The 139,167-nt window shown below is 41.9% G+C and overlaps 1 protein-coding gene across 1 annotated transcript; it reads left to right on the top strand.

Moving 5' to 3' along the window:
• The first annotated feature begins 35,938 nt into the window (after positions 1–35,938).
• Positions 35,939–128,613, top strand: TMEM131 (transmembrane protein 131). Its single transcript, XM_088521345.1, is given in 42 exon segments — positions 35,939–36,004; positions 52,467–52,528; positions 60,681–60,721; positions 71,805–71,873; positions 78,212–78,335; positions 79,251–79,367; positions 80,079–80,201; positions 81,060–81,140; positions 88,141–88,291; positions 88,376–88,432; positions 89,288–89,349; positions 94,394–94,502; positions 95,410–95,518; positions 96,341–96,494; positions 96,595–96,765; positions 97,166–97,276; positions 97,359–97,493; positions 97,964–98,068; positions 99,728–99,814; positions 102,727–102,879; positions 103,026–103,098; positions 103,201–103,318; positions 104,892–105,030; positions 105,141–105,250; positions 105,642–105,708; positions 106,916–107,067; positions 107,682–107,824; positions 108,382–108,568; positions 109,647–109,832; positions 112,492–112,650; positions 113,242–113,807; positions 117,698–117,873; positions 119,125–119,252; positions 120,429–120,553; positions 120,709–120,867; positions 121,586–121,766; positions 122,095–122,216; positions 122,303–122,399; positions 123,497–123,594; positions 124,216–124,379; positions 127,580–127,855; positions 127,857–128,613. Coding segments are annotated over 41 exon segments (5,508 nt in total). The 5' UTR covers positions 35,939–36,004; positions 52,467–52,495; the 3' UTR covers positions 127,947–128,613.
• Positions 128,614–139,167: the final 10,554 nt, after the last annotated feature.

Raw genomic sequence — 139,167 nt, 5'->3', positions numbered from 1 at the left:
TGGGTATGAGTGTGGTCAGGAAACTGTTTTCCTGCCCCCAGAATTCCCATTTCTGTTGTTAACTTGCTGGGTTTTGGGAAAAGGGGGCGGATTCCTGTTGTGCACCATCCAAATACCAAAGTCATGTTTATGAAGGAATAACTGGTTCTCCAGCTCTTCCAACTTGAGCATTTATTATTATTATTTGCCCCTGTGTCAGGTTGCCTCAGCCAGAAGGAGAGAGGAGCAAAATAAAACTGAGAGAAAAGGCCCGAGCAGGGGTGGCAAATACACATGATTTTAGTCTAGATGCAAGCTTCTAAAAGAAGAGTTCAGTACAAACACTGAGGTGTATAGCTGGCAGAAGAAAATATGGAATAAATTCTTTGTAAACAGAAGCAACCAACAGAAAAAATGCATTTCTTTAGCTATCAAAAGTAGGTAAATTAATCTGTATAGTCACAGCAAGGTAGCGGATTAGAAGGACTATGATGCATGCCGCATGTCCTTAAGTTGGAGTGAACGTATACATACTGCAGGGGAACCCCGTGCTTTTGGGCAAGCCCAACTAAGTTACTCTGGTGTAGTAAAATATATGAAAAACGTGCATCATAAACCTGAACTCAGCACTAAAAGGCTCCAAACTGATTTCAGGAAGCCCGAAGCACTGGCTGTGATTGCAGTGTCTATAACTATTTATGTATTTGCAAGCAGAGTTTCCGCCTCAGTAACAAGTAGCACTTTCTCTAGTCGGCTTTTGTTTACGGCACAATCAGAAAGTAATAAAAAAAGAAGATGGGCTGCTCTGTCAGATGAGCTGATCGACCTTAGCCGTGAGTTGGTGTTCAGCTGGAAATGCCCACCCGTGCCCGTGCACAGTGCCGCTCTACGGTGGGCCAGAGCTTTTGCTTCGGCTTCTTGAGAAGGCTCAGTAAACAAAGCTGAAAGACAGAAGCTCCTTATAAGGCGTCCAGTTTGGATGCGTACACTGCTCTCTGGCTGGAAATGCTGCTCCAGCTTCTCTTTCAGTTGGAATCATGGGCTTAAAGATGAGCCTAGACATGATAAGTCATTCTTGATTACACAACTATTCACCCAAGGTATAGAAAAGGCACTTATTCCTCAGCCATGAAATAGTTTCCAATTATATTATTAAAAATAGTAGGTACTGAATGTTGCCTGGATTTGTTACGACACTGTGATGGCTGTAGTGCAAGTTTCTCCAGTGACCCGTATTATCTTTGAGGTACTTTTAAAATTCCTCTTGCAATTGCAGGTGCAATCAATTTATAAGATTTAGAGGCTCTTATAAGAGATCCTCCAAAACCAGCCTAGTCAATCTCTGGCTTTGTTTTGTTACTCCTAGGTCTACTCTACTCTAGGTTACTCTTCTGGTCTTTTTCTGCAGTGTACAGAATAAGTATATCTATCCTCAAGCCTAAGTATCTGTAAATGTAGCAATTGCAGGGTTAAAAAAAAAAAAAGTTTCTGATTATGTGAGTTACAGCTTTCTATCAAAGCATCTACCAAAAGCCCTCGCTCTGGGCTTGGCTATGCTAAACAGTTACAAGAAAACATTCGCTGCAGTACTTTGAATCGCAGTGCTTGTGCAAAAGTCTCACAAAGCCCTGGGGCAAAGGCTGGCAAACACGGAGCTATATCCAGCTCCCACAGGTATTGTGATCCCGTGGGAGATTCTGGCTGTTGTTTGCTAGGTAAAATTCTTCCAGGCTAGAAAATCAGATGTTCCCTGCACATCAAGTTAACACAGTTTCTTCTTCACATGGAAGCCTCTCGCTGCCCACCACCATTCAGCTAATGCTGGAAATGAGGAATGAGTTCTCCAGAGGCTGCCTGCTGAATGAGGCAGAGCTGAATAATAGAGAGGCAGTGATCCAAGTAACTGGGAAGCGGGAATTCACTCCTTGCATAGGGAGGATAAAAGTATGTCTTCAGCCATTCTGCCATCTAACCTTTAATCTGGATGATGAAGGGATACTGAGGGGTGAAGAGCATGTGGTTATGTAATTTGTAAGAGAATGTTTTGAGATGCTATGAAGAGCGGTGCTGAAATTAGAATGTTTTAAATATCAAGAAGTACACTTTACCATTTTTCTCATAAAAAAAAAGATCATTGACTGCATTTCCTTTTTATTAGTGCTTACAACAAGGAACTGTTTGATTTTTTTTTTCTTTTTATGGCAATTCTTTTTCAACCACAGCCAAAAAATAATGCATTCCTGTTCTGCCTTCCAAAATTAAGGGGGAAAAAAACACAAAACTATTTAGAATTTTCCCTTCTTTTTTTCAGTTCTCTAAAAAGCTCTCCATCCGTGCAAAACATTGTACATAGTGCACCTGATGTAATTGCCATTTTACAAATAACGAGATGGACTCTTGTATCATAAAATTTCAGGTCCTGAGACTTGTGGTACTATGAAGAATGGAGCCTCGGCAGGAAGTTTAAGGCTGTCACACATCCTGCCCAGCACCGTCACACTTCCTGTTGACTCCCTCTCAAAGAGGGAGACGCAGGAACCAGGGACGAGGAAGAAAACAAAAGCAGTTTGAACCGATGCTGTGTTAATGCTGTCCCCATTATACACTTTGTTGGCTGTGATCGTTTACAGTGACCCTAAGACACTAAGATACATACTAGCCAGCACAGGCAGAATATAAAAGCATAAAACGAAAGCTAAACAAGCGCAATAGGTCAGACACTCCTTGCATCATACATCCGTACATCATGCTCACTCATCACGAGCCTTCTAAAAAAAGAAATGCCTTCAAGGTATGTCTGGGCAAGTCAGAGGTAAATGAGCTGGCCCTAAATGAGCTGACCCTGATAATAAGGAGGGATTTTGCCTGTTCCTGCCTAGAAGCCAGGTAAATGAGCCAGGACAGAGCACAGGGCAAAAGAGCTATCAGACTTAATGGAAACTCAAGCATCTCTGTGTGGCATTGTGTTGTATCCTGTAAACTTAGCTAGAGAAGTAGGTTAAGTTTCCTCGCGTTCCTTACCTCTCCTATGCATGTTTCCCATGGAAGCCAGTAGTTAGTAAGGTGCAACCTTAACAGCCCACCCATCTTTTTGAGTTGCCTGTCCTTTACATAATCATACCACACTGCTTCCTATATGGAATCCACAAGAGGATGGTTGCTGAAGATGCACATATCATTTTATGATTTCTTCCTTTCTTTAGGTCTCTACTTACCTACAAGGGCTTCCAAACTTGCAGGAAACTGAATCTTCTCCTTCCTTCCAAATTTCTGTCTTCCATTTATGACCTGGGGCTCACGGAGCTGAGTTGTCACTGAAGAGGCAATGCTGCAAGGGACAGTGAGTAAATCATCAATGAGAATTCAATAAATAAAACAGCAGTGTCCCATGACCTCTGTGTTTGAAGGCACTTGCACCTCTGGATTTGCCACGCTGTGGCAAATCCCACGCAGTTTTGTGCACTGCTTATTCCTCATTGCTGTAAGGTGATAGTGCCCTTCTTGTCCCACGTGCATTTCCTTCCAGGTAGCCTGCTTGCACAAGCACCAAAGCCAGCTAGCAGGCACCATGGGGAACACTGTATTGAGAGGAGGAGTATGAGCATGAGGTGCGTGGAAGTGCTTCCTGTCTCCCTCATCAAATATGGAAAGACTTTCACAGTTCTTGTTCTTCTCTTTGGTCCCTTGTCAATGTGCTCCTTCCCCTCTCTGAGGTCACTCTTGTTTATATCATGTTCTTGAAGGAAGGAAGGAGCCCATCTGAGAGGGAAGCACAAAAAGTGGAGCTGGTTTCTGATTCCACTGAGGAACTGGAAAAGCCATGGAATATCTCCCATCTTTGTCTTTCCTTCGCAGGGTGATTCTAGTTAACATGATTAGAAAGTTACACAACAGTATCTGTTTTTAGGATAGACATGCAACAGTGATGAACCCAGGCAACTACAGGCCAGTCAGCCTCACCTCTGTCCCCGGAAAGGTGATGGAACGGCTCATGCTGGCCGTTGTCTCCAAGCACATGGAGGACAAGAAGGTGCTCAAGAGTAGTCAGCGTGGATTCACCAAGGGGAAATCTTGCCTGACTAACCTGATAGCCTTCTATGATGAAATGACCGGCTGGGTAGATGAAGGAAGAGTGGTGGATGTCGTCTATCTCGACTTCACCAAGGCTTTTGACACCGTCCCTCACAGCATCCTCCTGGGCAAGCTCCAGAAGTGTGGGATAGATGAGTGGACAGTGAGGTGGATTAGGAACTGGCTGGATGGCAGGGCCCAGAGAGTGGTGATCAGCAGTGCAGAGTCTAGTTGGAGGCCTGTAGCTAGCGGGGTCCCCCAGGGGTCAGTCCTTGGTCCAGTCCTGTTCAATTTATTCATCAATGACCTGGATGAAGGCACAGAGTGCTCCCTCAGCAAGTTTGCTGATGACACGAAACTGGGAGGAGTAGCCGATACCCCAGAGGGCTGTGCTGCCATCCAGAGGGACCTGGACAGACAGGACAACTGGGTGGTGAAAAACCTCATGCAATTCAACAAGGCCAAGTGCAAGGTTCTGCACCTGGGGAGGAATAACCTAGACACCAGTACAGGCTGGGGACTGACCTTCTGGAGAGCAGCTCTGCGGAGAAAGACCTGGGTGTCATGGTGGACGACAAGTTGACCATGAGGCAGCAGTGTGCCCTCGTGGCCAAGAAGCCCAATGGGATCCTGGGGTGCATTAAGAAGAGCGTCTCCAGCAGGTCAAGGGAGGTGATCCTGCCCCTCTACTCAGCCCTGGTGAGGCCACATCTGGAGTACTGTGTCCAGTTCTGGGCTCCACAGTACAAGAGGGATGTGGAGCTGCTGGAGAGAGTCCAGCGCAGGGCTACGAGGATGATCAGGGGCCTGGAACATCTGCCCTACGAGGAGAGGCTGAGGGAGCTGGGCCTGTTCAGCCTGGAGAAGAGAAGGCTGAGAGGGGATCTAATCAGTGTCTATAAGTACCTCAAGGGAGGGAGTGCAGAGGACGGGGATGGTCTATTTTCAGTGGTGGCCACTGATAGGACTAGAGGAAATGGCCGGAAACTGAAACACCAAAAATTCCATAGGAACTTAAGGAAAAATTTCTTGACAGTGAGGGTGACAGAGCACTGGAACAGGCTGCCCAGAGAGGTTGTGGAGTCTCCTTCTCTGGAGATCTTCAAAACCCGCTTGGACGCAGTCCTGTGCCACGTGCTCTAGGTGTCCCTGCGTATGCAGGGGGGTTGGACTAGATGATCTCTAGAGGTCCCTTCCAATCCTAAGCATTCTATGATTCTATGATTCTATGAATGCAGGATATAAAATTTAAAGGGATGCAAACAGAGGAGGAGTGAGAGAAAGAATGCAGTAAATTACTTTGCATTGCAAGGGAAATGGAGGAGATGGAGTAAGAGCAAAGTAGACGCGTTACAATTGATTTGGGTTCAGACATTCCTTTTTATATCAGCATAGAAACACTGCATGTGGAGGGACATTTGAGGCACAGCTCGCATAGAATCATAGAATCATAGCATGCTTAAGGTTGGAAGGGACCTTTAGAGATCATCTAGTCCAGCCCCCCTGCACATGCAGGGTCACCTAGAGCACGTGGCACAGGACTGCGTCCAAGGGGGTTTTAAAGATCTCCAGAGAAGGAGACTCCACAGCCTCTCTGGGCAGCCTGTTCCAGCGCTCTGTCACCCTCACTGTTAAGAATTTTTCCTTAAGTTCCTGTGGAACTTTTGATGCTTCAGTTTGTGGCCATTACCTCTAGTTCTGTCGGTGGCCACCAGTGACAAGAGGCCAGCACCATCCTCCTCACTCCCTCCCTTGAGGTACTTATAGACACTGATCAGATCCCCTCTCAGCCTTCTCTTCTCCAGGCTGAACAGGCCCAGCTCCCTCAGCCTCTCCTCATAGGGCAGATGTTCCAGGCCCCTGATCATCCTTGTAGCCCTGCGCTGGACTCTCTCCAGCAGCTCCACATCCCTCTTGTACTGTGGAGCCCAGAACTGGACACAATACTCCAGATGTGGCCTCACCAGGGCTGAGTAGAGGGGCAGGATCACCTCCCTTGACCTGCTGGAGACGCTCCTCTTAATGCAGCCCAGGATCCCATTGGCCTTCTTGGCCACGAGGGCACACTGCTGCCTCGTATACATATACATATACATATACATATACATATACATATACATATACATATACATATACATGCAGACAGAAGTTTATACTGAAGGGGATTTCTTGGGTGCCAGAGGGAGTTGAAAATGTAAGAAACATTCTGCAGAAACATTCAACAGCCAGTGAACAATGTAGCACGCCGAACACACAAGAATAAGCCAAAGCTCAAAGTTTATTCTGAGGCGAGTGGGAAAGTGAATGCTTCTCTCTTGCACAAAAAGGTTTGACTCAGAGAGCAAAAGCCATAGTTGAGCAGTGAGTTATGGGAACCAACAGACGGAATTTTGAGCACCAATAAACAACAATTGTGCAAATGAAGTGAGTGTCATCGAAAAACATGAAGCTTTACTAGCAGCATTTGTTGCGAAAGGGTAGAGCGAGGTCGTGTATGACAAAGTCATCAAGATACATCGGAGTTCCTGGGATTCCAGCCAGGCTGGAGGTAATAATTTTCTGAAAATATATGGAGACCAAATCCAACTCAAAAGGACATTCATTTGTAGTGGAAACAGCCTTTCTGAAAGCCAGGCTGTTTTATTTATAGATACCTAGAGCCACTCTGCATCCATAGTAATCTGGCTGTGCCATGACCTGCCATTCATACTCACATATATAATCACATAATCATATATGTATGCACAGGGAGTTATAGCAGCGCCTTTTTTTCCTTCCATACTTGCCAGTGTTACATATATACCTCTGTCATTGCTGTCTGCCTGGCAATATCAGAAAAGAGACTATTAATCGTTAAATATTTTGAAGTTGCCCATCTTACAGAGCAGATAACAGAGTTTGTTTGCTGCAACAACAAATCAAAGTAGATATGCAAAGATTTCTAATCAAGTCTAGACAAATCGTGCATGTTACCATGTTCCTGCCAGAACTCTAGTAAGGGCGGGACGAGGGAGGCACCACCTGAGGCAAATAAAGTCCAAATGCCTGAAGTGCAGGTTGCTGGAGATGGAGGCTGAGCACAGGGCAGCTACAGAAGAAACAGCATGACACTGAGGACAGGAATCCAGAGGGCAGGACTACAGAAGGGTGTCCCAAAATGTCCTGCTACAGTGTAATGCATCATGTAGTATTATGTAACAGTATGTTCAACACTCCACAATGTACAAATTGAAAGCTTACATCAAAAGTTGCTCCAGAATAGGCCAATTTGGGATTCTAAACAAGTCTTAAACTGTCTTTGTAGACAGTTGTGAAAGGACTTCTCCCATTTGAGGTAAAGTCAATCTGGCTTTTTGGCCAGTAAATATACGGCTTGAAAAATTATTCAAGTTAAATAGTTAAGTTAAATGTATAGAGTCCTTTCACATTTAAAGAGTTACATCAGACTCTATTGCAGACTATAAACCTGTTAATGCTATATTATAAAATGTTATATTCTCTTTTAACAATCTAAAATAGGTCTGGTGTTGATTAAATCCTGTACAACATTTTGATAATATGGAATGCTTTAAGCAATTAAAACATAACAATTTTCACGTTTCAGTTTTTATGTATTTCTATACTATTGTTTAGATGGACATGTTACTTAAAATATTTCAAAGCATGACTTTTCAGGACCTAAAGTTTGTCTAAATAACTTCAGGCTAACCTCACTTTAAAGCATTTTTTGAAAGTTTTACTTCCCCTAAGCTCATTCAGGTGGCATCAGTAGCCTCAGAGCATTATAATTATTTCTCCAGCCAAGCACAATTAAGATAGTAATGGTCTCTTCATAAAATATTTCAACAAATGATCTTCTGAGTTCTGAAACAATTCACAGATAACAACTTTCATAAAGTATTTGCTGACGTTTTAATGTCAAGTTGTCACCGTGGGCAGGACGCATCTCTTAAAGATAACACAACTGGGGCACAGCCCAGGTGATTTCTAACTTTGGCCTGGTTCCTTCTCCTCAAATTGTCATACAGTGTTTCACCTGTAGAAGGTGGGATTTGCATTTTGTGAAAAAGTGCCGTATGTCATACATTCTACTGTGGCCACCAAAGAAACTAGATTTAGGATGCACCCACCATTCCTCAGAGGAGGATGGTCAGAGTGTGGATTTAGAATGAGGAAGGAACCTGAGAACTGATGGTGGAGAGAATGTTTCATATCATCAGTGAAATATGCTTTGTAAGCACTTTGAAGGGCCATTATAAATGTTAAGACAGAAAAAAAAAGAAGAAAAAAAAAAAAGAAGACCTTTTATGTAATGATCCTGGAACCTGCAGACAGAGGTTTTTGTTTTAATCAGCTTCTTCCGTGTTCTCCCAGTCCAACTGCCAGCTTCATGCCAGCAGGGCCGGAGCGAGGATGTTGTCTCCGCGCCACCTCGCTGCACGGCTGCCAGGAGGGGCTGGGACCGCGCGGAGACCAGCTCGCCCCTGCCTGGGGAAAGCAGGTGTGGGGGTGTAATTAGGCTCATTGGGGGGTTCTGCCCCTCCCTTCTTTCCCTTCATTTCCAGCTGCAGTTCTTCTATTGTAATTGAGCCAGTATTGTGTCACATTAGTTTTAATTTTCCATAATACCCCCATAGTTGGTGTGTGTGTGTGTGTTCATAACTCAGGGTTCATTTTGCAGATGACTCACGTAATAGTCAATGTTATTAATTTATTACAAAATTGCCGATTGCCTACAATCCCGATTTTTACAGTATTCCCACATTGCTCACAGACTTCGAATCTGGAGGCATTCATATTACTCATTAGTCAACTGAAATAATTTGAAGAGCTGGTGTAGCTACTGTTTTACGAGGCCCTAGGCCACAGCATTACATGCTGGAGAGTCAGTGGAGCCTCTTGTCCCGTATGGGTGGCTCGGAGCATCCCAACCAGACTCCAATACCTTTGCCAGGCCAGGCAGCGCCTTTCTTCTTAGGCAGACCCATAGTCCACATGGGGGCTCTTCCGAAGTACCCAGTCACACGTGAGTCAGGACACTTGAATGTGGCCCTTAGGTGCTCATTAAAGTCCACTTCACACACAGGAATATACTTCCAATTAATGTAGTAGCCCAGGAATGCATTTTGGGGATATGGAGAAGAGCATAAGCTATTACAGCAAAAAAGTAATTGGAGCATTTAAATGACAAGGCCCTCGTGATTAGCCCATGTCGTCGTATGAATTATCCCACAATAACCCAGCTCCAGGTTCTATAACTGATGCTCACATGAAGGTTTTTACAGGACACCCAAGACTGAGGTTTTCTCGGCAGTCCAAACGTCTCAGGAAACGAGATTTTTCAGCTTCCTTGCTCTTGAGCTTCCCAAGTCACAGCATGGTAAAGAGCCAGAGCTCCAGGCTCTTGAAAAACAATTTGTAAAGAACAAACAAATATGTCATTTAGAGTGTTGCCTTGGAAAAAATCTGAAAATCTCCTTCCATGGGAAATCGCAACATTTATGTTTTTGTTCTGCAATGACTCTTTATGCTGGAATTTCACTTGGAATAGAGATTCTAATATTCTGCCAATTCAAGTCTCAGCTGTGATTCAGCTGTTGCTCATCCATAAAATTAATGATATAATTTTATGTCCCTGTGTCTTAATTTATGAAAGTTTATCATCAGTGTAAATCATAGCACTATTTGGAAGAGACTTAAGAAAAACAAGAGAGTCTGTCTGAAAGACTGTGCTTAAGCCCACAATGTTTATTTTTCTGCAGAGAGATAATATATTTTCCTTTCTATTCTGCTTTGCTTGAGGAAATTCTGTAAGGAGCCCTTCCACCACCTTGTAGCTAAATGCTGTGAATCTTACACCAAGGATCCACTTCAACGAGGAAAGCTGTGCCATAAAGTGATCCCCAGTGTGCATAGCACAGTACATCTGCAAACATTAATCACATCAGACTGCATTTCCTGTGGCTAGCTACACTGGCTTCAGATGCAATAAAATTTGGCCCGTCTAACTCACAGTGGTCTTGCAATGAATATTTATATAAAGCTGTTACTGCACACTGTATTGTGCAGTTAGGGGACCGTGCCAATAAAATCATAGGTCTCAACTCCAAGGAGGTTTTTGAGCTTAGGGGCAAAACTGGTGCTATAGAAAAGAGCACCAAAAGCAGGTTAAGATGTTGCCAATGAGCAAAATATTTTGGGCACTCACTCTTCATATTCTCCCTGCTGAATCATTTACTTTTACAAGGAGTTGGAGCTGCACGCAGTGACAACCCCACAACTTTGGAGTAGCTTCGTGTGTCTGATACTGTCGTCATGTGACAACAGTAAACAGAGAAAATGGTATTGCCTCCAACAACAACAAGGAACAAGAGTGAGCTGCTACAGCAACCCCGGTGCTCGCTCGGTCTGCTTCATTTTAGAGCTTTCCTGGAGACTTCGCCAACCTGCTCCTTTCAGGACTTCCCAGATTAGGTTCAGAGAAGCAGTACAATCGCACTGCTGTAACAGTCTGCTCCAAATTTGGACATAAAATATAAACAAGAGGCATCAAAATCTGGCCAAAGATATCTGGTTTTGGTAAATATTATCAGTATCCTGGAAACCAGAAACCAGCAAGAGCCAGTCTTGAGCACTGGTTAAACACATGAACCAAGTGATCACTCTTGCTTGGCTGAATGAGACCAGCCCAAGAGTCTAGAGCAAGATACAAACACGTTCCACTGCCTTTGCAGTCAAGCTACTTTGATGGATCTGCATGTGTAGCAAATAAAACAGAATTATTTTGCAAAGCCCCTGCAGAGCCTTCGCATTGTCTTATTTTGATACGACATCTGCTTTGTTCTACCTTGTCCTCTAGTTTTCAGCAGTCTGATGAACTTTGTATTTGACATATGAATTCCTGTATCGCAGAAATTCTCTGGGAAAGAAAGAGAATTAGGCAGCTCACAAAGGGGAGCAAACGTTTTTGACAGAGAGAAAGGTAAAACAGCACAGCTTGTTAAAATCTCCAGGTACCTCACTATTTTGATTTTTGGAAGGGCACATTTCATTTCTTCCTCCCTGTTTTTGCTTGTTATTTAGTAAAATTTTCTTGTCATAATAATAAAAAACTAAGCATACACTTCACTTTATGTGTATATATAATCTCTTAAGTGCATATATAAGAGCTTTCTTAAGAGGGGTGGACTTTTCTTAAATAGGCCTGTAGCAGGAAGAAAAAATCAGTTCCATAGGTGAAATTTAGATGGTTCAAAAATAGAGTCTGTAGCATCAATAAGGATTTCGTTGACTGAGAAAGGAATCCAGACTTTCTCCACTGTATTTTTAACCCTCCATCATATTTTTTTTTAATCCTGGTGTCTTGTCTACACTACAGAAGTCAAAAATGTGCAACTTACTTGTTAATATACACTAGTGAAAAATAATCAACTTCAGTTGGTAATAAAAGATAAAAATTGAGCCTTTCACTTTTTTTTTTTTTTTAAATTTACCTACTGGAGGTCATCTGCTAACTGGGAGCATTTGTTCTAGGGATGCAAAAAGGAGCCAAACTCTTACTGAAAGAAAGTGTGTTCTTTTCCTAGTTGAAGATTAACTCAGTCGTAAGCTGTTTCTTCCCTGAAATAGCTTTCAGATTTTTGAAAACATGCAACATAAAATTCAGCAGCTATTCTTCAATATGAGTGCCGACTGCACTTTTCCTGAAGCTAGGGATTATTTTGCTCCACAAGAAGAAAATATTATTTGTTGGGAAGGCTGTGTACATTATAACACTAGTACTCCTACTAACTTTGCTATCTTTCATTCTTTCTCAGAGGTATGATTGGTAAATATATAAGCATGTTTCAGTTTAAAATATAATAGAAAAACAGGGTATTACTTCACACTTCTGCTTATTTAAAAAAAAAGCACTGTATGCATGGGCTGGCATATGCCACGGCTGGCGCTGATGTTAAGAAAAAAATAGCACACAGACAAAACACGTGACGTGCACACAGGTGCAATCCATTTTTTCAGTTGGTTGTTGTTGACACTGCATAGGAAGGAAGAGATGAGAATCAGGACATTTCTGTTGAGAGCACCCCCAATATATCTTGAGTTCTCTTTCCCTCCCGCTAATACATAATGAAACACATACATTTACGTTCATCTCAGGTCGCCGTCAGATTTACTCTCCAATTAATATTTGCAAAGCAAAATGAGATGGAATGAGCAAGACTAGGGAGCTGTGGGATAGTATTTCTTTTCTTTATTAATTCCCACATCAGCAGCAGACTTCTTGAAACTATTTGTCAAATTTTACATTCATAATTAAATGGCTATAAAGTACTTTGGTACAGACCTTCATGTTCTCTCTTGTTTGTAATATTTCTGTAGAGGCGTGAAAACAGTATTTCTCATTTGTTATTATTTCCTGTTCCACTGGGAGAACGTTAATGGTTTTCATATGTCATTTCTCTCATTCCCATATACTTGGTGAAGCTAAGACAAAATTGCACAGTTCTGGGAATTAATACTGATAACTAAGCCCCCATAAAAGCACTTCTCAGGCAAAACTTTAAGGAGCGTTCTAGTAGATCCTCTTAGTAAAATTGTGAAGAACATTTTATTCTCTGTCCAAAGTTAGTGCTGTATCACGTTTAACAGCAGGGATGCAGCACTATATAAACTGTGTTCATTCCTGAGAGGAGTTCTAATGAGGACTGACAGAAATGGCTGGAGAAAAGGACCAGGATGCAGATATTTAATGGATTTTATTCTTAAAATGACACGGTGCTAAAGAGCTTTTAGCAATTACTGCATGAGGTGATAACTCTATGTAGACCAGAGGTTTCCCCTCTCAATACTCCCAGTTTACAACTCAGTGCGTTCACACACCTGCAGGACTGCCCAAATTACCTGCCTTGGCCAGGAGATCCCTTAATTTGCACTGAATTAGCTCCATGCCCGGCTCCCTTTCCCACAGCAGAATGTATACATCCTAAAAAAAAATGAAAACAAAACATAAGAAAGAGACATAACTCCAAAGAAGCAGAGGTGGCCAAATAAGGATGTCTGAGAAATTAATCATGATGGAATCGCTCTCTTCCATTTTCATGTGCTCGGTGCTGCTGCTCGGAAGCAGCTCCCGGCCAAGGCTCCCTCCTGCCTCAGCCGCACAGCCGGGCCGGGCCTGGGAGGGCACCCAGGGTGTTAAGTGGCTCCCTGTGGCTTCCAGGAGCTTGGCAAGCATGAGGTTAATCTCCCGGTGCGGCGCTGCTTGGAGCTCTCTCTTATCTCCCTTCGCAGGAGGAGAAGGACCTGTAGAGCCACACAAGTCACCAGGGCAGGGCCAGAGGGAGAATGCAGAAATAGTTGGGTGTTTCTTTTCTTTTTTTCTTTTCTTTTTTCTTTTCTCTTTTCTTTTTTCTTTTCTTTTCTTTTCTTTTCTTTTCTTTTCTTTTCTTTTCTTTTCTTTTCTTTTCTTTTCTTTTCTTTTCTTTTCTTTTCTTTTTTCTTTTCTTTTCTTTTCTTTTCTTTTCTTTTCTTTTCTTTTCTTTTCTTTTCTTTTTCTTTCTTTTTCTTTTTCTTCTTATCCTAATTAGACCATCCGTATATTGTTTCCTCATAAATTCAATGGCAAAATTTTCACAGAAATGCCGGACAGTGCCTCAAATGGAGCCCCTTTGACCCCGCGCTGATGAAAGCTGGGTATTCCCTCAGGGAACACCGTGTTGTCAGGCAGGGCTTGACAGCCCACAACAACCTCAGCTGGGCTTTTCCACCTCAGATCATAAAACTGAAACGTAACTACCCAACATCTAATACACGCGGCCATCCGAAGCTGGCAGCTGCCCTGGCGAGTTTTGCAAATCCAAACAGTGATTGATGACCAGCTATTTTTGCCAAGCAGAGAAGAAAATCAATCGGCATCAAAATGGCAAGATGCTGCTTGGTTATGTAATCAACCTCAGGTAACTGGGGCTGGGTGTACATGTCATTATTTTTAAATATTTAATTAATGTTTATCATCTAGTAGCTCCCACAGGTTCTTAGTGCTGCGGTCGTACTTGAATTGTCCTTTGCTGATTAGAATCTATGAAAACAAGCACCATGCAGGTTTTGGAGATGCGAAGGCCATCAAACATATATAAAAAAATGTATTACGCTTTTTCTTACACTTTTAATGTAAAGTAAAGCTTTAAACAGCAGTTTAACTCCCTCCCTCCCTTAAGCTATTAAATAGCAGATGTTTACTTACAGACATCACAGCAACAGCTGCAAATGCATTGCAGAAAGATGGGGCTAGCTCAGGAAGCTTCTGCCATACAGAAGGGGATACCATGGAGAAAAGCTTAGAGTTGCATGGAGAGAAAATGAGGAAAGAAGCCTCATCGCCTCATCACATATACCATTGATAAAGGAGCTGGAAGAAATCTAACTTATTCCTGCCTCAGAATGAAATCTTAACCTTCCTGACAGATGTTTGCCTAGTAAGACACAATTATTTATAGACTTCCACATTTGAAAGAGTCAGCAAGGTCTTCTGAACACAAGCCTCTTCCTTGAACTAAATGCACTCTCCAGCCCAGGAGCTGTGGCTCAAGTAGAGCACTCTTTTGGGGAAAGTCATTCGCTTGGGTTTTAAAATAACTTCTGAGGGAGAAGCAATCTTTGGCAAATTGTCCCAGGCGCTATTTACCTTCCCAGTTAAGGCAGCTTAAAAGGTCTGGATGAGTCTGGGATGAATAAGTCCGGATAAATGAGTCTGGGATGCCTGCATTGTCCTTAAACTTTATTTTTTCATAGAGGCCTCCTTCTTGCTTATTATACCAATGGCATTTTCAAAGGCATTATATTTCTCTCAGTGTATTCTCATCCTTTAAAGGCTTGTGCTGTGCAAACGACTCAGCTGTCATAAATGACAAGGCTGCAGCTGATGAAGACGGTAGCAATAACATCAGGTTCTGAATGCTCAGTCCTATTTTTAAAGTTTTGCTTTGCTGAGAGGGAAGGGGGGTTTCCTGTACGTATATATAAGCGATGGCTGGCTGTGTGCTTCAAATACTTTCTCATGCAAATTTTATATAAGTTTGTGCTTGAAGCTCTCCCAGATCTTTCAACATAAAGAAGAGGTACCTATAGTGGCAATAGTTCATTTAAAATAAGGAAGAAAAAAAATGTGTTACATAATCTTCATGACACAAAGGATGAAACTACTTCCTTCATAAAGAAGGCACATGAAAATGAGGTACAAAATGCAATTCAGGCAAACCAGAGCTAATCCCAAATCTCTAGGAATCTGTGGGAATCTCCCTGTAGACTTCAGCGTGCACTGGGCCACATTCTACAGTTTTGGAGCAGCACCTACCAAGAATCTAAATTCTAGTTCTGATCCCTTGCCATATGGTAGCAAAATTCCTACAATTTGCTGTAGCACAGAGCGAGATGTTCACGTCTTTATAGTATTGCAATAACCTTCCAAAGACTTTTTTATGCCACCCAGGAAACAGTGGGAAACAGTGCTCTGATGGAATGCTTAGTTTCAACACTGAATCTTTCTGAAAGCTGCAGCAAGTATTCAGCCCTTCATTATTTATTCCAGAAGTGAATTAAAATGTGCCCACCCTTGAAATCAAACTAAACCTTTAAATTAACCTCAGTAATAAACAGGCCAGTAGTTTCTTTCAGTTCTGAAAAATTATGTGCTGCAGTTAAAAAAAATTATAAAAGTTAATTAGCTCAGTTCAGTTAATTGATGTGTTCTGTCGCATCCTTAGAATTGAAATTCCATAGTTTTAAGATGTAAATTAAAAAAATATAAGAAACATATTTTATTTCTTAATCCCATTAAACATGCGTTGTATTTTAGGCATTAGGGAACCCGACAGACATATAATGAACAATCACATCTGGAAGATATGATTTGTCATAGCCACAAAAAGAGTCTGATAAAAAGCAAGCCTGACAGGTTAATTAAATAAGTCTGAATACACTGGATATTAGAATACTTGCTGGCATTTATACATGTTTTTTCCTTTAAAGCTTTTTTTGGACCTATAGAAAAAAAGCAAGACAAATAAGAAACTCTACAGTATATGGAGTTAAAAATCTTGACAAAGGTATATTTAAATATTTAATGCTTTTGCATGCAATTCTTCATGCTTTTTATACCAAAATTTCCTCCTCAGAAAACCTAGCCAATATTTAAAAGTATATTTTCATAAATGACTTGGCCTTACAACCCTTTAACCTGATGAGTAATTCTAGATCATACAAAAGCTTACTCATGAGGAAGATTGTAATTTTTGAATCCTGAGCTTCTGACCTCATAAATCTTGAGGCCAACTTTACTACCACAAGTGGGAAAACTAAGAGCATCCAAAAGCCTCTGCCATATCAGGGTGCTGGAATCCTTTGCTGGAACAGGCCCAGCATTTCTATTCTGTTACAAGTAGCTTGCTTTTTCCTGTGAATTCTCATACCAGTGGGACTAGCCAGCTCCACATGAAAAGCTGCTCACTCAGAACAAGTGTTTGCAAGATCTAGCCATAAGTGGGCTGTCCCGTAAAGCGCCTTGGCTGGCAACATGCTGACTATTTTCCAGACTGGCTATGTACCTCCAAATTCTCATTAATCCTTTTTAGAGGACTGTCATTGCCAGGAACAGCCTTCCAAAAATTGAAATCCGTGCCTTCACAAAGATCATGAGATCAGCATAGAAATCATATGTGTATAGGAGGGGAGAGTCTTTCCTCTCCCTTTCTATATACATACATACATACTATATATATATATATGTATATGTATATATTCACATGCACGTGTATAGATACTTATTTACACATGGACGTACCTATACATGCATTTGGGTATATGGGTGTATGTGTGTGTAATTATATACACATAAAAGGTGGGTTTGTTTGCTTTTGTTTTTTTCAGACTTTAGGGAGACCACTGTTTCAGACTTGCACGCTGGCTGCCAACACTGTCTTTTAAAAGGAGGAAAAAAGGAAGAGTGAAGGGTCTCGTACAATCACAGAGCTGGAATTCAAGAAAAAATAACTGCAAATAGCTTGTAAACTCACAGTGAACCCATGAGCATTGACAGTGTCAGGAGCAAGCGAGAGCAAGTCAGTAACATTTCGGTTGTTTCCCATTTTGAACTTTCATGTTTTGAAGTACACTTTTGCTACCACAAAGGCATTTCTTATAAGAAACTTAGGGTTAATGGGAGGTTAAGAAATTATCCTTATTTAAAGATGATTGATCTTTCACAGAGTAATAACCAACTATTTCACCAAAAATAACATTTTGGTGCAATTACAGGTTTGGTCCTGTAAACGTTGACTGGTGGTCCCGCTGCTGCCACCCCTTTCCAAGCAGAGGTTTGTTTTGTGAGATTCGTCCCTAATCCATCTCCTAACAACCTGGTGGTAGTAGAAGGCCATGGGCATAGAGCCTTCCAGCAGTTCTTGCCTCTGCACTGGACCCTGTCCACATCCTTGCTTCCATCATGTAGAAGGTAACAGAAGATACAGTGCCGCCTGGGAAACTCTACGCTCTTGATAATATTTTGGCTGAGATCAAAGTTGACCATCCCTGTTCTTGTCTTGTGATAGCTCCCTGACTGCAGGTGAGATGACCTCAGAGGTGAGACTGATGCTGGGGAGCTCAGCGGTGCTTCCTCAGCTCACACATACTCACAAGAACCTGGGAGAAAAACCTCCACCTTCAAACAGGGGAGATCTGAAGGGGAGTCTTTACCCCTGCTCTGCTACCATGTGACAATCAGGGACCGTGATAGTAAATAAAGGAGCATGATTAATCATGCTGCCTAAAAGTCAGCACTTATAGTCATGGTATAAAATGGCACATGACAGCATTCCTTTCTGAAATCTGATCCCTGAAAGAACAGCTTACACAACTGAAGAGATTCCAGGCAATGATCTATGGCACTGGCCTCCTTGAAATGTGTTCCTTTGCAACATCTGTAAGCTGTAAGTCATCTGCGTGCTGCTCACGGATGTGTAATACATCCTTGAGCCATGACTTTTCCACCGTGGATCAAAGCCATGTTTTAATACAACACCAAGCCCTGACTGGACATAGCACCAAGCTATGTCCAACACTGGAATAATAAATTAAATGTTATCTTTATTTATAATTTTATCTTAGCTAAAATCATTAAATCAATTTGATATTATTTTCTCTGTTTCGAAGTATATCTTATATTCTGTTTGGCTGTGTGAACTGAAATATTTCTGATACAACTCCAACAAACTTGTAAGCTGTAAGCTGGAACACTATAGTTAAATCTCAGCAATCATAGGATCGCTGTTGAAATCCAAATCATATACCTGAAAGATGCCCTGAACAGTTTCCAAGAAGTTTGGATTTGTCACAAGAATTGCAAGATTAAAAAAAAATGAGCATGTTTTCTGTTCAAGCCTGTAATTGCCTATAGTAAAATAGTTTCCAGATAAATCTATAACCCTTAAATGAATTTGAATTCCTTGTTTCGTATTTTGGAATCAGGTCAGGGAACAGGAGAGAGACAGAGGACTTCTCCTTCAAAACTTACGTATTCTGACTTTTATCAGCATTAATCTAATTCCCAAAGAAATTATAGCCCTCATTATAAATCAACTATAGTAAAGGGTGTCATTTTAATAAGAGATCCCAGTGCTGAAATACTCAACTTTTGTAGAGTTTGGGATGGATTCTCTGCCATATTCAGGACTACCAGATCTAGCTCTGGAATTAATGTGTATGTTTTCCCTTTGAGATGTTATGCCACAAATTCAATTTCCCACTGCACCTTTGCTACTTCCAGAGTTGCGCAGAGGGCCAAGTGATGCTCAGAAACAGAAGGTAGTTTTTTTTCTGCAACAATCTGTCTGGTTGCACGTAGGAAAAGGATGGCTGTCTCCAGATACCTCATTTCCTGGATAAAATTGGATGGAAATGTAATTACTTTTGTGATATTATAAACTGTTTCAAAATCATCTGCTAGGGTAGTGTTGCTTATAATAGCATCCTGAAATGCCAGCTGAAGGCCCTGCTTATAGCATGGAGTATCTATAGCTTGTGATTCTTTCTTTTACAGTCTGTATACCAAACCCAATACTAAACCTAGCGTGGTTTCCCACAGCTATTGATGCTAGGATCTAGAAATAAGATATACCTTTAATTACTGATATAATTATTTCCACCAATGAATGGGCTGTGTTGTAAAATCCTAAACTATATAATTGCCTACATGTAGCATTCGTGCCATTATCTATGTATCATAGGTTCAAAGCCACATTATCTTTACTGAAGTCTTTACTGTCATTCCTGTACATTTCTCTCCAGATTTTTTCCTGGAAATACCCCTCAGGATTTTAAGAGATATAATTTCTATCAGTTCATTCAGAATGACTGGATTTTTTTTTTTTTTTTTACTTCACATGGAACCAGTAACTGCCATTTTTAAGCCCAGCCTTCACAAGCAGCAGAGCAAGCAACTGTTCCTCCTGCATTAATTCACTCCATGTACAGCCAAGGGTAGCGGGTGGGAGGTAGGATCATTCTGGCTTTCTGGGATAATTCAGAGAATTTCCAGCACATGATGATACTCAAATTTTCTTTTTCTGATAAAACAGATGGTCAGAGGTCACCTTACATTCATGGTTGCCTACACTTTGGTGAATATGGCACAGTGTTTGCCAAGGAATCTAGATAAAGTAGCAGGCAATTTTCTATTCAAGGACATGTTTTTGGCTTGCTTGGTTTTATGACTTTCCAGAAGAGTAACACACACTACTTCATACTTCCCATTTCTCCTTTGGAGATTACTAAAAACTCTGCATGTCTAGAACATTCTTTGTAGTCTTTGAAAATTATTTACTGATGACAGAAAGAGGTCTGGTGGCCTCTCATATTTGCCTTGAGTCTTTTTCAAGTAAAGAAGCCAGGCAGCATGAAAACATCAGCTGCATCTGTTTAGTTTAAAAAAACATCTGTACCCAAAAGCTGTTCAGCAGACAAACACAAAAAGCAGTAGGACAACAGAGATATGGAAAATCATTGAAGGAAGATGAGCAGAAAGCCCAACTTTGCTTTCCAATTTACACCTAAGGAAAGACTGATGTTGTGGTTGATGATGTATCTCAGAAATGCTAATTGTCTCAGGTATTAGCAGAAGCTGCTTAGCATAAGCTGTAAGTTGATCTTCCTGTTGTAGCTCATATCACTCCCTCCATTTCATAGGGCCATGTTTAAGTTTAAAATAAAGCTGTTTTTTTTTTCTTCATTCCTGACTCTGTAGGAATGGTAGGGAGTGAAGAACTGAAACACACATAAATCAGTGCTTCGGCAACATGAATCATTTATTGGTTGTTGGTTTTAAATAGTACATTTAGTATAAGTGTCTAATAGTTGGAAGAAAGAATAAGAGGAACAATCTATGACTGATCTTCTGATTACCCTAGAAGGCGTGAGTTTTTATGGTTGTTGGTTTTTTTTCTTCTCCCCTCACATAACCTTCTGGGTTCCTCTTTCATCACTTCGTGATAAGAAAAAGCTTACACTACACTAGGTAAACTGGAGGCACTTAGACCGCCAGGTATGACAGGACTAGAGCTGGAGGCTGCCAAAGGATAGGAAATACGGCTGGCCTCTCCTGCTGCTATGAAACACTGGATTTATAGGGCAGGGATAGGAAGGGGGAGCATCGCGGCGGCGGGACTCTGGGACAGAGAGTCCCAGAGGAAGAGCAGATGGTTCTGCAGCTCTCAGATATCTGTGGGGAGCGAGCACCGGGAGCTCTCGTGCTCCGAATGGCAGAAAAGAGAGTCACTCTCCGTGAGGAGAAGAGGGAGGGAAGCTGGAGGAAGAGCCAGGCCCAGACAGGGGCGCTCGGCCACACATGGACAGTTGCTATTCGGGAGCCCGGAAGGCCGGGCTAATTAAGCCATTCCCTAATCAGGGAATGAAGAAATGAGGCCAAGCCTTCTGCATAGAAACGATTGAACCATATTCACTCCTCAGAGCTATCAGATACTCTGGAAGAAGAAGAAAGACTTCAAACTGCTGAAACTATCAAAGTGAGGGCTGTTGAGTTCAGGATGGCAGAGAACAACTAAAGCCATGAGGCGATGGCCCTTGCTGTGGTCATTAAATGGCATGAAAACAACAGTCAGCAGCAATTTTATTACTAGAACTATTACCTCCATTTCCTGCACATATATAAATGAATAAAAAAGCTGTCTTTGCTCCTGCAGGAATTTATATTCACATATTTATTTCAGGACTCAGTTTGATCCATTGTTCCAGATGAAAGCTAAATATTCAGCCCTCAATCACATGCCATCCCACTGCCATCTCCACTAGCAGAAGGTTTCCATGGAATAGTTTTCCAGGCTAGTTCAAGCACCCCCATATATCTAAAAAAGGATCACAGGTGTTGCAAGGCAAACATTAAGAGTGACTCTAAATATATTCAGGTGCATTCCTTGACCTAGCAATAGCTACAGCTCCATGTACATGTTCCCAACAAGAATAATGTGATGGGCAGTGAAGGACAGACTGAATTGATACAGGGGAAATAATCACATGGGCATTAAAACATTTGCTTCACTGCCTGTTACTTCAACTCAGCCTGTGTATTTACAAAGGCAATTAGATAAGGACCAAGGCATACATATTGCACATCAGCTCTGCAGCCTACCAATCTGACATTACAAACCACAGATCTAAGAAAGGACGTTCCCCCCCTAAACATATACCATACATTAAATTAATTTAAATATTCATTTGTTTGGTGACTAAAACAAATTTACCTGCCCATTGATATGTTCCTCAAACAATGACTAAATGTGGACTCATATCAAGTGAGTCACAGAAATGATAAAATAATGTTTATCTTTGTGTGTCAGCTGTTACGCTCTATGAAAGCGCAATATACATTACAGAGCCTATAAAGTTAAATAAGACTGTACCACCACAGCAAGAAAGAATTCTGGGCCTTTATTTTCCATGAAGAAGTATACAAAGAAAACAAAAATCACCAAGTACAACTCTAACGTTAATCTTCATAAGAATGTCTATTCTGCATGAGACAAAGTCTAAACAAATGCTTTATTGCCAAAGCATTGGTAACTCACTTGGATCCGTGCCTTAGATTACTTTCCTACTAGTCTTTGACCACAAAGCAACCATAAACCAAGCTGGCAGAGGTAGGAGTCAATATTATTTCACTCTGACAATGAGGACAAGATGGTCTGGCAAACTGCCTTATTGCTGCTAGTGCAGCAAGAAAAGCGTATTAGCAGCAGGCCTGGTTACCCAAAAGCAGCAGTCTGTGGGCCCGGCCTCCAGCCTGAGGGCCAGATTCTGGCTCAGAAAGTTACACAAATCTCTTGTCGTTGACTTGACTTAAGCACAGAAACTCTGCACCGCTTTAAGTCCTACCATGATCTTTCTGGCAGTTCTCTTTCCCAGCTGCAGCCCATAGTTCTGTTCCCTCCAATGAGGTGAGGGCATTAACAGGTTTAAATGATCGCTCCAGGCAGCAGCTCCTCCGAAAGAGAGTACTGCATTTTACCAATAACAAGCCATGCATTTTTATACCTATTCACTGTCTCTGAGCAAGGAGCAGCAAAGGAAGTGGACATTCCTGCCTGAGTTGGACATGTCACTGACTTTCCATGGAGGCCTACTTGTACCATGACTTGTGGTAGTGGACTCAAAATAGCAGAAGCATTTTTAACTGAGAAGAAATTTATTAGTTATGATAAGTACCTCTGAACGCATTCCAGTCTCAGCTTTTGGATGGTAAGCCTTTCGCCAGCATCTTGCAAAGCAGATACTTACAAAACTTTCTTGAAGTGCAGGAAGGGAAAAAGCAGAAACATGGCTCCTTGAAAATAGCAAATAAACAGCAACCCACAGGCAGCAAGACGGTACACAGATGGTCATTTGCATTGAGGAAGTTTTTGCCCGGGGTTTCCCTGTACCTTCCGGGTCAGAAGATGGCTTAAGTGAGGCAGAACTTACTCAACTGGATTCAGAGTGAGTAATACCCGGAGACCGTGTGCCCGAGGGGAGACCATCTGAAACTCTTGTATTGACATCTAGTTTATAAAAGGTTCAACAAAGACAATGTATAGTTAGTTAGCTAAGGATGATAATGTAACTTATAACGCAATGGACAGTGTTGCAACAGGCAGGCTACGGAATGAGCTATAAGCAGAGGCAGAAATTTAGGGTGTTTTTTTTTAAGGTATCAGCTGTGAATTCCCAGCCTCAGGGTGAGTCATTTACACCAGATGCAACATTTCAAGGAATCATTTCTAATGAAGTGACTAAAGAGTTGGAGGAAGCCCAAGTGCCATGTATTCAACAGCATCCCATGGGTCAGATGAAAGAAGCTGCTTCTTAAGGGAGCCCCAGGCCAGATGGTACTCGCAGATGATGTGGAGGCAAAGGCCAAAGGAGATGGAGCTGCCCAAAGAGAGGGAAGCCTCAGCCAGGAAAGCAGGACCTGTGGACGTTGGCCGCACTCTGATACCAACACATGTGAAGGGCTGTCCAGGCACCTGCTGCTCTCTGCAGGAATTAACAGTTGAAAAGGGGGTGCAATTTGATAAAAATATAATCCACAAAAAAAATAGTGCTAAAGGGGAAGAAAATGTGCTGCCAGAATAGCCCCAGGAACTAGTAATGATTGGCTGATGCAGAAAGCAAGAGAAATTCATCTCTTATTAAATCTGGGACCGGTAGAAACTCAGAGGCTGGTGATGCTGTGCCATCCACGCGTCCACCACTGTGACGGCAGGAACAGCTTTCATGTGGGGGCCCAGGAGGAGTTCTGGGCTGCTTAACAGAATAAATGTGCTCTGGAACAGCACCGACTCCCCTGCAGAAAGTGGGCGGGAAGAGGCATGGCTCCAGGGAGCTCTCCGGGCTTGAAGGGTGTTTCTAGAATGGGTACCAAGTGACAAAGATTAATTGCTCCCCGTGATAGCTCTAAACTAGGCCATTGCACAACAGTGCTCCTAGGTGAAGCTGCTGGAGCATTCGAAACTACAGCTGGGCAGCCAGGTTTCCTCTTGGTCACAACTGTGCCTCACACAGCACCAAAACAGAGACTTTGAAGCGAGAGAGCAAAACGGGACTGACAAAGCGGAGCAGGAGGGCGAGGGCAAAGCGCCTCACACGTCGTGTCACGGCAAGGAAGTGTGGAACACCCCACTTGGGAAAGGAATTTAAAAAGTATTCACAGAAGACAAAGAATGGAAGCTGATGTTCAAAAATAACCTGCTTTCATCTTGACCAATGCAACTTGATATAATATCAAGTGATGCACCGCAATGTGCCCTTTTTTGTTTTTTTTTTTTCTTATCACAGTGGGTAACTGAGAGGGATAACTTTGTGTGGTAGAAAAGGGTCTGATTTCATCTACATTATCTTGAACTTCCCACACTGTTAAGTACCAAAAGAAGAAAAAGAACAAAACACTTTTCATCAGCTGAGTCAAAACTCTATAGCAATAACTACTAGAAATGTAATTCAAAATAGTGGCTCACTTTCTTAGAGTCAAGAGCAAAATATTTTATTGTTTTTGGTTTGGAGTCTGGGTCATCCAATTACAGTGACATTGACAAATTAAGACAAAGCACAAATCACCACAAGTTCTGCAAAGCATCCTTCATATTCAGGGCCGTGCCAAAGATATTTCAGGGGATGATAAACTATCTAATTCAAGATATGAGACCTGATGACATCTAAGAAAATTCATGTGACTTGGTTAGTTTCCCTAGCAAATCACAAAGGAAGATCTGGCCCAAGCCAAACAAATTTTTGTAGTTTTTTAGAAGATCATTTAAGAGAATTTAACTTACTGTTATGTTACTGGCTTCTTCACTGAAGCCTTCAAGATATAAATTGCATTTAATAGACAGGCCTCGTCAGGCAAGACAAGTGTTTTAAGCTCATTGATAATCTACACTCAAGAATGTAGCACCCAGACTGACAACAGAGTATGAACCAGCAGTCCTATAGGGGAGCCTGCGAGGACTGGTGGACTTCCAGGAACCTTGGAGATGATAGCAATGATCAACCTGCTAATGTCTTCAAACCCCTCCTAAACAAAACACGCAGGTGTTGCACTAAGACGTACACAGAGCACCGCCACTAAGCGGGGGGCTTCACAGCACTGCACCCAGACTGTCTCTGAGAACATCAGCCCTGAAAGCTATAGCATTTCAGCTCTGTGCGTTCAGGGATTATACATTACAGTAATAAACCATAAAAAAAAAACATAAAAACCATAAACCACAAAAAAAAAAAAAAGAGGAGACATTCAGGCTGTTGGGTGACACAGTTGTTTGAGTACCAGCTGGGTGTGAGGCCTTCATCCTTCGCCACGTGTTCACGTGGGTGAAAGCAGCATCTGGTCTCCAGCCCTGCAGCTGCCTGGCCGAGGAGGGCTCGGGAGCACTGCGCAGCTACTGTTGTCTAGGACGAAGGGAGTGCCTGGCATTAGTCACCAGAAATTGGGTCTGAATCAGTTCACGGAGTCCTGATTCAGCAAACTAAACATTGGTGTGAAACCGGAGATGGATCCTTAGCTCTGAAGCAGAAAGCCTGCCAGGAAATCTCAGGCGACCTCAAAACCAGTGCCTTGGAGGCCCTACATGACACAGATGCAGCAGGACACGGCCTAGATCTTGAAACGGGTCCACAGGGCGGGAGGATGTCCCGTCACGGGGAGGCCAGTGACCACAGGAGGTGCGTGAGGTGGCCCTGCGGGCGCGCGGCTGCTCCACATCTACTTTCCCTGGGTATCCTTGCTCGCCCCCAGCGAGGATGTAAGAGGTGGCGCTGGCCGTGCGCGAGGCCGGCTGCCCGCAGCCACGCACTGCGAGTGGGCACTTGGGGAAGGCCACATCAGCAGCGCTCCGAGCGTGCAGGGAGAGCTGCTGCCAGCCCTGCATGGTGTTCACATGGGAAGACTTGCTCTCTGCTTCCTAGTGTGATTCACAGGGCTCTGCCCTGCTGGAATCGCTAATTCCTGTGCTTTTATGCTGCTACTCTGCTGTTTGCTGCAGTGCATCAGCAACAACAACACTGCAGCATGCGTTATGAGGCAGTTTTAACACAGATATATTTGTGTTTTCCTTTTTCCACATAGTTTACAAACTTAGTTTTCCTACTGTCTATATTTAGATTTAAGCCAAAACACTAATATTTAGAAATATAAGGTTGCCACCACCCTCCTTAAACATCCTCCTTAAAAATATGTAGTTTTGCAAAAAAGACATAAACTTGCATCCTGAAGACATTTCAGGAGCTAAAAATGACACTGTGTCAAAGATGTGATGCTTGAAAAGAAAAAGTTAGAGTATACATAGTTCAGTTTTCACTGCAGTTCTAAAGATTTATAGAACTTTGTATACAGGTAGCCACTTTGGTACCAATTTATTTATCAACTAAGGAGTTAATCTAGTAACAAGTTTGACAATTCTGCAGTGACAAAAAGTGACTTCTTAGGGATGGTAAGACTTCTGTCTTAGGGATGGTAGATTTAAAAACAGATTTTCTACCTCTTTTCTTGTAAATCGATAGGTCTTCTACACAAACAACTACATTAAAAAGCCTAGGTTTTCCCTCTTCCTGACTTTCTGTTAGTGTAAGCACTTTGTATATGTTTTCTGATCACAGTACTTGTCAGCTACATAGAAATTTAGTGAAGCTCATCAATATTTTTAAGTGTTTTGCATTCCTCATATTTTAGGAGAGACGTGCAGGTAATTCGGAAGGGATGGCAAATCCCATGATTCGGTCAGATTCATGAGTTTAGTACCTGCAAATTCTGGACATGAATTGAAGCAGTAGGACTCAGATGCTTGATTATGATGCTGACTGATCTTTGCCCTAAATCTTGTATGACTGGTGCTATGCAAATGTCATGAAACTTTTTCAGGCAGCTTTATTGTTAAAATGTAGGTTATTGTGGCAAGGATGTAACTTCAGCAGCTCACTTGTTATCTTGGTTTGCTCTTTCCCTTCATGTCGATTAATTTGATTCTTTCATTTTAAGGGTGGCTTTCTGAACACTTTCAACACCAGCAGACATTGCTCAAGGGAGATGAAAGACTCCCCAGATCTATCCGCGTTGTTGTTTGCTGAAATGGTTCTCCTGGGATGCTTCTCTTACCAGTGTTTTTATGAAAGCAGGCTTGGGGCCCGCTGCATCGTCCCCAGCTGACAAGCCCCACTGGCTGCTTTCCACCCAGACCCAGAACTTTCTTTTGGCCTGTCTAGCTTTGGTGGCCTACAAAGAGCCGAGGCTCTGCCTGAAAGAGCTATTGAGTTCACTTGAAACACACGTGCAAGCACAGAATCGTTGAATCATTAAGGACCTTTGAAGATCGTCTGGTCCAATCCCCCTGCACACGCAAGGTCAACTAGAGGATGTGGCACAGGGTGGCGTCCAGGCGGATTTGGAAGATCTCCAGAGAAGGAGATTCCACAGCCTCTCCTGGCAGCCTGTTCCAGGGCTCTGTCACTCTCACTGTCAAGAAATTTTTCCTTAAGTTCTCGAACCTAAGTACAACTACAATGAGCAAGTAGTGAGACAAAATAAAAAGAGAAGGAATGCTTATACAGAAAGTCCTGTATAAACTATGATCAAGCCACTTACAGAACCATTTATTACCCTATTTTCTATCACAGCAACCAAGATGAGCGGTTTTATCTTTTAATCTCCTCTGAAAATCTTATCTAGATCAAATAGAGTCATAGTCAGATTTTCTGTGGGACTCTCTCTCACATGTTGTTTTCAGAAATTGAAAATATCCTTTATTCAGCTCAGTCCTCTAGGACCGTCTCCTCCCTGCTGCCCTCCTAAAGTATTTCTGCACAAGTAAGTTTGGATTTTGTAGCTCACTGTTTGTATTGGAACCACAAGAAATCAATTCATTTTTAAAAAGCTTAACTTTAAAATCATTTTGAATACATAATATTTTAGAGCTGTTCTGTTTTTCTTTTTTTCCCCCGTTTGGTTTCAGTATATTGTCATTTTTACATTTTACTTGAGCAGTGCAAAAGGGTTGAAATCATATCCTAAGAGAAATATTGTCATAAGAGCAGTTTGATTCAACTCTTAGAAAAACTGCCAGCTTGCTCTTTATCTATATATGGCTGCTGTAGAAGTCATTATGATAGCTGATTACTGTAACTCACCAAAAATGCAGGAGAGGATAATGTGTCTGTGCAGAGAAATGCAGTTGCTTGTGGTCTGCACCGACTGGGTGCGAGCCAGACTGGTCTGGAAATTAGGTAGCTGCATTAAGCAAAAGACGAGAACTGTGTTGATAAGCCCTGCTGAGAGAGCAGTTATGGAAAGCACAAGCCCAGGGTCACACCACTGCGATTCCACGGCTTTCAGATCAGAGCTAGTAGCTTCTGGCAGCTCAAGGGTAAGAGTGAACAAGCATTTCTCCACACTCATCCAGCTAAACATAGCCCCAGAAGTAGGTATATGCTTCTTTAATATTCTAGAGAAAACATCAGTGTCAAAGTACTCTGTCTTTCCAGGGCTCTCAATTCCTTCTCCCTGTTCATTCTGGTAAACGAAATCCTACCTCCTCCTGTTCTGTGCCCAGATACTTCTCCTTCAGTTTGGATGGCAGGGCTGACAGCTCTCCTGTTGCTGTTTGGGCAGCAGCATTTGGACAAAAACCAGCCGTCTCGTGTTCAAAACAAAGTTCTTCAGGAAAATTGGCTACTTATTCACAAGCCCAGTACAGGCTTCCTTGGTCCTGTCACCCACCACAGCTCCTTATCCAAGGGAGCACTACCTCTTTTGAATCTCTCTGTACTCTGCTATACAAAAAAAAAAAAAAAAAAAAAAAAGGCTGGGATGCCTCCTACCCACCGAAACACATCTTGGATTGTGCAGATTGGGATTTAATAGACACGAGACACAACTTTGCCACACAGTAATGCAGGCTAACCTAGGTAGGGTGATCTAGCTGCAGGAACTGCTGCCAATTCCTGAACTACCCATTACACCCCACTTGCAGGGTACTCAGCCCCACACTGTTAGGGCCTCCTTTTGCAGGAGCGCTGTTACTCCTACCCACCTCAGCTGGCAACACTGCTCTTTCTGCCCTGGCAGGCCTGGCAGCTCTGCTGAAGGGTGAAGGGGACGAGGCAACACTCATCTGCTCCCTAACTCTAGCTTCAGCTCCACAGACCCCACTCTTTCCCCAGAGCCTACAGCACAGAAGTGACAGCAAAACATATTTTAAAAGAACCTGGGGAGGTCACAGATACACATGGAAGATGAGGGAATAGACTATAGTACTAGTCAAGACTATATATTAGCCTTGGGGCTAGCTGTCACCCATAAATATGTCGGTATTGCTTCTTGGGAACTTTTATTCCCCAGCGTGACAGATGAGATAATAAGCACTTGGAGACATGTTAAAGTGATGTCTATCAATCTGCTACAATAAATATCCAGGAAGGTCTTTCCAAAGCTACAGAGCTGTTTTTTTTTTTTTTCTATTTTAACATGCAGAACTGAAAGAGATGCCTACCCACAGCAGCGAAGGGGAAGTCAGCCAACAGTGAAGAACCATCATTTATACAATCCAACCCAGAAACAGAAATGAAAGAGACAGCAGAAGACCAAAAAAGAAGAAGTGCACACCCAAAGCCTATAACCAGAATGCCAGTTCTAATGATAAGATAGGTTACCTGAAAGGACAGGAAAATCCAGACATCCACCTACTCAGTCTTCATATCATGCAGCATGTGACTCACTCAAGAGGCAGAAAACATCTAGAGGCTTCTTGGGGCAGAAGAGAAGCAGCTGGTCATCAAATTCTTCAAGCTTCCCCAGGAGAGAGATTTTTAAAAGCTGCAAAAGAAGAGATATTGCAAGCAGAAAACAGAGGAACTGATTCAGCTACTTTCAAATTTTAAGTTATTAAATGAAATTCTACCATTAGTTTCATCCTGATGCATCCTGCAAGCTGATCTCCATGTGTAGATGTTTATTAGAGAGTCTCCTCTGAGGATCAGGGGCCCAGAGAGTAACCAGAATCCACTAGTGACACTACCCCTAACATACACCCTCTTTGCACATTTAATCTGTAGCACTGCTGAGCTCAGAAAGTGCAATTAACAGCACCTCAAAATGCTTACGGATATCTGGGTTTTATGTGCATTGAAAAGGTATCTGGCACTGAATAAACTCCAGCCCAGAATTTCAAATGGAGGTAGGTGTCTGCAACTGGACTTCTAACATGTGGAATACAAGTGGATAAAAGACCGAATGTGTTCTCATTTTCAAATTCCCATTAAAACCATGTGCATTTTCCTATTCTGACTATTAACTAGCATCATGATTATTATCCCCTGGCAATGGGACATCAGTACAATGTTGCTGGATACGCTTATCAGAAACCATGCACATAGCTGAGCATGGCATCCCATTTAACAGAAAGAACAGATTTTAATGAGGTTTCAGAACTCAGAAGTTTTGGGAACTTAAAAATGTAGCCTCTGTCTCTCTGAACTGATTAGGGTACTTGGCTGGTCAGCACTCAGTTCAAGTCCATTACTTTTTCTTTTTGTTCCTCTTTTACCTCTCTTTCTGATGTACCAGTAGACCGCTTTTGCACTGAAACATACTCTTGCACTAGGTATCTCCTCCTCTATCACAAAATCAACCTATAGAATTCAGCACATTCACCTCCCATCGTACTAGATGGATAATAAATGTGCTGAATTCTGTAGGTTGATTTTGCCCTATGATACCATATCAGCAGTCTTGCTTTTCCGCTCCATAGGTCAGCAAAGACCCAGAGCATCTGTGAGAGGAACTCCTTGTTATGAAATTCCATCTCTCCAATATTTGCGTGGAGGATGGGGATGATAAAAAACCCAAAACCTTGCTGATATTGCTGTAACATCAAAACACCTATGGCAGATACAGCTACACCAGCAGAAGATAAATTTTGTCAGGTTGCCAAACACTGAGGAGGCAATACCACTATGCTGGCATCAAAAGAGAACTACGTCTAGAAAGTCTGGGGCATTTTAACAAAATGCTTAGCAAACACACGGTCAAACGAGAGTAGCTCCCTTGACTGGCACTAAAGCTAAACTAATAACTATCTAAAATTATATAATTAGATGTAAAACTGTAGAAATTGATACATATAAACGCTGATGCTCGGAGCTCGGCTGGCGCTGCAGTCTTTCACTACACTGGGCTCTGTGGCAGGACGGGGCCTGCAGTGCGGCATCTCGCGACGCAGCAATGGCACAATCACGATACAGAGATGGCCCAGGAGGGAAGCACGAAGGCAGGTGAATGAAGCTGGTGCTTTCTGCAAACTGCTTCCCACATATGTATCTATAGCAACAATCCTCAGCACACAACAGTGCTGCTAGAGCTAAGACTACTGCCACTAACATACCGGAAAATTCCTCTGATAGGAGGAAAGTGGTGAGTCAAAATCATATAGAGTGTGATAATTTTTATGGTGATGAAGCCAAAAGGAGGCTCTCACATGGCAAGCGTGTCCAGTCGATGGCCGGACCAATTCGGAACTCATCTCCCTTTCTCTGAGAAAATAATTTCTAAATCATTGCATTTATCACATAAAACACAACATTCTTAAATAAATCAATCATTTTTTTCTCACTGGTCAACAAAAAGAAAATTGTATGACACATCTTGGATTTTACCTTATGTGTATGATCATATGACTGATTAGCTGAACAGAAAATAAAAATAGTAAAAAGAAGCAAATTTACCACTATTTATCTGGGGAATAATGGAAGGAAGCCAAAAGCAATGGCAGTTCACTGAAAATAAATCTCGCAGACAATCTTGCATACAAAAACCCCAATATATCATAACTACTCTGTTTTCTTCAGGCACCACTTTCACAATGCCATAAATAAAAGGCTGGAAAGAAAGCACGTCAGTGACTTGAAGCTGGCACGGATAGTGACACGGGCTGGAAGGCCCAGCCACCTGCCCTCTGGGCTGCCCTCAGCCCACAGGTCACGCCAGCACCTGGAGCTGCAGAGCAGCCACAAGTGAGCAACAAAGTGCCACAGGCACTTTAGTGCTCCACGGGGCACTAAACCCTGTTTTAGGGTGCCTAGCACCAGCTCAGAAATGCAGCCCCGTGATATAAAGCATTGAAGTGATGCAAACTCATTTCGGCAGCTCAAGCTTATTGAAATGTTTCGGAAAGGCCAGCTTCTCCCTAGCAGACTCAAGGCTGGTATGTGCTACATTTCTGTGCAATCCATCATAACGTCAAGGCAAATGAGGCAATTTAAGGGACAGCAGCAAGAATTATCCGGAAGAGTTGCTTTATAGAAAAGGTTAAAAGAGCTAAATGCATCTAGCTTGTTAAAGGAGAGGTAGATGGAGGCATGTGTCCAATCAGCAAATACTTAAGTAATGCAAACCTTAAGGACTGGGAGGAAATATTTAGGTTTTATACATCTGGGAATAAGTAGGAATAACGGAAAGAGGGTGGGAAAAGACTGAGTATCAGAAAATCTTGTTGGCAATGAAGTGTAGAGATTGTGAAAATTTTTCAGAGGAAGTGGTGGGGATTCTTATGGTTAAGTCATTTAAAATAGAACTTGAAAAAAAATACTAATAGATAAACTACCAAGATTAAGGCTGTACTGGCAGGAAAGTTGATTGGGTGATCTAACAAGTTCCTTGTTCCCCACTTCTTTCTTTTCTTGGCTTATTTCCAAGGCAGTAAGATTTAAAGAACCAATGGACCATTTATAACCTCACTAAAAGCAGAGCCACCTGGGCACATTCTCCATACAAGTCTCAAAGCCAATTTAAGAGGCCACATTTCCCACTGTAAGTTGCTGTTCCTGGCTCTCAGCAGTGAGGACTTGTGGATTGCACCCCAGGACCGTCTCTCACTGATTGCAATGCAGTCATCTGGGTTGGTCGCCTACAGAAGAGGTGACTCTCTGTAAGAGATATAAGCGATTTTCACATCTGATAACGGCTTTAGGAATCTAACATGTAACCCCTAATGAATACCAGCAGTTTAAGAGGTGACAGCTTCTAACTAACTGCTCTGCCATTCCTCCAGAAGTTCCTGCCTCTGAAGCAGAGATGGCAGGACAGAAATCGCACAACTCTTTTTTAGCTGCTCTGGTTCCTTGTCCAGCAAAACAGTTCAAGCCGTCAATAAGGATCACTTCCACAACAGCTGGAAGCTGCTACTGCTTGTACTGGAGGAATACTATAACTCTTGTTTGCCATAGCAGACCCTGTGTGGTCTTTAACCTGCCTTCTTAACTAGGCTTTCACTGTACACGTTCTTTTCTAGAAAAGAAGTCAGCTATTTTCGACTTCTTGTATTTTAAGGATCATTAAGTATTAACTTAATACTTTAAAGTATACATCTTTTCACTGAAGGTGGCCAACCAACATAAGACCAAATCTCTTCTGGTGTGCAATTCAATATTTTTTAACAATCATGCTAAAAAGGCTGATGATCCCTGCAAAATTAGGAGTATACTTGCCCATTTTCAAGTCTGCATCACATCCTTCACTAGAATTAGGTGTTTCTTCACTTCTGACCAGTTACTGAACTTTTTGGCTCACCCAATTTCTTCTCATCAACTGAAGTACATTTCCTCAAGAACCATATTCAATGTCCTGCTATAGTATATTATAGGAAATTATTCTTTGCAGTATAAGAACGCACTTTAAGGAAAAAAAAAAGTAATAGGATAGCAATAGTGCAATAGGAATGTAATACTGCAAGATCTAAATGTTGATATTTATACACACTGCCAAGCAATAATAATAAACCAATAAGAAACCAAGCAACTTGCAGAGCCTCAAACATTTATGAAGTAATATAATCCAGATTCATTCAGAAATAAATTAACAGAAGGCTTTTGCTTTATCATTTACAGACACTGAAGCATATTGTATTGTTTTTTGTTGCACAGAACTCTTGACTGAAAACAGTGGGAGTTCTGGACAAAGATGAAAGGAAGAATATGCACTGCGAGCTATTTGTTTTCTACACATCTAATAATATCTTCTGAGAAAGACATTCTGGATACAGAACATTTTAAAACTGCCCTTATTTTTATAAGATATGTTTAAGATACATTCCATAATGTTAAGACTCACAATTGTTCTCTCATTTATTTACTTCATAGTCTTTCTTTTTCTTTAATAATACATTGTTGGCATTTCCATTTTTACTCTGAGGTGGATTTTGCCATCCTTACATCTTAGTTTCATTAGTGTTCCCATTCGCTGTAATTGATAGGATGCTCTGCAGCAGGAACTAGAACAAGAAAGTCAGGCTACTCAGTTGTGCAACACTGGACTTAAAATACAAGAAGTCGAAAATAGCTGACTTCTTTTCTAGAAAATAATGCGTACAGTGAAAGCCTAGTTAAGAAGGTAGGTTAAAGACCACACAGTGGCAAACAAGAAGTTGCGGCTCCTGTTTGTTTTTCCAACTCTTTCCTTGGATTTGGTTGTGCCCCTCGGTGCACATACCTATCCTGCACAGAAGTCAACATGTGGGCTTCTGCTCGCAGGCTTTACGCACACTGCGGTCTGGGAAAGTTTTAAATGCTCTGAAGTCATCTGCTCAGGCACATCCTTCCTCAAGGCAGCAGTGGAAACACTGTGCAGGTCAAGAGACAAGGGTTTAACACTAAAGCCTTGATGTTTTGCGCAATGTGTCTCCTGGAAATGAGCACTGCTGCTGGGGAGGGCTTTGACCCAATTTTCCATTTTCCCCTTGGAAATAAACCCATATGGCGCACTTGCCCTAATGCAGCAGCACAATAACCTAGAGGACCTCTGGGTATCTTTGGGATGCTCTGGACAGCGCGTATGAGGCCCACATAAGAGTCACAGTAGATGTTCCTCACCGGTGCCACTGCAGCCACGCCGGGGCCACTTTTCCCCATGAGGCTCCGCGCCTGTCCTGCTCCACGAACCTAATGTGCCACTGGGGTGCTCACAAAGTTAAGGCTCAGCGTTTCGGCAACGATCTGGCAACCAAGGGAATGATTAGAGGATGCTGCGTGACACTTTTTAACTCTTAAAACATAAAAATAGTGTGTATGCGGGATCAAAACTCTTTCCAGTCCTCCCACAGCTGGGAGAGGGAAGGGCCAACGACACAAAAGCCGAGGGGAAACGTCCCTCCTGGAAAGCTGTCCCCGTCCCCGCGGCAGCGGCCCAACGGCTGCCAGGGACCCCGGGCAGCCCGCCCGCCGCGGCCAGCGAGCGGCGTGTCACCCGCGCCGCCATCTTGAAAGAGGGCAAGGGAAACAAAGAGAGCAACGCCAAGCCTGGAAAGGAAGGGGGGGAGAACAGAGAAGTAACGCGAGGGGCGAGATGACCCCGCCGCCAATAGCTGGAGCCTGCGCAAGACGCAAAGTCAGGCTATTTTAAAAGAAATAATGATAAAAAGCTGCACTGCGAACCTTCTCCCCGGTGGGGGAGGGGGGCGGCTTGCCCGTACTCAAGATGGTCGCCGCCCCTCGCCGAGGCCGGGGGCGGGGCGCCGCGCGGTCAGGTACGCGCCGCGCGCGCGCGCCCCCGCCGCCGTGACGTCCCCGCACGCGCGCGCCCGCCGCCGCCCCGCCCCTCTGGTGCCGTGAGTGCGCGAGGGCCGCGTGAGGCGCCGCCCCGCGCCGAGGTGCCCCGCGCGCGCCGGGCCGGGCCCGAGGAGGAGGCGGAGACGGCGGGGCCGCAGCGGCAGCAGCAGCAGCGGCGGCGGCGGCGGCGGCGGCGGCAGCGCGATGGCGGCGCGGCGGGAGGCGGCGGCGTCGGGAGCGGCCCGCGCGACCGGCGGGGCTGCGTGGAGCGCCGCGGCGCTGCGCCTCACGCTCGCACTGCTGCTGCACGCGGCGCAGGCCGAGAAGGAAGGTGAGAGCCGCGTTTCCCGGCCAGCCTTTACCTCCCTGCCGGGGCTCGCGGCCGTTGCGCTCGCGGGCGCGGGGCCCTTCGGTGGTGGCTGGTCGCTGGCGCTCGGGCCCGCCCGGCCGCGGCGGGGATGGAGCCGAGGCGGCGGCGAGAGCCGCTCCCTCCCTCGGCCGCGCCGGCGCCGCCGCGGCAGCTCGTGCAGCCGGAGGCCCGGCCGAGCCTTCGCGGCTAGGGGGGACGCGCGCGCCCCGGCGCCCTGGCAGCGGCCCCCGGGGTCGGCGGCGCCCGCAGCTCCTTGTCCCCGCGGCAGAAGAGCCCCGCGCCGGGGGCCCCCGCGGCGCTGCCGAGCGGGGCCTGCGGGCGGCCCCGCGGTGCAGACTCACGGCGCGGCTGGCAGCGGGGCCCAGCGGCAGGTACCGCCGTGTCGGAGCAGCGGGCTGAGCCCAGCCGCCTCCGGAGTTTATTTTCCAAGCAAGGCGCCGCGTCGCAGCGCGGTGTGTTTGAAGGGGGTGGAGATGTATCGGCTCGGATGGGGCCTGAGTGCATGAAATGAGTAAATGTAGAATAAATAGGAAGGGCAGCAGATACAGGCGCGGAGAGGAGGTAGAGGTCGTGTTTCTAGACCAGAGGTGAGGGCAGAAATGGATCCAAAGGACACATACCCAAGTAAAGGTAGACAAGTCTTTCAGTTTTTCATTGTTCCACTTGAGTAACTGTCTAGCAACTTGTTTCTACAAATCTGTTGGCATTAAGTCGATAATAAAAACAGACAGTTCTGAGTAACAATCGCTCTTGTTCATGTTGTCTTCAGAGAATTTAACACTGACCTTTAAAAACATTATCAAGACGAATCGGTGTTCTTGGAGTGATGGGAATTTGTAAGTCTGTCGGTTCAGTCTCTGGTGCCTTGTGCTGGTGCTTGAATGAAAACACTTAATAAATAGGTATTTTTAAGTCAGATTTTGATGTGTTCGTGTTTGTAATAGCTTGGAGGCTTATGTGCAATTTGTCAATGATGTCATATACCAATATGTTGGAACTGATTCATGTCCTACCGTGGCCTGGCTTTGTTGATTTATAGATAAGGTGCTGCCTTTCCTCTGCACTCTGAGCATTCCTAGACAAACAAAGGCAATTTTGGACTCACATAGTGTGGATGGATGTGATTGAAGCCCTTTGGGAAAAATGGCATGGTTTATACTGATAGCATTTCCTTTATTGATGCAGTTTATTCCTTCAAATTTCATCTTAAACACATCTCTATCATTTTCACAAAGTGGATTTGATTCCCATATGAACACAGATTTCTTTCAGTATCCTCTCACTTGTGGCACTCTTCACTCCCCCCCCCCAGTTTTCAGTTGTTTGGGTAGAGACCTAGAGTAGTACCTTTGAGCTTATGAATAAGTCTTGCTTTGACTGTTTGTGTTTTATTTTTTCTTTCGTGGTCTAGAAGAATTCCTTGCCATCTGAGGATCACAAGCTGAAAACTGTTGTCTTGGAGTCCTCCTTTGGTTGAGTGCAATGCCTGCGTATAGCCCTGAGTAAAAAGACAGTGAAGTTTTACAGCAAAACTCTTCACATAGTGGCTTCTGAGGTGCCATTGATCTTAATTACAATCTAAGTGCCATTCTGCAAGGGATAAAAGATGGGCATAGGAAGGCGGGACTGGTTTGGATGGTGTGCCTTTAGAGCAGCATAGGAGCTCCAAGTGAAATGGTAGCTAGGAAGAAAGGGGGGCATTTCTGGCCCTGTCCTGCAGCACCTTGGCTTCTACCAGATGTAGTCAAGTCAGACACAGTAAAGCATCATAACAGAAGTTCTGGGAGTAAGGATGTAGTTAGGAGTATCCTTTCCATCCCTGGTGTGGACATAGGCGCTTCACCCTAGCTGCAAGAAGGAAGCTGTACAGAGGGAATAGCGGTCTGCACAGCTCTTGTCCTCTTTCCTTAGTGCCGAGCCTCAGGTGACCGTGGTGGGACCCAGTGCAGCGTCTTCAGAAAATGCTCAGGACACTCATCTGTGTGAAAGGAGCAAATGTCTCCCAGGAAAGTGAAAAACAAGGGTGAAGGGCACTGGTTTCTTCCCACCTTGCAGGTATGTGGGGAAAAAATGCAAGGTAAATCTTACTCCATGCTGCTTTGGAGGGGCAAGCAGGAGTTGTTTATGGAGCACATACGGAGAGAAACGATTCTTGTGACTGCTTCTGGGCTCCAGTCTTATACTTCTCAGTAAAAATTTTTCCCGTTACTCTCCTCCCCACCTGCTTGGGGGTAAAAGTGATATTGGTGTGTACTGTATCTGGCTAGAGAAATAGAACTTGAAGTGTCTCATTTTGTAACAAACATGGAAGCAGAGAAAACTGTATGGAGACTGTCAAAAAAAAGCTTAAGCATTAATTTCAGATTAAACACTGATGTGTCTTCTTCCTGTCCCCCAAGCTGGGTCCTTAGAGTACCTGTATTGCTGAGGAATGAGTAAGACTGAAAGTTTTTAAATCGTTTGACTCGAAGTCAGTGAACCTGTGACGAAGGAGGTAAATAACAGGAAGAAAACTGTGTGTTCACTCTCAAAAAGCCTCTTGCCATCTAAGAGGGGCAAAAATATAATGCAAGAGTTTCCTTTGCAAATACACATGGTTTGCGGGCTGTTTGTAGGCATGTCCTTTCTTAGCATAATTGTCACGTCTGTATTCCCACGTGGATGGAGGACAACTTTCTGTTTGTTCTTGAGGAATTTTTGGACACCAGCATTCTAGGTTTCTGGGTGAAGGAAGGCGTAGTGTCAGAAGTCCCTATGGTCAGTATTACGTTTTGAAGACAAATGTCTGTCAGGAATATATTTAAGTTGAAATCAGAACATGTTTGGTTTAGATTCATCTCCTTGACCTAATGGATGTGGAAAAAATTATATAGTTATTGGCATATCTTTTTACCCCCAAAAATTGTTTCTTTTGTTCTCTTCATGCTCTGTGTATAACTTCTGAAGAATGTTCTTCATGTTGAACAACAGCAATTTTCTAAATGCTGCTGCTTTTGACTTGGGCAGCTGACTAAAGTCCGATTGAGACTGTTTCAATAGGTCCCATATCCAAGGCTTGTGCAGACAGAGCAGACTCTTCTAGGCTAGGCTCTGGCCCTCACCTGTCAAGTTGCAACATATGCTGAATCTAGGGAAAAGCTTCTTTTTAACATCCAGATGTGATAGGTTTAGTAGGTAATGATTAATATTTTTTTGGAAGTTTATCAGATTCTCTACTAACATCCTGGAAAATAAAACATTTGCTGAGCGTAAGTAGTAGCTGCAGGAATCGGGAAGAGTTGGAGGGTGGTATCATCCTTAGAACAGTGCACTGGGAAGCTGGAGATCTGGTTCTATTTTTGCCCTTCACTCTAACCTCATGCAAGTCACTCTTTATTTTTGCGTTTTGCCAAGATCTGAAGTGGCAGTCCAGGCTACTTCCTAAGAGTATCAAAAACAAACTAATGATGGGAAGGTGATGTAGGGAAAAGATTATAGGCTTAAAATAACGTTATAAAAATCTCTTCACTTTTACTGCCCCTTTCTCATATCCTACTGTCAAAACTAATGTAAAGCATGCTGCTATTAAATTTATTGCTATTGTTTTGACCCTGACATAAATCAAAACAGGATCAAAAAGAATAACTCAGTTAAACTGAAAACACTCGAACAGCTGAAGTAACACATTCAAATCTTGAACAATTTGTGTAAAATGCAGTGAGAATAAAAGTTGACTGCTCTTTTGCTGTGTTCTTGAAACTACGTATGGGAGAGTTGATTAGGTTGTACTATGTCTTTCTGCTCTCAAGAGTGATAAATATTAACCACATGCTTGGATAAAAGTACTTGTTTGCAGGATCTTTGTGCTTTGAGTTTAAATATAAGGAGAAACTATAATGCATGGGCAGGAAGTTGAGACCCTGGCGGGCTTTACGGGCAGAACGTTACTTTGCAGAAGGCTATAGGCATTTCTTTAGGCATTTCTTTTTCAGCTGTTCTCATTGTGACTAATTGCCAATACTGCTGTATTGGTTACATTTGCATGTGCTGAGATTTCAGCAGTTTGCAGTAAGCTTGGACATTTGCCAATTACCTAGCCGGCTCTGTTCTGCTTAAAACTAAGCTTAATATGATCCATCGGTGGTATCTCTTGATTTCACAAGTATAAATAATCTTTCAAACTGTAAACTTGATAAATCACCTGGGAATTTGAAAGTAAATGAATGACATTGCAGTTTGTGCATATCCAGCAGTATGAGTTCTGTGACTGAGGTACAAGCTAGAACTAGTTTGGTTTGTTCATGTTTGTGGGTTCAGCAAATGAAAGTCAATAAAGATACCTTTTTTTTTTTTTTTTTTTTTTTTTCCTCCCCTGTTATCTGCCCTCTTCTATGGAGCCTCTGACTTTTCTCAGGCTGTATAGCATGAAAGTGACTGGATATACTGTGAACTATCAACTGAGATTTCTTTATTTAAGGACAGTTTGGGGAATAATTAATGATAATTCACGGTAATAAAGTACTCAACTGGACTGCACGGGGCCTTGAGCAACCTGTTGTGCATGGATCTACTTTTGTCCAGGAGGTTCTGGCTGGGTGGCCTCTAAGGGTCTGCTCCAACCTGCGGGGTTTTGCAATTTCGAAAGGTTAACACACTGGATACTTGCTAGAGAAGCAAGTGATTCCATTTGTTCCTGTGGTTGTGCCCAAATTCTAGTTTACAGTAAAGTTACTTTAAAAGCCTTTCTGTTTTTGGAAAAATAAAATTGTTGGTGTTAAGAATCAAAAACGCTGAAATATGAAATTTTAAGATGCAAAACTGAGGTGAGATTTTTCTGCTCGGCTTACCAGATCTATCTTCTCACTAAGAGAATCATAGAGGTGCTTTTAATACCCCTCTCTCTTACTGCCTGACATGTTCTCAGATGATTAACAGCTGGACATCTCGAGTTCTCCTATAGCTGTTGAGATGACTTTGAGGGTACCTGGATGAAATTTAATAGAAGGCTGTATACAGGAAATGAAGCTGTGTACCTATGACTTTTTTTCTCTCCATGTGCTATATGAAATTACAAAATGCTGTTTGAAGTAGCTCTAGCTCAGTAATACACTGTGCTTCTGTTTTTAAAGATGAAATTATTTGACCAATGTATCAATTACATTTTCTTCATAAAATTATCTGTCTTCACAATTATAATGGGCCTTAAAGCTCTTTGAGTATTCCTTTTGGTTGGATGCCTGAACCTGCCTTGGACTTAGTTTTGGTATGTAATAGAACATGCATAGACTTTTTAAAAGGTTATTTAAACTTTAAAAAATCAAGTCTTTATTTAAAAAGTTATTTAAATCAAGAAGGGACAGATAACAATGGCATTAAACAGATTAAATCATTCTTTGAGGGAGCAGTACTAGAATAGGGGACAAAGTTATAAACAAGTATGAGAAGGATAAAAGTGCTGATAAAAATCATTTGAAAAATCTTAAGTTTCCATGGAATCTTCTATGTACCCACTGTTTTTTAACCTTTTTAAATATATAGATTTGAAGATAATAGGGGAGGGTGCAGGCAAACGGAAAAAAAATAGGTGAGAATCTCCCAAAGGCAAAGTTTTAAAACATATATTTCAGCTTTTAGAAGGTTTCAAAGCTTTCTCCTTTCCTTACACGCTGGCTCTGCTGGAAACATCTTCAGGTAGTCTCTCCCTCAGTGTGAAATTGGATGATTTCAGCATGGCTTTATGCGACTGACTTACAAAATATCTTTATATTTGTAACAGATAAGTTGCATATTGAAAATTTCTGGCTCAAATTAAATGTGATAAAGAGAGATAGAAGAGAGAATGTGAGACGGTGTGAAGAAATGGGCTATTTTTTATGGCTTTTGCTGCCATTAGGGGAGTTCTGAGTCCCCAGTTTTTTTGATGTTATAGGTTAAATTGATTTAAAAGCTGTTTATCTAAAGCTTGTAAATAATGAAATATGAAAACATCCAGCAAGACAGAAAAATACCAATTTATGATATGGAAGTTTGCATCAAAATACTGTGCAAATCGTTGCAGGTAGAATTTGTAGATAATAAAAATTGTCCAGGTAACTTGTAAGTGCAGGATATTTGGTTTTGGTTTATTCCCAGTGATGGTTCGTGTTCCTTCCTGGAGGTGGAGCTACTCAGGGCTCTATCCTGGGACATGTCCTGCTTAGTATCGTGGTTGTTGATCTGGATCTGGAGTGCACCATACTTTGGAGAGCAGTCAATGTGCTCAAGGGCAAAAAACAGATTGCAGCTGATAGGAATATCTGTAAGAGAGCAGAATTCTGGATCGCCACATAAGTCTGTGGTGAAATCAGTTCTATAGTAATTCAGATATAACTTAACCAACATCAGAGTATGCAATTATGGAAGCTAATAACGTAGGGTTTGTTTCTCCTCTTGCTTTTATTTTTCTTGGTAAATTTGTTCCAGCAGGAATATTAGTATCCCACCAGCAATATGAAGAAAAATAATAGCCTATGGTTCCCATTTTTGTCAGCTGCTGGCAATATGACAGTAAATTGGATCATGGTTGTCATGTTAATATACTAATTTAAAAGTATATTAAGATAATACTTAACAAATGATCCGTGCTCTCTTCTATCTGAGAGGTCTGCACAGGGAGTGTTGCCAAGTTTGGCTGTTTCTTTCTTCCACCAAGGGACGTGGATTGCTTGGTCATCCTGGAATCCATTTCCTTTTTAGACATTTGCTTGGTGTTCTTGACTGTCTGCAGCCACTATCTGTGGAGCCACCAACGGCAGCCTAGAGGTACCAGCAGTTACCAGCATTGAGGGAGCCCCTTGCTCTGACTGTGCTGCTGCTCAGCCCTGTCGGAGGTGACAGGGAGCCCGGAGGCTGCTCTTGCCCTCTGCACTGCTGTTGCTACGTGTGGGATGGAAGACGCGCAGAGAGGGAAAAAGCAGCACTGCGGGGTGTGGGGGTGAAAGCAGTTTTGCACATAGCTTGTTAGCTGCCTTTCCTGTGGCTTAACCAGCTCTTGATTTGCCCAAATAGCTCTGCCTTACTTTGTCTTGCAAAATGATGATGATCTTGCTTTTGGGGAAACCTGGTTACGTTTGAGGCTGACAGATCTTTTTCAACAACAGATTGGATCTTTACAGATGAAGTTACTCTTCAATTAGTAGTACTGAATATCATTATCTGGTGGAGGCAGGCTGAAATAAATTTTGAGTTCATTGGGGAAAATTTGATCAGAGTTCTAGTTCTCGATGACTTCCATGAATTCTTCCTTTGATTAAATTGAATTTCCTAGGGGAAGAGACATTAGAGGAAGGAACTCAGAAATGAGATGCAGAAATAAGGGTTGATTTAATCATGTTTTAAAAGTACCTATGTCAGAAAAAAAGAAAATCTAATGATGAAGGGACTGCTTAATCTAGCAAAGGTATGCATGTTTAAGTTGAGAACTGGTGCTAGGCCTGCCAACCTGAAAAGAAGGGATATTTCTGAGTGAAGGTGATTATCTCTTGGAGCAACTTCGTGATGTGGAGATCTCTGGTACTTGACATCTTTCAAGTAGAATTAGATGTCTCCTGAAATGGTGCTATGTGCCTTAGCCTAAGAACTTAGAATTACCTGGTGAGATTCAGTGATTTGTGTTATGCAGGGTGCCAGGCCAGATCATCACTGCAGTTTCTGAAAGAGTCTGACCAGAGGAGATTGTGTGCTTACTCTGAAGGGGTAACTGCTTCCCAGGTATTTTGAGTAGTGAACTGAATTTCTTCAGTTTAACACACTCCAGCTTTTCATTTCCAAATTCTTACTTGCTCCTTTAATTTCTTATTAATGATTTCTTTTCTTTTCAAAGACTAGGATTCTCTTATTTTCATTCCTCTCACTTTGTCTTTTATCTTTTTTAAAACTTGCTGCAGTTGTCCTGTCTCTTCTTTTTTTTTTTTTTTTTTTTTTTTTTTTTTAATCTCCTGGCTTTATCGGGCATTGCCGCCTGCTTTTTCCTCTTGGCCTGGGTTCCCACATTACAACTCATCAAGCTGTTTTGCGAAACAATTAATAGGTAATGTTAATGCCTCAGCATTATTATTAAGGCCTTTTCCAACCTTTTCTTGGTTTGTGTTTAGATTTTCAAGCTTTGCATTGTAGATGGAAAAGCTTTATCTTGCTATTCTTTTCCATGTCCTCCAGACTAAAAGCAGTTTCCTTTGAGCAGACCTTCGAGTAGCCACATGAGCACAGACAGGGTGGAGAGGCTGTGCTCCTCCTGCTTGATGAGACTTTCTTCCACTTGTCATTTAGACAACTTGCACGCGTCATTCAGCAAAAAGAAAGTACTATTCATGACCAGTGGTGTTCTACAAATGGATGCGGTTCCAGTCTGGGAAGTGATCCTGCAAAATAAGTGTTGGACAAGGGTGAGGGGGCAAAATCCTATTGCTCAATAGACTCTTGTTGCATTGTTAGTGCTGGTTGTTTTAGGTGTCACGGAGCATTTTTGTAGCAGTTTGGAGCAGGGGGTTAAAAGCAGAGCTATAACTTTTATCTGATCGCATTCCTACTGCCAGATGGGCACTATTTAAATGTTGAGATGTTTCAGTATGGCGCTGTGAGCTGCTTCATGTCCTGTTTTCTTTTTCTTGAAAATCCCATCCTCCTTTCTCCTTTCTAGAGACCCAAGAACAGTTCTTGATCTTTGTATAGTTTTACTGTGGTTGTTAATCAACCTGGATTCTCTTCTGCACTGCTCTTTGCACTGTGCGGGCACGATCCCTTTTTTGAATAAGTGAGTTTCCTAGCTCTGTTCTGCATCTAACTTCATCAGAGTGCAAGCTTGGGAGGCTGACATTAATGGTGAGAATTATTACCAGTTAATGCTTTGTTCTCTGGCAGCTGCAGAAGCTATAAACTGGCTGTCATTTCTCGTAAACTAAATATTAGTTGTTCTTGTATGCTGAAAAGATTAAAATTTCAATAGATCCAAATTCTTTGCGCAAAAATAAATTTGCAGTGTTATGTGAACAGTGAAGCTTATAGCAACAATTGAAAGTTTCTGGTCTAAAATTTGAGAACTTGAAGCCAGTAAGAAAATGGGATGAAGACTAAACGTATCCTGAAGTAGCTTTTCCCCTTTTTCACTGCAGGAAGAATTATCTAATTCAAATTAATTTTATATCCTTCTCTGCTGAGCTTGCACAGACTTAGAGGCATGAATGCTAACTTAGCATGTAAATTTACCACCATTAAAAAGACTAAAAAGCCACCATCAATTTGCATGGCCCAAAACTGGAGAGAAGAGGCTGTTCTCAGATGTTAGGTTTTCCCCCTTTTACTTCTCTCTGACTTTTTCTCTCACTTTTAATGATTTAGGAAAAGTTTCCGTCAGTGTTTAAAAAAAGTATTGTTTCTTTAATTTCAAAAGAGTATCATCCTTTTTTCCCCTTGAGATATGCTGAGAATAGTTCATCCTTTTTGTTCATCTTTCTAATTAAGTGTTCTTCTGTCCTTTCAAGATATCTTCATGAAAAAAAAATCATATACAATTTCTTGAGAAGCACTTTGGAGCAGTTAAATATTTGTGGAGGAAAAGTATTGAAAAGTTTGAAAGTGAAGCACCAACTTGATGAAGATGTTTTTAGTAAGTATTTTAAAGCATCTGCATCTTTTCAGGTAGCTTTTGATTAAGAAAGGAAGCTTTATGGGATTTAGTGCTGTCATTGGAGATTGACTGTTTTGGTAAATGACAAATAATTTATTCTCAGAAGACAGGTTAAAGTAAAAGTTGCTGTAACTGAAGTGAGTGAAAATGAAATTTCCTCTGCGGTAGGAATATAGGCTGCTATAGAAGAAGCATCTGAAAAGAATGGTATTGCAATAATTTGCAGTATTTTTTTTTCTATTAAATGGTAGAAATTCTATGCAAAGTAGTTTTTCTCTTATAAATAAATAACGAAGCAGTGTGAAAGTCTGGCAGCTCGGATGTCCCCGGGAACAATTTGGGCGCAGTGTGTCTTACAGCAGCACGTGAAGCCGCGAGTGCGTGTTCCCTCTTGTTTCTAGCTCTCTTCCTATAGCAGAGGCACCCTTGCAAGAAAGCTAGGCAGTGCATCTGGTCAGGGGAAACTTCTGTTCTCCCTTTAAAGCAAACCTTTATGCAGCTGCATCTTCTTCAGGAAAAGTGAACCAAGGGTGTGAACAGCGACAATCTGCATCTCTTCTTGAACTCAGCTCTAGCCTCGCTCTCTGTGGTCCATGGCCTACGTTGTGAATCATAATTATGTTGTCACTTTCTGTTTTGTGGCTCATGTTTTAAATCTGAATTGATAACTACATTACTAAGAGAAAGAGTGGAGAAAAAAAAAAGCCTTAACTAAGGGGGAAAGAGATGAGTGGATGAATTGTGTGTAATGTGATGAGTATCTTTATTTTTCTAAGAAAGAGTCTTGCGGTGTAAAGAACATTGGCTTGCAGCTCATCTTCTTTCTAAAGACAGAAAAATTGGGAGAAGTGCATAAACTCAAGTGCCTCCTGTTGTGTGTTTAAATATAAATTGAACCTTCTTTCCCCCTACACACGTATGCACTGAAGTATGGGTTGTGTGCTTTGGTGTCACAGTGCAAGTGATCCACTGTAAGTCTCTGTTTATCTTGCATTAACTTGATCATATGCCTGTGTGTATTAACTTACTTGAGTGCGTATTCCTTAAAGCCATAAAAGTTTATAATCAGTAGAGCAGAATGGTATTTTTAATGAAAATTCTACCCTTTCTCCTGTTTAAAGTATTTACTTTTTGGTTTTATGTGATGGTTAAAACGCATCATTAGGAATGTTTTTATTTCATCTGTCTAGTGTCTGAACAGATAACAAAAACTTAGCAAGTTGGCTTCTTTTGTAGAGATGGTAGTTACAGACTTTAATAAAGAAAAGAATGAATGTGTTCCTCTTTGAACAGAGTTGAAAGGGAATTGCTTTTTGCATGTGGTCTTCACAGCTTTGTGCACGTTTACTGTCTTGGCTGTGGTGGTTCCTCCTGCCCTCCACTGGAAATACGATCCATTTCCCTTCCTTATGGGGCACTGGAAAAGGAACAGACCAGCTGGCTACGTAACTGCAGTAGGATCTAGCTGGAAAGGAAACCTGCTGACTAGCGATTCTTTCCCCGAGCTTCTTGCCTGGCACTCCCTGGCTCGTAAGAGAGGGTCGTCTGCATTTCCAGTGAGCGGTCGCTTGTTAGGACGCAGGCAGAAAGTCAGCCTGAGAGCCAGGCTGGCTTCCCGTCTGGGAGCACGGGCCTTTTGGTGAGCAGCTGTTATTGTGCTCAGTGCTGGGCTGAGATAGGTTTCCTGAGGCTCACCAGCCTTTTGTAGTCTTGAAAGCAGTGAAAATGGCTGTCTGTGTTACAACTTCAGTGTTTTGTTGTGCTGATTCTTTTTTTTTTTTTTTAAAACTTTTTTTTTTAAAAAAAACTGCAAGTTCTCTTTCATAATAATGTTATTTTATCATTATATACTCACCCATCCATGAGTAGTTCACATGCTGTTCAATTTTCCAGTGTTCAGGATGATTTATGTGATAGGGCATAAGCAGTTAAGTGCACAGTCAAAGGTATGAAGCCAACTTATCCAGCTTTAGTTGTGCTGTTTAACCGGTAGTGATACAAACGCTGTAATTACAATTACCTAGTCAGAAGTGAATGACATGCAGCTCATTGTGACCGGTTCATGTGGTTATAGTTGGCTTGAAGGGAGCTTAGTCATTCAGACAAATGGTTAGAAATTGGACTTTAAAAAAAGCTTAATTTAAATCTCTCCTAATTTAACTTATTATTCTGTCCCTACTTCAGTAAACCAGGAATCTATTCCCAGTATTTAGAATCTGGTATCATCTACTCTTTAATTTTTCTCTATAAATAAAACTAAGAAAATCAGCAAATTAGGACTTAGGGGAGAACATACTTTTTGCAAGCACATAAGAACATGTGTAATGATCAACATAAAAATAAGTCAAGGCACAATATTCTGGAGTAGCTGTTTCAGAATGAAGTTAACATAGTTCAAAGTAGTGTTTATACATCTTTACTGAAATGAAGGCGTGTGCAGTACCTAAATTATTGAAAAACTTGCAGGTGTATCATAAAAATCCTATTTGCATTGGCCAGAGGTCTCATAACAATGAACCATGATATTAAGCTCCTTTTTCCTTTGGAGAAGGGTAGAATAAATTTTCTTGTTATTTAATTCTTTGTAGGTCTGTACTTTTATGTACTTTTAAGCCATTAAATGTTTTGATCTAAGACAAAATATGAGTGTGTTTGAGCAAAATATAACTTCTAGCTGTATGAAGTTGTGGAAGAGACACCGCCGAAGCTCTGAGGAACTCCAGGTGGATTCAGTGCTTGTTAGACCACTAGATACTTTTTCAAATTACTGTATAGGTGCTTATTACTCATCTCTTTGCCTGTCATCTAATACTGTTATTGCTGGAAAGAGCAAGAGAGAATGTTTATGAATCTGCTGATGATAATGACTGTATGGAGGTTTTGTTGTTCTAGAAAGTCGTGTTTGGGGGGGGTGTTGTGTGTTTTGGGTTTTTTTTTTTTTTTCTTTATTTAAAAAGAGTTTGGAATGGCTTAGAAAATACTCTCTATGGGGGGAGTGGTTTTGCATTCTTGCATTCTGTAGCGCTTTTCTGGTTGCGTATAATATGTACATGCTGTCTGAAGCAAAGAAGTTGCATTTAAAGGCTTTAGATTGAAAGCAAAGAGAAAATGAAACCTGTTGTATTTTCAGCATTTGCGGTTGCCTATTGTACTGTTTCTTTCAGTAGCTACAGTCTAAAAAGAGGAAAACAGGATATATAGGCTAAAAGCTGAATAAATTCAACCCTAAAATCACTCAATCATCTAGCAGTGAGGGTGACTGGTATTGGAATGAGTTCTCATTAACTTGATAAATTTGCTCCTCGAGAGTCCTTGGAAGGATCGAGTCTTTATTTATTTAAGTGGGATCTCTGTGGTCTTTAGAACGAATTATTCTGTTCAAAGTAGTGGGGGAAGAAAAGACATGAGGTGATTCTGCTAGCCTTGAAACCTGTGGATTTGCATTTTCATCCTTTACCTTTTTGGGGCCCTGGACATGTAAAGTTTGACTAATAGCTGTAAGGTTGGTCTTCAGGCTTCAGGAGTTCCCTTACATGTAAGGTCAGGAAGAAATTATCCTGCCAGTGTGTGATGTTGTTTCTGGGCCGCTACCTTGCGCAGCGCAAGTTGCGCCGTGACACCGAAACGCTCCCTCACGCGAGCGCGTTGTGCCCGTCTCTGAGCCGGCGCCGCTTGCGGGGCAGTGGGGGCTGAAGTGATGCTCTCGGTAGTCCCTAGTTTGCTATTCTGGGGTGTTATAGGAAATTGTTAATGTTGTAGAAATTGGCTATGTGTTAGACCGGTTATCGATGGTATTGGCATGGGCTTTGGTGAGGGCTGCCTCATTTGACTGAGGTGACTTGTTACTTTGTCCAGACTCGGGAGGCTGAGGAGTTGGTCGCAAACGCAAGCTTCGCTCTCACGAAAGTGGAGGTATTTACTTGTCATTTCCTTGCCTTGATGAACTCGTTGATAAAGCAGACACAAGGGCTTGGGAGTGAGGGTAGGACATGTAGAAAGTGTAACCGCAGAAGCTTCCTCCGCCTGCCCCAAGACGCAATGGGGTGGGATAGCCGATGGCCAAGCACTGTGAGTGCATCTGGCTTCACCTGGTGCTGACTGCCATCCGCTCCCTGCAAACACTCCTTGAAGGATATAATGCTGAAGGGCGCCTCTGCTTAGCACTGTCATCAACTTATACTGTTCTGCAGCATCACTCGCTTTGTTCTTCAGCTATGCTGAAGGGGAAAGCTGCTTACGATGGCCGAGAAAGCTGTGGGGTTTTGCCGAAGGGCAGCTCATTCGACCTGCTTGGGGTCTGTGAGCTTGTGCATCTCTTAGGCTTATGGAGGAATTACTGCTGCTTTCAGATCTCTGTATCTGCACAATGCCACACTGAAAACAAGAAAACACTCCAAGAAGTTAAGAATCTGAAATTTGATGTAGAAACTAGGTGCATTTGGAAAAGAATCCTTTGCATTCTTGATAGACTATGAATATAAAAATCTGTTTTCTTTAATGATTTTTTGTTTGTGTCCGATATCATGTATTAGGTATTCTGCTCCTAGAGCAGAGAACTAGAAAACCAAACAAAACCCCGAAGAGCCTATCCTTACAGGAGCTTGATTCCTCCTGACTGTTAGGACTGAATGTCTTATTCATGAATTCATTTATCAAGTGGCATTTGTTAAGCTTGCTTTAAATCAAATACGCTAGCAAACCTCGTTTCATACTTGACTTCTCCCTTATCTGACATGGGAGAAAGATTTTGAACTTTTTTCTTTAGCCTAACATTTCAGAGCTTTCCTTTTTTTTTTTTTTTTTTTTTTTTATAACTGAAATTCATGTATAAACTCTTGAATACTTTTAAAGGCAAAATTAAATAATGTCTTACACATTGCTCTTTAGGTGGGCAGGAGGCAGCTTGTTCTTTGCTTTTAGGATTCAATTTGGAACTGACAGCTTTGCTCTAGTCACTTGAGCTTTAAAAGCCCAAATCTTGGTGAGCTTCAGGACTTGATACTGATACAGCTGTTTGAAGGCTTGTTTTGTTTTGATCTCTATAGTTCTTCAATGTAAATGAGTGATGACAAAAAAAGAAAAAAGACAGTTCTTAGATTACAGATAACTTCTGCATTGAAAGTTTGGAAGTTATTAAGGTAATAACAAATACACAAAAGTAATTCAAAGATATCACTGACGTAAGTGATTGTGTCACTGGCCCCTGTGAGCCACTGCAGGACGTGCCTGTTGCTCATAATCTCAGCCCTCCTCCCCGCTTGCAGTTATTCTTACACATCGGCCCAAGCAGGGCTGTTCTCAGCTTTGAATTGTTCAACTTCCGATGCTACCACATTTCTGAAATCTGAGTTGCATAATTTTTTTTGTCCTTTGCATACCAAAATGAACCTTTTCCTGTGAAGCAGAGACAACCAATTCTGTTTGAATTCTGAGGAAACATTGGCAAAAAAAATGTGTTTTAAAGTAGTGATTCTCTGGGTGGCAGGTGCTTTTATCCTGTAAGTCGAGGGTGCCTTTGTTTTGTTTTTGATCTTTGGAACTATAAAGCACATCACTTTCCCTTAAAGCATTGTAAAGACCAGGGCAGTGTTGGTGACCTTGTAATAGTTGTGTTTTTATTACGCTGACCTATAAAGCAGGAGATGAAGATTCAAATCTCCTTTTTCAGAGGCGGGTTCACCTTTGATCTTTGAGAAGTACAGGTGTGTTTCTGTGACTGCGACACCCTTAACTCTTTCAGTTGAAGCTGTGTTTCTTTGCAGCAAAGTGTGTGTGTTCTTGGCCTCTAAACTTAATGCAAGTTAATGGTAAAGACAGTAAATGCAAGGAGGAGGGAAGGCGTTGTTTAGGTTCCCCCCCCATTCCTCATTCTGTTTTGAGCATGTTCTGTATTTGATTGCAAGCACCTTTTCTTGCTTGCTTCTATTAGTGAGTGAGTAGTCTTTTGGGAAGTGCGACTCACATCTCTCTGAACTTTTGCTCTCTGACTCATGTTCACTCTTGAACTGATTGTTTTATTATAGAGGATGGGCAAAGTCCTTAACTCTCTGTCCTGTTAAAAGAAAGTAGCATCCTCTGCTTTTTGAGGGGCAAAGAAGGACAATTTTTTGACCAGTGGCTTAAAGGAAATGGCTGGAGGAGCTTAATTTGTGGATTCTGAGTGTGACTGAGTGGTGAACTTTTCACTGAGTAGCTTTCTAGTTCACGTGGGGTTGCTTGGTGCATCCAACTTAAATGTATCAAATTTAAATATGCTTCTATCAAGGTGGAGAGATGTGTTGTCATGTTGAGGATTGAATAGATGATCTTTCCGGGCTTATAGTAATATTATCAAGTGTCATCGAGAATTAAACCAAAGTTTCCTTTTTTGTGTGTGTGTGTGTGTTGAAGTGTAATATAGGTTAGGTGTGTTAAACTCTCTTTTTTCAGGTGTACATCTCTGCATTTGGACATTATCAGTCATATTAGTCGACATACTGAATTAGCTTGGCACAGCTAAGCTGCAAAAAGCTTCTCTACTTTGGAAAGATTTTCATGCCAGAGGACTGATTCGCAGAGCATGTTGCTTATTAATACCAGCATCTTGGTGTGAGCCCTCCTAGAGGATACTTAATGTCACAAGCTGTGTGCGACTTCGCTGGTCGGTTAGGCTTTGCCTTGCTGTGTTAGGTTGTTATAGGAGCAGCGTTTTTTTTAGATATTTGGGACTTTAGCTTTAGTATCAAACTGTTTTTCTGTAAGTAACTTTTTTTTTCTTTTTTTTTTTTTTTCGCTTCACAGCTTTCATCCAGTCGGATGGCATAATAGAAATGCTGCGTTTCGATGAAGGAGACCTATTGCAGGTATGTAGTCCCAGAGTAAGTCATGTCAAGTAGCAGTGCTTCATCCCCTTCATTTTGGTAGCTACTTTTTGAAACTTGAGTGACTGGATTTTTGAAGAAAGGCAACCATCGCATTTCAGCAAGTTCAAAAACTTTTTGGCCTTCTAGAGTTATTTTCAACGGTATATTTTGCAATGGGATATACTGAGGTTCTTTTTCCCTGCTCTTTCATGGAGTTTGTCACATGTTCAGTGTAGCCTGTCCTGACTCTTTTCCAGAAAAAAGTCGGGGCTGCTTTGTGTCTGAGACTTACCTTGATGTGATGTTGGAATGTGGTTGCATAGCATGTCCAGGGGAACTCGGGTGTGCTGTGAGATACTGTGATCTCTAGAAGTAGCCTTGGGAACAAGTGACCACTGTGTTTCAAGAAAGTGCAAATTATTGCAGGAAGTAACTGCAGTTCCAAATGTGAATTTTTCAGGAATAATGTTGCCATCCTTCTCAATGAAAAATGGCCATCTTTTGATATAAGATGAAACAAGTTAAATTCTAACTTGAATATATTGGTGTTTATAATTGGGATACAAGACACAGGAACTGGTCAATTTTTGCATAATACTTTGAGTTACTTAGTTCTGAAGTATGGTGGTTCTGCTATATTTGAGGAAGAAGTGCAGGTTTTCCGTGATTTAGTGTCGGCAGTCAAAATTCCGGTTATGTTTTACTGCAGCTTGCTGGGTGATCAAACTGCAAAACGTAAGCAGGATTTTTTTCTTGACCACAGTTTCATACACTTGCATTTTGTGGATTCTATCTATGCTGATTTTTTTTTTTTTTAAAAAATACTCTTACATTGTTAGCCCTTGTATTTGAGAGGAAAGAGAGGAGGATTCATTTTTTAAATGATTAGAATGTGTTACATGACTGTGCTTTACTGCATTAGTTACCGGTGCACTGCTTGTTTTACAACTCGTGCATTTTCTTTTAGACCCAAAGAGTCTACAGATAACATGAAAGCCATGCAGTTCTGAGCTTGTGATATCGTTACTTGTTTCAGATTTATGAGGGTTTTTTTTAAAAAACTTTTCTAAGCTTATTTTTCATTGCTTCATCTTTATGGTTGACACTAGCATCGTGATTGTTGTAATGCAAGAGTAATTTTTTACAAGTTTAAGATTATAATTTATAACATGAGATAAATGTGTTTCAGTTGTTACCACATTACTCAGGGCTTGGCAGTTAAAAGAAAAAACTGATGGGCAATCCAATTATCTGGTGTACGTTTGAATGATTTTACAGATCCAAGACAGATGACACTGCTTGCATTTCCCTCCCTCAGGTGCACATGGACAAAAAAAAGCTGCCAGAAATTTGTAATGTTTGAATGGTTGGAAGCTGCTGTCAGTGTCATTTAGGAAACATTTGAGGTACATACCAGAAAGGATAACTTTCTAATCTACTTCTGAGTTGTGAAGGCATAAGATCAATTTCCAGCATGTTAGGAAGACATATACTGTAGTGGAATCCACTATACTGTATCTTCAAAATGATCTACTAAACCTGTTAATGAAAATGTTGCAATCCAAAATAAGGAATTGCTTTCCAAGGAAAGCAATCAAGTGTTAACTCTTACATAATTTGTTATGGATTCCTACTTTGTCTCGGCAATTAAGAGTATATCCTCCTGATCCTGTATTTTTTACACTTAAAGCAGCATACTGTCAGTAAAACACTCTTCCGTTGTGAAACAACTCGCACAATAATATCTTGGGATTTGTGTTTCCAAAAATATATTAGAAAACTGTACTTGACCTGATAAACTAAATTGGTTGTTAATAGAGAAAAAGTATTTAAAAATTATCTAAATTGCATTTATTAAAAACAAAATAGCAATGGAAGTGCCATAGGTCATGCTAATAGATGTAGTGGTACTGTAGAGACTGTACTTTTGTATGTAGACTTCTAGTAGGTGAATTAGAAATCGCCAAACCAGCATAGCTTTGCCCTTGGTTTTAATAGAACAAGATGGAGAATTTGGTTCTTTAGCATGTGCTTATTAGAACTTATATTTGAATAAATGTATATACCTCTAGCCTTGGATTAAATTACATCTAACCAAAGAATTTACTAACTTTATGTAAAGCTCTCTGCAACTCTGAACTGTTCAAGTAAATTATTTAGATCCTATACCTGTGGTAAAATAGTATTAATGTAAATTGCTTATTGCTGAGCAAGATCTTTTTATTTTGTTTTTAATTTACACTTTCAGGTTTTTCTACAGCAGCAGGTAGTTTACTTGAGTCTGTGTACTTGGTTGGCCTGTGTTTTGTAGAATCAGAATTGTGAGGAGGGTCATCAGAATGATCACCTGCTACTGTCTTCTGGTAGAATCACATGTAGATTCAGTGTCCTCAGGTCATCATACCTGTTCTTTAAACCTTCAGAGTGGAAATACTCACAGATTTCCTGAATAATATATTTGTTTCAAATGTAAGGCTTTTAAAAATCCTTTTTCTATCTCTAAAGTATATTGAGGATTTTGGTTTCCTCTATTTTCATGAGGACCTGGACTCCGATTAGTCTATGCTCTTATTAAGCACATAAACCATAGTGCTTAATTTGTATGTTAATACCCTGGCTGAGGCTTTGAGCAAGAGTAGAGTAGTTGCTTCCCTGTGTAATGACATTTGTTTTAATAATTCTGAAATGAGATGATCTCTCACATGGGGAGATGCTTGTGTAGCCTTTACAAGAGAATGTTTTCTGGGAAGGTCCTATTGCCATACAATTAACAGGAAAGATGCCGTGGAGCTGACAGGGTCAGACTTTCGAACGTGCACGGTGGAAGAACAAGAGGCTTGGGGAACAAGTTGTGACATGGAAATTTCAAGCTGATGTAAAGAAGGGGGGAAAAGAAAAACACACACACACACACACGGGTGGTCAAACACCGAACCAGGTTTCTCACAGAAGTTTTAGAGTGTTCCTATTTGGAGACTGCACAAGACCTTGATCTGCTGGTTCTAGCCGGACCTGTGTAGAGCAGAGGTTTGGGCTAGATGGCCTCAGAAAATGCCTTCTAGCTCAAAGGCAATTTCTTGTACACAAAGAATTGTTATCCCTAGGCTTCAGTTTAAAAATAATTAATTGATACCCAGGAGTGACTGATGCAAAGCCAGTGTCAATAGCATGTATTGCATCAGCTCAAGTCAACTGATGTTTTTGTTTCCTTGTGTGAGTTTGTCGTGAAAGAGCGTGGCAAAAATGACTCACTCTCAATCTGCTTTCAGCTACCTCACAGATTATAACATTCTTTTTTTATTACCTTAAGCAAAGTTTTCATCATTAATTATGTGTCTTTTAATTATCCTACTTATTGGCATAGAGCTCATGAATGTAGCGATGAAGACTTAAGTTGTCATCTACTTATCAGTCCCATAGTTGTTCAAGGTTTAGCTGTAAGCAGTCAGTAACTTTTGTACAAGTAGGAGCTTGACTTACTATAACATATGTTAAATGTCCCTAGAAAATCAAAACTGGGAGAGTGTTTTAATTTGGTGCAAATACCGTTGTGCAGGATATACAAAACATGTCATTTAGTGAAAATTTTGACAGGCCTAAAAAGGCCTATTTTGCGTCTAGAAATTTCATGTTGAAAAGAAGTTGGGAATTGGCCCCTTAAATGAAAGCTTCCCCCCCCTCCTTTTTTTTTTTTTCCTTAGGCATCAGGGCCTTAATTCAGTGGTCTGGGTGACATAGATCCCCAGTGCTCTCGGAGCTGCCCTCGGGAGCCCAGGACATCTGCGCGGGGCCGGCAGCGCCGGTGCAGGAGGAGCGATGCCCCCTCCGGTGCCGCCAGCTGGGGACCAGGCACGTTGCCCTGGGACAGGCAGCTCAAGTGGCAGCGGGCGCCTATGTTTAGATATGTGAATGTAGCGCTGCGTAACGTGACCTTTTACCAAGAGCTGAAGAATAGATAGAACAAACTGGTGAGTCATTAAAAGGAAGGTGTTTTTTTTCTGTCATTGTTGTGTTTTCCTGGCTGAAGTTTTAAAAAGCGTGGCTATGTCTTGAGAGGCAGCCTTCAATTAAAAAAGTCTGTTTTTTTGATTCTCTGTATCTCCAAGTGAGTTGTCTGCTACAGTTCAAGACCTGTTACAGAGTCTGCACCTGTGCTTTCAGTCTCTGTAAATATTTCTGGGTGGTGTGAGGCTCTGGAGACGAATTGCTGTTCAAATTCGAGATAAGTCTTAAAGGGTGCTGAATGCCTTCAGATTTTCTCACTCATATGCAGGTTGTCTCAAAATTGTTTCTATTCTGAAAGTCCAAGAGTTGATAGCTTAATCCTTCTAACGTTACCTAAGAGAAAACTTAAGGTGCGCAACTGCTAGTAGCAACTGCCTAAATGCATATGCTCTCCTTAAACAACCACAACAAATGTCGGAAATCTATTTCCAGGCCTTGAACATAGGCTTTTGGGTGGGAGGGTTATAAACCTGCTGTAATGGTGAAAGGGGTGGCCTTTCCTCCTGCTCCCTCGTCTCCCTCCCTTGAACACTGATGCTGCTGCTGCCCTGGTGCTGGCCTTAACTTGCTGCTGTTACGCTGTGAGCTGGATCAGCAAATTGGTCCATCTGAAAGTCTCTTCCGGTAACTCGCCTTATGTCTCTTGAAATATTGATAATGTTCACATGCAACCTTCTTCCTGATCTGTACTACGCTTGTCATCGCAAGGTGGCATTTTGTTGCATGTAATATTCCTCTTGAACAGAGAAGACTTACTAATGGTTTCCTAAAAACCGTCTTTTGCTAATGTTGCTCTGCTAGAGAGGTATCTTCTCCAGGAGAAATAAGTTGTATTTCTCAGAGGGCTTAATTTAGATTTCTCTAGTGCTGCTAAGCCAACAGTATTCAACAAAGCTTGCTCTTTAAATAAATGGTGGGCTGGGAAGGAGTAGCTGGCACCCACTTAGCTCCTGTCCCTTGTGTTTGACAGCTGCTGGACAGGGCCAGCAGGGCCAGCCTGGCGCCCAGGAAACGCTGGGCTGCAACACAACAAATGCAACTTTACTTGAAGATCCATAAAAATAATTTAAAGCATGTAACTGAACCCCATTTGCATGTTGTTTACTGCATGGCTCTAAAGATTGAGGTATAATAAAAAGGAGGGGTAATTATAGAAACTGCCACATCAGATTTATTTTTGGTTTAGTTCCATGATGCTACAGTTAAGCTGATGAGCTGTTGAAGTTGGTATGGCATTTCTTTGCTCTTGATTGACCCTGATTAAAAAGAAGTGATTGGTACTTGGCATTCTGCTGGTATTTAACAGAATCCTGTAGGCAAAAAGCGAGCCCTTCGTTACAGGTGCGGACTATGACATTTTTGTTTCTTGGAACTTGAATGAAATACATTTCAGACTAATGATGCCCTACCAAAATGATTTGTCTCTTTAAACACTATATACTGATCTACTAATCATTTCACAGCAAATATGTGACCTCAGACCAGAGGAGGGAAAGCCTGAGCATAAGCTCAGCCGGAGGAGGTAGCTCCCCACAGTTCATTATAGCTGGAGCTGTGCAGCAGTTCTGCTGCTGAGACATGAGGTGCGTTTCTGTTGGCTCTTCATTTCCTGGAGTCAGATCTAATCTCTGCTGGCTCCTGTCTAAAAGTTGGCCTGGATGGGATTGTAGACTAAGACTAATACTGAGGGTCTTGACTGGCACTTAAAATACTCAGGGCTATAGGCAGCAAACCGGCAAGGACAGGACAGTGCTGGTAATAACTGTTTCAGGTGCTTTTCATAGGATCTCTGTCGTCTGGCTGGCAGTCCGGTAGCTTTTGGCACGTGTGTAACGTGCTTTAGTTCTAGTTACGATTCTAAAGAGAGATCAATCCCCAAAAGGAAGGTTGATTTAATTATGGTGAAGCGAGGGAGACGTGGAGCTGCTGGTAAACAGGGATAGCAGATGATTGCAACTGATGGAGAAAACACTCCAAGTGGGTTTGGGTGGTGTGGGGCTCCATCTACATTAACAGCTGAGTATTAAAAAGGCCCCAGACCAGTAGCTCGGGCCCTTTGCCCTTGCAGCCACGAAAGGGCCCAGCCATGGCTGGGCTGGGAGCTCCGCTGGGCTCGCGGAGGCAGCAGCAGCGAGCGGAGGTTCGGGAGGGAGCGTGGGCAGCACCGCTCTGTTCAGAGGCACTCGCCCGCCTTTGGGAAGGCGAACGGTGATTAAGGGTTGTCGGGTTTATGATAGAAAGGTTGGTAAAAAGGAAATATATAAATTATTCCTTCTTAAGTAGCTGTGAAAAGCTTATTACAATAATTTCTTAAAATATTCAGGCAGTATGTACTTTCTGCAAAGCTTACAAAACCCTACTGCTGTGAGCTGAGGAAATCATGGGCTTGATGTTGGGAACAAGTGCTTGCCTGAAGTGTGAAACCAGGTTTTGACAGCACAAGGTGCAGGGGGAATAGCTTCAGCTGTGTGTATTTTTTTTTTTTTAATTTGGTTCTCTACCTATTCATTTAGTCCTTAAGTTGAGAAATTGATTAGCAGCAGTTGTTTTTATTCTTCTTTCTAACATGAGTAAAAAAAATAAGATATAGGTAACGAGGAAGTTTAAATGAAAGCCTCTTGTCTCCATCTTTAAACTGCAATAAATCTGGCAACATAAATCATTTTTTTTGTTGGCCCTTAGCATTCTGTTCAGTAAGGAAGAATTGCACTGATTGTGGAATTCAGCTCAGTTTTTGAAACATGCCCATGTTTCCTCCCCCAGCCTAGCGAGGCAGCCTGCCTCTGTTTCAGAGATTTTAAAACAAACAAGCTAATTGATGCTCTGCTTAGACATTTAAAACTGCAAACAAGTTGACAAGTCACAAATTAATCCTGTTGTAAAGTATTTGCATAATAAACTTCTGGCTGACTTTAGTCATATTAGTGTCAATGAATATAATTTGTTTTTGAAACTGAAGTACTATTTATTCTGCAGTCTAGAATTGACCTTTGTCATGAATCAAATGTGTTTATGGACAAAAATATATATGGACCAGCTGTTTTAATAGTAGCAGCACTGAAAACCTGAAGAAATGACCTGAAAGGACGAAATAAAGTGCAGGTTCTGTTACTGCAGAAATTTTTGCACAGGGAGTTCAGAGTTTGTGTTTTTTTTTTCTTTCTCTTTTCTTTTTCATAGAAGGGAATACCTTTATTTTAGGAAAGACTAGGACTGAAAATATGGTTAGTGGTTGAAATATATATCACTGAAGTGCCCAGCCGGGGAAGTTTTCGTATTCCATATGGAAAAAAAGTGAATTACCACCTCCCTTGCAAACAAGATCCATTTTATTGGAGATAAACCGTGTCAGATGAGTGAAGGTGTGAGCAATGGACTTTATCACAGACCCATAAGCTTTCTTTCCACTCCCCAAAGACAAATATTCTGTAAATTTCTAAAAGACCATAAAATACCTTTCAGAAAAGGCCTAGAATCTTATATTTGGTTCCCAAACACTTTGGGAATTTAAAGCTTGACATGCTGTAACATTAGCTGCCTCAAGGTGACTTTTGTAGCCTTTTTAAAGCAGTTGGAGTTTCTTCGACCTTGTAACCTCCTTGCGTTCAGGTTCTTGTGTCATGTCCAGCAGAGTGGCACTGCAAGTGTGAATAACAGAGGCTAAACAGTCACTAGCGAGGAAGAAGATGAAGTTTCCTAATCAAATGGAGATTATAATACTCTTTACTTTCTGGTTTGAGCTGCACAGGTGACACTTTCTTGACTGCCGCTTGCTTTATATGCTTTTCTTTGTACTATTTTTTACGCCTTCGCTTGCTCTTTTTGTTCCCTGCAATGTTGTTCTTTCCGACACGTTTTTTCCTCCTCTCACTCTTTGAGCTGCTGCTTGTCCCACAGTGCGGAGTAGTTCCTGCTGCTGGATCTGACCACAGTTCTTGTCCAGGACCCAACAGTCTTTGGCTTAAGAAGACAAGCTGATGGCTTAATTTCTTCAAGGAACTAATTGGGAAAAGCTGATTTGACTTTTCTGTTCCACATTGTAACTTCTGTCTTTAAAAATTTGATCTACTAATTTATTAGTTGCTTGCCCCAGCTTCATGGAAGTATGATGTTGGCAGTCTCTTAAATTTGCTTTTTTCCTTTACAGACTGAGACAACGATTGGCCTCAGTTCATATCAACAGAAAAGGTAAGCATGATTTTGTAAAAGTTTGATGTAGCCACCTTATTGTAGGATTTGAGTGGTGTTTTTTCCATTAAAATAATTATGAAAGTGTAAACAAAACTAAATACAAATCCTATAATCCCTCAGTTATTTATATCAAAGAAATTTCAGCTAAGAAGTTATATTAAATTGTGTTCACTTTTAAACTATTGTTTAGTATTTTTTATGTATAGAAATACTTCTGCCAGGTAATCTCATTTTACGTGCGTAGAACACGTGGAAGGTATGGACGATTATTATCCTTATAAAAATTAACCTATGAAGAATAATATTTTAAATATCAAGAATATTTGGACAACTAAATCACTTAGGATATGGAATAAGCAATTAAAAACTTGAAGGAGCTGAACTGGTCAATTTTCACTTTGCATTAAGGTACACTGCAATGTGTAAATTTGTGGAAATAGGGAAGAAATGAGCTGAAACTCTGCTTGGTGAGATGATTTAAAAGTAAGCTCTAAATTATTTGTTGAGAGAGAAGACTATCTTTTCCTGATTTATTTACTTTTTAAAGCCTGCTTAAAAAAATTTGGGCCTCAAAATTAAACCTCATGACAAACAACTTTACGATGTCATTTTAGTTAATTCCATTTTTTTTCTAGGAAACCTTAATCCGTTATTGGAGAACTTTGCATGTAGGGCTCCTGAGAAGTAAGCCCTTTTCTCCCTGATCCTTAATTTTTTTTTCCTCAGGACTCCTGAAATATTCCTTTGTGTTTAATAGATTGTACTGAATATCACTAATGACATATACTTACCATACAATAGTATTCAACTAATTGGGGGTGTGGAACATAGCTTTTGTAAGTCAAATACAGATAGATTTTTTTTTTTTCATAGGCTATTCCATTTTTCTTTCCTACGTTGGATGCCTAGTTCTGAGAAGTCCAGTAAAATGACTTTTATTTCTTGATTCGGAAGCTTATGTGCAAAGTTCCTGTTGTGTTACGTGTACTGGTGCTTAATTGTGGGCTTAAGGGTCTCTCGGCAACAAATTTTGAAAAATCTGTTAATTCATCTTACGATAACAGAAAATCGTCTTATCATGATAACATAAAAGAGTTGATATTTAGTATTATACATTGAAATAAGGCCCTTGCCCTAAATATTTTTAAATGAAGCTTGAGGCCAACTTGTGTATTCAACTAACATAAATTGTGTTGAATTGCGTTTATACAAGTTTCTCATTTAAGTTTTAATTTAAAAAAAAAACCCTTAGTTGTGTCATTCTGCATAAAATTTTAATCTTATCGCTGCTGTATCTTCCCTGAATCTTCCTTCCTTCTTTTTTCCCCCACAATGAATTGAGGGTTCTCTCTTTCCTTCAGGACCTCTGCCCACTTATTTGAGTTTCTTAACTCCAGTTATTTCCATTGAGCCTCCAAACTTAAACTGTCCACAAAACGCTGTTGTTAAACTCATTTCTTTCTGTTGTGCTGGATTAAACAAACAGCACTGGGGTATATTTCACCGGATTGTTCACAGAAATAATCACTTCCGAATATATATATATTCAATGTTAATTTTTCTTTGTCACATACATAGGATACTTCAGTCTGTGTACCTGTACAGTGATACGAAAGTGAATTACCACATGTAGGATCTGTTAGATGTGATGCTTAGTGTTGCATAAATTACACTTTCCTGGCTGCTCTAACATAGGTTAAGTGTGCAAATACCTAACTCTTTTGTCAAGATAAAATAAGAATGATTTTGTAATGATCAGACTTAAATTGCTATGTCTCTTGTCATTGTTTATTAAGACTTTTCCACATTCTGTTATCTTAGACTGCTTGTGTGAATCTATGCTTGTTTCCCTATGCTAAACTCATATTTTCACACAGCAGTAAAGAATGCTTTAAATTTCATCGCTGAAATTCTCTTGAAGGTTGAAAGATAAGTAAGAAATGCTTCCAGAACAACACAATCAAGTAGGTCATACAACATTATGATAAATACTAGCTTCCTAAAATGGCTTGTTTTTCTGAAAGCCAAATAGCCTAAGCTGCCTGACCATTTTGTTCTTTCCTGTCATTACCGCAGAAGGGTTGAGGTTGGAAGGGACCTCTAGAGATCATCTAGTCCAACCCCCATACTGAAGCAGGGACATTGTAGGTAATGTTAGATCTACTGGACTTCTGGCCATTCGTATAATGCAAATAAGATATGAGTGCGTGAAGGTGATGGCATGCAGATTGCTCACCTGTCCTTCCTGCCAAGGAATCTCTCCCCAGCAGCAGGGAAAGCGGATGGTGCCTGTGGCTTCAGCTGCTGCAGTTTGTTCAGGAAGCGTGGCTCATTGCGACTTACTTGGCCCTGCCAGTGAGGAGGGGTTTGTACAAAGGTGCCGTGAACTGTGAGCTGTAGGGGTTGCAGTAGGTCAGGCAGCTTGTAAATATGGAAACATGAATTTGGGAATGAAGTTCATAATTCTTAGACTCATGTGAAGATGGAACTTCCTGGATTTCAGCTTGCAGCCATTACCCCTTGTCCGGTCATTGGCTACCACGGAGAAGAGCTTGGCCCCATTCTCGCTACCTTCTCCCCTCAGGTACACGTACCTGTTGATCAGATCTCCTCTCAGTCTTCTCTTCTCTAGGCTAAACAGGCCCAGCTCGCTTAGTCTTTCCTCATATGACAGACACTCTCTGTTTCCTTCCTCTGCCCACTTATTTCTGAGTCTCTAACTCCACTTATTTCCATTGAGGAGTATTTTATTCCCATGAAGTCAGGCACTGCAGAGAAAATAGTTCATGCTGAATGGTATCCTGTAGGTCACATATGTAACAGTAGTAAAACTGAAATGTCTGTACTAACTGTTACAGGTGATTCATGTAGGCTGTTCATCTGGGTCTTTTACTTTGTTGTAGGGTTTTTCTTTAAAGTCTTGCCATTTAGAAATAACCAGAATCAAATTGAATATGGCTTACTCTGTGGGCATTGATCTCTAAGGAAGCATTTGCTTAGATCTCATGCCTGATTTGTAAAACTTAGTCTGAATTCCTTGCTTTTGAGGTGATTTTATAATGTCCAAATCTATTTTGAGTCAGTTTAGTTGTATTTAATCTGTATAGAATTCTCTAATCATTGGTACATTTCCCCTCTGCGATTATTGCTGCAACCTCTTTGTGACCTTAAAACCAATTGGAGTGAGTGATAGATTCTTCTCTTGTAGTAGCGCCTACAAGAGTAGCTCTTTACTGTTGCTTTAGTAAGGTAACCAAAATCTAAGCTATGATATTTTAAAAAATGGAAAGCGAAGTTAAAGAGCAGAACTACGACCTTTCTGTTTTAGAAAGACAGTTGTAAGTGTTCTGCCTTGGTTTGTACTTTTAGAAGACGGAAGATGAGGTTAGGCAATATAGTGGATTGAGAAATCTCACTCTTTCTGCTGACTAGCTCTTTGCATATAGAGAAACATTCTTGCCTTTCTGAAAAGAAACTACTGGTTTGGGGGGTGTTGCGTTTTTTCTTTTTTTTGTTAAACGCTTAAAAATAAAACTATTTGGACCATTGTTTTTGTTAACATTATTAACGACTTTTCGTTGGACCTTCTGTAACAATTGAAATACCTCGTTTTTGATGTCTCAGTTTACAGAGCTGGAGGTTCAAAAGCTATTTACTGACTTGCTTACAGAAACTTTTGTTGAGAAAGACACACGAGACTTCTATAACTTCATAGTATATGATGCCTGCTGCAGCATTCTGCCTGGTGTCCCTGAGACGCTCTTGTTTGTTCTTTTGTGGCAGCAGAGACTCAGTGCAAGTGTATGGCCATCATGAGAGGCCATGGGAAAACATCAAATTCCACAAGGCATCAAGTCAGGGGCTTCCCCCTGTGTTTTTACGTGTTCATCCTAAGCCTTTTAACTGCATGTAAGCATGTAACATAAGTGCATCTTTTCCGAGACATGCCAGGGTCTGCTTAGCCCGGTAACCCCATCTCTGATAGTTGTCAAAAAACAGTGAATGTGGAAGAGTGAAGGGTTTATTTCCCGTGAACTTGTTGCAGCCCTTCGTAGGACCACGAAAGTGTTCAAGGGACTGGAGCATCTATCTTATGAGGAAAGAATAAGTGAGCTGGGCCTGTTTAGCCTGGAGAAAAGAAGATCGAGAGGAGATCTGATCATCACGTACAAGTACCTGAGGGGTGATTGTAGGGAGGATGGGGCCAGGCTCTTCTCCGTAATGGCCGGTGACAGGACAAGGAGTAATGGGCACAAGTGGAAACACCGGAAGTTCCACCTCCATGTGGGGAAGAGCTTCTTTCCTGTGAGGGTGCCAGAGCCCTGGAACAGGCTGCCCAGACAGGCTGTGGAGTCTCCTTCTCTGGAGATCTTCCAAAGCCGCCTGGATGCCACCCTGTGCCACGTGCTGTGGGTGTCCCTGCTGGAGCAGGGGGGTTGGGTAGGTGATCTCGAGCGGTCCCTTCCAACCTCAGCCACTCTGGGATTCATCCCAGCCAAACTGCTCGTGTGCGCAGCCGCCTTTCCCGGGGGGTTTCATGCGGTAGGCACAGGCGCAGTGGGAACCCCTGCCCATGCGTGCGCCTACACTCGCACTCTGGGCTCATGAACTTGTCTCACATCGGCTTCCTTTGGTGACGGATGGTGGTGTGATCGCTTGGAGTCTGCCTTTCCTGAGCTGTTCAGTGTTTGGTATCTCTAGCTCCCTTTCATTGTCCAAAGGAGAACATGCTTTAATTTCTATGTGAAAGATATTCTAAACTCACCATCATCTGCAGACCTTGCTCAGCTCTGCCGGAATGCCAGAAATTTCTGTGCACTACCAAGGCCTGGTGGGCAGGGGTACCTTGCTTGCTCTAACCTTCTCCGCTCCACAGTTTATAAGCCATTGCTTTAAGGTGTAATGTCACTTCAGCTGACAAAAACCTGTGGTTTGTTGGTGTGTGACATGATGGTTTTCACATAAATAGGCATCACAGAAGTTAGAGAACATCAAGTTCTCTTATTTACTTTCTTTATTTCCTGTATGAACTTTTGCAAGGCTAATTTTTTATGCTGAAAGCTGGATGGCACAAGTGGATGCTGCATTGATGCAGAGGGTTTCGAAGGTGGGTGCAGCATATTTGCAAAACGTAGCAGCAAAGCCAAAAACTGTCATATACTGAGCGTATAATCTGCTCAGCTAAAACCATGTCTAAGCTCTCTGTTATGAGTTGTTTGCTAGTGTGGCTGTGCCAACCACAAATTGTACCCACATGCATTTTTGACAAATAGAAATAAATGAGAAAGATCTTGCCTTAGTATGGTTCAAGTCGTGCAGGTATTTAAATGTGTGAGAGACAGAAGTTACCCGTGTGGTTTCCTTGGAGTATCGTGTGTTGTATTGAACTGACTGCATCTCGGTAGGAGGCAAATACCCCCAGGGAGGCCAAGGCCTTGGGGAGGTTTCTGGAATGCAGGGGCAGGCCAGATGCTAAGCCGGGAATCCGCACCACCAGGGCCGCTCTTGTAGGAATGGGGCGTAGAGTTGGGTCCCAGTGGGAAAAGATGATGCCTCACTGGGGGCAGCGATGCTCTGCAACTTCTCTCGCCACCCAGGAACAAACTGCGTTTGGTGGTGTGGGAGTATGGGAGAATGCGACTGAGGTCATGGATGAGATTTATTCTTAGGCTTTCTTATCTTAATGTCTCATTTGAGACTGTTTTCTCTGTTCAAATTTTCCTTGTTCTAGGTGGTATTCTAAGCAGACACAGGGTTTCCAATCTGAAATATCTCCAGTTTTGCCCCTGTTAGGAGGAGTGTGTAGACCTGGACTCTGAAATATAATGGGCTACCTGAGTTGCAGTCACAGTGTGATAAAGATTTGCATCATAAACTTTTCAGTGCGATATTAGAATGACCGAGTTTTCTGTTGTGTGTTATTGCTTTTCCATGCATCGTTTTTTCAAGTCTTTCTAGATGTTTTTTCAGTGGAGTTGATTTAAAAAAAAATGAATTTCTTGTCCACATTCTTAACTTCTCTCGGTGGCTTCTCTTTTTGTTAGTGATTTTAATGCCTCTTACTTGGTATAGCTTAGAGATTTCTTCCCTATCTAGACAAATTTATTCAGTTCTTTGATCTCCTTTTAAAAACTAATTGGAAGGAGGCAAATGAACTAGCTATTTAACATTTGGTTTTGTTCTTGCCTACGGTGAGATTTCAGTGCATCTACCAAAGTGTCTCCCTGTTTACTACCCCACCCCAATCCCTCACGAAGTCTTGACTTTGAAGTTTAACCTTTGATATCATTAATATGTTTTCTTGATAATAGGCTGGCATAACTGAGCCAACCACTGGCTTGGTGGAGTTTGTGAAAAAATCCCTTGTTCGTTTTCTTGTTTATCTGCATTTACTTGATAAGTACTTGATACTTGATGATAAGTAACTGGCAGTAGCCACTGCTTTAAATGGTCAAATATTTGATGACAGCTCTTTAGCTTCTGGGAATTAATTTTCTCGCTGTGATTAAGTTTAATAACCATATTTCTAAAATCATCTTACATATCTATAAAAATCTAAATGTGTTTTTTTCTATATGTGGCTCAGCCTAATGTCTTTAGTATTTACACATAATTGGTGCACATAGGGAAATACGATCACCTGCTTTTCTAGCCAAAACAGTTCCATCTTTGAGGTGTGTCTTTCAAGGATATTCTGGCACCAAAATAATCCCTGTAAAATATTTATCTTTTTCATCACTTTAAAAATTCTCGTGGTTATTTTTGGAGACGCTTTCATTTCTTTGTGCTGTTAGAAATAGCTGAGCACTTTTGGCTTTCTTCGAGTTTGCGTTGCTAAATAAAATCAAGAGATCTCTTGTCGTTTGGCAGTTTAGTGCCAGTGTCGTCTTTTCTTTTTATTGGTCATTTATGTCACTTAAAAGTAAAACATTTTAAAGAGCTGCTAAAGTAATATAGGGAAATAACATGTAGAGCAATGCTTAAATTTGAATTTTCCCCAGTAGCAATGAAAGATGTACAGATAAGGTTGTACAGAGCTCCCCCAGCAATCTCAGAGCACCTAGAAAGCCCAAGTGAGGATACAGAGGAACTGATACAACCCAGTCTTGCAGAAAGTCGTGAGCCTCTGTATTTGGCAAGTGTTTTGGCCATCTGCAGATGCGGAGATATCGAGTGATAATTCAGAATATCAGTGCTGTATGTTTGGATGAACGGCCGAACATCTCCAAAGTGCAGAACGTCCCTAGGCCACTGAGGCCCAGCATGCACAGGTGTCCGTATTGCCTACAGTCTGTCCAAGCATTGGTATTTCAGGCATCTTTATAACTGTATTCATGACTCAGCCTTTTTTGGATTGTAATATTGGGCAATGTTGTGCTTCTGTGAGTCATCTTCGGTAGCAATTTGTTCTTGGTAGTAGCAGTAAAGTAGTGCTGGTAGTTGGGGGAAATGTCCTCCCACTTTGGTGACAGAGTAAGTGGTGCAGTAAGGTCAGTAATGTCTCAAGATTCAGTGTTAAAACCAAAACTCTGGAGTAGGGAAAAGGCTTGGAGGGATGTCTTAAATCACTCCCAGGAACTAGTTATTCCAGAAGCTGCATAAGTTCAGAGGACTTCTGGCTAATCATCTGCGGGAGCTTGTTGGCAGACTGGTAGCCCTTCCTTTCAGTTGCATCTTTCCTTTTCATGTTCTTCTTGACTTTGAAGGTTAAAGAAAAAAAAAATCCTTGGAGTGGCAGGGAAATAAAAACGCTTACATTCCAGTGTTAGACTGGGAGCCGTAGTCACTATGCATACCCAGTAATTACTTCAAATGTGATTATGCTGTAAAGTTGCCCTACCCATGGGTGTATCCAGCCTGCAGTGAGCAAGTGCCCAGCAGAGCAGACAGGATCATCTGCCTGCAAGTCCGCTCACGCTGTGCCTTCCACTAGGCAAAGTTTGGGAATTCCACTATTGCCTTTTTTTTTTTTTTTTTCCCCCCCCCCCCATTTCAGCCGTGTTACTTCTGTAATGCCAGGCATTTATCGTGATGCAACAGCCGTCACCAAACTTCGGCAATGGGGAAGCCCGAAGTGTTCTGGGGAACAGATACTGAAAGAGAAGCTTTGCAAGTGGGGGGTGCTGTGTTCAGGGAGTTGCTCGGGTTGGGGAAATGACACCTAGCTGTATTTCTGGGCCATTTGAGTTGATGGTTTTCTCTTAACTTTGACAAGATTCCTTAGGCTATTTTAGCTATTTTACTCCTTTCAAGAAAACTAGGAATGAGTATTTAGGTGCAGTCTGCAAGCTGGCTGTAAAATTTCATAGCTAGTCAATGTTAAATAAAAATTGTGGTTAAATGTATAGCGTCTAGTCAGACATTGTGAACTTTATATTGCTCCAATGCTTTCTCCTGCCAATAAATGCAAAAAAAATCCACAAGTTCAGATGTGTTGTGAAACAAAGTTAGTATCTGTTGTGCCAGAATTGTATACTTCATTTTTGTTAATCCCATAAATATGTTTGAAAACCTTCCTGTAAATGGATATATTCTTTTACAAGCTCAAAACAAGAAGTGCTTGCTAGCTGTTCCTGACTTAGAAATTGGAGGCAATCTTCGTGTATTGGTGAAAGAACTGTTTTCAGAATCATTCTAGAATGAGAGTAGTTTCAATTTGATTTTAGGATTATATTGATAAGGGGTGCATGAAGCTTTTGCGCTTGTCAGCTTAAAAATGTTTTCTAAGCTTTTGTTTTGTTTCTGCAAAATTGGAGCTTAAACTTTAGTGGGAAGGTGACTTTGAAGACTTGGAAACTTGTTTCAACCTTTCAAAATACCTCTGTTAATACCAGGTTCCGACTTCATTGGAAGCTCTTTCATGTTTGGTACTACTCGACCTTCGTGGGACACATGCTCAGCAAAATGAGCCAAAATGAGTAGATCTGGACACAGTTCTTATCAGGGTGTTATGCTCCTTCTCTCGCACTGTTTTGTAAGATAGGTATATCTATCTCTTAAATACACACACGCATACATATGTATTTTATAGCTAACGGGACCGTATGTGCTCTTGCCCCAGTAGCACTTTTCCCAGTAGCTGTGTGGATAAAGCTATTTTTAATGGCTAATCTCTAAGCAATGTTCAAGATGCTTCAACATCCTCACTTAGAGTGCTGTAAATAAGAGATGTCTCTATTCCCCATATATTATACTTAAGAACGAGTTACGGAGTACTGTTGTGAGTCATTAAGATTTATATATATTCATATATATATATATATATATATATATGTATGTTTATAAAGCATGCTGTTTGTGCCATTGTTATTGCCCAGGTTTAGGCTATTAGAGAGCATAGTTAAGTTTCTATAGCCTGTTTAGGGATTTTAGCTTCTGTAAATAGTTGCCTGTGGAAGTGGAGTGTGGAAACACATCTGAATTTGATCATTAGTTAGTTTTCTGGGAACTACTCTGGAAGAAATTAGCTGATTCCAGTTGCCTGGAGTTCTTCAGCTCTTGGTTGCTGTAAGGGCAACTGTGGGTATCCTCCACCTCCTTCCTTGCTCTCCCCTCAACTCCTAGATCCACAGCCCTGGCTGCCTTTGGGAACTGCTGTGTGATGGCTGTGGACATCCACCTGTTGATGCACAATCAGAAAACAAAGGCCAGAAGCAAAAGCATTTAAAGAAAAAGAGATTTTGAAAGCATAACTAGCCATCTTCAGGTAGCAGTTACTGAGTTGTGAGGATGGCTCTTGGCTCAGCACACACTGTTTGGCTGGTAGTGTGACTCTCACCTAGGTCAGGTGCGGGCATTTGGCTGTAATTCTCGGTCAGACTTTGGAAGATTTCATAATCCTTGATGGAGCATAAGTTTTAGATCATCCAGATTTTTAGAAAAAAAGTCCTGATCTGTCGGAAAGAAATTATGTAGGTCAGTGCTTTGCATCGTTAGGCCCAGTAGTTTGATCAGATAACGAGTCCTACGATCTGAAATTACTTGTAGTCCAACCAATAACCTCATTGTTTTCAAAATTTTCCTTTGTCTTTTTAAGTGCAGGTCATGCAAACTCCTCCTCTGTCCTACATATTCTTATCTAAACTCGCTGCCCACATCCAGAGTTCTCTGGTTCCAGGCCTGATTCCCTTCCTGCATTTCCTTTGGCAGTTTGGTGTTTAGTTTTGAGCTGTTTCACCTTTTTCTGCTTGATTTTTCACTATTGCCTCCCTGTTGCATCTTCTTTTTTTATATATTATGTATGTATATTAACTATAGTTAATCCATAATAAAGATTTACTGAATTAAACAGGTGTGGTCACAGTCACTTCATTCTGAATACAAAAATGTATCTGTCAGTGAAACTACATTTACTTTTTCTTGTAAGTTATATTCTGTGTTGTCGATTGTGCTGCATCGGCTGTAACAGCAGTGGCAAAATAAACATTGCAAGGGAGTATTTCTAGATGGTCTGTAGTCTTTGCTGCTGAATTATTGAGTGATATCTGAATTTTAGCTTTTACCTATTGGCGTTCTCCCGAACAGTTCTCGGAGGGGAAATTAGTACAAGCCAATGACAGTTTGCAGAGCAGACTTACTGTCTTTCGGAGATTGAGAAATATTAATAGTATAGGAATGGACTGCTTTCTCCGTATGGCCTCAATAGCAGTGAATGGCTGAGAAGCCATAGTTTAATTTACTAGTGTCAGTGTAGGCAGAGAAGCTCCTCATGTATGCAGGTGGCTTAGTTCTATGTCTTGTGCAGGACGTTTGGATATGAAAGGTAATATAAACCTATTATTTAGCTTATTGCTTGGCTTAGTTTTCCTGTGTATGTATAGTGGCTAGCATTTTAATTATGTCCACTTTCAAGATTTGTGTTCTTGTGTAATCTTTCTTGGAGGCATCATATAATCACATCTGGTAAAATTACAGTACTCTGACTGGACAAGTTTGTCTAGCTGTCTCTTCTTTTGAATTGGTTACTGTGTTGTTACTATTAATGCTTCTTTACACCACGAAAGGATGATTCGAGATGGAAAGAGAGCAAAAATATATCATTTATAACATCTATTACAACACTTTATTTTTTTTCTTGCAGTGTATCCCTGTATCGGGGAAATTGTCGACCTCTCCGGTTTGAGCCGCCGATGCTGGACTTCCATGAACAGTAAGTTGGAAAATCTTTTGGATCAGCTTCCGCAGACAAGCGGGATAGGCAGCGTGAGCCGTTTTGGCTGTCGGAGGAGCTGGTGTACGCGGGCGGTGCTGACGCGTGGCTGGCCTGGCTTCTGCGCTGTCCTTGGGCAGCGGCCTCTTCCGCAGGGCGGCTGGAGCTGGGTCTGTGCTGGCACTCTCAGAGCTGCTCCAGACGATGGGAATGGTTTCCAGTGCCAGACGTGGCCTCCTGAGGTGTGAGGGTATCTGTGTGGACAGGAGGGCTCCCGCGTGCCCTGTTTTGCTACTGCTTTGGCGGTAGATTTTCAAGGTGCATGACTTCCTCTTCACCCTCGCTGTCTGTTCCAGCCCTCTTGTAGGGGTTTACCCGAGCACAGTTCTGCTGTTCTAACTGTTTTGCCACCTTGTGAACTGTGAAATGATGCCCTCCGAAAACAGGGAGAGGATTAAGCCTGGTTAGTAGACCGGTAGTCCTTAAAACAACGATGACACTCATGATCACAAGGCCTTGCAGAGGTGGGGATGGAGACATCAGCAGCTCGAGTTGTGTGGCACCTTGCAGCTCGTTACTCTGTAATTGTCAGTGGGTGAGTTTAGGGGTTTACAGCAAACACATCTGTGGCTTTTCTAAAGGATGAAAGAAGTGGAGAAGGAAGCTTTGGTTTAACACTTCTGAAGATGTACTTTATGACCCGTTCTTCTATGAACTGCCCTAGTGCCTAGCTTCTCTTTCCAGTAACTGGTTACTATGTACAGGTAGTTACACTTTCCTTTTTTAACATTAATAAATAGTAACAGATACAGTTGCTGTTGCCTCTCTGTATGATTGCTAAAAACTTGATACAATGTAAACTGAATGAGGCTGTTTCCAACATTTTCCTTAACACTTCCATAGGGGAAGAATGCAACCAGCCATGGTGTGTTCAGTGATTCCTGAGATGTGAACTTTCCCCATATTTAACCAGCCCTGCCGGGTGAAAGGCTGGGTTAGTTGCAGATGACCAACAGGTTATTAGTGAAACTTCAGTAAAACCCCTGCCTTGTAGGGAAGGGAGACGGCAGAGACAGGTATGGAGGCTTCCTTGTGCTGACTTGGTGTAGAGCTTTGTGTGCAAGAGGAGCAGAGCCTCTAAAGCCTGTGGCTTTGACAGTGATTTTGCAGAAAGGACCACTGTGCAGAAGCAGCCTTAATGTTCCCATATAGCAAAGCTGTAAGGAAGCGCTGCATTTTGCAAATCTTTTTTATTTGTAATTATAAAAAGTAGTTAAAAAGTAAGTGAACTTCTCAGTTTTCAATTTGTAACTACAGGTTTTTTTCCCCTTGAGATGCATTTTTCTACAGCTTTTCTAATATGAATGTGCTGTATTGATGTATTTTGGAATATCTTGTTTTTAAAGGCTACCTATATTTGACATGCTTATGTGAAGATATGTATGCTTCCGTATGTGACTTCCAAAGATACCTTCATATTTTTTGTAATAAAAATACTCTGATCAGTGTCAAATACTTTTTTTTTTTTTTTTTTTTTTTTTTTTTTTTGCTGGGTGTTCCCCTTTATTTTAACTTTGTCTGCAAGCCTTTCCTGTCAGAGCTGAAAGCAGAACAGCATGGCTATAGAGCACAGTTAAGGTAGGGCAGATCTGTTATTCGGAAAGGCACAAATGCTTCTATACAACAAACACAGAACTGAACTGGGAGCGTGCTGATTTTTATCAGCTAAAACAGGGAGACTGTATGTTAGCTCTTGGTTCACTCTGTACCCCATTTATTTTTTCCATTAGTTCATTATTCTGTCCGTGGGAGTTGAAATTGTAAACTCTGGCAGAAATCCCTCCCCTCTTAAAATTAGCTAACATTTCTGTAAGACCTCAAAAATAATTTTTAAAAAGGTTCAGACCTACAGCTGCAAACCTATACCTAAGGCATTTAATGAAAGTGAAATAAGTTTGATAGAAGCTTGCTGGGTTACTCAGTCTCCTGGGGTGGACAGGCTATAGGCCAAGCAGCTCAGAAGTCAAACAATGCAGATGTAAGTGGGTTTTTTGGCCTTTTTTGATTTTTTTTTTTCTAGCTGTTCTTTGAGTTAGTAATGAATTTTAGAAATTGCATAAAATCTTATTTAGCTTCTGAATAAATGTGGAAGCTAAACCAGCAGTGTTTTGTTAATAGGTAGCATTTAGATCCAGCTTCCTACAAGTCTGTTTTGATGCCAAATTGTCCACGTGTATCAAGGCAGTAACAAAACTACACCCCTTCCTCCCCGCACTGCTCCTACTTGTCCTCTTTTCCTTATAACCTCTTTTAGCTGCTCTCCCTGTTGCTGGATGGGTAAATCACGTGGTAACCACTGGGCCTTGAGCAGTTGGCTCCCGAGGGGCTGTCTGAGCGGAGCACTTTGCTGTGACTTTCTGCGCTCCAGACGCGTCTTTGCCTGGGCGGCCCCTTTGGAGCAACATCAAAGGGCGCTGATGTGGGGCGGCTCAGGCGCTGCTCTCCTGCCTGCTTATACCCAGTAGGTCAACTGTGGGTGTATAGAAATGTTGTTCACGTTAAGATTTTGTGTCCTCAGTTTTCTGTTTATCAGCTCATCTCGTTTTGCTCCTCCCTGGAAACGCGCTGCTCCGGAGGCTGCAGCAGGGTTTTCGTGTTTCTCTTCATGAGCCCGGTCTGCTCTTCGGCAAGGTGTTTCTGAAAACTTCAGCTGGCCTTGAAAGGAATAGTTTGAAATATTTGAATATTCACATATTGCAGGCCTTCCTGCAAGCATGTGGCTAAGTGTAACTTAAGAGAATGGGAAGTTAGGAAATCAGTCTCTCTTCTTCAGGCACTTTAATTCATAGCAGTAAATATAGGAGAGTTAATTTTAACAAGTAGAGCTTATCCAGATCCTTATTTTTCTTACGTTTTTAAATGGTGAAAGGGCTTAAGTACTTATAATGTGCAACCAGATACTTATACTGTACATTTAATACATTTTTTAACATATGAGAAGTTGAGATCTTCAAAGAAAGAAGTTGCAGAATTGAACTTTCCTGTTTCTTCTGGAATTTTGTTAAATGCAAGAAGACTTTTGACAACCAGTTGACATTTAGTCCAGATCTACCTCTGTTTTTGTTTGCTTATCATGTTAGGCTGATAAATGCTGCCAGAGCAAAGAAGGCAGCTGTTCCTCGGAAGCAGCCGCAGGCCCCACGATCTGATACCTGCCTTGTTTGTGGAGCTCCCTGCCCCTCTTCTGAGAGAGCTGTCGCTGGCGCTGCCTCAGGAAAACTTACTTGTTGTTGTTAGACTACCCAGATTGACTCCAGTTCTTTCTCCAATCTTCTTAACACTTCTCCTTACACCCACCGTTATTTGTATCTGCTCAATGTATATATTCTTGGCTTTTAGTAGTGGAATTGTGTGAGATCTGTAAATCCAGTCTGCATTTTTACTGAGGTGCCTACACTGTAGACAGTGAGAAGAAATGTAATTACCCTTTTAAAAGGTCAGTTTTCTCAATCCACGTTTACTTCTCAGTGAATAGTTAAATGTTTTTTTGAATGAAGATTGAGACAATCAAGCATTCTTCCTGCAGCTCTCTTGGCAGAAGCTGATTTTATTTGAAAGAATCTATGTCTTGATCTCCAACACAGAAATTAACTCAACCCCAAGGCTGAGTTAACCCCAACCCGTATCTTTCTTATAGGATACTGCAGATACTCTACTTTCCACATGGGAAAGAGGGGAGCTGCAGCAGCAAAGATCTTCAGCACAGGCTTATTTAAACATCTAAGCAGGCACCTTACCACGTGTTAACATCTTCTAATCCAAACAGTGGTACCTCTTTCTATTGGTGTAGATGGACTTAACCACACAAAAGATCAGGAGCAAAATCTTCTGTACTTTGACACTGTCTGTGCCTGCTCCAGGGGATTGCTGTGCAGAACTTGCCACCAGGCAGTGCTGCCCGTGTGCCGGGGACACCTCGCAGCCTCCTCGTGCAGGAGAGGGGCTCTGTTTGGTCTCACACTGGCAAACAAGGAGGAACTGGTCTGAGATGTGAAGTTGAGCCGGTCTTGGCTGCGGTGGCAGAGAGGCCGTGTGGTTCAGGATCCTGTGAAAGGGGAGAAAAAGGCGGAAAAGAAGCATCACAGCTCCAGCCTGGACCTGGCTTGGGAGAGTCCTGCGGGATGTGGTCCTGGAGGGCCCCTTTCCCCAGCCCAGCAAGGCTTGGGGTGAGTCTGCTGTAGAGCTGCTTTTACAGGCCTTAGCCCTTCACATACACTGACTTGCATATTCATATATTAAGTCTTTCATTTCAGAAAAAAATGGAAAGTGGTTGTTTAAAGCACTGCCAATTAAATAAATGAATAAAAGTAGAAATTGTTTTAAAATCCTCTGGGACTTGAGCAAAACTGTGTTGACTGTGTTCAGTTACCAGACAGGTAGACCTTTCCAGCCTGTCTATCCTAATGTGAAAGTGTTTTAAAGTGTCCATCACAGTTCAGGGAGTGGTGGATAACTGCACACAAAGACACCTGTCTCAGCTGTGGCTTGCTTGTTTTTTAGCTGGGGGGGGATTGAGGTGTTGTCCCTGTTTAGGTATTTTTTTGGAGGGTGGCAATGCTGTCTTTCAAATTCCTCTCTAGATAGATAAGCATTTAGTACATAGAGAAGAAATACATAGTGTGCTGTATGTCTGTATAGGTTTGCTGTTTGGCTCTCTTAGTCAACAACCTGGTAGCTGTAACAGTTTTGAAAAACATGGTAGCTGATAAACCTGATCTCCTTCTGATATTCTTACATACCTTGGCAATAGGTGCATGTCCTTGGGGCTTCATCTGGGTGTGGGGTTTTGTGCATGTTGTTGGTAGGGAGAGCAGTTGTGTTCTGCAGTGCTTGCTTGTGAATCAGAGGAGAGGTTGAAATGATGGGGCAAAAAAAGGAATCAAAAAAGAAGGATGTTGGTAGATTTGAAATTAAGAGGACTCAGGAAGCCAAGAAAAACAGCTGAACAATAGTAGAGTGCAGAACTGTGTGTATTTCACTCTTAAAGTGATGGTGCATTTTATTAAAGGTTTATAATTATATTCCTGAATTAAATATCATGGTCTCTAGCATCTGTCTAAGCCATTATCTTCTATGAGTAGAAGGTGCTGCCTGTTACCAGAGTAACCCTGTAAACTGTGATATAGTTTGATTGTTATCACTGGATCTTCTGTTTGGTGCAATCTTTAGTCTGCAGCAAAATTACCCTGCCTCACCTATGGAGATCACCCCGTTGAAAACTGTGCAACTGCAGTAGCATGTGTTAATTTGACCCATTAAACAGAATTAAGAGGGTGGCAGAACAACTGCCTGCTTCTCGGCATCATCGCCACTATTCTTATAAATGGCTTTATGCTCTTTGCAAAGTTTGGTGTGCGAGTTTGAAACGTTTGGAGATGTGAAAGGGGGGTAGAATGGGCATAAGCTTGACGTGAAGAAGTGACTTCCTTGAATTCCGAAATTTTATTTGGAGCAAATTGTGATTGGCTCACTTAGGCACCAGCACCAAATCACTAACTATTATGTGTGCATTACCTAGGGAAAAAGTCTGAAGTCACTCCAAAGTCTGGAAAATAATTAGTGAAACTGAAGCGTTTCTTGTTTTGCAAGCACATACGAGTTGCTGGAGGTAAAAAGAAACAAGTTTAATGCTTATGTGGAATAAATTATTAGTATGACTTGTTACTGAAAAAATGCTCCCAGGTTTAGGCTTCAATTCTGGAATTTATCTCAAGAACCTCTTTTTTTTTCCTTTCTTTCTTTTTTTTTTTTTTTTTTTCCCTCAATGTATGTGTGGTTGCTTTGCATGTCTGTATACTTAATTATGTAGAGCATACAATAAAATACAATACAATAGAAATTCTGGATTCTAAGTAAGAGTATTTTACGCAGACTTTTCTCTAGGGTGTGTTCTGTTTCCTTTTTAGAGGATTAGTTAGTTTTTGGTGCAGGAATAAAAAAACTTCCTGAAGTAGAAACCTGAGAGATTACTTTTCTGTTCGTTTTACTGTTTTTCTGTTGGTTTTTTTTTGTTTGTTTGTTTGTTTGTTTTGCAGAACGTTGTTATGGCAACTCCTATAAATAGATAACTATATGAAATTAAATGTCAAGTCTCTTTTGTTTCTTTAAGGTGGAATTTGCATCTATCACTTTAAAGAAACATTTAACTGAAATTTTATCAGTGTTAATCACTGCTATATTTATTTTCTCTCTGGTTCAATGAGACAATTGCAAAGACAAAGTCCAATTTTATATCATTGATCAAACACTAGCATTTATTTTTTTCTCTTTCTTGACAGGCCAGTTGGAATGCCAAAAATGGAAAAAGTTTACCTACATAATCCTAGCTCAGAAGAAACAATTACATTAGTATCAATATCTGCTACTACATCACACTTTCATGCATCATTTTTTCAGAATAGGGTAAGTTGTTCTGCCTTCTCAAAATGTGCTTATCCGCTTTGTGGATGAGACCTTGTTTTCCCCTTCCACTTCTTTAAATGAGCTTCTTATTGCAATAACTAGACAAAGCCAGACACCTCTGTTCTTGATCTCCTATCAGTTACCAAGGGGGCTTGATCTGGTCATAGAAATATGCACAAACGTGTGAGAGGGAGGAGTATTTTGTAAGAATTGTAACACCGTTGTAAGTGTATAATAGCCTTGGCAGTTTAACAACACACCACTTTTTGCTGAAGTGACTAATAAATAGACTTTACCTTAGAGCACATACAGCAACAAACCTGTATTAAAATTGTAAGCCCATTGAAGTGGTACTAGTCTGAAACAGGTTACTCCAATGCTGGTAACTGCCACAGTTGTGTCACAGGGACTTGGAAGTTGAAAGGCAGAGCATGAGCAGGGTTAACTCTTAACTAAATGGCTGTCAGATGTAGCCTTCTAGTTTCAGTTTGGGGCCTGTTGTTTAACAGGGGCTGTGTAAAATGCTTTTAGAAAAAAAAAATCCTTCCTTTGGAAACCCTCTGAGCAGCCTTCCTCACTTCGGAAAGTTTCGCAGTAATTGTTCTCTGTGACCTGTCAGTCCAAGTATTTCCGCACTGTGTAGAACTCTGAACTTATAGTTCAGCTTAAAAATTGGATTTAAATTTGCACTGGATAACCTATAAAATGGTTTTGATTTTATTACACATTTATTTGTATAAAATTTTTACTTATTTTTCCTAGATCTCTAATGGGCTTTCTAAAGAAGTCCTTTCCATGAAGAATAAGTGAAGATCTGTAACACACACAGATTTGCTTCTTTTTGTGTTAATGTTGTGGGTTAATGTTCTCAAACAGTTTTACTTCTTCCTTTTTTTTTTTCTTTTCTCCCCCCAGAAAATTCCTCCAGGAGGCAATACCTCCTTTGATGTAGTTTTCCTCGCAAGAGTAGTGGGGAATGTGGAGAACACTTTATTTATTAACACTTCTAATCATGGGGTATTTACTTATCAGGTAAGAGGAATAAATGGAGAACACTTTTGGAAAAAGCTGTAAAGTGTGAAACAACCAGAGCAGTGCCTGCTGTTGCTGTGTGACCTCCTGAGGTCCTTGTATAACGCTCTTTGCCACACAGGCCTGTCAGAGTTCCCATCGCAGGTGCTCGTTGCCAGAGTTACCCCAGTAGAAATATCTGTGGGGAAATGCTGTAGACCAGGTCACTGAATTGGTTTTAAAACACTTTCAGTGACTTCTCTTTGCCTGTGGTGTCTTCGTGGCTTGTTGCAGCGATCCATCTCATTCTGCAGAGCTCCCTGCTTGCCCAATCCAGTGACAAGACAGTTCTCTTCACTAGCGGGTAGAAAACTATTTGCTTGAGACTCAAAAAGATAACCGTGCAATGCAACCAGCAAAGGATGTGTTGCATCTTTTAGCCTCTAGCTGTGGTGTGCTGTGATATTTCAGAGTATCAGCAAAAGAAAAGACAGTCTTTTGACTTGGTCTGCTCTGAGTATGCCAGTGCTGGGAGAAGTAGTAGCTACAAGAAATGCAAACTACACTGGATGCTTTATTTCAGTGCTCTGTCATCATACTTCTTTTAAATGTTCAGTTAGAACTATGCTTTAAACATGACTAAAAGAATTGCTGAAATCGTCACATAAGCTCTAGAACCACTGCATGCAGTTACTCACACTTGTTTTTATCCTTTCTGTTTTCCTGAACTAGGTGTTTGGCATTGGAATACCGAACCCCTATCGATTGCGCCCCTTTATTGGGGCAAGAGTTCCTGTAAATAGCAGTTTTTCTCCTATAATAAATATACATAACCCTCACAGTGAACCATTGCAGGTGAGCATGACAGGGATGTCAAATATTCATTTGTTTATGGTATTAAACTGGAATTGTATTTATTTTGAAATATCTTAAAAGTCCATTCAAAATGCAAAGCTACTCCATTGTGTAGATGTTTCTCTACGCTTAAATACAGATCAGTCATACCAGAAAACAGATTATGCTCATAAATCTTAGTTTACTGAGTTGGGATTTAGCTGTAAAATCTGTATTTAAAAAAAAAAATCATAATTACTGCAAAAGAATGAACTAAACTTCATGGTTAATTAAGAAAAGGACTGCAGTAAACAACTTGTCTCATGATTTGAACATGAGACTCGTAGCTCTCTTTTGCATCAGTATTATTTCATCATGATCCAAAATCTTGAGAAGTAATTGTGTTTTATTCCTATTGATCAAGAAGGAAAGGAGAAATGCTCTCCTCATATGACAAGCTGCTTTCAGAAATGCCCACTAATAAAATGCAAATACAGGAATGAATTTCTAGCTCTTCTGAAGCAAGTGATATGGCAGTACTGTAATTTCTCATAGCACGTGGAGGCTCTGCGGGGCGCCCCCCTGTGCAGCAGAGGCAAGAAGCCTCACACTAAGGCAGAGCTGGGCTGTGCCTAACAAAACAAGTAAATGAGTGATCTGGTGCGGGGATAGGATTCTGTGAGGTAAATAATCCACAGAGTGGGCTATGCCACAGGAAGTGTTTGAACTGCACAACCAGCAAAAACCTATATTATCATCAAAAGCAAACTTGTAAGAGACTATAATAGTCCGGTTGCTGCTAAACAACAGCACTGTGCGCTATAATCTCTGGTAATTAATCCCATTACTGCCAAGTGGTAACATTTTCCTGTTATCCAGGTGGTGGAAATGTATTCCAGTGGAGGCGATCTCCACTTAGAGCTCCCAACGGGGCAGCAGGGAGGTACAAGGAAGCTATGGGTGAGTAATAAAGTCTTGTAACATTCATTATACTTTTCTTTTTAAATCTAACTTTCTCTCTTGTCACTTAATCTGTTTTTTAAAGAAAAAACACCACATAACAACTGAAACAGTAACAGATCTAATAAATGTTTAGTAGTAGGAACTGAAGGAAAACTTAATTTGTGAAGCCGTCAATGCTGAGCTCTGCTTCTTTGAAATGAGAGGAGCAAAGTGATACCCAGTAGAATGAATTACACCCATCTCAACATTTAGGACAGTATAGATCCTCTCATGGTCCATGCGCTGGATTTAGCCCACAAGAAAAGTATACCAAAAAAAAAAAAAAAAAGGAAAGGAAAAAAAATATATTTTTTAAAGCTAAGGAAATTCTTTCTGCCATCATTCCGGATGAAAAGCGTGTACATTTTTTTTTTTTTTTTTTTTTTTTAAAAAAAAGGCAACTGGATGAATTTATGGAAGAAGCTGTTGATGTTTCTAGCTGCAGTAAATCCCTGGCTCTGGAACCAGAACTGACAAGAAGCTGTTCTAGGCAGTATTGCTGTGCGCATGTCCTGTAGTTCCTCCATCTACCTGCTGTTGGGCGTGGGTTAGATGGATACTCAGTCTGGCTTATTAAATCTGTTTTGTGTTTTTCACTTAAACGTAGCTTTTGAAGTAGTATATCCGAGTATCTTTTAAGCAAAACTACTTTTAGGATGCTTTTCAAATTTTAAGTTTCAGCTTTATGCCCCAATTGAAACTATTCCTTTTCTTTAATTTTTTTCTCTGGAATTTCTAAGTCATTAGATTCCAGTCTGGCTTGCTCAAGCATATCATTGGTCTCTGTGAGTAAAGCCAGGATGTGTCCAAGTGGGCAAAGAGGAAGATGACAAAACTTAATTTCCAACTTTTGGAGAAAGTCTAAGTCTGTGAAAACAGAAGTATCTTGACCTTAGATAGGAAAATTAAAAAAAAAAAAAAAGTGAATACGAATATAGATTGTGAGCGTTTCATAAAATATGGTGGAAAAAACAAACAGATGCTGAGTTATATATACGCAAGCATTAGAACTGGATTCCAAAAGAAATATTTTGATGCTATTTTTGTCAAATGACTGTGCTTCTAAAGAAAACCCCTCGTTAATGCAACAGAGCTTCAGGGGACTGCTGAATTCTCTAACTGTAGGTAAGCGTGCGACAAAAGTCCCAGAGCTATAAAGAAAAGAATAGGGGTGGGTGATTTGGTTTGTTTGTTTGTTTTTCTTTTTTAACTCTGCTTTATTTCTAGTTCTGTTTCTTGAGCATGTAACTATGCAGCTTCCCTAGGCCAGATTGGTAATTAAAAGCAGATTGCAAAGGATGTAGAGGCAGTTCTTCATGACGCAAGTGTGAAGCATTCAGTATCCTGCGTAGGAAAAGCAGGTAGCTAAGTTCTAGTAGGTATTTACCCCTTTGTTTTGTGGAAAAGTGGTTAGGTTAATACAGATCAGTGTTAACCCCCTTGCTTCTCCTAACAGTCTTTGATATAGTGGCTTGAAGGATGATAATGACGCTGTCTAAAACGGCCTTGATGCTGGGTGTTTGGGTGAAACGGTCCAGATTTGCAGGGCTATTTTTGTAATAGCTGTTTAAGGGTACTTCAGGGATCTGACAAATCTTAGATCACTTTCACAGAAGAGTCAAATGACATCCTTGGAAATGTCGATGAACGCCTGCGTTACGTTAGATCTGGTATGGAGGTAATTGTGAAAGTTAAGTAGCCGGTTTTAATCTAGGAACTTGTTGGGTAGTAGCAGTTGAAACTTGTTCTTTGATAGGTGACAGTTTTCAAAGCAAACTCTTAAAATCTCTGGTCCATGCAAAATATTGCTGGACATCCACAATGCATCAGTGAGTTTTATACTGCAGAAGGTGCAGAAGAGATCTATGAGGCACCGTGCACCTCTCTGGATTATGTCTTGACCAGTCTTCACCATCAAAAATATAAAAGAAGCTGCCAGCTGAAAAATATCCATGCAAGGCAAGGGTTACCCATCAGAAATGCCTACTTTCTGCCTACTTTATTTGCATTTCAAGTACAAGAATCTTCAAATTTGAAATGAAGATTTTCATCTTCTATTAAGAGAGACAATCCAAGTCAGCAGGCCATAAGGCGATGTGGAGGCTTGTTCAAAGACAATAGTACCTTGTTAGCAGATAGTTAACCACAAGGGTGTCAGTCTTTGCAGCAGATGGGGGACAGAGCCGAGAAAGACGAGGACTGAGGAACACCTCCCCCTGCCTCGTGTGCGACGTGTCTTGCCAGAAGAAAAGAAACAAAGCCAGACAACCGCGCAGGTGGCCAGATGCTGATTGGTTGTGCGCTTTGCAACACTTGTGTTAAGAAAGTATAAAAAGAAGTCGGTTTGGAAATAAAGTTGTCTCACTCTGCACCCCAGACTGAGTCCGTTTCTTCACAAGGTGCAACAAATGGCGCCCAACGTGGGGCACGAAGACTAGCTGTCTCTCCGGTTGCACCGCCCAGCTGAACTCCCGGGAATCACGCTGAAAGGAAGCGTAAGGATCAAGCTGAAAGGAAGCTTACTTTGTGTGCACACTAAAAGCCTCTTGAAAGGAAAGAGGTAAGCGGCTGGGAACTATGGGTTCATACCTAATGAAGGAACAAAAGGACGATTTAGAAGCTTCTCCTAAAAACTTGAAACCGCAAAGAAAAAAATTAGGTGAAGAAGAGCTGCAAAAGGTTCTTGCATGGGCTTCTAAAGACGATCCTTCGGTGAATAGTAAGAATGTTTTTAATCTGGAAAGATGGGACCAAATTGGGGTCCGACTGTGGGATAGTGCCACGCGCGGTGATAAGGCTGCTGCTAACCTGTTGCCACAATGGCGAGTTGTACTCGAAATATTGAAATCTCATAGTGGGTTGCAGTCGAACATAAATGACGGGATCGGGGCCCCTGCCATCCCCTCCGCGCCTCCTTTACCTCAATCGTGTCCTGATGAGAATCAGAAAAGAAAACGTGCTGCAAAAGCCTTTGCGGTACTGCCACCTGATGAACAGGACGATGATCCTTTTGGTCCGGGTCCTATTGACCCTGGAAAGGAGCCAGACCTATACCCCCCGGATCCTCACGATAAATGGGCCTCAGTAAAACGAGGAGCAAAACAGGCGGGGGATGTGGGCATGCTGAAAGCCTTTCCCGTTATCTGTGCACCAGACCAGAATCCGCGTTGGGAAGGTTTGTCGTATAATCTTATTAAGGACGTGCGACGTACGGTGACAGATCATGGCCTTGGCGCACCATATACCACCCACCTTATACAATCTCTTTGTGATTCTTCGGTTTTTACTCCCCATGATTTTAAAACTTTGTTTCGCCTCATTATGACTGATATGCAATACACGATGTGGGAATCGAAAATGAGAGAGCTTGCTCGAGCTCAGGGGGAGGAAAACCAGCGGCTGTCGAAAAAAGGTCCTTTACGGGCTGTTACTGTGGACGTGCTAATGGGGGAGGGCGATCACAGTGCTACAACAGCACAAGCAGAAATCCCCCCTGAGGGCTTGCAACAAGTTAAGGCACTTGCTCTCCGCGCCCTTAAGGCCGTTCCGGAGAGTGGTAAACAAAGACAACCTTTTGTTAGCATAAGACAAGATGCGAATGAGCCATATATGAAGTTTTTGGATCGGCTTAATGAGGCTCTGGAGAAACAAATTGATAATGAACAAGCACGAAGCTACATTTTTAAGCAACTAGCAGTTGAGAATGCTAACCCTGATTGCCAGAGAGTTTTGCGGCCACTAAAGGATCCTACTATTGATGACATGCTAAAAGCATGTATTAATGTCGGTACCAAACAGTATGAATATTCACTGATGGCCGAAACATTTGCAACAATGTCTATGAAAAGGCCATGTTTTGCTTGTGGCCAATTTGGGCATATTCGTAAATACTGTCCGAAAACACAAGCAAACAAAGGAGCGCCTGGACTATGTCCGCGCTGCCACAAAGGACAACACTATGCTAATCAGTGTCGATCAAAATTTGATAAGGAAGGTCGACCGCTAGCCCCTTCGGGAAACTTCAAGCGGAGCGCGGCGAGGGGTCGCGCCATGACGGCAAATCACCCCTCGGAGTGGCTCCCACCGGGAAGCAGCCGCCGCCTGTGCGCCCGCACAGGGGGCAGCGCCGGGGTGGACCTGGCCACCACAATAGAAGTGCTAATTACTGATACATCAGTTGTGCTAATTCCAACTGGTGTCCACGGCCCCCTGGGGCGAGGAATGGCAGCACTATTGATTGGGCGATTTTCAACCACGAGACAAGGGCTGTTTGTGTGTTACCTGGAGTTGTCAATGCAGATTTCAAAGGAGAAATTAAGATAATGGTATGGACTCCGATACCACCCTGTACTGTGCCAGCAGGAAGCCGAATAGCACAATTAGTATACTTTTTACCACAGACACCAAACGCTGCAAACATTAACCATGGCACAGGCTCTTTTGGGTCCACAGGGCATGAAATTTTCTGGACTCAACAGATAACTATGAATCGCCCGCAGATATCCTGTACGCTACAAGCAGGACTGATAAAATTTAATGTACAAGGAATTTTAGATAGTGGAGCAGATGTTACAGTCATCGCTGCCTCACAATGGCCAAACAGTTTACCCCTAGTTAAGGCACATACATCGCTTTCAGGAATTGGTGGGCAGAGTACTCCAATGCAAAGCAAAAGATTGATAAATATTATTGGCCCAGAAGGAAGAACTGCAAACATTAGGCCATTTATATTGCCTGGATCCATCACCTTGTGGGGGAGAGACTGTTTGAGTCAATGGGGCATGCAGTTAAGCACGGATTTTTCTTAGGGGTCACTATCCAGCAGCAGGTCCCACCCATGATTTGGAAAACGGACAAGCCAGTGTGGGTAGATCAGTGGCCCCTTCCACAAAATAAACTGCTGCAATTACACAAGTTAGTAGATGAACAATTGCAAGCTGGTCATATAGTTCCTACTACAAGTCCCTGGAACACGCCAGTTTTTGTAATTCAAAAGAAAAATAATTCCTGGAGGCTGTTACATGACCTTAGAAAAATCAATGAAGTCATCGAAGATATGGGAGCCTTACAGCCTGGACTCCCTTCTCCAGCAATGTTACCTCAAACATGGACTTTGATAGTAATCGATTTGAAAGACTGTTTCTTTACCATTCCACTTGCACCGCAAGATGCACCTCGGTTTGCATTTTCTGTACCTTCCATCAATGCTATGGAACCGCATAGCAGATACCATTGGAGAGTTCTGCCACAAGGCATGAAAAATAGTCCTACATTATGTCAACAATTTGTGGCAGCAGTTTTAAGCCCAATACGCAAATATTTTGATAATGTCCTCATCTATCACTATATGGACGATATATTGATTGCTGCAGAGCAAAAGGAAACAGCAGAAGAGGCTCTGCATCAGATTACGCGAGCAGCATCAGCTGCAGGATTAAGAATTGCGGAAGATAAAGTACAGGAAAGTCCGCCTTGGCGATATTTAGGATGGAGAATTTCTGATCATCAAATTCGACCACAATCATTGACCCTAAAGACAGACATAAGGACTTTGAATGATCTTCAAAAACTTTTGGGAACTATTAATTGGATCCGTCCCTCCTTAGGAATTTCCACAGAAGAATTACATCCTCTATTTAAGCTCTTAGAAGGAGACACGAGTTTGACATCCTCAAGAAAGCTCACTCCTCCCGCGCGAGCTGCGCTTGGTAAAGTTGTGGACAAATTAACCACTCAGACTGTTCACAGACGAAAGCAGAATTATCCTGTCAGTCTTTTTGTTTTTTATTCTAGCTTCCAACCTTATGGCTTATTAGCACAATGGATACCACAGGACGCATGTCCATTAATAATCTTAGAGTGGGTGTTTCTGCCTCATAATTTTGGCAAAACTGTCACCACCGCTATTGATATGATTGCAATGGTTCAAACAAAAACAAATAAAGAAGGGTGAGATGTGGAGGCTTGTTCAAAGACAATAGTACCTTGTTAGCAGATAGTTAACCACAAGGGTGTCAGTCTTTGCAGCAGATGGGGGACAGAGCCGAGAAAGACGAGGACTGAGGAACACCTCCCCCTGCCTCGTGTGCGACGTGTCTTGCCAGAAGAAAAGAAACAAAGCCAGACAACCGCGCAGGTGGCCAGATGCTGATTGGTTGTGCGCTTTGCAACACTTGTGTTAAGAAAGTATAAAAAGAAGTCGGTTTGGAAATAAAGTTGTCTCACTCTGCACCCCAGACTGAGTCCGTTTCTTCACAAGGTGCAACAAGGCGATGGGGATCACGTGCAGTGTTAGTGTTTGAACCATCAGCCTGAAGCTGGCGTTGCGTTGCAGCCGTGTCCAGCAAATGCAGCAAGATTGGTCCCCAAAGCTCCGAGAACAGTTTGGGACTGACGTATAGGCCTGGCATAGAAACAGCAGCACATTCTGACTTCTTGCTGTAAACTGCTTGATGGTCAATGAACTTGAAGCTCTTTGGACTTCTGCCTATTTGCAATTCTGCATTTATTTTGATTTCTATTTTATTAAGTGATTTCAACGTGTGCTTCTGTATCATTGCAATTGTATATTCTTCGTGTGTTTTGTGGGGAGGAAGCAATTGGTATGTGTAAAACTGATGCTTGATATTACTGTACTCTTTATCACTAGATTTTGTGCTTTAATTCTGTCAGTCCACTACTTTCTATCACAATTTTGATAAAACTTTATTCAATGAGACATGTGGTACCTGTTATTCACCTATTTTTAATCACTCATTAATGTGAGGATTTTTTTTTCTGATCATTATATTACCCAATTAAAAAATCCTTGCTGTATTGAGTGGTAACTTTAAAAAACATGCAGTCTATGTTTTAGCCTTTTTAATTTTTTTCTCTTAATGCAATTATATTCAGTCCTCTTATTGTAATTTTTTGGTGTGGTGGCTCTTTTTGTAATTACTGCACTCTTTTTTATTAGGAAATTCCTCCCTATGAAACAAAAGGAGTGATGAGAGCCAGCTTTTCTTCAAGAGAAGCAGATAATCATACAGCTTTCATTAGGATAAAAACAAATGCCTCAGACAACACAGAATTTATCATTCTCCCTGTTGAGGTAGAAGTTACAACAGGTTTGTAGAAAACTATTTATTAAAGTTGTTCAGCTTTATTTTTAACAGAATAAAAATTGGTGACTTTATTTCTTTATTTTTAAGCTCCAGGAATCTATTCATCCACAGAAATGCTAGATTTTGGTACACTACGAACACAAGGTAAATTATACTTCAGACTTCAAAGCATTTTCGAAGCAGGGGAGCACACTTACCTTTGTACCGTTTGGGGGTTGCTTGTGGGATGGTGATTCTTTAAGGGACTGATTTTTAAAAATAGGGCAAAACTGTGTTGAAACTCTCCACACACATATCCACTTGTGAGTATATTTGGGATATGTGCAAGGAAACAGTAGTTGGCACATCAGGTTTTAAGGCTGGTAGTGTTGATCTTACCCAGTTGCACGTGATGTTTTCCAAAAATCAGTAGTAGTGTCCTTCTGCCTGCATTTGCTGTATTGATCTCCCTCCCTCTACCCACCCAAACCTTCTGAATCAAATTTTGGATGTGATAACTTATCCTTTATTTATTTATTTATTTATTTATTTTTTAATTGCCACTTTAATGCTCCAGGTGTCCCTGCTCAAGCAGGGGGATTGGACTAGATGATCCCTATAGGTCCCTTCCAGCCTCAACCATTCTGGGATTCTATGTAATATTTTTAAACATTTTGTACTTTTAGTGAAACTGTTTAGTGAAATCAAAAAAATTGCAATCTCTACCTGGCAGAAAACACAGCTGAAAATACCTTTCAAAACTGCAAACGGGCACATTGTTCTAAAAAACAGTATCTTCTTGCAAATAAGTGATGCAGCTTCTGAAGTATGCTTCCATGCAGCTTACTCATTTAAAGATTTTTTTTAAGGCATAATTTCTACTGAATGCTGGTTTTGACTGTCCGTACTTTTAACACTGAGCAACAGTTGATTTAATATGGGGGGGGGAGCTAGTGCAGATTGTATAATATTATATGTTAATATAGCCTAATAGCCCAGTGTGTTCGCTTTTTTTAACAGATCTGCCAAAAATTTTAAACCTGCATTTACTAAATTCAGGAACAAAAGATGTGCCAATTACAGTAAGTTTTATTTCATTTCTGTTTGAAACTCTCTACTTGGATTTGCATCTCCTAAAAATTGATCCTTCACAGATCGCCATTTACTGTTCAGAGTTGGGAGCTACATTATGTGTGGCTGAAAATAAAACTTTGTAGTCGGACAACAAATAATCTGCATGCGTGTTAAAGTTCATGTGCTTTATAGAATCATTTGAATGGTTATTGCAGCATTTATAGGTTGTGTTTTCAATATCTTGGCCACTTAAGAACCCTAACTCCAGGTCTTTGGGGTTCTTTGTCTCTGCTATCAACTCCACGAGAATATGTAAAGGTTGTGGTGGTACAACTTATTAATTTAAAGTAAGCAAAGAGTAGCTTTGGAAAGCAGATGGTCCCGTGATTTCTGTTCTCTTGAGTTTTTCGGCTTTGTAGCCTGAAAGATGAGAAGGGGCCTGGGAACCTTTTGGAGGCCTCTCCCATGGGATTGCCTCAGCTGCAGAGGAAGTGCCCACAGCTTTAGCACTCCAGTCTGGGGATTTTCTACTTGCTATTTTTATCACAGAATTTTGCTTCTATTCTGGTGTCCTGCCTTCATTCACCCATGCCTTTTTCTTACGTATTTTTTCTCATTGCCCACTATTTTTTTTCTTACCTTTTCCCATTACTCCTTTCTTCTTTATTTTGAAGATTAGTTTTGCAGCTAGCTCTACTCTTTTTTCCCCAGTGTAGTTCAAAAAACAATGTTGAAATATTGAAAAGAATCCAGAATCCAGGCAAGAATGACTGAGGGGCTGGCAAAGAGGCTTTGCTGAACTCTTGGAGAGCATTGCAGTGTTTTTAAAGCTTGAGTCTGTAACTGTAGGGAAGAATATTTTAATAATAGAAGTCTAACACAAACATAAACCAAGATACTAGAAAATGAGACTAGACAAATCTAGGCTACGAATGACACGCATTTTTGTAATAAGAATAACTTTCCACTGTGATAATAGCCCACTGCAATGCTGCTTACTAAATTATTACCTACTGGCGATTTTTAAGTCGAGACAAACTTGTAATATTATAGGAACGGGATTTAAGTTGTGGAAGTCCTAATGCTTTTTACATTAGTGAGATTACAGTAGCCTCAAGGCCACATATGGTCTTTAGGAATTGCTTCTGGTGGAGGGATGTTGCATGTTTTAGTTTGATTTTTTTTTTTTTCTTTTAAGAAAGTATATAACTTTTACAACCAAAAGGTTGGAAGATTTCTCAAATGATTTTTCAGCGATGCCTATTCTTTTGTCATGGTTATCTTCTTAGTTTGGCCAGATTTTAGAAATATGGATAGCTCAAGTGTGAGACGCTTTTCCTAAGTACGATACAAATAATTTTATACTCAAGCCATTGGTATCACTTTTCATATCTGATAGCATATTACCTTTTTCAGAAAAAAAATCTGCCCGTTTGTTTAGACAGTGTTTTACAGTGCCAGGAGACTGTTGTTTGGTACCTTCATTTTACAAGTCATGACAAACTTCGGGGGGATTCATTATCCGTTGGATAAAATCACTAATTTGGGGGGTTTGTAGCTTTTAGAACTCACCTTTGCAGTGATAAAGTTGCCACCTGCCCATCCAAATGTGGTGTATTTTTCAGTGTCCCATACAGCCCTGTGCTCACACAGCCCTGTTGATGTGCACCAGACCAGTCCATAGTGACTTTGAAAGTCAGCGGTTATTCCACGCAAGGGACAGTTCTGGTGTGATGTTTGCAAGCTCTACAGCCTTCCCAGCGCTTCAAGCGCTGTGTAAACTTGTGCTGTGGCAGCCATGTAAATTTCAGAGTGGTCAGCACAAATAAAGAATTTTTGGAGAGAATGTTGTGCCTGGGATGTTTCTAAGAAATCTTGAAAAATGCATTTCTGACCCTTTGGAGCTAGAGTTTAAAAGCCATTGAGACAGAGCTCTGTCACAAATTTCATCTTAATGTCAGAAGAAAAGGCCAGGGCTATATTTAGCATGTATTTAGCTCACTGCTGGAGGAACTAAATATCTTCAGGTTGTCTGTGCATGAGGGGCAGCTAATAGCGCTCCTGCCAAAGTGGTAGTTGTTCCTCCTTGAGGTACTTAGTCATGCTGTGGTCCAACAAAGTGGTTCAGGAAAATGAGTTGGTTTTTTTTTTTTTTTTGAGTTTAAAGCTCTTTCAGAAAAGTTCCTTATTTGCGTTTGTAGGGTTTTCCCCATTTTCAGGGAGAATCACTTTTATGACCTGGATGAACTTCTGTCAGGATATCACAATTAAGCTGTGCAGTCAGAAGTTTGATAAACTTAATTGCTGGTCACATTTTGTCTGCCTCTTCTCTAGAATGAAAATTTCATGGCTTTTTAATAGCAATTAAGCTAATTTGGTGACTAAAAGCAAAAGCATGCTCTTAAATTAAAGTTGCTGACTGTGGTTTATGCGAAAAGAACTTACAACTTTAGGAGACTTGTATGATAGCTGAGATCTAATTGACAGGAAAAAATGTTTGTTTGTTTTTATAGGTATTTTTAAGGATTTTTGTCACTATTTTGTCACTGTTCAGATATTTCGGAGCGGATTTTTGTAAGCCTGAGAGTAGTTTACTATTTCCCAGTTGTCTCTTTAGTTTTCATGTATGAGCATATATATCCAAGACAAAGCATTCAAGGGGAAGTTAACTTCAAGGGTGGGATTCCAGCAGTAGCGTTATTTCCTTGGCAGTTCTGGGTGGTGCTCTGTGCTTTTACCTTATTCCCTGTGAAAGTTAAATAAGCTGGAAAGTTAAGCGTAGCCAAGTGTCTGTATCTGAACAAATGAGTAACAGAGAGGAGCAGGTTCCGACCCCAAGGGAAGGAGCCCCTGGTGCTGCCTGCGTCCATGTGGTCGTTTCGCCTTGCAAAGGGGTAAATCTGTGTTTTCCTGGTCTCTGGGGTGCTTAAGGCCATTTTTTTCTGCTGTTGTGTGGAAGCCCGAGGAGAGCAGTCCATGGGAGACACGTGTTCATGAAGGAGCAGGTCTGTCTTTTATTAATTCTCCTTCCCCGCAGAAGATGCCGTTAAGGGTTTTTCTGAGAAAATTGTTGGGTTTTGGGTAGAACTTGTTCGAGGTGGATTCTCAGTGAAACTTGGTTTTGCATGTTTGCTCACAGATTGCTGTGTAGAGTCTAGTTTTGATGACTTGTGAAGCACTTCTCAGGAAGCTGCTTTTGCTCAGGCAAACTAATTATAATTTGAGGAAAACAAAGTTGAAAGGATTGTTAAGGAAGTTGTCTTTCTTCCTTTGTCTTACTACCATATTTCCTTTCGTATCGTGAAATCCAATAATAAATGAGGAATGTGCACAATACTGTTACATTTTCAGCAAAGCACTGCTTTGTTGAAATTCCTTCCTTCATTAAATACATCGTCTGTAGACAGTTTAAGTAAATCTATCTAGTTGTTTTGCATTAACGTGATTGAAGAGCTGCACCTCTGAAAGGTGACATTTCTCTGTGGCAGGCTGCCTTTTTTTTGAATATTTCTAGTTTGGCTTGCTGAATGCAATCGGCACACTTTCAAATGAGAATGATTAAGGAGCAGCCTTCAGCATGAAAATAGCTGCCAAAAGTGGTCGTCACTTTTGCTATGCAAAAGCTGTGAACGCGGTCGCAGCTTTGGCTTTGTCTCTGCAGGAGTTTTAGGGGAGGAAGCAGGAGGATTGCTTGTGTGCGTGGCTGCTGTTGTGTTGTGTAAGATACTGCAAGATTTCCATCTTGGTATGGAATTTCGTTAGAAGGAAACTGTGATACTGAATTGACTTGTGAGGAGAGGCCTCAGGTATCTGTATGACATCCACGTAGAGAGGTAATAAAGGCCAGGACTGCTGATCCAAAATGCAGAATCTCCTAGGAGAGGCAGTAGCTGTTATTCATTAGATGCAGTAGTAGTCGCGTGCATCCTATATGCAACATTTTCTGGCTTTTTGTTTACAAGAAAGGATAGTTTAGCTTTAAATAGCTGGGGCTGGTTCCTACCACTGGTTGCCCGCCCTGCCTCTCTCTGCCCAGGAAAGGCTCAGCTGCTGATGCAGCAGGTGCTGGACCTCTGTAGCCCAGTATAAGGTAAACCAGCTCTCGTTTTGCTTGCCTTAATAAAGCATCTTAATAAAGCAGTAATTTGCAGCAGTTTAGCAGCTGCTGCATGAGCAGCTGAGCTGTTCTTGCAGCAGAAGACAGCTGGGGAGCAGGAACCATGGCAGCCATCCCAATTTTAAGTAAGAATAAGAGCATTTAAATGCTTGATTCCCAGTTCCTGTCTGGGAATCTATCTAGCTAAATCTCCATGTCTATTAAGGGCTTCACAAGCAATTTTCATAGGCCCTTCAAATGTCAACATTCAGAATCTGTAATTCTGGCTGGTAGCTGGCAGGATAGCTGTTCTGGTCATGCCCAATTCATTTTACATTTAGTTTAAAATAGTAAACCCCAGTACAAAAGCTGATCTTGTAAAATGTCATTACAGAGTGACTTGTCATCTCAGAGGTAGAAAATTGTTCTCTGTACAGTTAATTATTTTTTTTTAATTGGTCGCTCTGCAAACCTAGCATGGGACCATAGGCAAACTGGGTTCCTCTTGCCTCATGTATCATCACCATTAACTACACAAGTCAGTTAACAGCTTTGTTAATGAGTCAACTCAGTATTTTAGCTCTAGCTCTTTTAACCCTGCAGCATTAAGAATAAAAACCTGTTTTTAAACAGAAGTTATAAATCCTCCTCTGTTTGATTAAACGAGTGTTTTTGTAGCTAGGCTTCTGTCTACACATCATCCAATGTTGGAGAAATCCAAAGAGATTTCTCTGTTGCCCACCTTCCTCCACGCTGACTGCTTGAGTAATCTGTAGGATGTGAGGAAAGTTCTACAGTATCTTATAAAGCTGCCCTCTTATAGGGAAAGACAGACCTGTAAAACTCGGCAAAAATAGTTGTGCTCATAACATTTGCTTTGAAGAATGTGTGAAAGCTGTAAAGTGTGTTAGCAGTGATGAATTTGCAGGTGCTTGATATTTTGATTCTGTTTGCAGAGCGTTAGACCTACACCACAGAATGAAGCTATAACAGTACATTTCAAGCCAGTTACATTAAAAGCCTCTGAAAGTAAATATACCAAAGTTGCAAGTATTAGCTTTGATGGTAAGTACTGCTCCCCTCTTCCTGGAGCATTTCAAATTCTTCTTAAAATTCACTGAATCTTTGTGAATTATTCTCCAGTTCTTCTAAGACAATTGTGTTTATCATTTTGGGTGGGAGGAATGGAATTTGTCTACTTGGAAATGGTTTGTGTTGTTTTTTTAACTTCTGTTGCTTTCAGAGGGATCATTTCAGAAGCCACAGACAGCAAGTCACTTTAACCAGTCACAAATAATAACAAGAACCTTGACTGGTGACTTATTTTCAGTAAAGCAGCCAGACATAAGTGATATTTGCACTTTCAACAATTGCTTTAAGGACTGGTGGTTTCCACCAGTCAGTTTCAAATCCCTTGGCTGTGACATCGTTGTTCTGTGGCCTTGCATCTTCATTCTTAGGGCTTATAGAGATGGAATTCTCACAAGGATTCTGGCTGTATTTCTGCAGGGTTTAAACTATCTTTTAATTTATTCAAATGTTGCTGCATTCTCGGTCCAAAGTCCTGCTTGTTTGGTAGTTTTAAATAAAGAGTGTAGTAGTAGTTTCAAGATTTCTTTGGTTAGTTGCAGATGGATATAGACATGATCTGTGTGGGAAGTTCAGCTCCCCTAGGATCTGAGTGACCTTCTGGACATATCTGACATGTTACTACATTGACAGGAATGACTAGATTTCCTGGGGTAGGTAAGCTTGCTAACACAGGCATGTCCCCGAACTGGAACTGAGAGAGGATTTTTTGAACTCTGGCCTTTTACTTCCTAGGTCAGTTCCTTAAAATTTCCTTAAGATTCATTTCCTTCAGTGATACTTTCTCTGGTGCAGCTCTCTGCTTTATTCTTCTGCGTGTGATGATCTAACCTGGTCATTTCTGGTTTGCTCTCACATCCTTCCTGTATTCTTGTGTGTACAGCATCCAAAGTCAAAAAAGCATCACAGTCTTCTGGCAAGATAACTGTTAAAGCAAAAGAGAAGAGCTACTCCAAACTTGAAATACCATATCAAGCAGAAGTATTGGATGGGTGAGTTTGCAGTTTGTTGAACAATGCTCAGAAGCTCAATGCTGAGAATTAGCAGAGGGATTTTTAGTCCTTTATGGAGAAGGAGGGGTATAAAGCAGTGGTGCCTCTTTCAGCTCTAGACCTTTAGACCTGCAATTTCTGGTTTTAAATTTTCTATTCTTATATTAGTTGATAGTCTTGGTAACTTAAAAGGTAGTTTCAGAATTGGAAATTCTAGTTTCAGAATTGGAATCAAAGTGATCTTTCTGCATTGCTGGTCACAGTAGCTGAAAGCTCTGTTGAGACATCTTCAGAATTACAGTTTTCCAGTTTTGTATCTGCTCCTCTAACGCTGTAATCTGAAGTGAGGTTAGAGAAAATAGCTTTAAGCAAAGTTCTGGGAGAACTGCCAGTACTTTGATTAAAATGAACTTAGCTATACTTTGTAACTCAGTAATAAAAAAACAATCAGGGTGGTAATTTATTGTCAACAGAACTGGTAGTGTTTTAAAGGTGAACAAGCAAGCTGATCCTTACATGTTAAAACTTCTGTGCTGCAGATGCCTGATTTGGATAATAAGAAACATACATGATTTGCAAAAATCTTAATAACTCCCAACTTGTTTTTCCTTTTATTTTGCCTCCTAATACTTTCTTATCTCAGTGAGGTTATTGAATAATCTGTGTGTGTCCTTGCAGTGCTAATACATAGTGTCAGCTAGCACTGGGGTATGTCCCTTTTTTGCTGTAGAATTTGAATGGATTCTCTTCTTTTGTGCAAGAATGACAGATTATTTTTGAGAAAGATCTTCAGTTCTTAATATTTATTTTTCCTATTAATAGATATTTAGGATTTGATCATGCTGCCACACTCTTTCATATCCGCGACAGTCCTCCTGATTCTGTGGAAAGACCGATCTACCTGACAAACACTTTCAGTTTTTCAGTCCTCATACATGATGTTTTGTTACCAGAAGAAGCCAAACCAATGTTTAAAGTAAGTCCAGTTCCAGTGAACAGTTTTCCTAAAACTAAATGTTTAAATATCCAGTCTTTTGTTAAATTATAACTCTGATCTTCATTCTTCACTGATCCAGGTTCAGAACTTCAGCAAACCTGTCTTAATTCCACCTAATGAATCCAGATATATTTTTACACTTCATTTTATGCCTTCCACATCATCTGTTCATATAGATAACAATATTTTACTCATCACCAACGCTTCTAAGTTTCACCTACCTGTCAGAGCATACACAGGGTTTTTAGATGTAAGTATTTTCCTTTTCCTTTTATTTTTTCTGGAGACTTTGGTCTAATTAGAAACAGAATGATCAGAACGCATTTTAATTCTTTATTCTGCTTGTATGGGTGAATGGCTTTTTTTGAATTTCATCATGATTTTACAGATGAGAAAAATGTCATCCAAAATAACCCCCACTTCACCAGTTCTTTCCATAAACAGCTTCTGTAATTGTTGAAAAAGACCTTTCTGTTTCCTTTAGTTTTAGGTAGCAAAGGTGTAGAACCTTGAGACTGTCATACAGGACTGCTGTGTTTGATTGTTTTCGTTTTAATTTTTTTTTTCTGTAATGCATTTGTTAATGGGCTTAGAGTTTGAGTATACTTTGTTTGTAAGTTAAGCTTAAATGCTTTTGTCAATCTTTCTAGTACTTTGTACTGCCTCCAAGAACCGAGGAGCGATTTATAGACTTTGGGATACTGAGCGCAGCAGAAGCTACGAGCATTTTATTTGCAGTCATCAACAGCAATCCAATAGAGGTAAGGATCAATTCATTCTTAGTTTTTCTTTTAAAAGATTAAATCACTGTTACTGAAAATGCTATGTTTTGTTCTTTTTAAGCTGGCTATAAAAAGTTGGCATATTATAGGGGATGGTTTGGCCATAGAACTCCTAGCGACTGAAAAAGGAAACAGAACAACAATAATTGCAAACCTTCCTGAACTGCAAAATGCTGGTGCGTCAGATCAGTCTTCGGTAAGTACTCCTTTGAATCTCTTGCTTCAAAATAGGTTTAGAAGAAAAGGGTAGAGGGATAAAAAGACCAATTTATGGTGTGTGTGCTTTTTTTTTGTTGTTTTTGTTGTTGTTTGTTTGTTTGTTTTTATAGCTCTGTTTTTTGGCAATGAGTGGAGGGGGATTTTTTTTTTTTTTTTTTTTTAAAGAAGTGGTGTTATGTTCAGGTTAGTCAGATTTTAAACAGAAAGATTCAGAGACAATGGCCTCAGACGGTCTTAATCGCTTTTGAGGAGAATAGTGAGATTTATTAGTACAATTGTTTTATTTTTATATTAATCAGTCATGAGCTAAATTTTTCTTCATATATCTTTCATTTATATACTATTGGCAGATGTGTTTCAAACAGACCAACATAGCAAACAAGGGAGTTGGGTATGTTTTTTTGTGATGTTTGTCTCCCTTTGATGGACTCTGTTTCTATCTTACAGGTGATACTAACATCTGGTTATTATGCTGTGTTTAGAGTAAAACTAATAGCAAAAGACCTTGAAGGAATTCATGATGGAGCTGTACAAATCACAACAGATTATGAGGTATATTTATTGTCTAATCACTGGTGCTGCACAAATTATGTGGTTTTTGTTTTTTAATGTGAACATGAGAAATATTAGGTTTAATAAGGCAAGGAGGAAGGTAACAAGTATTTTGGTTGTCTTAATATGAGTTTTTTCTCTTAGTGATCTCAAATTTTGTAGCGTAAGGCTTTCTAAGTTGACTGAATTAACTCAGAAGAGTAGTGAGCATAGGAACTTGTCTTAATTTGTACTGTAAATGACATAAAGCATGAAGCTTTAAGAGTTATTAGTGGATGGATTGCGATTTCAGGGACAAGTTAAACTTGGAGTAAATGACAGTAATGCTACCAGTGCTATATCTGCTCTGGAGCAATAAAGAGTGACTTTCATTTTGCTTTTACCTGGCTTTCAGAAACTTCCATTTCAGTCTGACCTGATGCTCTGGGGCTTGGGTCCACAGGAGCTTCAATGTCATGACACGTTCTCAAAGCATCAATGCATGAATCTTTTGGCATGGCAAATCCCAGCAATATGCTTTTTGAATGCATTGTCAGTTACTAAACTCAAGATAAAATTTTCAAGGTTTATTGTGAAAACCCACTCTGAAAATTGTTCTGGAGAAGTTAGTTTGCTGGCAGTTGATGCAGCAAAATCTTTCCACTAAGGTTAGGGGAAGAGAGAAGATTTGGTAAATTCTCAAATTCATAAGTCTTTCCTGTTGATACTAATAAATCACTTTTAACAGAGAGAGAGATTCTACTACATAATAGAATGACATTTAGTATCATTGGCTTATGGTATTCACTGTCTTTGAATTATATGCATATCAAAAATAGATGTGTTGTTCATGCAATGGTTATACAGTCAGAAAATGAAACAGCACATTGTGGGGTTCTGGTGAAGTTACAGAAAATAGGAAATTCTTAATTTCTGCAAGTTGTCTGTGATCCTTGACTTTTTTAATGTGCATGCACTTGTGTGACCCTTCAGTATCAGAACGTAGAGCCTTTTATTTTCTTGTTTGTTCTTACAGGTTACTCTACCAATGCAGTAAGGATCTCATTATTGAGATGCTTAGTATTTGCTGTATTTCTGTCTCTTCTACAGTTTGAGTTAGGAAAAGGAGTGTATCTCAGGATCTTATCATGCCTTTCCATGCATTTTGCGAAGTTTAGTTTACTCTCTTGCCTCATATTTTTTTTTTTTTAAAGATGTCATCCTGTTATCCAACAGAATAAGCCCTATTCAAGGAAGATGAAATAACGCCCTATGAGAGAGCTTGTATCTTAACTTTGCTGTTGTGTTCTGTGGAAAATGATGCTAAGTGTGATTGAGCAAAGATGTGCTTCCTGTTTTTCTGCAGTATTGATGAAATGAAGAGCTAGTCAGTATTTTGATTTGAGAAACCATTTTTGAAGTTTTATTCAATTAAAAATTCAAAGAGACAAAAGCTTGTTTCTGGGATTGAATGCTGAAATATCAGTGTGTGACTATTTTGAGCATGGCCATCTATGGTGAGATTTTAATTCATGGCTAAGTGTCAGGTTTATACATACGCATTTGAAACATGGATTCTGAAATTCCAGAATCCATGATTTTGTTATTAGAAGGAATGGAAGAGACATTTAAAGACTGAAAGTAATGTATTTTTCTAAACTTCCTTGTTCTTTCTTTCAGATTTTAACTATACCAGTGAAGGCAGTAATTGCTGTAGGCTCGCTGACCTGCTCCCCAAAACACGTTTTTCTTCCACCGTCCTTTCCAGTAAGATAATGGATTCCCAGCATTGCACATTGTGTTTCCTATTTGTCTGTCCTTTTCAAAAGATACTGCTTCCTTGAATTGCTGCATGTTGCCATATTGCTGGAGAGATTGTGCTCGTGAACTTTTAAGATCCTGCTTCTATCACTACTTTTTTTCCCCAAAGACCTAAGCACGAGTTTTCTCTACTTCTGTCTTACTGCGTCTGCTTGAATGTTGCCTGCAATACTGGCATGGTCCCAGACCTGATTCTTTGCAGCTTTATGCTGATGCAGCTGTGGTCACTTGGTTATTCTTAGCCTTTCATGTGTGTTGGTACTTCTGAATAAGAAAAAAAAAGTGCATGGGTGTTTCTCAGAAATAATGTCATGCCAGAAGCCAGCTGACGAGCTGAAGTTTCAGGATGAGAAGTCCTTGAAGGATTCTTTCATTGTTTCCACACTGGGAGTGCATCTTCAGAGGGCACATGGCAGAGTACAGGAAAGGAAAACAATTAATGTGTGAGACTCGGCAGCCGCTCTGCTGCTCTGCAAAAACATGGAATGGTTGTTCCTGGGAAGTCACGTTCATCCCTGCTCCTGCAGTTATGTTTACACAGGGAGTGCCAGAAGCAGCTCCGGAGCTCAGGGCTACAGATTCAAGCAGCAGGTCGTTACACCAGTTAACATGTTCTTCTCCACTTACCATTCAGCCTAACCATGGCAGCAGGGGCTCTTGAACCATGTTGACTTTGCAGTGGGCGTTGTACACAAGGGCGAACTACATGTGGGCTTCTGATGAGCAGAGAATTTAGTACGACTGAAAATCATTGGGAAAGAGATTAAAAACTGAAAGAAAAAAAAAATGGTAGTGAAAGGAGATGGAGATGATGTGATAAAAATCACCCCAGCAGTCTCCTGCAAGGTTAAAAGATCAGGAATGTGAAGCTAACTTCAATATATTTTGAAAAATAGTACTAAGAAGGGGAAGATACTACAATTTTCTAATTTCTCTCCCAAAGCTCTACAGTAATCACTAGTAAAGGGACACCAGCCTGGAAAACATGTCATGTCAGAGTAACACAGCCGCATCTCTCCTCGAGCACCCTGCGTTTTGGACCACGGCAGTGACCGAGACCCGAGGGGCTCCGGTCGCCTTTTGCAGCTCAGTTTGTGCTCGGCGTCTAATTGGTACCCCCTCGCAGGGAGCCCTTGCTGAGCAGGCTGGGTGCCTCTCTGCTGCTCGTGGCCCTGGCTCGGCGGCCGTACGCGCGCGGCCTGGCCTGGGCTCGCTCAAGTGTCAGGCCTGTTGTTCAGAGCTGCCTTCGGCGCAGAGCCGCTCTGCCCCAGCACCATACTTGGCCAGGGACATGTTGTCGAGCTGTCTTGGCCTGCAGTAAGGGTCTGGGTTTCCTCCTCTGGCCCTCGTAAAAATTCTCAGGCCTCAAAAGAATCCAAACAAGTCTTTAAAAGTTCTTTCTGTTTCATACGTCTCATAGCAGTGACTCTCTTTTCTCTGCTTACCCCTACTAAGAAGTTACTCCTGAAGCTTAGGGGATGGTTGTGAACATTCCTGCATTTCTCAGTTCAGAATTATTCCTGGCCGCTTTATACCTATTTATGCTTTGTCAGCACCATCCTTGAGCCTTAGTAGTTCTCTTCTCTCTTTTTAGCACTCAAAATCAATATAGATCAGTGTATGTGCTGTACCTTCCTCTTAATAGATTAAAAAAGCCATGTTTTCCCCCTAGTATTTATTTCATGTTGCAGACTCTGCATTTCTCTGCTCTTTTCCTTCACCTTTCCTTATCTTTCCTTTTCTTATGTGCATGACACCTGCATAGTCATATGAGTAAGGTTTTACCACATTCTTTCACCAGTATTGGTAATCTCTAGTGAGTACATCTCAACAGATCCATGTTGGAATCGCTTCTGTGCTTTCTTGTCTGTACTGCATACAGTATTCTGTCATGGATTGAGCAGATTGGGTACGGTCAGACCTCAAAATGGACTTAATTGAAGATAAACTTTTTATTAGATTCTAAATTCATGATCTTGTGTTTTCAACTATTGAATTGGGCCCTCCTCAAGACAGTAAGTCAATCTGTATCTTGATTTTCAATATTCTAAAAGCTCTGCTTAGCTTTACAGTATCACTGGGTTATGTTTGTCTTTTCTTTGTGTCAAGGTAATTAGTGAAAATATTTCTAGGCAATCTTCTCCCACTAATTATTTTACCCTGTTTTTTTTTTTTCCTTCTTAGAACTCTACCTGTCTTTCAGATGTCTCCTTGTTCCTGCTGCTGGTCTTAGTTTGTGCACTTGAAAATAATTTTTTCACTTGCACTTTTTCATGCTTTACAACATGACTATTAGATTAATGACACTTTTTTGAAAGGAAAACGCAATAGGACTTGTCAGAGGAAGATGCTACATTAGTCAACAGGAGATTAGTAAATCTGCTAATTTATTGCACTATCCTTTCTGCTCCCTCTTTTGAGGGGAGCACTTGTTATGCTGCATTTTCTAGTCTCTAAGGCTTAACTTTTTTTTTTTGCTTGTCATCCTTCTTTCATTCCTGGAGTGCTGTAACTTTTGTTGGCTTCGTGCTCTTGTCTAGTAAACTTCTCAAACAATTGCTCATTCAGGGAGCCTTTTAACTTCCTTTCAACATTAATTGGTATAACTGTCATCCTATCTCACCAAAATACTTAAGACCTGCTTATTTTGAAAGAGGGATGAACTGTGTTTAGAAGTAAGTGGAGAAAAGAGTGTGAATCCCCAGAAACCGATCTCAAAGTGATGGAAGTGGCTTTTGTTTAGATTGCATGATTAACTCTGTGCTTCAATGCTGCCAAGGTCTTTTGTCAGCCCACATAACTAAACAAATGTACTAGGGAAAAACATGTCACGTACATGTATTTCACCTTTTCTCTAGGGGAAGGTAGTCCACCAGAGCCTGAACATTATGAACTCCTTCTCCCAGAAAGTGAAAATACAGCAGATACGATCCCTATCTGAAGATGTGAGGTTCTATTATAAGAGGCTGAGAAGTAATAAAGAAGATTTAGAGCCAGGAAAAAAATCAAAGGTTGGTTTATGCCTTGTTTCTACAAGTTCTCTTTCATCTATAGCATATGTAAATGCCTATGATTATCAGAAATCTTTTCTCTTTTGTCTTTGTCTATTAGAGTTACTGTGCAATTTGTTAATTGATCTCTCCTACCCGTTTTGCAGATAGCAAATATTTATTTTGACCCTGGTTTGCAGTGTGGAGATTATTATGTAGGATTACCATTTTTATCTAAATGTAAGTAACTTTCACCTTTGGAATTAAAAACTGAGACATAAAGAGCTTTTCACTTCAACAGTGATTTTACATGAAGGTTTAAAAATACGTTATCTTTTAAAGCGGAATCTAAAATTCAGCACAACTTAGCAATGCAAGAAGACATGTGGGATTCTGACTGGGATTTGCATGAGAACTTGTACAGAGGCTGGATGGAAATAAAAGAGAACTCAAGTCACAGGTGAGTTGTTTTACCCTGGTTACTTCCTCAGCTCCTAACTCACAGGATAATTCTGTTATATATGGTCAGTATAAAATAGGAATATTTCATATTGCAGTGCTCTTTGAGTTAGTAGGATGGGTGGCAACAGTCACTACCTTACAAAAGTTTCATTAAACAGATTATATTCATGTTTTCTGTTCAGATCCTTATTTTTTTAACGTGGTAACCTTAATATCCCAGATTACTCTAGGATTTTAAAAGGTTGTCTGTTGCTACTCTTCCAGGATTACAATATTTCAGTGATAGCTGAAATTGGTATTTCTCCTTGAGAGAGATTAGATAAATCATTGCTGTTTAATTTTTATGAAAAAAGTCACAGCAGTCAGTGGGCTGCTATATACTTTGTTAAACGTCTGCTTTCTCATATGCAAACTGCCATTTCAAAAAAGATAGGGATATTAGTAGAAAAACAAAATGATTCTGTGTAGCTAAATATAATAACAAAAATATACCTTCTTTGTCAGAACTAATAACTGCTAAAGAAAATTGACCTGAGCAGAATCCTCTGTTTATCCACATAGTGGATAAATCATCTCACTAGTGAGAATGTTTCAAGGAAAAGGTCTATTAGAAAGTATTTTGGAATAAGTAGCACTTGTAGGAAAGTATATGATGCTTTTTAAAAGCAACCAGCTATCCATGGTACCATTAAGCAAAGAAGAAAGTGTGTTTTTTGAGACTCCAGTGAGCAATCTGACTTGAGTATTTGGGGCCTTCCCACAATACTTTCTGCTTTTGAAGTTCAGTGTTTTGTTGGTTTTGCCGACTAGAGGACTCGGTACCGTTAGTCTCGTTTCAGCTCGCAGTGGGAGAGCTGGAACCCAGTGCACCTGCCTCTCAGTTCTGGTTTGGATTTGTTAGGCGTTTAGGCACATACTCTACTATCCATCCAACTAGGGTGCATTTACTGTCCTTTACACGTGTATAGCCACAGGATGTTTTGGGAAGAATCGGGGTGGTGTTTTGAAAACTGTCCTTATGGTTGGTCTGTTTTCCACTGCTTACAGCTTTGCAAGGAGTGTGGTCAGCCAGTTGTTGTTATGTAATATCTCTTGATCTCTTAAAATGTATTCTGTTTAGTTTTCTTTTCCTCATTTATTGATTTGAGTCAATCCATTTTTGAAATTTGCAATAAGAGCTAGGTTCGTTCTAAGGAAAGATAAAATTTCTTGTCTTTCTCTCCAAAGGATAGTGATTTAAGAGGAATGCAAATGCTGAAATATTTATTATACTGTACCTAAGTCCTACCACATTTTCTGCTCATCATCTTCCATACATAGGCCCTGGTAGAGTTTAGAGTCAACAGATGTTGACAGCAGCACTTTAATAGCAGATATCTTTAGAATACTTGGGTTGGTCTACTATAGCATGTTTGGGGGAGCAAACAGATTTCCAATGTTTTCCTTGCATGTAAATGTGATGGTCTGTGCTGTTTTACAAATAATATTGTTTTCTGGGTGCTTTTAAGCTTTCTTTTTCCGAGTTTTCTGCCATGTTAGTTTCATAAAGTAATTTTTGTATACTTTTCCAGACCGATTGCGGTATTTGAAGTAGACACGGATCTCCAGAAGCAAGTCCAGTTGAAAGTCACTGCAGAAATGGCCTGGCCCTCCGTGCTCAGCTCCCCACGCCACGTAACCTTCCCGCTCACCAACACCAACAGCTCGTCAGTAAGTTCCTTCACTGACAGCATCTCTCCCGAGGGACTGCATTTTTCAGAACTTCTTGCAATTAGCATTAATCCAAATGTAAACTTTACAAAAATTGTGTTTCTCACTAGGAGGAAGACATTTTTCTAGAAAATCCAGCTGACGTTCCAGTGTATGTCCAGTTCCTTCCTATAGCTCTGTATTCTAACCCCTCCACCTTTGTCGATAAGCTCTCGGAACAGTGAGTATCAGTTTAAAATGCCCAGGGTTTTCTCACACAAAATGCATTTTACCTAAGTAAACGCGGTCTTTGGCAGCTGTGTCGGTGCTTACAGTATTGGCTGCTTCTAGAATTTGGATCGTTGGCCCAATGGGAACAGAATTTAGATTGATTTTTCACCACTGGTCCCTCAGTGTTCTTTTGCTGTTTGAGAAATATGATATTCACATTTCTTCCTTAACTCAACAAGTGAGGGAGGAAATAAGAAAAATTACATGATACTTTCAGCTGTGTTTCATTGCTTTAGTCCTGCCACAAGTCCTTGGTTTGTGCTAAAATCTGTAATATGTGAATGTTTATTATGATGTGCCTTGATTTGGAGGGGGAAAAAAAAATGATATTTTTGTTTCAGGTTTAATTTGAGTAAACCTACAAATTTCAATCTGAGAACTCTAGAGTTCCAGGTCTTCAGAAACTCTGTAAGTATTTCAAAGTAGTTAGATATTGGGAGTCTGGAGGGGGTTAAAAAATACGTTATGAGGGAGTGTTATTAGGTTCCTTCAAGTTTAGCATTATGTGTCTTTAGTATTATGCGAGTTTAGTATTATTTAGTATTATGCATGAAAAAATGATGCTTATATTGGATATTTTCAGGAAAATAGTAAAAGTAGTAGTGTTCCTTCTAAAACGGCTTTCACTGTATGCTTACTGAGTAACAAGATTGCAGGGATTATAGAAGAACTGTATTGACTCATTTTCTTCAGCATAGTGGTTGATATTTCTAAAATTAGCTAAGTATTGGTTTGCCCATTGCTTTGTTCTGCACTTTAAACTTGTTTGAAATTTTTGTGGACATCCGTAAGTATACACTTTTTTATAGGTCTTACAACATCCTGAGCGCTTTTTAATCCAATATACATGCATTTTGCAGTTAATTTTAGATTAGCAATTCAGTGCTTGCACTGAGGCAAATTTAGAAAAATATCCTGCTTTCAGTAGTCCTTATATTTGAAGTCTGCCTTTTTTCTCACCCATTTACTTAGCAAAGTTAGTATTCTGAAAAAGATTTAATAGTGGAACATAGTTAGAAATATACTTTTATTTATCTCTGAACTCCTGGAGCATGAAAGCTTTATGAATCTACATGTAAATATTTTATTTACGTTGCCCTAGTATTTTGGTCATTAATAAGCACAGCTGGTTTAGTAACAGAATTTCTTATGTAATCAATGCTTTTTTTTCTGGGTAAAAGAAGGTTTTTTTTAAGATAGAAGTGTCACAGAAGTAATTTCTGAAGTCTAAAATATTTTGTGGAGAAATAGTATAGTATTTCTCACAAAAGAGCAACTAGTTACTTTGGCTCAAGTAGCAAAGTAGCAGCTGAATGTGCTTTTCTTGTCTGGTCCAACTCCAGTTGGCTTTGAGGCTGCTCAGCTTTATATGAACCACTGTGACAGAAACTCCATTTCATACTGGACCAGTGTGAACTTATGTGTGTGTTTTAAGGGAGAAGAAAATGCTCTCCAGCCACCTCTTAGCTAAAAAGCTTTTGTGTAATCAGTTCATTGGGTCATAGACTTCTTAACAAAATTTATTTTCTAGCTAAAATAGTATCAGTTCATTAAATACGTGTAACAGTTCCTATTTTTAAAAGTGCTGTTTGTTTGTTTTCCCCACTGTCTCAAGGTGCAGCCCCTGCAGAGCACTGGAGGACCCGCAAAGGGCCTGGCTCGGCATTCAGTTTTAAGCCTAATGCTAAAACCTGGAGAGAGGAAGTCTGTCAAAATAAAATTCACTCCAGTTCTTAATAAAACCGTTTCATCGTTAATTGTTATCAGGTATGATAGATATTTCTCAGTTGAGTTTGAGTTGTGGGTGCTTATTACTTATATGTAAGGTCATATTCATGGCTGGCTGTCAATAGAAGGTAACCACTTGTGCAAGAGTAACTGAGCAGTCATAGCTGTCTGGATAGGCAAATTTTGTTTAAATGTGATTATATATGTTTTACGGTATTTAAACTATATTCAGTATGTACTTTCTGATAAAAATATATGGACTGCTATTTATGTATTTGAGTTTAATATATATCATGGAAGGAGGGACTTAGAGGTGCCGTTTGCAAGATCCAGCTTATATCATACTCCATAAAGAGCATCTCTGGCTAACTGCATTCACTGTTTGAATGAAAGGTGGTGCTCTTAATATGATGATGAAATATAAATTATAACTATTGCTTTTTTGTATGCTTTGTTGTGCTTTCTTAGGCTTTTGTCTTACAAATGCTATGTATGGAGATCTGCACAATTTTCTTCCATACTGCGGGGCATTATTTATGGGACTGCTTATATCCCTGTCTTACGAGACAGGGATATAACTTCAGAGTCCGTAGAGAGGTTTTCCGGAGCAACAGACTGCATAATTCTGCTATATTTTTATTCCGTGTCCCCAGAAATAACTTGACTGTAATAGATGCCATAATGGTACAAGGCCAAGGAACGACCGAGAGCTTGAGGCTTGCGGGCAAACCTCCTGGTGCCGGGAGTTCTTTGCGCTTTAAAATCACCGAAGCTTTATTGAGAGACTGCTCGGAAAGTGAGTACTGCCTGAGCTGCCGTGCCCGGCAGAAACGCGCCGAGTCGTACACGGGCACCTTCACATGGGTGTGTGGAAACATTTGTTCCCTCTTCTGGTGCCCCAGAAGTTTAATTCCTTTACGATATTAAAGATGCTTCTTAATTTGGGCAGTCAAAGGAAATATCTGAACTTTATCATTTTAATAAAATAATTTAAAATATATATATAAATCAAATAAATACCCTTCCCCTGGTAAAATTCAAAGTAGAGGTGTTAGAACTTCTACTGGGATAACGTCTGCATCTTAAGTGTAAGTAAAACTGGATCATTACTGCAGCTTCCTATGCACTTTCCACAACTCCTTTGGAATCTGCATGCGCCTGGCAACAGGGAGAAAGGTAGAGTGAGTTCCTGTAGGAAGACTCAATTCCAGACAAATTCTGTTCTCCTTGGCCTCCCTAGTCCTCCGTCCTGATGTAATATTGACAGGGCTGTCTCTCTCACTTCAATTTACAAATAAAGTGAAGGATATCAGTTTAACACAACACTAATTGCTTTGTTCTGTTTGTTTCTAGAAATGAAATTAAGAGAACCAAATTTCACACTGAGAAGAACTTTTAAAGTGGAAAATACAGGGCAGCTGCAGATTAATGTGAAATCTATGGAAATCAGTGGATATACGTGTGAAGGATATGGATTTAAAGTAGTTAACTGTCAAGAGTTTGCACTAAGTGCCAATGCCTCTAAAGATATAGTCATACTGTAAGTGTGTTACTTTTTATTACGGACATCTAAATGGAGTCATATCCCAGGAATTTTGCATTCCCCAGTCTGTGTTGGAGGAAATCTGTGTTGATGAAATTCTGGGGTATTTTTTAAGGTTTTTTTCCTTATACAACTTCAAAAGCCACACAGTATTTACATGAACAGAAGAATTTTTTTCTCTCTCTCTCTCTCTCTCTTTTTTTTTTTTTTTTTTTTTTTTAAGATCTTGGATATTTCATTATTGATTGTGGTATTACTGTTGTCTCTATCCAGTACACATAGCTTGCTGAGTTGGAATAGTGCTGCTATCCAGCTTTGTGCATTTCCTTCTTTTGGAGATGAGTGCATTTGAGATGGAGATTTACACTTACAGTTTTGGTGCATTGCAGTAGGTGGAAAAGAGCTCTTGGTCTTATCGTAATGTCCAGCATTTTAGTCTTGGATATTTTTTCTGTTTCCATGATTATGATGATTAATTAGGCAATTTTTTTAGCGTAAAAGATCTGTGCACCAAAAGAACTTGTCCTTTAATATTGCTTGGATTTAAGGCTAGTTAGAGTGTGCCATCTAACAAGTCCGGGAGGTGCTGGTGTTATGCAAGAGGACGTACAGGACACGGCAGGCAGTGGAACCTCAGTAGTGTTTCTGCCACAGAGGCTGGAGCTTTCATTGTGATGAGACAAGAACCCAGTGATGATGCTTTTGGAAAAGGCAACCGGTTTTGTTTTCAGATGAGCTTTGCAGCTTGCATGGTGATGGGTTCCGTTGCTTACTTAAAGCTTAGCTGTAATTACACTTATACACCTGTATAGGTAGATCTGGGGGTGCTTATCAGCAGAGCCAACTACATGTTGATTTATCTGGAAGATGTGCACAAGTATTTTTAGGCTAATTGGGTGGATGATTATTAGACAGGCTGCTAAGGCTATTTGTTATAAATGCCATGACTGACATCTCATTCAAGCAGTAATTGACTCTTTTTTTTTTTTGAGGAATGATTGTGAATAATGTAAGTTAGCTAGCACTTTTATGTTCGTCTAGTGAAGAATTCCAACGTACTGCGTTTTGCTTTCAGGTTTACACCAGATTTCACTGCTTCCAGAGTCATCCGTGAGTTAAAGTTGATCACGGCAGGAGGCTCTGAATTCGTTTTTGTCCTGAATGCCTCCCTTCCATATCACATGTTAGCGACATGTGCAGAGGCCCTGCCCAGGCCCAACTGGGAGCTCGCGCTGTACATCATCATCTCAGGAATAATGAGGTAGGGCCTTGGCGTGCATTCCTACAGGACTCTGCATGTGTGTTTATGTATGTGTGAGATGCAGCTGCTTGAGTGCAAGTTTCAGAGAACATGTCAAAATTAGCATGGAATAAAATAGTGAGGTGAGAAAAAAAAAAAAAAGAGGAAAAAAACCCAAACTACTGTGGATTATGGGTAGGTGACATATATGCTCTTGGCAACCCAAGTGTTGTGGGTGTTTTGTTGTTGTTTGTTTGTTTTGGGGGAAGGGGGTATGTTTTGGGGGGATTTGGGGGGTTTTTTGTTCTCCTTTTGTCTGTCTGTTGCTATCTGAGGAAGCGGCCCTTGTGCTGAGGAGGGGTTGAGCGCCAGTCGCCTCCCTGGAGCGCGGCCGTCCCTCCTGCGAGCAGCCGTGGGGCAGGCGCCGCTGTCGCACACGGCCGGGGGGTTTAACGTGGCCCTCCCGCGCGCAGGGCAGCAGCCGGGAGTGCCAAGAACGGGGATTCCGGGTAGCCGAGGGGCTCCCTTGGCCCCTCGCACCGCAGCGCCCTTCGCTGTCGGCCGAGCGAGCTGTGAGCGCGAGCCGAGCTGGAAGCTGCGCTGCGTGGGCCCGCTCCGGCCGCTGCCGGGTTCCGCTCTGCGAAACTGGAGGTTATAAACACTGACCCAGTGTCCTGGATGAGACACTTCCCTGCAACACCCCCTTACCTAGAGAAAACCCTAGCATGGAAACGTAGCAAATGCTTTTTCCCTTCTTCGTTATGTTGAACTCGCATGGTAAACTGCCAGAGGCATCTGTGGTGAAAAGGTGACTTTCTGGAGTAGTGCAAATCCGAAGGATTTTCCATAGCCTTTGTGGCAAATCAGAGCTGTAATATTCCTGTTTTTTATTATTATTATTATTAAGGTATTGACTCTTCCAGTGTGCCGTGCTATAGTACATATATATTTTCCTGGGAGTGATAGAAGAGGCAGGTAGAGGTGATAAGCTGTTGCAATACACTGCTTTTTCTTTTTCTGACTCTGCAGTGTTTTCCCAAATAAAGCACTACTTGTTTCCTAGTTTTGCTTTTCTTCTGCATAGTTGCTAGAAATCTGTAAGTTTAATTTCTGTTTAGTTTATTGACAAAGAGACTAATGCGACTGTTCAGCTCCCAGGTTTAGTTTGTTCTGGAGAATTCTCTGTATTATTTGGGAATTAAACTTTACAAAATAACAGTGAATACTATCCCTTTAATTCACTCTTTTCCTGCTAGAACAAAACATCTTGCTTTGCAGCGAATTAGAGGAAAATTTCCAACATGACCATTTGATAATATTCCAAGCCTTAGGGTCTCCGACTTTTGGGATTAACTTTTGGGTTATCACCTCTCTAAGGTTCCCCAGAACTGCAGTATAAGAATAGAGACAGCAATTTGTTTTGCAGTCTAGACAACGCGGGCCTCATTATCTTCGTTTAAAAAAAAAAAAAAAAAACCTCTATTTATGAAACCAAGAAAGCCGGCTTATCTAAAAGGAGTAGAGAAGGGGAAGCCCCCAAGGTGCCTTTGTGCTGCAGCCTCCCCTCTGCGAGCCCAGAGCCCGGCATCAAGAGATGCATCAAGCGGAGCAGTGCGGAGCTGAGATAAAAATTCAAATATGATTGCAAAGAATTGCACTTTGGGTGACATGGAAGTCGAGGCAAACGTAGGGGTTTGTGTGAGCTTGTGTGAAAGGATTCCCCTATTTCTTTAACTTTTGCTGCTTGCTAACCTCTTTGCACAATTTACCTTGCCTTCCTTCTGCAACTCTTAATCACTGGGACAGAGAAAGAAACACTGAGGCCTCTAACTGGCTGAGAGGGTCTATAGAGGCACTTACATTTGTGGGGCCATTGGTTACTTGGAGATGATGCCTGGACTTGGCTCTTTTAAAGAGCTGCAGTGTCACCGTGTTGTGGGAACTGATGATCTTTCTCATGTGTTTGGCTTACAAAAAACAGCTGTCCCAAGTGAGCAGAGGTTGCAGTTACTGATAGGAAGTTTTGTTCTCATAAGGTGACTAGGATCCCCATAAAGTCCAGCCCACTCTGCCCCGCTCCAGAAACTTAGCCCCATAGGAGGATAAAGTCCGGAGCACCACGAGCTACTGCAAGTCTCTGCAGTGATTTTTCTTTCTTCATTTGGAAATAGTTTACTGCAGTGGGTTATACTGCAGGCGAGCTCCCAAACCGTATTGCAGCAAATGCAGCTAGCTGTAAAGCTCCTTGAAGTGGTCTCATAAACTGGAGCTCCATGAAGAGCAGCACCTTTCCCTATGGAGAGTGCCTTACCTTTAAAATGGAATTGAAAAAACTGGCAGTCTGTGAGAGCTGCTGACCACCTAGATGCCCTTTTAGTGTTTCCAATGCCTTCCTTTTTTTCCCTTTTGGATTAGTAATTTAGGAAGCTGCACGCCAGACTCTCAGACTCTTGGGTCTACAGTTTTTATTCCCACTGTTTTTTTATGTTACTACTATGCTAGACTATGTCTCTTCTATTTCTGTGAAGCATAAACTCATGGTTTGGATGCAGTTCTCCTTTTTGGGTTTCCAGTACCAAGTGCAGTGTACAGTATGTCCTTGTATGTCTGATCTAACTTCATTAACGTGTAAAATTCTCCAAAGTAAGAAACACTTTGTTGCCTCTCTCCTCCTGTGTAGCGTACTCTTTCTCTTGGTAATCGGAACAGCCTATCTAGAAGCTCAAGGAATTTGGGAGCCATTCAGAAGACGCCTGTCCTTCGAGGCGTCAAACCCTCCCTTTGATATGGGAAGGCCATTTGATCTCAGGAGAATAGTTGGAATTTCATCTGACGGGAAGTAAGTATATGTTGGTGGTGGGTGGGTTTTAATAATAATCATGTTGTTGCTGCTGCCATTGTTGCTATTATTAGGCCACTTAGACAATAATACTACCCTTCAGGATAGGTCAATAAATAAAGATCCATTTATGGACAAAAGATAGCCAGTCATAAAAGTGTCCTTTTATGGATGTTGTGTCCTTTATTAGATGTTGTGATTATGAGAAATACTCATTGTTTTTGTGGAAACAAGCTGTAAAATTTCCTGTTAATGATCTTGAAAATGGTTGGTATGTGCTGCATAAAAAATTTCAGGCCGAAAGTTCCTACCTTTTGGGCTTGTAAACTAACAAAGAGCCTTCTTTCTTCAGTATTTCTTTCTACGTGTGCATTGACTGTCCTTTTATTATGCTTTTGTTCACACGTGCCATGAGCAAATGAATGGGAAGCGGTGAATGCTGCAGGCTTGTCAAACAAGTTGTAGGCATTTTTCTTGATTATGTGCCAAGAACTGCACCGCTGCAGGCTGGCTTGGTCATGGCAGCGCTTTTGTGCGTGAGGAAGGGTAGAGACATTGTAGAGTTTATCTAAACACGTGTCGTTCTCGCAGCTTGAACGCGCTTGGCTCGGACTCTCACCACGGTTCATCCCGAGGGATCTACGGCGCCGGCGGTTCCTCCTCCCGACCCAGCGCAGGGAGTCACAAGCAATGCCCCGCGCCAGCCCAGCTGCACAGCGGCAGGAGCGCGCCCGACGGGGACAGCGTCAAGCCCCGGAGCAGCTCCAGCCTCCCGAGCAGGACTTCGGCGCAGGGCGCCGCCGCGCAGCCCCTGCCCCGTGCGGGCCCCTTTGCCCTGGACTCGGGCTCCCCGGCTCAGGCTCACGGCCCGGGCAGGAGAGCCAGGGGCCCGCGGCAGAGCCAGCAGCCGAGCTCGGCGCCGGCTCCGGCGCTGCCACCGGAGCAGCCGCCGGAGGCGCCGGGCGAGGGCACCGCGTCGCAGCTGCCGCTGGCCGCGCCGCCCCGTGCCGAGGGCGCCGGCAGCAGGAGGCACAGCTCCGAGGACTCGGACCTCACGGGCCTCATAGAGACTATGGACAAAGACTTTGACCACCCAGAATCCCCGTCCCCAGACGTGTTTACAGAGCAGCCCCCGTCTCCACTAGCAAAAAGCAAAGGTAATGCAGTCCGGCTCCCCCTCGGCAGGGGACGGTTCCTTACGCAAGCTGCAGAACACGCTTTGGTCGCCCGCAAAGGTCGCGGTTTCGCAGTGCGGCGCCTGGTAGCTTCCCAGCCCTCGTGTCCGTGTGTCCTGAACGCTTCCTGTATCTATTCTATGCCCCTAAGAATCTCCATGCAATGCTAGGTTGTGATTCTTCCTGCAAATTTTTTGGAACATTTTGACAAAGACAAAAATGAATGTTTAGATACCTGGCCTGGCAAATACTTGAAAGGTGAGAGATACTTTTGACTGCAACTCCTTGGCCTTTGGATTTGCATCCTTCCCTCCAGCCCCCATCGCTTGGATTGGGACTGGGGAACTGAGGGAGAGTAAAGGAAGATGTCTGAGTGTTTTGTGAAAGCTGAGACAGAGAGAACTGTAAGTCATGGTAGAATTGTAGAGGACTGGAATTCTTCATGCCCGGACTTGCAGTTGTGGTAGAAAATCCTTGATGTCATGTGGCCAGCACCTGTGTTCATAAATTGCATTAATCTTTGGATGAGTTTAGAGTTGAGCTTGAATTACTTATGCATCCTTTCAATTGTCTAACGCTTAAAACAATTTATTGATTTTCCTGCTTTAGAAGTCAGCTATTTTCCTTCTAAAAATACTTTGAGTAGAACTTAACGCTTTTTTGTATTAGCTGTTTCAGTCGTGTTCCAGAATTATGTGGCCAAAAGTGGTTCAAATTTCATCTTAATATGTAGAAGTTTTTCACTCTTTCTTAACAAAAGTGCTGCACAGAAACAGTGCAGTTACTGTATTGCTTGTGAGAGGTAAAGGTTTAGGAGAAGAACATGGGGAAGGCCTGTAAACCCCAAAGCATCTGTGTAATCACACGCCACGCACCACGAGAAAGGCAAGTGTTGGTAGGTGTGAGCGGTTACGGAGCGTCAGTCTGTTGGTGATCTCGGCCTGTTTGCACTCAGTGATCATGGGCACAAAGCTGTTAAATCCCTGGGAATGGATGTGGTCCTGCACCTGGGCTTTCAGATGAGATACTCAAAAGAGATGAGAGCTTTGGGGACCCAGCTGAAACCTGCTGCTTTTATTTCTGCTTTTGCTTTGTTTTTGGTGCAGACAGAGGGATGTGGTTAGAGGAATTAAACCTTAACCCTAAGGGAGTTGGGAGCTGCTTCCCAGGCGCTGGTTTCCCGCGGGCTGGCTGCCGTGCTGGCCCGACGGGGCAGCAGGCGGGTGGCAGCGGCAGCGGGGACGGCCCTGGGGCAGGGGATGCCGCACGCGGCCGCCGGGACCATCTGGGCACCTGGGACCACAGGAGAATCCAGTCGTGGGGGCCGTGTGCCCCACAGACTTGGGGATGCTCCTGGAGCGCGTCTTCTCTTTGTGGTTTATCCTGAGAGGAAACTCGTCCTCGTGCTCCAAGGCTGCTCCGTGGTGCGGCTGCCACGTGGTAAGTGGGGACAGTTGAGAGTTTGCTTCCAAAGCACACTCCTGATCCGAGGAGGTGTTTGTAGCTGTAACCATTCCTAGCAGCTGGTGTACTGGGAACTTGTCACAGCAAATAGTTGCTCCTAAGTGTTGATAGAGTTGTGAATTAGCCTTTTCAAGCACATTTAAATGCATCGTCTTGAAATACAAGTTTGCCTTTTTTTGTCTATCAGTTCCAAAAGCAGACTCAAAGATTAATACGTAATCACTTAAGGGGGATCTATTTTTTTGTTATTTTCCTGTTTTGTAACCTTCTGATTACAGATGCATTCAGATAAATCCACATTTTTCTTTATTTAATGGAAGCCTTGCATCCCTTCTGCTTTGGCATGATGGTATATGGATTGTGTAAACGTAATGCAGTGCACGTATTTTGCAAGATATAATATATTTTGCAATTTGGATAGTTTTAGTGACTCTTCATCCGAGATGAATAACTCGGAATGAATAACTTTATCCACATAGATGTCTCTTTGGATAGACTTCATATTAAAAAAAAAAAAAAACCCACAATATTTTCTGTAAGTCATAACTTGACTCTAAAAAACTTCAGTGCATGAGACAAAACTTGCCTGTTACCACTTGTCCTCTTCTAAAATGTACGATTTGAGGGGAACTTCCCTAGTCTATCTGGATCTGCATGTGCACGCACGGGTTTTTGATTGTTTGTGGGGGTTGGTTTGTTTTTTTGATGCTCTCTTGGACTAACTTCAGCAGCTTATCTAAACATTTGCAGAAGCAGCAGCCTCTGCCCTGATATTGAATGTCATAGTATCTTGCTCAGGATTCCTGTTCTTTTTTGTTTGTTTGTTTCATGTTCCTAGTACTTGGGTTGTCGCAGAGTGCTGCAGGGGCATTTTCTGATGATAAAATGTGGACTGTTAGCAGTCCTGAATGCGGACTAAATTTGACACAGATCTTAGAAGGGGCCTTCTGAAGCAAATAGGGAATACCCACCAGTATGCCTGAAAGCTCTCACACAAGATCTTGTATTTTTATGCTTGCATTTATTTGCACTCACATTAAGGGATCGTTTTATCGGCAGTATTTTTGTTTATCCCTATTTATACCGGTGAAGAACACTGATATAAATTAGGCCTGAAAATTGATATGTATCTAGTATTTGCCTAAGTACTGAAGACAAATTTATACCTTGGTACACGCTTTATCCGAGGGCATTTTGCCAAGTCTAATATGAGGGCAAGTGTTGTGTTACGAGCTCGAGGTCTCACGTGCCCTGGCGCGAATCCCAGTAGGTGCTGGAGCCCTGTGCGCAGCCTTTGCTCGAGTAGAGCAGCACGGCCGTCCTGGCAGCAGGACGTGGGCACTGCGTGGCTCACGAACGAGAATGCTTGGTCCAAAGGGTAGGATCTCAAAGAAAGATCTCATGGATAAGGGCACACGGATATCGTGAATGTTCTTATCCGCTGAGGGGACAGCAAGAGGAGGTGGTGAGATGAAGAGAACTTTTCCTTCCTGTTGCTGCCTTCTACTCTATCCCTTCTCTCCTCAGCGCATTTTTATATTTTTTCTTTATTGATACCTTTTTCAGTAATTCTTTTAGTCTTTGGGAGCTTAATTTGTGCCCATTTACTTTGAGCCAGGATCTCTGCTTTGATATTGAAGGCTCTTAGACCTCTACATTTTGAGCCTACAGTGTGCTGAGAAAACATGGGGCAAAAGCAGAGTTGTTCCAGTAGCAGAGTTCAAGCACTACTTACCCATGTGAAGATTGCTTCAGGAAAACTGATTAAACACTCTGGAGTGTTTAATGTGTTTTCTCTACTTTCAGCTGCAGTAACACTTGAATGTGTCAAGCCAGAGTTTTGCAATCAGCTTGTAAAATAGTAAAATCTGAAAGAATATGCTGAGGAGCAAAAGTATACCTGGGAGTGAGGTTTTTAGGCTTTTTGTCAGTGGCCCTTATGATCAACCATTGCTATTAATGGCTGTTCTCATGTGGTCTGGGCTGCCTTTGTGTTTTAATGGACAAGCACGCTAAGTCTTCAGCGGTCGGGATGATAAAGCTTGCAGCAGCTTCTAAACTTCCCTCTTAAAGATTAGATCTAGTCTTATGTGATGGCTCGCTTCACTTAAACTCCAGGATGTTTAAAAGAAATGCCAGCAATACAGTGGAATAGAATTGCCTGTAGGCAGGAGCCCACTGTGCGTGGAGAGGTCCTGGGGACAGGGTTTGGCCAGGGGCGTAAATCCAGCTGTGGAGATGGGGCCTCCTCAGGTCTGATGCTGCCGTTTACACGTGGCGTGGAGTGGCTGTAAGCAGGTGGTGCCAGAGCAGAGGGCAAACACAAACTTCAGAGGTTCAGCCGGGCCGGTTGACCTCCGCAGCTCCGGGTACAGCTGCAGAGATGTGAAGTGTCCTTGTCTCCCTAGGGAAAGGGAAGGTACTTCAGCGGAAGTCCAAGCCACAGAAGAAACGAGAGGAAAAGGAAAGAAGAGGGAAGGGGAAGCAACAGGAAGATGAACTGAAGGATTCCCTGGCAGATGATGACAGTTCTTCAACCACAACCGAAACCTCCAACCCAGACACAGAACCACTTCTGAAAGAGGTTAGAGCTCTGCTCCTGAACGGAGATCCAGCACCACCACGGGCAGCGCGCACGTTACGGCAGCGTGGCGCTTTACTGGAATACAGAGGAGTGTTTCTCGTTTGGTTGGCTTGTTTGTTTTCCAGCTTTCACATATTCTAATCCCCAACAAAGAATGTTAATTAAAAGCCCTCCTTCACTGTATTTCCCCTCACTTCTCAGGCTGCTCCTCTCTGAGGAGCATGAGCATCATGCCTGAGTCATGTAGTCCCAGGATCCGTGTGGCTGCGGCTGAGCGAGTTGCCAGTGTCAGTAGGGCTGTGGTAACTGCCTCCTTGCGTGCGCCGGGCCCGTTCTGTTTGCAGAGTGAAACACAAGGTGCAAATGCTGATTTTACCTGATGGTCAAGATATGCGCAAAAATCACGTATTCAGACACTTACTAGGGATTAGTTCACTGGTGGTAACTTGTCAGCAATTACTTGGCTTTACGCAACTGGGCAGCCCTACCTTCATTTTACTTTTTGAGCCCACATACTTCTAGGTAATAACCTAAATCTATTTTTAACCTCTTGCGTAATTTTCAAGTTGTCATAAACACTTTCTGCTAAGGCATGTACTATAAAACCAGGCAAAGTTAAGGTAACTGGAGAGAGGAGAGAAAAGAAAACCTAAACTTGGGCTTGTGTTTAATTTCAGTTTGGGAAATAAGAGAGGTTCTGTCTGGGGAGAAAAAAAAAAAAAAGAAAAAAGAAAAAGAAATCCATCCAGTACATTTTGAGAGTCAGGTTTAGTTTGATCGCTTTGGCTTTCCAGTGTGCTCATATTAGCAAGTCATAGAAGTGTGAAAAAGTTATTTAAGTGCTGAAGTTGTTGAAAGTAGAGAACCTGTTTTAGGTGACCTGGATTGCCTGCAGCTGATGATTCAGCTGTAGAAGTTACCTGTGCAGCTATGTATGCTGTATACAACCAGTATACAGCACTGGTCTCAGTACAGAGCTGACATCCTTGCGGGCTGATGGGGAGGCCATGGCCTGAGAAGCTGTGGATCTGTGAACATCTGATCTGTCTGAAGTACGGGTGCATCTCGAAAACCAGCTATGCAATGTTTTATAGGTATCCTCACTGATGAGTAAAAAGATACTTTATATGCTGCAAAAATATTCCTGGTTTTTGAATAACTTTCCTCAGTCCGGTTTATATCTTGATGCAAGAGAGACACTCTTCATTCATTTTCTTAAAAACTGACATGTTGCTATAATGTGCTTTATAGGAGCCTGAAAAACAAAAGGGAAAAGCTATACCAGAAAAAAATGAAAATGAAACAGTCCAAGTAAAACAGAAAAGTAAAAAACTGCTAGCAAATATCAAGAAAGAAATCCCTGTAGATGTGAAAACCAGGTAAGCAAAATAAAGGAGGCATCACTCATGGGGAGAGGAAGAGCAGATAAAAATCTGTGCGTTCAGCTTTGTGACAGCCAAATCTGGCTGGTGGCAGCAGCAGCAGGCAGCCCCTAGGCAGCTTCCTCTTCCTTCTGGGCATCAGGGAATATCTAAAGCTTGTAAATACAAAATTATTTGGTGGGAATGCAGTGTATTAATAAACCTATGTCTAGATCTGAAGGAGAAAATCAGCCTAACCTGTGTTAAGAGGCTTTTTTTTTTTTTTTTTTTTTTAGTAGCAAGGTTAATGTTTCCCCAGGAGCTTCTGGTGGCATCACAGTGAGGGGGTGTTAGCAGGGGGGTGCAGCTTCCTTTTTTTGGCTTGTAGCAGGAGGTCGGTGCCTCGGGCATTTTGCTGGACAAAGCTGCTGCCCTCTGTTACTGAGAGGTGGTTGATGGTCATTTACGGAGCAGGGAAAAACAGAAAAGCAGAGCCTTATGCAGTTGAAAACTTTGCTTTTAAAAGTCCGCATGTTGTTTTTTTCCTCATTACCATTATCCCCTCCCCTTTGTCTTCCAAGGCGTGGGGTGGCTACATATCACATTCAAAGTATTCGGAGGCCTCAAGGAGAGCTGGATTGGGTTTCTTCTGCAAGAAACAGAAGAAATAATTCTCCCCTAGAAAGCTCACTGTTTGAGAGGGAAGCAAATAGGAAAAGAACAGTATGTAGGCAAATGAATTTGGTGGGGGATTTGAATAGTTTGGCATGGCTTCTTAAGCAATGATCCTATACGTTCATGGCCATAGCATTTCAGGAGCATGGGATCTAAGAGGAGAAGAGGGAGAGCCTGGAAAGGACCGTTGCTCCCTCCTGCCTGGCTCTCTAGTCAAGTAGGTTTGTAATCCTGGAGCGCTCCCACAAAAGCTCCTCGTGGAAGGCGAGTGAGTCGCGTGGGCTGGGAAGGAGCCGGGGCAGGAAGGGTGCAAGGAGGGAGCTGCCTACAGGAGACGTGTGAGATGGCAGCGGAGCTGCGCTAGTGAACAGCTTGGAAGATGGGCTCGTGCTTGACGTAAAGCCACAGGAGAGACTGGTCTGTGTAAGGCCACATGGCATGTACATGTAAAACGCTTCAGCAGCGCTTCAGAGAGCAAAGGAAAAAAATGTTAATAATTTGATGTCTGTTTTCATTTAGTTCTTTGGAATTGTCATATACTCCCCCAGTGGAAAGCAAGCCACGCAAAACTTTTCCAGCTAAGATATCTGCACAGCACCTTTTGACAAATGGGTCCAAATCAAGAAACCTCCCCAAAACAAGAGGTAGCGTGAGGCGTTTTTCTCATAAATATCTGGGCTGTTGTATGCTATTTGTTCGCAACCACTTGGTTTATTTTGCTTAATTCTAAGTCCTGTTTGAGAGCTGTTCACCTGACTCTCCTCCTTGGACTTGTTTTTGTTTTGTTCTGCTTTCATAGGTCCAAACAGTAAGTTAATGGAGAGCAGGCCTTCAGTGTTAGCAAAATTTCTCCCCAGTGGTTCTGGACAGGAGCTAGGAAACACCAGCAGCTCGGAAGGGGAAAAGGATTCTCCGCCACCCGAGTGGGACTCAGTGCCGCTTCACAAAGCCGGCAGCTGTAAGTAAGCCTTAAGAGTTAAGTCTCCTGCCATGAATGTCCGTAGGAAAGATTTGTGTAGAGATGATCTGCTCCTCTCCTCACTGCCTAGCTGGGCTCCCTTTTCCATTGTAGGCCCCCATATTGAGAGTGTCCGGTAGAATTTGAATGAGTTGAAAGCAGTATGAGCAGAACATGGATTTTTCCGTTGTTCTTCAGAAATGACCAGGATGCAGTAGCTGCTGAGGAAATTGAGGAGATGTAAATTACTACTTGGAAAAAAAAAAAAAAAAAAAAGAAGTATTTTCTACAGCAAATAGGTGCTTTGCTTGGTTAAGTCTGCTGCAGCTAGAGCTGAAAGTAGTCAAATGATCTGTCCTTGAGAGGCAACATGGAAAACACCTCAGTGTGATGGTTAGTGCACTGTGTGAATCACCCTCCTGCTGGCCGTATGTAAACATGAAATGTCCCTCTCCACAGGACTTGTTCAAAACTGCTGAAAAAGCCATTCTTCCTTCCATGCACATCACTTTTGTGGTGCTTTCATTGAAATGCAGTCTGAACATAGGTAGTAAATCTTTGTAACAATAAGTGAATATAGTGGAGGACTCACCTCTTCTTTTGATCACTGGGAATAGCCTCTAGTCATTCCTCAATTTGAACAGAAAGGGTGCAGGATATTAGTAGCCTTGGTTGTAAGTGACCGCTATAAGATGGCATTTTGTGCTTCCTTGTGTAGCTACAGACAACCTCTACAAACTTTCTCTACAAACCCTGAGCGCAGATGCTTTCCTGAAGCAGCGGCAGCCCTCACCGACACCTGCCTCCCCGTCTCCTCCTCCTCCTCCTCCTCCTGCAGCCTTAGCCTTTGGGCCACGAGGAGGCACCTACAGCAGCATCGTGAACAGCAGCTGCAGCAAGTGAGTGCAGATCTGCACCTCCTCCTGCTCTCACAGGCACAGGATGTGTGTGTGTGCGTGGGGCTGCTCCCTTTCCGCACACACTTCCTCTTCCCTTGGAAACTGCTTCATTACTAGCACCACTCTGCACGTCTTGCTATGCTACTTATTTTCCTGGGATCTCTTACAGCTTGGGGCATTGGATAAATGTGTGCTCACAGGACAGGTGGAACGGTTGCTGCCGTTTTCATTTTACCTAGAGATGCTCGCTTAAATAACTACCTTTTTATCAAAGTGCTAACATCCGAAATCTTACTTATGTATATATTTTTTTCTCGTTTTATTTTAGTGAAACAAAAAGCAAGCAGCCTAATGGTACCAAACACAAACTGGCAAAGGCAGCGTCTCTACCAGGCTGGAATGGAAACCCCACTTTTGCTGCTGTAGCTGCTGGTTATGACAAGAGCCCAGGTAATGGAGCAGTTTGGATTTCTCAATACTGCTGAATATTCCCTGAATATTCTGGTTTTATACTCATTTTACATGTGTTTTTGCAGGTGGCAGCGGCTTAGCAAAGATTTCACCAACTAAGGCAGATGTTTCCAGCAATATCAGCGTTTCCCACACAGTTGTTGACAGTGATGGCTCTGACAGGTAACTTTTGTACCTCTTGCAAATACTTAAGCTCCTAGAAGAGACACTGTAACCCATTAATGGCACTTGTGAAGATTCTAAAAGGTTTTCTTGTGAGTTCTTGAAGTTCTGCACAGCATCACTCCCCTCACAAAAAAAAATGACAAGGTTGATTTTTTTTTTTTTTTTTTCCCCCCCCTCATTGCCTGTAACTCAAAAGTTCCCATGTGCCCAAACAACATGAAATTAGCCCCCCTCTTTCTGTGTTTTGAGGGGTGTATACTGGGGTCGCTTGGACTGGTTTATAGGCAGAATCTGTGGCTATAGAGACCCAGCAGTGTCTTTCACTCACAGGTTCAGCACTGACATCACAATGATTAGCTGCACTTTCTCTGCCGTGCGAGTAGAAGCGGAACATAACCGCCCTGGGCCACGTTCCCCAGCACACACTTTCTTTCTGACGTGTTTTTAGAGTGTTTCAGAGTGCGTCAGTTCAGCTGTAAAACTCAGTGGGCATTTGGTAGCTGTTCTGAAATAGGAACTAGACTTGTGCGCGTTTCAATGTGTAAAGGAATCGCTGCTCTGGGCGAGATTTGTGGGTGGATTTTTGGTTTGTTTATGTAAATGATTATCACTGATTCCAGTTAGCTTGTCTATATTTTCAAGAAACTTGCCCACGAACTACAGCGTAAGGATTTGTATGGCCTTTGAGCAGTTCTGGTGTTAATTCTTTTATCTGCTAATCGAAAACACTTCGCAACATCTTGGGCCCTTTAAGTTTCCTCAAAAAACTGAGCAAAAGAGCTACTTCCAGTGCTGTGGAGCTCATCCTACAGATTAAGCAATTTTTTATCTAGAGCAATGCTCCAAAGTAGATACATATACCAAAAAGGAGAATTTCCATATATACTGAAGCATTTTGGTCAAACAAGGGTAGCATTTTCCAATGCTTGGTTGCAGTTCAGTCTTTTAACTATGTCCTCTTCTGCCAATTACTTTTTCAATTATGAGGTGTCTGCCTGAATTGCTTATGTATATGTAGCACAAAGTTGGTATCACTGGTGATAGTGTGTTAATGAGTTGTCTATTGCTCTTTCCCACTGCTCCATGACATTTAGTTCAGGTTTGTGGAGTCCTATCAGCAACCCTAGCAGTCCTGACTTCACGCCCCTCAATTCATTTTCTGCATTTGGACATTCTTTTAACTTAACTGGAGGTGAGTTCTTGTTTTCAAATATTTTCAGTATTCAAACACAGGAAAAGGAACGGTGCATTTTCATTCCGTGTTTAACCATAGGCACTGGCCCCATCTCTCTTCCTCCCCAAAATATGACCATGTAGGAGAATGTATTTTAAAAAATTGCTGGCTTATTCACTACTTCAGGCCAGTGAGGATTAGTGGAAACCTATATTGCTTGTTCTGGAAATGAGTGTTGTGCAGTGTCTTGATTTCAAGGCCCTTCCTCAGGAAGCGTTAGGGTAGCTCTGAGCAGTGTGCCTCCAGGGCTGTGGCTTCCTCACCACTTTGCAGCGCTCTCAGAAAGAGGCAGTGGCCTGTCCTGCGTGGTGCTTCCCTCTTGTGTTGGGCTGCAGTGATAGGAATAAAGTGCTGCAAAGTAAATGAGCAGGTTTTGCTTATGAGGGGCTGCTTTAGCACAGCTGCTCATTCTGCTCTAGTCAACCCATTTTATGAAATAGGCAGGTTTTTCAGTACTGCTCTGCAGCATGGTGTGACCTTTTAGAAAAAGTATTTACACTACACTGAAGAATATTATGCTGCTACTTTTACAGAAAGAGGAAGTATAAAATACTCATATTTATTTTCTTTTGTTTTCAGAGGTTTTTAGTAAACTTGGTTTAGCTCGACCTGCTTATGGGCAGGATGTTCAGAGAAACTGGAGTGAATTTAATAATGTTCCATCATCCATCTGGGACCCTTCAGCTGCAGATTCTGTGCCCTCCTGGCCAACCAGCTCGAGCTCCCCAACTCACACAACTGCAGTAAGTATTGAGTTCTGTCACTGTTGTCAACCTGTTCCATATCTGCCATCTACCCTCATTTACAGGGGTTTTAAAATTGTGTGGAAAATGTCAACAGAACAATTGAGATAAAAGGGAGGTTATTCATATTCATCATTCTCTGTAGTTAATTTGAAATGGCCATTGGGAAAGTGGTTAGTCCAATTAGCCCACTCATTTGCGGATGATGGATCCATGTAAGTTTAATATTCATCATGAGAGCATCTTAGAGCATGTACAAGAGTGTGTTCAGTTTTCCCATGCTTAAGGGTGGTGGAAGAGCCCTTCTGCTCTGTGCCATGGTTGAACGTAGCTGCCTCTGTCACATCCAGCCTGAGGGGCAGCTGCAAAGCAGCCAATATGAGTATATATCAGTCCAGTGTTGCCACCCCTGCAAATTAAGTTAATGACCAAAACCTTTGTCTTAAAGAAAATAGTGAGACACATTTTTTTTTCCAACTTAGAAAAAACAGTAAAGGACTTGGTATAAAGTAAAGTTTCCAAAGCAGCTACTGATTTGATTGAGATCTTGAGTATAGCCCAAGTGAAGAAAAAACATCTTTTTTGCAGATTATAGCACTGCTTGTTCATCCTTGTGCTTCTCTGTCAGAATAAAACTTACAAGTCCATCAGCTGTCCTCGGTGCCAGCTGAAGCCATTCCTCATCTTGTCTCCCGAAAATGTTTTTGCAGTGAGTAAGAGGCAGTGTTTACTTCACCTGGTGGCAGTGCAGAATGGGGAAGGGGGAAGCCTGGATAGGCCACAGCCTCTTACGGACATGCACTCGCCGATCCCCTGTCACGGGATTGTAACGTCACAGAAATGACGTAAGGAGAGATATTTGCCTTTGGTCACATGGAAGACAGGTTTCTCCTTGTGGAGCAGGAGGGACAGATTGAGGACAACTAGAGCAATCTCTCTAACTTTAACCTATTTTCTGGCCACTTCTGAAGAGCACCCAGAAGTGCTTCAAGGAGACAAACCAGGCAGAGACAGCACAGGGGAATTGACAGTCTATCCTGTCGAATACCTAAATTTTGAAAAACAGCATTTTAGGACCCTCTGCTAAAAAAGGTCGCTTAATAAACAAGAAGTATTAAAAAAAATACTAACATGATCAAAGCTTTTCCTTAAGGCGGTGATTGATTTTTCAAGTGCTTATGGTGATGGAGGTCAGGAAAACTTGGCTGTTTCTGCCATTGAACCTCAATAGTAGAGAAGGGAGCAGGTACCAGGCAGGGCCCTCTCCCTCACACCAGACCAAGGCCGTTCCTGCAAACAGCAGTTACGTAGTGGCTTCTGTATTACAGTCCCTTATGGGAAAGTTCCTGAGAGTTGTTTTCAGTCCTCATCCTTACTCCTCTGATTTCCCGTCTTTTGTGTAAATCTCTCTGCTTCTGCACCAAATATTTAAATTCTGGATTCTAACTCCCCTTAAGCCCTTTCTTCATTGGCACTGCCTCTGCCCAAGTTTCTTTCTTGCCGTAGTCCCTTACTCCTCTTTCTTCCATGCCGCTGCATGTGATGCTGCCTGCAGGCCTGTTTGTACCTCCCTCCGCCAGCCTGAAAAGGAGCTGTCTGACCTAAGCTCCTTTTCTCTGCCTCCTTCCTGGCTGCTGCTCCTCCTGTACGAGCAGTTGCCTTTGCAGCAGGCCCTCCCAACTGCTTTGGGGCATGCAGGAAGGGTTCCTGGCACTTCTGCCAGCAGTAGGAGTAAACTGAATCTAGGGTTGGTGTCTGAGCATCAGGATGAGGGTTGTCTCTAGGCTCAGTGATTTAATGCTTGCCTAGCTTAACTGTGACCATTTAGTTAGAGCCCAGTTATAAACTGTAACCCAAGCTTAAGATCATAGGGGTCTCCAGTGTCACTAGTGATGTGGTCTTGATAAGTCTTCAGCATGTTCAAAGCTTCTGACTAACCCTCTGCAGCAAATCCTACAAGGACCTTTTTGTTAGTGTGCAACTAATTTCAGATATGCCTGGGTTCAACACTCTTTCTTCCAGGAAAGAAAAATTACTAACCTGAAAATTAATTTCAGGTGCAGAGCCCATTGATACTGGTTAGTTTTAGTGTGTATTACCAGCGGGCTCCGATCTTGGGAAGGGAACCTCCATCTCTGCTCCGTAAATCCAACCGCAGGGATGAGCATGGCTTGCAGCACCCGGCTTAGCGAGCCCCTTGCCTCGTGGATGTATCAAGTTTACAGGCTGCATTTACAGCCTGTGCGCACTGAATCTGTTAGTTCTGAGGCACACAGTGTGTTCAGCCCGTGTGCACCAGGTTCTCTGCTAATGTCAGCATGGAAGTTGTGCCAACCTTTCTCATCCCGACCCTTGGCTGCTTCCAGCTATCGCTTCCCACAGCACAACTTATTGGACTCCTCTGCTCACTCCCTGCTTGCAGCTCTTTGGCCTTTACGGAGGCAGTTTGTAGTAGCTGGCCCCTTGTCCTTTCTCCATGTTCGAGGTTTGTGCATCCCAGATGCACCCGGGCTGTGCTGCAGTGCACCTGCACTGTGGCCGTTTCCAGAGACTTGTGTGTGTGTCTTGAGGCAAGGCAGAATGGCTGGAAATTTGTGACCAACAGCTAATTCTTCCATCCCTTTCCCCTTCACCTGGAGAACTTTGGGGGAGGGAAAAAAGGAAAAAAGAAGTGTGGAGATGCACGCACGCACACACACCGCCAAACGCAGGCAGGCTCATCCAAAAAGTACTTTTGTAACAGATATGTATGAGTGCAAAGAGGTAATTGCAAACTGCCCAGTCAAGGATCAGGGGACTTCACTGGCCCCTTCCATTACAACTTGAGTTTTGTCGTCTTTATCCAGACATGATCCACGTTTACCCTCCTCGTTCTCTCTAGCTTAATAAAGCCTGGGCTTGTTGGCCCATGCGTGTTGAGGCTTGAATGACAGTAGTGCCTACGTGGTAAGGAAATGAAAAGCTCCATGACAAGAGCCTCAAGGGCTGCAGCCCCCGGCTGTGCAGCTGCTTCGCTTGCGCCGTTCCCCTGGGCAAGCTCTCGGGGAAGGCCCAGCCAGGAGGACGGAGCGGCTCCGCAGGGCCCTCGCGTGTCCCCGCGCGCCAAACGCCCCGTGCGTCTCACCAATGGCGAGAGGCTGCAGACGGGGTGGCAATGCCGGCACCTCCGCCGCTACTGAGCGTCTCTGTCTTTCCTGCAGTCGATCCTGGGCAACCCGAGCGGCCTGTGGTCGAGCACTCCCTTCAGCAGCTCCATCTGGTCGAGTAACCTCAACAGCGCCCTCCCCTTCGCCACTCCAGCAAACGCCTTGTCAGGGATCGACCTCATGGGCAGCGAAAACCCCTCTCCGCCGCCGCCACCCCCGCCGCCCCCGGCCCCCGTTGCCAATCCCGCTGAAGACATGGGACAGACCTACAATCCTTGGAGAATCTGGAGCCCCACGATTGGAAGAAGAAGCTCGGATCCTTGGTCTAATTCACACTATCCTCACGAAAACTGAAATTAAACAAAAGGAAAAAACAAACTTTTATCCAGGTCATGATACAATTCTGAATGCTAATTTTTGAAACATCATTTTCAGGCTGTTGCTGGTCATTGCTATTTTTTTTTCTCCCCTCTCTCCCTGCCGGTCATGCTTTCATCACTCGCTCCTTTTAAAGTCTATCTTGCAATATGATAGTGTGAGATTGCAGATAAGCTTGAAAAAGTCTGGGTCTGGTCACAAATCAAACTACAGCTGAAGCCTGTAAATCTGAACAGTTTCACTGGGTTCATATTTTACCATCTGCCACTTTTTATTTAGGAAGCAATTTGAACTATAAAATGGTCCTGGCATGCAATACTTTTATCAAAGTACCGGTTTTGGTTTTTAAATTTTTTCCAGTATTATGCTCCAAGATCTAATTTTAAAACAAATAAAGCACTTTGTGCTAAAATGCAGAGTATTTTTTTAAAATAAGGCTGTCTTTGTTAACACAGGTTCTAAGAATGTAAAGAAAAAACAACAAAAAAAAACAACACACAACCTTAAGAGCAAAATGGCTGAATGTAAGAGCATTCTGTTGAGACTGTAATACACTTTCTGTGCTGTTTGTACATTTGTAAACCTGAATGCATTTTTAAGTTGAACTGAAATGCACACAGCCAAGACTTGTGAAAGAAACAAGATACCTTGTGCATTTCTTACGGATACAACTTTGGGTTGTACTTTAAAATAAATACTGCTTTTTTCAAGATCTGTCTCATGTAGTTCTGTCTATCTCCAGGCACTTTCTAAGCTTGCACAGGCCTGAATCTACTAGGCAGGAGTGGCCTTTGGGGCAAAATCTCCTGTTCATAGGGCCTGTATTAATAGAAACTTCACTGCCAATGAGTTATGCCTCCTCAGCAATGTGTGGTATTAGAGCATTTAAGACCTTGAGATTGTGTGCAGAGTTGCACAAAATACTGAGATGTCACCATGTGAAGTTGTGCTGGGTAGCAAAATGCTGGAAAAATGTCTATACCATTTCAGTTTGCAAGTAATCACATGTAGTAGCAGCTGCTGCTGCTCATGCTACACCCCAGCTCTGTAACAGTGTTCTCTGTAGGCCCAAACAAGAACTTCAGAGTTTTGTACATGGAGATGTGATTTGCCTCTTCCCTGAAGTGCATTTCTCTCAACACTAAGGCAAGCCCCAGTGCCTAAGTACATCCATGTGAGCTGACGTGAACCCACTTGCGTGACTCACTAGCACTGCTGCCAGTTCACAGCAGCAGATTTTTATCAGAATCCGTCATTTAAAAGATGAAGAGCTGCATCTTGTAATTAAAACCTTTATGCTGCAAGGAATATTGTATACAAAAAAAGATAAGGGTTAAATAAGCAATGTAGCCTAAATGACCACTTTTCCAGCTGGCGTTCTGCAAGCAGCAGCTCTACGGCTGTCACTCTGCCCCGTTCTTGCTGCCACCAGCAGAAGCTGGAGATGGGGGTCTTGGAGAGAGGAGCTTTCTCAGATTCCTTTGTTCTTAGAATTCAGGCACTTTCAGAGCCATGCAAGCCGATGAAAGGTTCAGCTTGTGCTTATGTGCCTTTTCCTTCTGATGAATAACTGGGCAAACAAGTCTTTTCGCATACAAAATAGTTGTTAAGCTACTGACGTGCTGGGGCCTGTTTCTCTGTAAGATAAAAACTTAATGGTTACTGCTAGTTATCATCTTAAGTTTTAGTACCACTTTTTTCTCGCCAGTAGATCTTTGTATTAAAATTGATTCCCTGGAGGTTATAAGCAGAAATTCAATCTGACGTACTAATAATCCTCACTGGTTTAAATGTCTGCAAGGACAGAAATGATTTCTGCTTCAAAAAAATTCCCCTTGAACAACATAAGGCAACACCTTTGTAGCTTTCACCTTTGCTTCCAACATGTGAGCCCTTCCCTTGCCTTGTTTCAGATAACCTCTGCCCCCTTTAGCATAGTCTCAGTTCTTTTGCTCTCAAACACCAATTAAATATTATAATTTAAGCTCCAGGGACAAAACAAGGCAAGCTATTATGATCTTTGACATATATTCTGCCATTTCTTAAGAGAGGAAGAAGTAGTCCTGCCCAAGGAGAAGGGGGAAAGAATGCTAGGCCCAATTACTTCCTCTTTCTGAGAGTCTCTTCTCCCCTCTGCTCATTCTGTTTTGTGTAATTAAAGAGCTGCTTTTGAGAACAGACCCAACTGGAATTTACGAGATTTAGTTTGAACAAAACTGTCGCAGAAGTTCCCGATTTCTGATGAGAATGGGGTAAGTAGATAGGGCACAGTTTTGCTGCTTTCTCCCTGTGATGTTATGGAGCAGTTGCACTTTTCACAGACATTAGAACACTGGCAGAGGTCTCTGACATGGTCTTAAGATTCAATTTTTAATTTTACTTGGCTTTTTCTTGAATGCTTTTATTCAATGTCCCAAGCCTGTAGAACTGTTGGAAAGTTAGGCACAAGCAGGTGTGGCGAGTTGGAAATATTCTGCACAGATAGAGCGGAATACTAAGAGATGGCAGGTCTCTTGCATTACAGTATTAACAATAATTTTAAAAAAGGCAAATTGTCTGAACATATGCAAAATCTTACATGGAAATTCTAGATCGGGTTGAAAATCCTGCAGCCTTCTGGAAGGACAGCTTTGTAGGATAAAGGATGAGCACGAGCTCGGTAAGGCCTCAAGCTGTAAAGCTTTTCAGTAGCAGCATGAAAAGAAGACTGAGGCCTAGACCATGTGGGAAGGTCCATGCTGAATTAATAATAATAAATCAAAAATGTAACTTAAGGTTCTCTGAGGAAAGGTTACTCTGAAAAATGGGGAGCTTGCAGCCAGTATTTTAAAACCTTTTCTTCCATAGAGTAACATCAGGGCATGACTACGATGCGTCACCTCAGCTCTTCCAAACCTGGGGAATACAAACTAAAAACAAGGAAGAGAAATACTTACCATTAATTTTGCTAATTATTTTGCTGCTCCAAATGGGCATTTCTATTCTGCCAGCTCTAATAAATAGTCTTGAAAAGCCTGAAAAGTTTCCGGCCTGTTTTAAATAGTAAATGCCTGGAGAAATGTATCGTGTCAAATTAGTTTACTTAGCACTAGCTCTGCTTCAATAAAACTTAGAGACTTGGATTGAGATCCTATTAGGGCAGGACCTAAAGTTCCACCCAGTGGAAGCACCGTGGTGTTTATTCCATGACTATGGAGATGTGGAACAAGGCAAAGGAACAGCAAGCAGGTCTGGACGGAGCCTGGTGGCACAGGTTAGCAAAGAGCCAGCTGGGGAAAAGTTTTCCAGCAGCATGTGGGTGACCAAGAGCAGGCTGCAGAGCCCAGCAGACGCGAGACAAGAGCGCGCTGAAGCCTTTCCCTTGTGGTGCAAGACGCTGCCTTTTTCTGGAGTGCAGTCACTTGGACGAATGTTTTATGCTGACTATAGCTTTGGTGCTTTGTTTTGCCAACCTGTAATTACGAGCAGGTTTTCTGAGCTCTGGTGTTTTGGCCTTGCAGCCCAGCAATGACTTGACCCCCCTAGGAGCCAGAGTTAGAGCAGAAAGAGGCACCGAGACTGGAAACCACCGAGCACCTTCTCTGTGGCTGCTGCTCCTGGAAGGGGGTCCGGCCCCACTCTGTTAAAAGAGGTTCAAAGGAGCTGTTCTCTGCCCTGTGCCTGTTCCCACCAGGAACAGACATCACATATGTTCAAGCATTTGGGTCTTAGACGCTGAAATCCAGCACTGAGTGGAGCCTGATTTTTTTTCTTCCTGTATAGCAAAGAAGGGCCATGCAAATATCAAGAAGGCAAAGCTACAAATGGATATGGGATCCCCAGAAAAATACAGGAAACTAATACAGTGTCCTAAGGAGCAGCGGAAACCCTAATATGTGGCAGGACCTGAGGAGCATCCTGAACACCTCCTGAGCAGAACCGTGCAGTGAAAAACCCCGTTTTGATCAGTTGAACTGAACTGGCCTGAACATGTCACTAAGGGAAATGAACAAAATGGAAGTGTCAAGCAGGCTTTAAGGGACAGAAAAGGAAAAAAAAATAAGGAAAAAAGCCCTTGAATTTTGAGGTTTTTTTTGTTTTTGTTTTCCAGGCTGGGAAAACCACATAGCACCTGCTCAGGAAGGACACTCACATGAGCCCTGGCACCAGTCTCTGCCTGTGGTGACGTGGGTGCTGGAGTCAGGGTCCCCAGCAGAGTGCCAGCGACACCAGCTCCCGGGGTATCATCCGGGGCACCCATGGGCTCTCCTGCTCAAGCTGTAGCACGCGGTAGTCCAGGATTCTTTGTGTGGCAGGGGGAAGTGAGGGGATTGATAGGAAGCACTGCAGTAACAGGAGTCTCTGGCCTGCTTGCCAGAGAGCGTTGGTAGGTGGCGAAACACTGTCCTGGAGTCTGAGTAAAGTTCTTGCAAGCTATGGGGAATAGTTCATTTATTCGCCCTAAGCGAGGGAGAAAGGAGGATTTCTGGTGTCCTAAACAAGAAGCCCAAAGACAAATGTCCATCCAGGGAATGGGGGCGGGGTGTAACCTTCTCCCATACCCTCAAAACCCTGGCAGGGAAGCGGTACAGGGTTCCCATTTTATAGTTCTGGGTCTAGTAAAGTATTTCCAGGGGAGAAGAAGGAAAATATATTAGATTTTTCTGCACAGTTTCTTGGGCTTTTCCAGTATGGGTCTGTGGCAGAAGGAAGCCACTGGTGGCATTTTTGGCTTCGTTAGAAGGAATCATTCCCTGGCCCCGTCAGGATTTACTTTCCATGGAAGAGGATAGTCACTGGGTAGAAAACCCCAATGTGTCTGGTGGCAAGGTAGGAAAATGAGCTAGGCAGGATGGCTCATTGCCTTTTAAGAAAAACATGCATAGGAGCGACTAAAATATTCTGTTTTGTTGGCTGTTGCTGGATTTCTGGAAAGGAAAAGTACCTTCAGCTTGAACAGTCAAAATTCTGCTAACCTTAAAGATTTCAGCAATGAAGAATGCAGAAAAGCAATCCCTAAACACTACACAAGGTTCAGCATCAAATGGGTATGAGTCAGTTTATGGGACTGCAGGGTAATTCCTGTTCTGCTGTACAAACTGGGAATCTACTTGAACAGGAGGAATAGGAATTTCGAGGAATATTCATTGGCGTCTCATTCCAAACCAGCAACAGGGAAATTCCTTCATGTGAGCATCTGAAATCAGTCCACCTGCTAGCTCTTACTCACATTTAGCTGCCTGGCAAGTCCTGTTACGTGGAGAAGTCTCAGCCTGCAATTCTAGGGAAAAAAAAAAAAAAAAAAAAAAACAACAGCTCTTAAGAAAACATCATCAGTAGAATAATGTCCCAGTGCTTCAGCTAAAGTAACCAAAAGTCATGGCAAGCTGCAACAGCTTAGTACTTTGAAATAACATGAGCGGGAAAAGGTACAAGAAAATAAATACTGCAGCTACATTTGAAATAGCATCACTATTTAGAAAGCTAATGGCAATTTTGGAATGTGCAAAGACATGGGGAGGAGGGCTAAAACAGGGCTCTTTCCTTCAAAGCAGGCGAGCCCAGGGGTCTGCAGCAAGTAACTCACCACAGCTCCAACGGGAGGCAAAGGCGGCGACAGGAGCGGCCGCAGGGAGAGGAGCCGCTGCTGGGCAAAGCGGGAATTCAGGAGAGCAGATCTGGGAGCTGAGCACAGGAGGGTTAACCTGTGCTTCCCAAGACCAGGAATGACTATAAGGCACCCTGTGTGCTGTCTGAGGATCCTTGTGTTGATTAACTGTATGCAACAATCAATATAATGCAGTTATTAAAACAACTGAAGTGGCGTAAAGCTGAAGGCAGCAGGCTGGGGGCCAGAGGGCTTCAGAAAATGGACTGAGATGCACTTGATTTTTGTTGTTGTTTTTTACTGGAGCAGTTTTGAGAAAATTCCCTGCTTTGGTCTCTTCAGCAGTCTCAGCACCCGAGAAAACCCTGTCAGCTTTCCATAACTGTGACTAAGTCAGCAAACTGGGAAACACTTTCCCTAAGCCAACACATTCGAGCAATTCACTTTTATCCCTGCACAGGGAAGGCTTAGGGTGCTAATACTTGGATAAACAGCACCACTCGGTGGTTGCACGGAGAGATTCCTCCCCGATTTTGCCTCAAACCTTGGGGAAAAAATAAATAAATACATAAAACTCAACCACTGTAACAGCATTTTGCTTTAATAATGCAACACATGAGGGATATTACTTTTCCAACCCATCTCCGAGGCTATCATTTTCCAGCAGCAAGAAATAGCCCCAGATAGCTACAAAGAAAAAAAATCCTTATTCAAAAGGAATTGGGAAGGGCTTGCATTTCAATGGTGAAAGCCCCAGACTCAAGGCATTCTGCGTTTTACAGCAGACTTTTATTCCTCTTTAAATGTAAATTCACAACATGCTAGCCAAACCTAATCCAATTAAACTTCTTATAGGCAATAGTTATTTTACTATCAACCTAACAAAAGTAGAAACAGTTTTTCTTTCCTATTCAATATGCTTTTAGCATCCTTTTATTCTCCCTATTCACCTAACAAAATTATTCCCCCAAATACTGATTCCTTTTAAACTAGGTCCTTTACAGGTTCAAGAAACTCAGCTTCTCTAATTTCCACATAACTTAAAATTCATTTCTACACCCCCAACTGAGATATTTCATTTAGTTATTTTTGTATTTTGCTCAAATCCCTAACATATTCTTTACAACACAAATCCTCCCCTCATTTTTTTCAGTCTTTCAGCCTTGTAAAAGGCTCTTTCAGAGCTCTTTACAGGGCTATCCATTTTCTCCCCCCTGAGTATTTTCAGTATTTATGATTTGTTCTATCAATCACATAACCACTTGCAGTATTAAAGCCTCAGTGCAGCTCTTCTCCCTTCCAGGCCATTGATATATCAAGCCAGATGATGGAGTGCACATTGACTAAAAAGGAGAAGCGAGTCAACGTTTTAAAGGAAAAAAAACAGCCTTGGTGTAAGCACCTTCAGAGCTGCCACCCTTGGAAGTCAGCACAGCCATGTCTCAGCTCTGTTCCGCCATGACTCACTGCTTCAACACCTGACTTTACAGCATGAACACTGTGTGTATATACATATATATACACACATACATACATATATATAACACACACACCTATAGGAAGGTATTTAAGCGTCTCTCAAGTGCAAACACTGTGAGTGACCCTGAGCAGCTCTGTGTGCAAATACCGTTCCCTTGTGCGGTATTTCCCAGTTTATAGGCTTTGAATCCTTCAGCATATTGGTGTAATAGTGGTGGGACCAGGGCAGTGGTTGATGTCTCCTCTCAGTCTTAGGATGGTATTAGGGGCTCCAAATATTTCTCTTTTGTAAAAGCTTTCACAGACCTGTATTAAGTGACTGAGTTCTGCTTTTGCAATATGAAAACAAGAGCAGTAATAGGATTAATAGCTGTCTAGATCCATAGACAGTAGACAGGAAGGCACCAGCAAACACATGTTTACACACAAAAAGCCACAATTATGGATCATAAGCCATCAATGTCTTAGTGAACTGTCTCTGCCATATAGACAAACTCGTACTGTTGGTTAATTCTGGTGCTCTGTACATGAACTGTATAAGCTCTATAGCCCTCATTCTTTGAGGGCTCAAAGGATCAGAGCCAAAAAATGAATTAAGAGAATTTAATACTGGGGGGAGCATATAGAGAGCATGCACTAAGAGAAAACAGCATCCTAGCACTGTATAAATCAGCTCAGAGCCAACACTTCTGGCACAGGAATTTCCTCAAATGCAAGCCAGAAGGGTCTGTGTGTACACAGGAGTCGCTCTTCATGGTTATTCCACACCTGCACAGGCACAAATTAGCAGCCATGGGACCTAACAGCAGTGATGTCCTTAGGCTCTTCAGTCCCTTACCTATCAACTGTCTGGTTAACCAGATAACCCCCAGATGCCTAGAAGGACCTCTGGGTCAGCCCACAACCAAACAGGATGCAGGAAACTCATGTTCTTCTGGTTCCCCTCTAGGGCTGCACTGCTATGAAAGCTCCTAAAGCACCGGATGGCCCCACAGGCAAGAGCAGGGGCAGGAGCCCTGCATCTCAGGGAACATCCAGGCAGTCCCATTATAAATGAGGCTCCCAAACCTCCAAAATGAAGCACCTCCCCTAGGTTAAGTTCGTCCAGGCAATAGCTCACGGCTGGAAATCCCGGGTAGAATTGGGTTCTCCCACCTCAGTAACAGTATAGGGATTCCCAAGTCCTCTTCCTAGGACTTCTGAGAGAAAGGGGGCAAGGAATGGAGCAGAAGGTACATAGGCATTGTAAAACCTTGGGTTTTTATACAGAAAGTTACCCAGTTACCCCCTCACCTTTTTTTTTTTTTTTTTTGAATATCTAAAAGATTAATGAAACTATTTGAAAACAAACATGGGACCCAGGAAAGTTGAAGATATTTGCCTAAAGACCATGAAGTTGTGGATATTCCAAAGAATGTAAAGAAATATCCACGCCTTTAGATAACTTTTAAATTGAAGTTGACTGAAAATTTAACTGGACACACAGTCCACTGAAAGCCCTATCATCAGGCTTGAAGCCGGGTCAAATCACGCCAAGATCAGCGAACACAAGGCAGTTTTAGTTATCATTGCCTCTTCTTAACATATGGAAAATGTAACAGCCTCTTCAGTATCAGAACTCAACGCAATCCTCAAAGCAATCCTCGCACCCCCACAGTATCTAGCAATCGGCTGAAAAAAGCATGGTGGCCCTTTGCCAATTTTGATACCCCTGTTATATTTGATTCCTGTTTCTCTGTCTTCAGCATCTCAGTTGTCCCATGGTGACCCAGGGCCTGTACGTGGTGAGCTGGTACACAGTGTTGTGCCAATGCTATCACACTGTGATTAAACCCCACTCGGAATCACTGTGCTCATTGCTCCTCCTGTTCATGGGCATCAGCCTCCAAAACAGCTGCAGCACAAGGCTCACACAGGGGAAAAAAACATTCCCTAACAGAGAAGGTCTGGGATGGAGCAGGTCTTTTCTTCTTTTTACTTTTTCTACAATAGTCATTAAAAACTACATCCAGTCTCTCAGACCTTAGCTGAAATTTTGGGTTGGTTCTTGGCTAAAGTTTTTAGTTTTACATGCTAGAAGAACAACAGAAAACTAAGTAAGTCAATCGTTACATTAAAGGTGTCTACATCTTAAAGTAACTTTAACCATAATTTCATATATGCCTTGGACTCTCTGAAAGAGAGGAAAAAAAAAATAAAAGAAAACCCTCTTTAGCAGGCAGTTCAGAGGGGCTTCCTCCTTTTCACAGTCTAGTTTCCCCGGGCTGCTCTTCATCATTCTAGGTTAAAGTTAGCTGTAAAAAAACTTACCTGTTTCTCTCTCTCACTTCCCCTGTGGTCACGCACTATGTTTTGGAGAAGACCACAGTGGAGCCTGATTGCAAGATGCCTGTACAGGCCAAAGAGACATGAAGGCTTTTTGCAGTAAGCAGGTTACTCATACAAGAGTTTATTACTTTTTGTGGTGATCATGGAAATACTTTTTTTTTTTTTTTCCTCTCTCTCTATAAACACACACACACACACACACAATATCTATATATATATATATATATATATATATATATATATAGTATTTTCATGTATATACACACATATATAATATACTATATGCATATGCACATACACACATTTTGCTCTCAAGGAGCATCAACTAGGAGTGAGTACTTCTCTATAGCATATGAACTGGGAAACAAGGAGCAGCAGGGATCGGTTGCAGGGGAGGGCCTCCACACGCCTGACCAAAGGAATCACCCAGAAAAACAGGCTGCAGCCGCTGCCTCCCCGGGACTGCCCGGGACCATGTCCCTCCGGCCGCTCTCGCCTCAGTGAGCCCTGGGCCAGGGCTCCCAGCGGCCGCGCCACTTTGGGGAGAAATGTTCCCCCAGGACAGTGCTGCTGCCTTCCGCAGCGGCCGTTGGGGAGGATCTGTTGGGAGCAGCAGTTGGGAGCGACCGTTGGGGCACGGCTGTTGGGGAAGAGCCACTGGGAGTGGCAGCTGGAGAGGAGCCCTTAGGGAGGAGCTGTTGGGGGCAGCCGTTAGGGAGGAGCTCTTGGGGGCGCCGCCGTTGGGAGCGGCCGTTGGGGCGCGGCCGTGGGGGAGGAGCCGTTGGGAGCCCCACGCCCCGCCTGGCGTCCCGAGGCCGTGCCTGAGCTTGGGCTCCGTTGCGCGCTGTGCATTGCTGCGGCAGGCGGGCTCACCTTTCTAGAGCCTTTCCTCCAAGACCCACTTCTGGTATTGTCAATACCAATGTTAAACACATCTTATACTTTTCTGTTTTTTTTTTTTTTTTTTTTTTTTTTTTTTTTTTCCCCCCTCTAGTTTTGGAATGTGATTTTGCACATGCTGGTTCTTGCTCCCTGACCACCAAGGAGGGGAGATGCCACTCAGGGCATCTAGAACAGCTCCGAGGAGAGGCTCGTGTGCCTCCCATCACCAACACAGCTGTGACTGCAGGGACTGCTGTGGGTACTGGATACACCGTTATTTTCTTCCCCCAATTCTAGGGTAAATAAATACAATTTAAAAACATTTTAAATACTAATATTTAATCATATTAATCTGAATATGATTTTTAAAAATAAACCTTTTGCTTTAATAGACTATCAGCCAGGACCAAAGAGCAAGCAGGCCACTACAGAGAGATTTCAGGGAGAAGCGCAAGCAGGGCAGCTGCTGCAAACCCAGGCATCTCATAAATGAATAAATAAATAAATAAATAAATAAATAAACTTAAACCATTCCAGTCGAGCGGGGTTTTTTTCCAGCCAGGTTTTTATTGGGGCCTTGATGCACGCACCAGGGAAGATTTACAAGCTGGCATGAAGGAGCAAACAGAAGCAACAGGTCCAGGGCACTGGAACAAGCTTAGACTTGGAGGTCACAGAGTACTAGAGACATAAATGCGGACAGAAACGCTCGAGATGTCATCGCACATCTTCATCTGCTGTTTTCTCTTCATTCTCATCCCAGATAACTCCCAGATAACCATTAGCTATCTTAAAAGGGATCTTCTCTATATCAATTCCTTGAACTTTTAGACTTTATGAATAATTAAATGCTTAGCGAACCTAATGGTCAGTGACTGATTCCAAGTGATCTGGGGTTATGGGAGCCCTTTCCAAATGCTATTATATACTTACTTAAGTACGTAAGTATGAGTCCATTGCAGACACTGCAAAGGCTCTTCCCTCGCTC

Source organism: Tinamus guttatus, unplaced genomic scaffold (genome assembly GCF_059628265.1).
Source record: "Tinamus guttatus ecotype Peru unplaced genomic scaffold, ASM5962826v1 Tinamus_guttatus_pri_ptg000002l, whole genome shotgun sequence".
NCBI lineage: Eukaryota > Metazoa > Chordata > Aves > Tinamiformes > Tinamidae > Tinamus > Tinamus guttatus.
This window is presented reverse-complemented; position numbering and strand designations above follow the sequence as displayed.